The sequence below is a fragment of the Castanea sativa genome, chromosome 11, assembly GCF_040712315.1.
Source record: "Castanea sativa cultivar Marrone di Chiusa Pesio chromosome 11, ASM4071231v1".
NCBI lineage: Eukaryota > Viridiplantae > Streptophyta > Magnoliopsida > Fagales > Fagaceae > Castanea > Castanea sativa.
Window position 1 is genome coordinate 3,356,944 of NC_134023.1, and position 144,179 is coordinate 3,501,122.

The window sequence follows — 144,179 nt, forward strand, 5'->3', positions numbered from 1 at the left end:
TTCTATTATTAAAATTAAAAAAAAAAAACAAACAAACAAACAGTTACCTTGATGCATGTTTAACTTATAACCTCATATTGTTTGATTTTTCTACTCTCTTTCTTTGGTAACTTTTTAAATGCATTTCTTGTATTGCAAAATAAATAAATGGTTAATAAATATGATGGTTTTTCAAAAATAAGTATACACGTTAAGCTAAAATAAATAGACCTATAACATATAGCTTTACAAAAATAATAGAAATTTACCTAAGTTGAGCTTTATATCTATCTAACAACTAAAAATCTTTCAATTCGTAAGTATAGTTATAGCTTTTTTTATAATTAAAATTTTAAAAGGATTAGTCATGTAAATGAATTCCTAAATAGATAAATATAATATAATGAATTTGTTATTTTATTGGAAATTTTCTTGCATTTAAATACGGCTTAGCATACACATGAGTGAATTGTGTTATTTTGTAAATTGATCTCAAATACTATATGTACATATTCGCTTGCACATGTATAGATGTTCTTGTCAAATGTAATTTTTGCCCCCCCCCCCCCCCAAGTTAGATCTTGGCTCCGCCACTGCTTGCCAGTGACGTAGACGTACGAGGATGATTAAAATAAACAAATACTAATGGCTGTAAAAAGCTTAACTTATTCTCCTAGAGCTGGAGTAATTTTAGTGCCATTGATGATATAGCTAGGATCGATATATGGGTGGATTTGGGTTAAGGGATTATAGGGTCCACTTGAAAGCAAATTAATATTTAGATCCACAAAGAACACCCCCCCCCCCTTTTTATTTTTTATTTCCATGTGTGAATTTCTCTGGTAGAAATACTTGGTTTGGTTTAATTTTTGGGTTAGGTCTACGTGGTTTAGCTAGTTTTTAAGGAACACGTGCATCTCACATATTCTGTTTGTTTTTTGACACCAAACTAATAGATGTATTGATTTGACAGATGTGTATAGTTTATGGAGTAGATTTGTCAAAATAAAAGTTCAGGGGGTGTTTTGGCCAGTGGTTGGAAGTTCGTATGACTAATAATAATTTTCACAACAGTTGAATTGACAAATTTTTATTAGGTTTTATCTTTGTCCACCGTGATCATTTTTCATTAATAACTTCTTATTTTTACTTTTGAGATTCCTATTCCATTAATAACCTGTCACATAAGCAATTGTGAAATATTTTATGTAATTTTTATGGTTCTAGATTTTTTTTTTTATAAAAAAATATACAAACCGATTAAAAAAAATTATGTCCTTTTTTTCTTAATATCACTTCTAATAATAAGTTTTTATAATTGGGGGTTAGAATTGTGTTGTGAAATTTTAAAATACTCTCAAGTGCTAGAACTGTACCAAAGTATTGTTCAATAAGAACGTAGTTGAACCCATAAGGATCTGTATGAACGTAAGAAAATTAATTAAACCTTAACTAAATTAATCCTAATTGTAAGGGCTGGATTTGGACCTTCAACCCACAAATAATGGATGATGGCCCAATTGACCCAAAACAATATATTTGTACAACAAAGTATCTATATATACTTCCTATATATATATATATATATATTACAAACACCATATATCACAAAACATATACATTTTTTACCATCTCCATACATCTCAAAAGATATCAAACTCTTCTAAGAACATGTTACAAAAGCCCTTTTCATGGAATGCATATAATCATAATGCTAAAAGCCCTTCATATGAAAGGCACAAAATTGTAGTTCTAAAAACCCTTCTCATGGAAGACAATATCACTCATATTTGACTAAAAACTAAAAGAGCATTGTATAGGGAAAAACATTTAAGTGCATGATAAAGGGGATAAGCTTAACCAACCTAGGCACACGACTGGACATATTCTCTCTCCCTCCAATTGCACCCATTTTTTCCCTTTCGATTGTGAAGTCATCATGAAAGGTCTCATAATAACACATTGTACCGCTAGACTCACATTATCATGCTGCTGGAATGTTATTAGTTCACTAATGTTATATGGCTGGAGTTACAAACTATGAAGATAAGTAATTATATTTTCATCTCCAAATTTATATTATTAAGTATATTTTATTCATTGTCATTTTACCACTCGACTAATGTTATTATACCACTGGAATGTTATCAGCTCATTTATGTTATACGGCTGGAGCCACAAATCATATAAAGAACAAAGTGATGCTATACGGCTAGAGTCGGAAACATACAAGATAAGTCAATATTTCTCTATCTTCAAGATTACATTATTAAATACTTGTTAACTTATTATCATCGTACCATTAGATACAAGCTACTTTAACATCATCTCACTATTTAATAAAACATGATCTCACTGATACTTCATTAATGAACATAGTATTTGGACATAAACCACAAATGAACATACATTATTCAAACATAAACCACCGATGAACATATATTATTTGGACATGAATCACGGTTGGATATAAATTATTTAACATACATTATTTGGACATAGACTACTATTGGACATACCTTATTATATTGAACATGAACTATACTACAGCTGGATATGGACTATTAGACTCATCCCATTATTGGACGTATGACAATTAATTAATTATTCTAATGGACACCACTTAACACACATAATAATAACGTTCAACTCACCATTTAATTAAATCTATTATGCTAAATATATTAATTATTTATTTATTTCAACCATTATCATGATTTTAAAACTTTGGATTTTATCTATTTTGTAGGCTTAAAATGCACTGGAAGCCATTAGTCTATGCGGCCCAATGTTGAGTTCCGGATTGGACTCCCCAAAACAAATCCGGGTTTAGCAAAGTCACACCTCCAACGAAAGACACATTGCTACGTATAAAAACGCCTTCGACAATAAGAAAACCCATAATTTGGCTCTGAATTAGAAAACAATAATTAAATTCACAAAAAACATTGTGCCATGCTTTGGTTGAAATTTCTTCTTTAAACACTCACAATTATGCACAACGAAAATTTTGTTATAAATTATGATTTTTTTTATAATTCATTTACTTTGTAACTTGTAAGTTTGACTGACATACTCATTTAGCTTAATTTCTAATGAAATCTATTTTTTTTAAAAGCACATTTTATCAAAGTTTTTATTAAAAATTATTATACTCCAAATTTCTTAAATCATTTTGTTAATTACAATTACTAACATATCCTAACAACTTGTGATATGCCATATTAGTCAAACAATTATATACAATGTTTAAAGAAATATTGATAAATTGTTCACACAAAAAAAAAAATCGGTTTAGTATAATTACACCCGATGTAGCTTAAAAGTGTTTCAAAGTTGAGCACATTGCATTTGGATGAAGTATGTTTTTTTTTTTGAGAAGCATGTTTTGAACCATTTCAAGATGTCTATTTCATACTTTGAAGATAATACAAAGTAATATACTTTTGCGGATACATATTTTCAATATATTTCTATTTCTGCCAGTCATGTACAGCCTTCCCAACCCAGTATATTCCAAGAGCTTGACCAACTCCTGAGAAATGAAATGACTCAACTGCACACAAAAATAAAAAATAAAAATAAAAAATAAAAAACTCCCAACAGATTAATGCAAGCAACATAAGACTCACTTGTTTAAACTTTAAATCCCAACTTATGACTTCAAGGTTTACCCATGAATAAGAACTATGATATCTAGCCATTCCTTTATTGTCTTCAAAAATAATAATAATAATAATAAAACTAAAAAAAAATAAAAAATACTAAGCATAGATACAAAATAAGTTTAGTAAGAATCATTTCAAAATACATTAATAGGCTGTAGTTTATTCCCAAGGAAACCCATGAACTCCATCCAACAGCCTCCCTATTAACATATTTATACCATACACTGACAAAAGCTCTTCTCCACATTTTAATATTTTTATACAAAAGGTAACAAATTCTACTTACTACATCTATCATTAAGAAGCTCCAACAAAAGATGGTGATTACCCAACATGATATTAATCCTTCAACAAACTGACCCAAGAGCTTCTTAATGATAACAGCAAAGCGATATAGTTCTCTCCAGCTTGTGCTTGCATGCTAAAGCTGATCCAATATTTTCTTCTTAAAAGAGTTACTTTTGAATGTTTGATCTTGAAGTTCCGCAGAAAACTTGTCACCACCATAAATCTCTTATCTTACCAAGTGATATTTTCATGCCACCTGAATTGAACCCAACAATCATAATCATAGTTGGTTTTATGATGGTATAACAAAAACTTAACCAACCGAAAGTCCAACATACGAACAATATCAAATTTTAAAAAATATAGTAAAAAACAAATATTTTAAAACACTCAAACATGAACCCAATCAGAAGTTGTTCTTTTTGCCCCTCTTAGTTAAAAATTCCACCAAACTCTTTCTCAATGAATCCTAAAACTATTACAATCCACATATCAATAATCCACAACAAAACCTTTGGTCAAGAAAACAAAAAATAAACATTATATCTAGGACCCAAGTACAAAAACACAGCACTATAGTTAGTTTGGTTATTTAAATAGAATTTTCCATATTTCAAAAATCAAATCAACAAATTAAGCCACGACCCAACTCAAGTTAATAAAATCAACATCAAGCTACTTGGAACAACTATACAGTTAACACTATCAATACACGGTAATAATTCCAAAAATCTATTTACAGAACCTCCACATTAGATTGAGATCCTTTAGCTGGCTGTCATACCAAAGAAAAGAATGAAAGCAGTACAAAAAATTTAAGGAGGGTATGAAAGAAGAATGCAATGACTAATCTACAAGAATTGGTATATACAAGAACTACCAATTTCATTAACATTTCAAACTCTGTTTTAAATTGTTTAGAGCACAGATGACAGCTTTCTCTACGATTGAAATAAATAAATAGGTGATTGCTTTTTGATAAATCAGTAAATTTTCATTGAACAAAAACAAAGCTACATACAAATTAACAGCCCTATCAAACAGTAGAACCAAACATATCACAGATCCAAGATAACAGTACAAGAGAAGACACTAAGGCAACTACAAAATAGCAAAATCAGCCCCCAAAAAAAAAAAAAATAGTACAAAGCACAGTGTAGGTCCTGAAATAATTAGAGGCTCTCTAGTTAAAAAGACAAAATTCAAAGTATTTGTTTCATGTAAAAGACTCACCAGTGATTTGCAAAATGAATAAACCAAAGAGAAATTTAGAGAGATATAGAATGCTAAAAAGTTGTAAGTTAAATATTAATTAAATTCTACCTTTTCAGTCAAAAAATAATAATAATTAAAACTTTTTTTAAATGTTGGTAAGATTAAGCTAATAGAACTAAAGGAGGAAAGAATAAAGTGTAAGTACCCATCTCAATTTGTCTGCATCCATGAATGTTCTTCTAACTGCATCCAAAGTTCCAAATACGATCATAATTTTACTAAGGCCTCGAAAACAAAGAAAAAACTAAGAACTTTTCAAAGCTTGGCAACTGAATATGTTATACACATCAAGAATTAAACTTTCTACAAATCCACTAAGAAAAAAGAAAAAGAAAACGAATCATACAAAGATCAAGAACAAACCAATAAGTAATAGAAAGCATAAAAATTGAACACTTGGCACAATTGTATTTCTAAAAAAAAAAAAAAGATCTTGAAAATCCAAATCAGAATTGAACAATTTAACTTCAAAACCTCTGAAAACTCCAAGAAATTCAAATAATAGTAGAAAAACACAAAACTAGAAACAAAAACATTTATGAGTCCCATCATTTGCAATCAGATCTTGCTATGTTGATCCAATACTCATTCTATCTATATATATATATATAACCACACATACACGTACACATACATACAAAGAGAGAAATAGTTCACTAATTTTAGAGAAAACTAAAAGTCATTAATTTGTCTGTCTATGTGAAAGACATAATGTCAAATTCTAGTATTTCACTAACTCCATAGAATACTAAAATGTCAAAAATCTGTTAATAAAATCAACCCCAAATTGAACACCCAAATCAAACCCCCAGATGATGCCCCTAAATCAAACACCAAAATTAGATCTATATAAACCCCAACTTAAATCCCTAATGCAATACACCAAAAAAAAAACCACCGTTACATCTTTTTTATTTGATATTTCAGTAGTTAAAATTTTAAGAAACGAAACCAAAAAAAAGGAAAGAAGAAAATCAGCTAACCATAGAGAAGATAAATTTTTTAGAGAGAAAAAAAATACCTGAAGTGTGATTTGAGTAAAAACACCAAAGCCACGCCACTCTCTATCTCTCATATCTGTCCAAAGAAGAGAGTGAGATCACTCTTTTTGTATGTTCTCACCAGGCCTCCTCTCTCCTCTGCTAGCCTCTCTCTTCTTCAAACACTACGTTCACATCGTCTCACTCACCCACTCCCTGAACCAGAAGATATTTTGCTCTTTCAGTAGTCTCCCACTAAAACCTCGCCCAAACGCACCCTTTTACTAACCAAGACTTGAATAAACGAAAATACTGTAGACAGAGCTATTCGCACTTGCTCTTTTTATAGCTATCCCTCACTCTCTCTCTCTCTCTCTCTCCCCATTTTTATCTTCTCTATCATCATTTCAGACTTTCTCATTTCTTTATTCTCATCTTAACATTCTTTGTTCCCACTTTATTGATTATAACTCCCTTTTCACTTTTTTTTTTTTTTTTTTTTAAAAAAAATGTAAAATTTCATGTATTTGTCTTTTTTTTTTTTTTTTTTGGTAATATTCTTTGTTATTATATTTTATACAATTTAGGGTTCGTAATAACTAACTAGAAAAAATTCAGTTTATTTTTTTTCTTTAAAAATAATTTAATTTTATGATTATGCAGGAAGGTGAAGATTCAAAGAACTAGAATTCCAAAAACAAAAAAAAAAAAACACTAGAAGATCTCTAGATATTAAAACACATCGAGCAAATAATAGGATTTAACAAATGAATTGTAGCAATAGGCGCACACAAAAAGGCACTTACTGCTTCTTTCTTGGCACTACTTTTGATGGCACAAACCATAATTTGGTCTCACATTTGAAGTGGAGAGAAGACCTAGCCTTAATATATATATATATATATATAAAAGAGCATCAACAGCGAAAAGTCTATATGCCAAATGTAAGTTTAATTTAGCATTCAGGCCTAAAATTTTCACTCTATTAGAACTTGTAAAATATAACTATTGTAAAAAAATTTACAATTGTGCTACAATGCGACTCTAAATGTAAAATCGCACTGTAACTCAATTGTAAAACCAAAAACATTATTTTATTCTCTCAACTGTTCTCTCTCATTCTGACTCTCACTTCCTCTCTCTGTCTCTCACAAGTCACAGCTCCTCCTCCTCACTCCCTCTCTCGCATCTCTCTCGTTCAAAGCTTGCACCGGTGCTGGGTTTTGGATTTTGGAGGTTGGATCGGCGGGTTGGGTTTGGATCGGTGGGTGGGATCGGTTGATGGTGGGTTTGGATCGATTGATTGGTGGGTTTGAATCGGTGGATCTGTTGATCGGTTGGGTTGATCGTCAGTAGCTCTAATGGTGGCTCCGATGGTGATGTTTTTTTGAATGGGTTTGCTTTTAGTTTTGGTTTTGGTTTGATGGTGGTGGCGTTGCTTTAGGGTAGTGGATTTTGATTTTGGCTGGATTTTGCTATGAATTTTGCTCAGCGGAGGTGGGTGGTGTGACTGAGAAGCTGGACGGTGGTGGTGGTGGTGGGTGGTTGAGAGAGAAAGAGAAATAGAGATCAGAGAGAGAAGTGAAAAATGTATTTATATTATTTTTTATTTTATTTTATATTATTTTAATGTGTAGTATGGTAAAATAAAAGTTGGGATGCTGGATGTATTGTAAAATGGTATTGTATAATTGATAAAGTGACTTTTTAGGATGGTAAAATAGGATAGGATGGCATAAACCATTATGGATACTCTAAGTAAACCAATTTAAGAAAGGCCCTTCACTCTACCTCATATCAGAGTAGGATATACAGCCAATTAATAAAGGTGCCATGAGGCTTGCTCTTGAATACACAAAAAGATATTTCGAAAAAAACAAAGCTTAAGAGAGCCAACATCTTGAACCTTACTAATATGGCCATAGAAGAATTTAGCAGCAGTTACATTGCAGCCTAACGGCTGTTGCAATACTGACTAATTGGAAGAAGATTTAACATACCAGAGAATAGAAAGTCTCAAACACTCATTTCAAGTCATGGGGTAGAATAACAATTTTAGCTGCCACAAAATGGAGAATCAATAGTGTGGTTGTACTGTTGGGCTTTGTGGAGCCTAATTTGTGTTTAATCCGATTGACGACCTGACCTGACCGAAATAATGTTGCATGATTTTTAATGGGAGATTTTCTATGCGCAGGAGGTAAAAAGACGCAGTTTTGTTATTAGGGTTTTTTTATGTTGTAGTCGGTTTTGTGAGGGAAAAAGGAACTGTAGCCGCACTCTGTATTTTTCCCTGATAATAGTGAAATCCCTACAACTCCGTGGACGTAGGCAAATTGCCGAACCTCGTAAATACTATCTTGTGCGTGTGATTATTTTCTTTGGCGTGTGTTTTCTCTATTTTTTGTTTCTCACAGGTTTAGGAATTCGTGGAAATTTCCTTATATGTACTAGTGAAGTTCCCATGTAAAATTAAAGGTCAATGCTTCCATAGCTCCCATATAATTAAATCGAAATAAACAATAAAATGAGGGCTTGCAACACAAGTTTATCTCATAAAATATCCAATTTTTATCACCTTACATAAAAAGGAAAATGGTTGCGTATTAAGGATTAGCAGAATATCAACGGTCTAATGATACTAGACCGTAAGATGTTAAAATTCTATTAAGTCTGTTTGACAAAATACATAAAATTGAACCACATAGTAAGTGAATCAACACCTCTTTTGAAAGCCCTTGGGCATTGGAAAGGCTGAGGTCTGACCATACTATGAATATCCTACCTTATGAAATTTAATATTGTTCTTTTTTGTGCCTTTCATTGCACTTTTGATGACTTTATAAGCAATTGTCATATTCAAAAATTTAGAGATAAAATTTTAAAATTGTAGTGAAAATTGCTTCTAAATAATAGACTAACTTTTAGGGGTAATAACTTACACCCTTAAATATATCTTATATTTGATAGTTTAAAATGTTACTTCATTTTAAAAATTTTAAAATTTTAAAAATCGGTAAAATTTAATCTGATCCAAAATAGCCTACCAAAAGACAAAAAGACTCCAAACAAACCATGTCTTTGAATTTGCATCAAGTGTTATGTGTCCTCAATTAATAAATTTGCATCAACGTTTTTTTCTTTTTCTTTTTTTTTCTTTTTTTTTTGAGGGTGGTGAGTCCTTTAACGTTGGTTTCCTATTTTTTTGCAACTTCAAGCAAAAAAAAAAAAAAACCATCAACGTTGGTTTCCTATTTTTTTGCAACTTCAAGCAAAAAAAAATCCATCAACATTGGTTTCCTAATTTTTTACGACTCCAAGCAAAAAAACAAAAAAAAAAAAAAATCCATCAACGTTGCTTTCATATTTTTTTGCAACTTCAAGAAAAAAAAAAGTTTTAAGTATTTTTATTCCTAAAATTTTGCCTATTATTTAGATACTAAAGCAAGGATGATACTGGAGAAATTATCTTTAAAGATAAAATTTTAAAATTGTGCTAAAAATTGCTTCTAAATAATAGACTAACTTTTAGGGGTAAAAACCTTTGTGGGGAGTAAAAGGGTCCAAGTGGGCATATGGGCCTTTGGGCTGTAACATGGAGGGCCGACCTGCTCCAGGATCAAACTCTATGAGTCGGCCCATACGCCGAGGGTCCGAGGATACAGCCGAGGATGAGCTTCTCCTCGAAAAAGCCCTAGAGAATTCAAAGTTTCATTATGAAGGTCAAAGCACAACTCTGGAGAGACCAGTGGTTAAAAGGGGACATCATGAATCTTCTAGATGCACCAGTATTAAAGAAAATATCAAGAATAAAGGCAGCCACCTCCGCATTAAAGGCTCTGCACCTACCTCCTTGGCCGCATTAATGGGGAGGTGACCCCTGAACAGTGAGGTGGAAACTTCTAGTCACTGTTCAAAAAGTATCAGGAAATGAAGTATAAAAGGGGGGTAAAGGCCAAAGAAAATGGGGATCGGAAAACTAAGAAAGAAATTAAGAACTTGTAATTTTAAAGGAAGAAAGAGAAATAATAAAGAAGTAGTCCTTGGCTCGAGTCCGAGAAGATCCATTTGTCATTATCGTTCGTTATTTACTTGTGTTTGCTTATAAAAGCCTGTTATCAAGCTCCCAGCACTTCTAACCTAGGTTTCAAGCCCACACTCTACAAATCTTATTGTTTAAGGCTCATTGGGCCTGAGCCCGTGATTGTCTTTGGGTCCAGGTGCAATTGTGCACTTACAACCTTCACCCTTAAATATATCTTATATTTGATAGTTTAAAATGTAACTTCATTTTAAATTTTAAAATTTTAAAAATTGGTAAAATTTATTCTGTTCCAAAATAACTTACCAAAAGAAAAATTTTAAAATTCATTTTGAATTTGCATCAAGTGTTACCTGTCCTCAGTTAATAAATTTGCATCAACGTTTTTTTTTTTTTTTTTTTTGAGGGTGGTGAGTCCTTTAACGTTGGTTTCCTTTTTTTTTTTTACAACTTCAAGCAAAAAAAAAATCCCGATGTTTTAGGTATTTTATTAATATATCAGCACTGTTTTACATTTAAATTTTTTTAAAAAATGTTTTAAGTATTTTTATTCCTAAAATTTTGTCTATTATTTAGAAGTAATTTTTTCCATGATTTTTTACTTTTATATTTAAAGAAGAGAGGAAAAAAAAAAAACCTATGTTTTATAGATTTTCAACCAATTAATAACATTAAGCCTTTTCTATACCAAAAAAAAAAAATTAATGTACTTCAATAGTTGGGGGAGGGAAATTTCAACCAATTGAGCTATTATTTTAAATTAAAAAAAATTATATTATGGCTAAAATATTGTGTTTACATATTTTAGTGTCAAACCATTGCAACTCAAAAATAAGGGTACAATATTATTTTGCAAAACTTTTATATGAGAAATTTGACTACAAAATTTTAACATAGCACATGCTTCCACTTTTACTAAAATTTTATTAGAATTGCACATATTACTACAATGCTTACATGTTTAAATACACCCTCTTTGGCCTAGGGAATAATTGTTGTGCTAAATATGTATGTGTGTGTGTGTGTGTATATATATGCAACTAACACAATTTTTTTTTTTTTTTGGGTCTGTTTTAATGTAGAAATGAGTTCGAAAAATACACCTATGACTCATACCAAAGACATAGAGCGTCGTCGAGAACTACGGAGATATTATGATCGACATAGTAGACAACTAGCCTCTGAGCACGCACTCATGCGCGTACTCAGAGACTCTTCTATTTTTTGGGTAAGGGTTAATTTAGAACATTTATTATAATTTGGGATTACTACATTTTCCAATCACAAAAAAAAAAAAACCTAGTGGTGTGATGAGTATTATGCGTTAGCAGGTGAAATAATTTTTCATCACACTCCTAGGTTTTTTTTGTGATTAGAAAATGTAGTATCCCAAATTAAAATAAATATTCGAAAATAACTCTTACCCAAAAAATAGAAGAGCCTCTGAGTACGCGCGTGAGCGCGTGCTCAGAGGCTAGTACTACTATTTAAGCGGCTGCTCCTGTTTGGATCGGATTTTTTTTTTTTTTCAAAATACCCCTACACTCCTAAGTTTAAGTAGAAACAAAACTAAAATATAGTTTGGTAAAAATACATGTCTAACTTACACTAAAATATTGCCTACAAAATAGGAACTCTCTTCCACTAACCTACTTCTTCAAAGTAACTCCAAAATACCCCTACACTCCTAGGTTTAGATAGAGACAAAACTAAAGGATAGTTTGATAAAACTACATGTCTAACTTGCACTAAAATATTGCCTACAAAATAGGAACTTTCTTCCACTAATCTACTTCTTCAAAGTAACTTTAAAATACCCATGTACTCCTAGGTTTAAGCAGAGACAAAATTAAAGGATAATTTGGTAAAAATACATGTCTAACTTGCACTAAAATATTGCCTACAAAATAAGAACACTCTTCCACTAACCCACTTCTTCAAAATAATTATACATTTATTGTTTTTTTTTTAAATAGAAAAATAAGCTAAACACCCAACATTTATCCAAAAACAAATCTAAATATATATTAAAAAAAAACTAAAGGACAATCTCGATTTTTTTTGTTCTAAAATACCATTACATTCCTATGTTTAACTAGAGACAAAACTAAAGGACAATCCGGTAAAAATATACAACCCTAATTTCCACTAAAACATTGCCTAAAAAATAGGGTCACTTTCCTATTGATTTTCAAATTTATTTATCAACTTATAAATTAAATTCTCAAAATAAAAATTATATATATAATAAAAAACATATTTTTTTTTTTTTTTGCTACTACCACTAAAAAAAAAAAGCCTCATCTCACGCTCGAAGCACTTGTGATGAGGCTAGTGTAGGATTAAATTATTGCACTGTATTTTATAATAATTGATTATATATATATATATATATATATATATATATATATATATATTATACATGCAAACCTGGTTGTATGATATCAATACTACTATTTAAGGAACTTTCCCTGTTTGGATTCCTCATTTTTTAGTTCAAAAATTCCCCTACAGTCCTAAGTTTAAGTAGAGACAAAACTAAGGGACAATCCAGTAAAAATGCAACTCTAACTCCCACTAAAACATTTCCTAAAAAATAAGATCGCTCTCCTATTAATTTTTAAATTGATTTATTCACTTATAAATTAGATTTTTAAAATAAAAATTATATATATAAAATAATTAAATACAATTTTTTTTTCTACAAAAGAGCACCACTAAAAAAAAGCCTCATCATACCCTCATCATCCTCAATTACAAGTTTTCAACTAACGAGGATAAATATGTAAATTAAAATTCTTACACTTTAAGACCCACAAACTAATGTACCTTTTGCCAGTTTCTCTCATTCTTCTTCAGACTGAAAACATCCAATTTAGCTCTACATCTTCTTCTTTCTTCTTCTTCTACTTTTAGATTTGGTTTCTAAACAATTCAAATGGACTTTATCAAAGGGTCCAATGGCTTTCCAAGTTTTAATTTTTTGCAAGTTCCTCTTTATTTTATTTTTTTTTCTTTGTTTATCATTAACTTTCTTTGAGTTTTTACCTGCCACATGGCTGCCAAATACTTACTCATGGGTGATTGTGACTAGGGATTGAAGGGTGGTTGACAGTTGCTTATTACTCGTAGACCATGGTTGACTTAGAAATTTCAAACAAGAGGGTTTGTGCTTAAACTGACTTCTTGAGAAAGGATATTTGTAAAACTCCTTCTTTTTCTTTTTGCAAACTCTCTTTTGGGGTTTTTTTTTTGTTTTTGAATTTATGCTTTTTTTTTTTTAGAGAATTACGCTACTTGGTTTGTTTAAAAAAAGAATTTACGCTTTTTTTTTGGAATTTAAGCTTTTTTTTTTTTCTAAATCTCTTCTTCCCTATTTGAAAAGTATTTTCTATTTACATTCAGTTACTTCATAGTCCTTCCTTTCTTTTTCTTTTTCTTTTTTTCGTTTTTTTTTTAACTCAAATACTCTTAATTGTTTGGTTACTCCCTTTTCTTTTTTTTTTTAATCTTTCTTATAGGGAAGTATGTTGGGTCACTTTAAAAAAAAGAAAGAAAAAATGTCAAAAAAATTATCATATCAAAATCACGGTTTTTTTAAATCTTAAACAAAGATAACTAAATTTAAAACAAAGTGATAAACACCAATTAGTTATAGATAAACTTCTCAAATTCAGATTCTCTACAATTCCTAAGGTATTCTCTTAATAGATTTTGTGAGGATCAGAGGACCTAAGAACCCGAGGACCCGAAGAAAGAAAGGCCAACATTTAGAATGAAAGATGAGGTCTCTCCGGGTGTGCCCGAAGATGAGGTGGCGTGGACGATAACTACATAAGGGACACGTTACAAATATCTGGATGTATTAGGCTTATTTGGAAGGTTGCATTAAATGCTTGGCAACAACCATTCTGGCCACATTAATTAGCGAGCATCACCTCTATCCGTCGCATTAATGTGGACATGACCTGAACAGTGCGGGATGTAAAGTGGAATCTTGTTCCATTGCCGACGGACAAGTGTCACGGGAAAAGGACCGCAGATTGCAAGGTGTAAGGCTACGATGAAAACAGAGAATAGTATAAATAGGAATCAAGAGACTACGAATAGGGGCTTTTTGTTGTTGAACCCTCTCTACCAAATGTATTGTATGAGGACTCTTAAATGACTAAAGCAACAGTAACGTTTGGAAGTTGATTTTATGAGTTTTTCGTCCTCACAATTGGCGCCGTCTGTGGGAACAACAACAGCATAGCATATTCCATTTAGAAGTGTATGGCGGAGGTGTATTTAGAAGGGGAAGAATCAGTAAGTTCACGACGCAGAGACGTAGCTGTAAGTCTCCAGCGTGACAAGGGGAAAGGACATGCTTCGGGGGTGGTGAAGGAATATGATGGCGGTCAGAGGGATAAGCAACGATCGTTAACTGAGGGGCACATGTCTCGCGACGATGTATTGCGACAGATGCAATCTGAGATAGCGTACTTACGCAAGCGAGTGGATAGTAAGAAGCGGAGACGTAAGGGTAATGCTAGCTCGTCCAGTGATAGTTCGGAAGCAAACCCAGGAGGAAGTCATCCCCCAATGATTGAGCCTACTCGAAGTATGACCCGTGTTAGTGTGTCTTCGGGCGTTAGGGCAAAGCAGCTGAAAGTGACGAGGATGCCCGATACTGAGGGAATATATCACGAGGACGGGAGTGATGCAATGGGTAAAGCCCTGAGACAAATTGCCAAATCCCCTTTTGTGGCAAGGATAAACAGGGCCAAGCTACCTCGTAGGTTTTCCCAACCCATCTTTACTGTGTATAACGGAAGGACTGACCCTGTAGAGCACGTTAGTCATTTTAGTCAGAAGATGGCCGTTTATTCGAATAATGAGGCATTGATGTGTAGAGTTTTTCCCGCCAGTTTGGGGCCCGTGGCTATGAGGTGGTTTGATGCTTTGACAGAAGGTTCCCTGAGGTCTGTTGAGGAATTGACTAGGGCATTTGGAGCAAGGTTCATAACTTGTACAAGGATTCCAAAACCTTTGGATGCTCTACTGTCTATGTCTATGAGGGAAGGTGAAACACTCAAAACCTATTCTGATCGATACTGGGAAACGTATAATGAAATTGATGGGGATGTGGAGAGTGTAGCTGTGAGAACTTTCAAGGTGGGTCTTCCCACGGAGCATGGCTTAAGGAAGTCTTTGACAATGAAAGCCGCGACAGACATGCGTCAACTTATGGACCGGATAGATAAATATAAGCGCGTAGAAGAGGATCAGATGCAAAGCAAAGGCAAAATGAAAGGGTATCTAGAGAGGAAGGATCTTCGGGTAGGGGGGTTTCAAGGTATTCGGCCCAAGCGAGACTTTACAAGCCATCCGAGGATCGCCGAGTCTCCTCTAGTTAACTCACTATTTAAGGAACCTGTACATCACATACTGGAGAAAATTCGGCATGAGCCATATTTTAGGCCACCAAACAAAATGAGTGGAGATGCATCCATGAGGAACCAAAACCTCCACTGCCATTACCACCAGGATAAGGGACATACCACGGAGAAGTGCCGGACGTTGCGTGATCATTTAAATCAATTGATTAGGGACGGGAAGATCAATCATTTATTGGCGAAGCCGAATGGGAATCAGGAACAACTTGGTACTCGGAAATTTTGGGGTCAGACCCCTCAACCATCTTTAGGCACTATTAACGTCATCTTGACCCAACCGAGAGGAGACTTTGGGAAACCCTCTCGGGTCATGACCGTTCAAAACAAGTGTGGGAATGAGGACGTGGAAGAGAATCATCAAACAAATAAAAGACTCAGATCCTCGGAGACGCTTACTTTGGGTTTTTCTGATAAGGATAAAGAAGGAACGTTTCAACCCCACGATGATGCATTGGTCGTCACAGTTCGTATCGGGGGATATGATGTGAAGCGAGTCTTGGTGGACGATGGAAGTGGTGCCGAGATTATGTATCCGGACCTATTCAATGGGTTAAAGTTGAAAGAGGAGGACTTGGAAAAATACGACCATCCCTTGGTCGGTTTTGATGGAAACCAGGTGATCCCACGAGGAATGATTAGGCTGCCCGTGCAGGTGGAGGGTTCCGAAGTACAGGTAAACTTCATAGTAGTTATGGCATATTCTCCATACACGGCCATTTTGGCTAGACCGTGGTTGCATGCAATGGAGGCAGTTTCGTCAACTTTACACGTGATGGTGAAGTACCCTACTGGGGGAAGCGTGGGAGTGTTACATGGCAGTCAAACGGTGGCTAGGCAGTGTCTAATGTCTGCCACTATTCGCACAGGCCGAGGTTCGTTGGAAGGGGAAGTTCCTGAGACATCATAGCAATTAAAGGAGGCTGCTCGGGAAGTCGGCCTAGTTGAGGATGAAGGATCTGCCGAGAAGCTAACCAAGGTAATTATTGGGGAAGATAAAGAGAAGTATTTTCAAGTCGGATCCAGGCTGCCGACAAAGGAGGGAGAAGAGTTGATTCGATTCTTGCGAGATAATATTGATGTTTTTGCATGGACGACTTATGATGTACCAGGAATTAATGTAGAAGTTATCTGCCACCATTTGAATATTAACCCTCATGCGACGCCTAGACAGCAGCCTCCTCGGCGAGCATCTCAAGAGCACGCCGAGGCAGTTAAAGAGGAGGTTGGTAAGCTAAAGCAAGCCGGTGCGATCAAGGAGATCTTCTATCCTGAATGGCTGGCCAATACTGTCGTAGTAAAAAAGAAGAATGGGAAGTGGAGAGTCTGTATTGACTTCACAGATCTGAATAAGGCATGTCCCAAGGATCCTTTCCCTATTCCTAGAATTGACCAATTGGTGGATGCAACTGTGGGGCACCCCCGAATGAGCTTCTTGGATGCGTTCCAAGGGTATCATCAAATCCCGTTGTCACTGAATGATCAGGAGAAGACGGCTTTTCGTGCCCCGAATGGTAACTACCATTACCGAGTAATGCCCTTTGGTCTAAAGAATGCGGGGTCCACTTATCAACGAATGGTGACCAGAATGTTTGATGCGCAGTTGGGACGTAACATGGAAGCTTATATCGATGATATGGTAATCAAAAGTAAGAGGACAGAAGACCATTTGACAGATTTGCAGGAGACCTTCTCGGTGTTAAGAAAATATAAGTTACGCTTGAACGCATCAAAGTGTTCTTTCGGGGTAGGCTCGGGAAAATTTTTGGGGTACATGATTACTCATCGGGGCATTGAAGTTAATCCTGACCAAATTAAGGCTGTCCTAGGATTGCATCCCCCTCGGAACCCGAAAGAGGTGCAGAAGTTAGCTGGCATGATTGCAGCCTTGAACAGGTTCATTTCACGGTCTGCAGACAGGTGCCGCCCATTTTATCGCCTTTTGCACAGGTGGAGAGATTTCCAGTGGTCTAACGAGTGCAATTTGGCTTTTGAGGATTTAAAGCAATACATATCTAGACCGCCGATATTATCGACGCCCAAGAAGGAAGAAGTGCTATATGCTTATCTAGCCGTTACAAATCACTCCGTAAGTCTTGTCTTAATACGGAGTGATAACGGGGTCCAGAAACCAATATACTATGTCAGCAAGTCCTTGCAAGAAGTTGAACAGCGATACCTACTGCTGGAAAAAGCGCTTCTAGTCGTGGTGCACGCAACAAGGAAATTGCCTCATTACTTCCAAGCTCACACCGTGGTAATACTCACTCAGTTGCCTCTATAAGCTCTCACGCGGAAGTCGGATTATACGGGTCTTGTAGCAAAGTGGGGAACCAAGCTGGGAGCTTATGATATCAAGTGTATGCCCCGGACAGCTATCAAAGGGCAAATCCTTGCCGACTTCGTGGCCGAGTTCACGGACGGTCAGGCTCACCCCGAAGATGCCGTGATGACAATAATGTCCAGTGGAACGGAAAATATCACTCCATGGGAAGTCTACACGGATGGGGCATCAAATCGAAAGGGAGCCGGGGTAGGAGTTGTGTTGATATCCCCCGAGAAACTAGTCATTGAAAAGTCATTGAGGTTGGGATTCCCAGCAACTAATAATGAGGCCGAGTACGAGGCTCTCTTAGTGGGCACCCAGATGGTTAGGCATTTGGGAGGCAAGGTAGTAAGGGTGTTCTGTGATTCCCGATTGGTTGTCGGGCAGGTTAATGGAGAGTTTGAGGCAAAAGATGAGCGGATGAAAAGCTATCTGAAACGAGTCCAGGGGGTGTTGGGTTTGTTTGACAGTTTCAAGATACAGCAAGTCCCAAGGGGACATAATTCTCATGCTGATTCATTAGCAATGTTAGCCACTTCGCTGGGATCGAAGTTACCGCGTATGGTTATGGTGGAGGATTTGTTGTCCTCTAGCTTGACAAGCATCCCGGCAGTACGGGTTCACAGCATTCATGTAGGCCCAAGCTGGATGGACCCAATTATAGCTTTTTTACAGCACGGAATACTACCTGAAGATGGAAAAATGGCCGAGAAGATACGAAGAAGCGCACCCCGTTACTGGTTATCGGGGGAGCAAAAACTTTATAGGCGTTCCTATGCAGGTCCGTATCTCCTTTGCGTACATCCTGAAGCCGTGGAACCTCTGCTGGAAGAATTGCATGAGGGTGTGTGTGGGAGCCACACTGGAGGAAGATCATTAGCTCATAGAGCCATGACCCAAGGGTATTGGTGGCCAAGCATGCAGAGAACCTCTCAAGAGTATGCCAAGAAGTGTGATCAATGTCAAAGGTTTGCGCCCAATGTACATCAACTAGGAGGTAACTTAAATCCGTTGTCCAGCCCATGGCCCTTTGCTAAGTGGGGTTTAGATATCGTCGGGCCGTTTCCTCGGGCAACGGGTAATAGGAGATGGCTCATCGTCGGCACGGATTACTTCACGAAATGGGTGGAGGCCGAGCCATTAGCCAACATTAGAGATGTAGATGCAAAAAGATTCATCTGGAAAAATATCATAACTCGCTTCGGGGTCCCACACACCTTGATATCTGATAATGGTCTTCAATTTGATAGCAAGGTTTTCCGGCGGTACTGCGCAGAAATGGGAATAAGAAATGGATACTCCACACCGTATTATCCCCAAGGAAATGGACAGGCCGAAGCAACAAATAAAGTCATCTTGGCAGGTTTGAAGAAACGATTGGATGACGCTAAAGGAGGCTGGGTAGAAGAATTACCTCATGTATTATGGGCTTATCGCACTACACCCCGAAGATCAACAGGCGAGACCCCCTTTTCAATGACGTATGGAATGGAAGCTATAATACCATTAGAGTCAGGTTTTCCCACCCTGAAGTCCGACCAGTATGACGAAGCGAGCAATCATGATCTGATGAATGATTGTTTGAATACTATTGAGGAAAGTAGAGAAATAGCCAATGTGAAGATGGGCAACTATCATCAGAAGCTCAAGCAGACATATGACAAGGGAGTTAGGACCAGGCCCTTGGTACCAGGAGATTTGGTACTAAGAAAGGTAGTGGGGGTAGCAAAGAATCCCGCCTGGGGAAAATTGGGTCCTAACTGGGAGGGGCCATATAGAATTACCTCAATGGCAGGTGTAGGGGCTTATCGTTTAGAGGATCTGGATGGAGGGGTGATTCCTCGCCCTTGGAATGTAAATAACTTACGACGATATTATTATTAAGAAAAGAATCTCATTTTGTGTGAGGCTTCTGTTCGTTTCAATTCTGTATCGGCAACTCTGTACTGGCAAAAACCTAAGTGTTAAACTGACCTTAGTGCTTGTTCAGCTCCTCGGGCCACAAGCCTAAGAGAAATTAATCACTTGCAAAAACCTAAGTGTTAAACTGACCTTGGTGCTTGTTCGGCTCCTTGGGCCACAAGCCTAAGAGAAATTAATCACTTGCAAAAGCATAAGTGTTAAACTGACCTTGGTGCTTGTTCGGCTCCTCGGGCCACAAGCCTAAGAGAAATTAATCACTTGCAAAAGCATAAGTGTTAAACTGACCTTAGTGCTTGTTTGGCTCCTCGGGCCACAAGCCTAAGAGAAATTAATCACTTGCAAAAGCATAAGTGTTAAACTGACCTTAGTGCTTGTTCGGCTCCTCGGGCCACAAGCCTAAGAGAAATTAATCACTTGCAAAAGCATAAGTTTTAAACTGACCTTAGTGCTTGTTCGGCTCCTCGGGCCACAAGCCTAAGAGAAATTAATCACTTGCAAAAGCATAAGTGTTAAACTGACCTTAGTGCTTGTTCGGCTCCTCGGGCCACAAGCCTAAGAGAAATTAATCACTTGCAAAATCGTAAGTGTTAAACTGACCTTAGTGCTTGTTCGGCTCCTCGGGCCACAAGTCTAAGAGAAATTAATCACTGGCAAAAACCTAAGTGTTAAAATGACCTTAGTGCTTGTTCGGCTCCTCGGGCTACAAGTCTAAGAAAAATTACTCACTTACAAACCATCACACAGGAATTGTAAGTCCAACAAGTTCACGACTAAAGTAATCTCAAATATGTAAAGCACTAACATAAAACAAATCATTGAGCCTTGTTGTTCAATAGCATATTGAACCTCAAACTTTCCGTTTCAAACGTCAAAGAAGGTCAAGTGGTGAAATTATGGTGCCCAGGTCAAACTTTTTGTGTTTCTTAAAATCACAAGTATAATGAACTACTTCGTAGTGGAATGATGATTGTTAGTTCCTGTAAGCTTTTATCTGGACGCATACAAAATGACAAATAAATGGCAGCATGTTGTAGTAAGACGTGTATATGAAACAGAAGAAAAGAGCTAAGGTATTCATTTCTCAGCAAATGTCTGTCACAAAACCGGGGCAATCATATGGCCCCTTACATCCGTAAAAAAAAAAAAACACTAAAGCAAAAAATAAGGCAAAAACTACGAAAGGTCTAAGCAACAGATTGCTTGTCTTTTCTTTTCTCTGGGTCTTTTTCTTTTTTCTTCTTTTTTGGCTCTTCAGCCAATTCACCCTCAGTTACTTCGTCCACGGGCTGAGCTGGGGGAGAAGGGTCCTTTGTGACTGGGGCATCAGAAGGAGCAGAAGTAGGGGTAGGCACTACAGGATCATTTGTCGGCGCTGGAGGAGTAGGGGCTAAGCGTAACGCAGGGGGATAATAAATGTTGTCGGCAATACGGAGTACTGCGTCAGCATCCACTCCCGCAGCGTCCAAAGCGCGGCCCCACACCTCCGAGCAGAACGCTCTGGCAACTCCTCTAAGTTGGGCAGTTAAGCTGTCAGAAGCTTTTTTCATCCCAGCATCATACGCCGCTTGCTCGGCAACAGCCTGCTCTTGCTCCTTCTTGGCCAGCAGTTCTTTCGTTTGTTTGAGCTCGACAACAGTGAGGGCAAGCCTGCTTTGAGCCTGTTTCTGGGCCTCAAGAGCAAGATTTGCTTGCGACTCATAGCTTTTCAGGGCCGATTCAGCATTCTTGTGAGCTTTTTCTACCTCAGACAGGCGAGTGAGGGTCTCTTTTAAGTTCAGCTCAGCTTCTTTTTGTGCCTTCGTTGCCGCTTCGGCATTTTGATCAGCTTTTCGGGCAAGATCTAGTGAATGATCTACCCACTCCTCAGCCATGAATGAAGCCTGGACCGCCTATGATATATTTGAGTTAATTAATAAGGTTAGTCATAATAAATAATTAAACTCATATTTAGAATGCACAAAAACTTCGAAAGTACCTTGGCTAAGTCCTGCTTCAAAGACAAGAAAACCTCCCTCTTGCGGAAGGACCGCAACTCTGCCATGTCTTCGGGAAGGCATAGAGCCTTCTCTAGACACTCGGCCACCAAGCTCGAGCTTCCCTTCTTCGGATCCCGCAGATTGGCGTCATCCAAAACAGGACTGCCCGAGCTGAGAGTGAAGTTGGGCCGCCAGGGTGATGCTTTCCTTGTAGATTCACCACTAGGGTCTTTCGAAGAACCAGTGGGAGCAACTTTCTTGGAAAGGGCCTTTGCAGCCCTGGTATCTTTAACAGAGGGGTCAAGGTTTTCCCCTTCTTCGATGTCTATAACATGTTTGCTACTCTGACCCCTTTTGCGTTTTTTATCTATCGACTCCGAGGGGGGTGCCTGTGTAACAGCTGGAGTAACGGGACGAGGAGGAACCGACACTGCTGGCGAAGAGCTGCCTGCATGTGCCTGTAGTAGGGCCAACAGGTCGGGCTTTTTTTCTTGGAAACCCATTTGACTGCTGGACGGTTGGGAACTGGAGGGAGCGTCTGGGCAGTAGAACACCTCAAAGTCTTTCTCTGTCACCTCGAGAGAAGGGAGCTCGGGCGTGGCAGCTCTTTCCTCAACGACAGGATTAGCAGCTTGCTCCAAAGGAGGATAGATCAGTTGGGCGGCAAGTGGGGCAGGAAGTTGTGCGTCCTGAAGTCCTGCAGGGGGAGGTACGGCTAATAAGAATCCCGGGGCGGCAACGTCAATTTGAGCTAGCCTTAAATCTCTTGCTCTTATCACGTTCTTCGGGCTTTGGAAACGTTTAGTAGAGGGGGTGTATCCGAGGATGAGGTGGGCTGCTCGGAGCTGTCCGTCCCTATGTACGAATATCTCCGATCGAAGAATCCTGTTCAAATCAGCACGGTTCACGGCAGACAGATTCGGGGCAGTATGGTAATCGTCTACAATAATAAATGAAGGCATTAAAACAAATACGTGGTGTGGTGTAAAGCACAGAAAAAATATGGTTAGTCCTAAGTGCTAGGTTAGTCCTCGGGAACCCTACCTGGTACCCCTTCTCGGGTAGGGCAATGCAATCCGTCATGCCAATTGCCCGAAATGACGAGATAATCTTCATCCATCCCTTTGCTTGAATCGGGTAAACAGGAAATCATCCTAACAGAAGGTATTCTACACTTCATATAGTATTTAGTCCTGTCCCCTTTTTGGCAGTTATATACCCAATTTACATCCTGCCAGGTCAAGTTGGTTCCCAGTTTTCGATTAAGGGCATCCGCGCATCCTAAAATTCTAAGGACATTTGGAGAGCATTGCGAAGGGGTAAGCCTATAATTTATTAGAAAATCCCTAGTTACTCTACCCATAGGAATTTCCATACCCCCCTCAATAAATGCAATCATCGGAATCAAAATGGATTCAGGTGGCCGAGACACCAGTGGAATATCTTCTTCCTCGCAATACGTAATATCTACGTCATTGGGGATCCGATATCGGTCCTTAAAAGCGGTCTTCGCCTCATCTGTATTCACTAACTTAGCGTATCTACCCATTAACCCCCGCTGCAAGAGGAGAAAAGCAAGCAAGAAGAGAAAAAATGAAAGGAAAATAAACACACCTCTGAAGATCGCTTAAGGATGGTCCTCGGGAGCTCACTTTTCTTTCAATCCTTCGAAATGGCAAAATGAGCTTTATCCAGCGTAAGAAGTTGCTTTTATAAGGGTGGGGGAAGTGGAAGTAATGGGGTAAAAGAATAAGAGCGGTAACTTTCCCGCTCATAATTAAGAGCAAAATCTGAACCGTACATTTCTCATCCAACCGTAGAACGTGCGCGGGAAAAGAAGCGTCAGGCGCCATAAATGCCTCATCGTGGGATACGAGGCGCCAGATGCGGATCATGGGGCAGTGAAGAGACGTCTGTACGTGTGAAAGCATAAAAAGGATAAGAAGCGTGTATAAGAAGTTAAAACTTAGTTATTAATACATGATTAATAACTCAAGTATTAAAGGGGCTGTTGTGAGGATCAGAGGACCTAAGAACCCGAGGACCCGAAGAAAGAAAGGCCAACATTTAGAATGAAAGATGAGGTCTCTCCGGGTGTGCCCGAAGATGAGGTGGCGTGGACGATAACTACATAAGGGACACGTTACAAATATCTGGATGTATTAGGCTTATTTGGAAGGTTGCATTAAATGCTTGGCAACAACCATTCTGGCCGCATTAATTAGCGAGCATCACCTCTATCCGTCGCATTAATGTGGACATGACCTGAACAGTGCGGGATGCAAAGTGGAATCTTGTTCCATTGCCAACGGACAAGTGTCACGGGAAAAGGACCGCAGATTGCAAGGTGTAAGGCTACGATGAAAACAGAGAATAGTATAAATAGGAATCAAGAGACTACTTATAGGGGCTTTTTGTTGTTGAACCCTCTCTACCAAATGTATTGTATGAGGACTCTTAAATGACTAAAGCAGCAGTAACGTTTGGAAGTTGATTTTATGAGTTTTTCGTCCTCACAGATTTCTTTAAATCCTAACCATTTTTTTTTTATCATAATGTCACACTAATTTGCCCTTTTTTTTTCACGTTCAGACTTGCTTTTTATTTTTATTTTTTTATACTTTCAACAACAAAAATCCTTAAATTTAGGTTTCATTTTTTCAATTTATTTTCAGGTATATATTTGTTTTTTTTTTTTAAATATTTTTCCACGGTCTGGTTCATCCAGTAAGGATGAGGATTTTTTGTTTTGCTATATATTTTCACGTTCTTTTTCATTAGGTAAGGATGAGTTTTTATATATACATATATAGAATTATTGATGTAGGTTACCGAGGAATAAGAATAGGGGTCATACTAATTCTCCACGTTGATCTTTTTAATTTCCCTAAAATGTAGCTTTTTTATTTTCTTTCAAAAGCAAATATCCTAAAAATTAGTTTTTTTTTTAATCATTCTTTTCACGTTCATTTTTATTCCATGCGTATGAGGTTTTTTTTGTTTTATTATATTTTTTTCACCTTCTTTTTCATTTTGTACATACAGATGAGTTTTGTTTTGGATAGAATTATTAATGTAGGTTACCATGATAAGGATAGGTTTTTAAAAAAAAAAAAATCCAACTAACCGTGGGTTTCTGTTTTGATAATTAGGGTTGTTTTGAAAACATGAGCTAGTGGGAGAGTGGTTTTATTTTTAAAAATACTTATCCTTATCCCAATATTTTCAAATGCTACACCACATTTAAAAAATAAATTACAGTTATTTCTTATCTCTTAAACAAAGAAATGCACATTTATCCTTTTTATTTGTTTGAAAAAATAAAATCACGTACTACTCTCAAATATTGAAATCACATTTTCAAAAATATCTCACAATCATCTATTTTTTTCAAAATTATCTTTCTTAGACTGAACTTTTATTTTGTTCCAAAATACCCTCAAAAAATAATTAGTAACTCCTCTTACAATTAGGGTCAACAATGTCGAACACTACTCAACCTCCCCTCAAAAACATAAACTCAGTGAGCATATGCTTGATTTGAATTTAAGTTATCATAATTTTTTTTTTTTTTTTTGATAACATGTTATCATAATGTTGTATATGCTATAAAGTTCCTATTTGTAACAAAAAAGTAATACATTTTACAATGTGAAAATAGGTTAATGGCAAATGTAGCTAGAAAGCAATTAGAATGGGAAACAAAAGATATTGCTACACCAGCTTTTTCACCATAGCTTGCGTAGTTTGGATATGGTTTTTTTTACAATGTTTCTAACATAGTGAATCTATATACAATTTCTTTTGATGTAAATATTTCAAATTCCTTACATTGATCCATTAACTTCTTAATAATAGATTCCATAAACATTTGCACACACTATTTTAAACTGATTATAATTACAAAATCATATTATACATTTTCACTTGATGTAAATTTTTTATTATTTATTTTGATAGTCTAAAAATAAACACTAATCACGCATTATTTGTTATTGGAAAAACTAGCCTCTAAGCACGCAACTTTTTTTATTTTTTGGGGTAAAGGTTAATAATTTCAACTATTATAATTTGGAAATACTACATTTACCAATCACCAAAAAAAAAAACCTAGGTGTGTGATGAATATTATACGTTTGTGAGTGATTTTTTTTTTATTATTACACCTTTAGGTTTTTTGTGATTGAAAAATGTAGTAATCTCAAATTATAATAAATGCAAATTATTAACTTTTATCCAAAAAATAGAAAAGCCTCTAAACACGCGCGTGAGCGTGTGCTTAGAGGCTAGTACTAATTTAAATATTTTACTCTGCATAAAGTATCAACTATTAAATCCACTCTATGGGCTCCACTTGGTGGTTTTTCTTTTAAAGAATTTAAATAAAAAAAAACATATACCAAATCGTCAGCCAATTCTTATACATATTAATTTAAATTTTAAATTGTTTATACTATATGTTTATAATAAAAATAAGGTAAAATGCATTATTAGTCTCTAACTTTGCGTAGTATGCACTTTTAGTTCATGAAATTTCAAGTGAGCATTATTGATTTTTTAAATTTAAAAGATGAATGTCACTTCTCTTGCCTGTGTGCATTTGGGATCTGAGTTTTAACTAGGGCTCTGTTGAATTTATTTACTATTTGTGGGTTCCACACAAACAAAAATTGGGTCCCATGTGGGTTTGCAAAAGGAAGATTTTAAGGTTTGCATTTATTATTTTTGCAATAAAAAAACTATATTGTTTTCAAGTCTCACACAACTTATAAATGGGTCCCATGTGGGTCAAAAAAACAACTTATAAGACTTGCATTTAGCGTTTTTTGTAATTGAAAAAATATTATTTATAGGTCCCACAATGTAATTAGTTTTAGCAATGATAATTGTAATAATACTATTTGTGGATTGCACATTCAATATATTTTTATTTCTCTTTTAGCTTTTTTTTAAAAATATTTTCAGCAAAAATAAAAAAAATAAATAAAAAACCTAACTTTTAACTTTTATTTATAGTACTTACAAGAAAATGTGAATAAGTTGTTCCCAAACAAACACCATATTTTAATAAAATAAAAAAAATCCCATCAGACCAGAGAGAGAGAGAGAGAGAGAGTAGAGTGCGTCTAACCCCTAACCCTATGCAATGCCTTCCTCCTCAGTCCTCCTAACATCCTCCCCCTCACTACAACCAGTGTTACAATCTCTTGGTTACTCAAACCTTCACAGAAGAAAAGAACTTTAACTATAAGCTCTCTTAGTCTCTGTCACAGTTGGAAATTTAGTTTCTATTTTCTCGTTTAGTCCTGAGTAAAAGCATGACCTTTGCGAAGACGGAGAACATATTCATAACTCTCTCTTTTCATAGTGTTCGCAATTTGCAGAACTTTTTTCTTTCTTTCAATTGGGTTCTTTGGTTATTTAGTTTGCGAGGATGGTGCGGGTTTAGCGCTCGGACATTCCCTCTCTTCAATATAGGACTTTTATTCCATTTGGTTTTGGTTTGGGGAAGACTTGTTAGAAACAAGTTTAGTTACATTCCTCCACTATTGAAACAAGTCATATGTGTTTTTTGATACAAAAATAATAATTTGTTATTTTTTTAATATTAAAAACATTACTAATTTATTATCAAGAGTTTTGTAATTCAATTGGTTAGCAATGTTTGCAACAAAGACATCTTAGATTCAAATTTCTCATCTCTCATTTATTGAATTATCAAAATTCAAAAATGTTACCTATTATATCCTCTTCATGAAAATTGTTCTTTATTATGGAACAAAAACACCAATTGGTGATATATTAGATTCGTAATTCATTAGATGTGTATTAAACTTTAAAAAATAATAATAATTAAAAAATCTTAAAATTATATATATATATATATATATATATATATATATATATATATATATATATATATATATATATATATCCTACGCGTGCAAATACTCATCGAAGAAAAGAAAATGGAATTAGTCCCTGTACTTCTTTTTTAGTTGTCTGTCAAAAAAAAAAAAAAACGAGTACTCATCAAAGGTAATAAATATTGTAAGGCACCAACTTTTCTCAAACTATGTTGGCCGATGGGAGTTGTTAGAGCATTTGCAATAAAAAATTGTATCCTATTCTATTTTACCATTTTAAAAAATTATTTTATCAATTATACCATATCATTTTGTAACACACCTAACATCTCAATTTTATTTTCTTATTCTACTCATTAAAATAATATATATTATCCACTAAAATAATATAATATATTACAATACAACTCTCCCTCTCTCTTCTCCCCATCTCTCTTCCACTTTATTAATTAGAATATATTATAATTTTTACAATTGTGCAACAATACCATCTTACATTTAGGATGACACTGTAATACAATTGCAAAAACAATTGAAATTCTGTTATTTTACAAATCCAGTTGCCAACACCTTTTTGTGCCTTGATTGTACTTTTTCCCTACATTTTCCATTTGCAATTGCCAATGAGAATGCTTTTATGCCAACTAATGACATCAAGTGCTCAACCACCTTTAATTATGTACGCATACATTCCCAAATTTGTGTCAAAAATTATAATAAAATGTATAAAAGAAGATATTTAGAGAAATGTAAAAGTGGTTTTTAAAAAATAATTTGATAATAAAATAGAGAGGAAATTAGAATCTAAATGTCTTTGTTATAAACACTAAAAAAACTAATTAAGATACAAGTCTCTTGTCAAAATATCTCGCCAATGACACTTTTTGCACAACTATGGATGATCAAAATACTCATTACAAAAAATAAATAGGTAATCCTAAACGCATGGACCAACCCCATTAATATTTTTATTGGAGATAGAAGAAACGAGTTGTGGTTTGGAGGGCATTAGAGGGCATTTTGACAACCTTTCTTGAACTGCATTGATAATAGGCTTGGAATGCTTGCAAGCCCATGAGAGCCCACAAGAGCGATAGCACAAGCTAAGTTAGAAGGAGAATCTCATTGACCTAGCGAATAAAATTATTTTTCTAACCTATCAAGTTATTTAAAATCCTAAAAATGGGTTTGGGAAACTTGTAGAAACCCATAAGCCCATGAGAAACACTTTGTGTAGTGGCCTGCACAAATTGTGCAACTACTTTATCCTCGATCAACCAACCTTTGTTGGTGCCAACAAGTAGGAACGGTGCCTGGACAGAGTTATTGCAAATCTTTTGTCTTAATTTCTGGCCAACTCTACTCTAATTTCCCTCCATCGAAACTTGCCCTAAGATCATGCCCTAAAATTAGTTGGGGTGTGAAGATTTGATTTAATTTTGTTGCTTATTTTGAAGGGTGCCCATTTAAATGAAGTTGCATTTATGCATGTACTTTGTGCTTAGTGTATATGAAAGTAATGGGATGGAGAACTAAAGTCTACATGGTATTAATGTTTGAGTTAAATTGGTCATGTGAGATGTACATGAGGATGACACTTATATGGGTTTAGTTTGATTTTGGCTAAATTACAAATTGTACCCTCTAACTTTGCCTAAAATTCAATTCAATCCCCTAACTTTACTTTCATTTTACTCAGTATTCTAGCTTTCAACTTTTTTCAATTTAGTCTTTCAATTGGTCTCCATCAAAATTAAGTTGTTAAAGACGGCCAAAATAGCGTAGTTTTGTATTAAACAAAATTGAAAATTAAAAGCACAATTCTAATAGATAATAACAAAAAGATTGAATTGAACAAAAGTAAAGTTAAACAACTAAATTTAATTTCAGACAAAGTTAGATGATGCAATTTAAAATTTAGCCTTCAACTTTTTTTGTTTATTACTCAAGCAAAGGGCTTTGTTTGCTCTCTTTTGCCACGTCATCAAATCCATTGACATCCAAGGTTGTGATTTCTCTATGTTAATTGATGATTTGACATAATCTTAACCCTTTATTGTAAGAAGATAAGGATTTAAAGAACTCTAGAAGATCTTGATCCAAATATTAAAACACAACTAAGCAAAAATAGGGTTTAAGCATGCTGCATGCACCTTTGTCATTGAACAAACCTTAAAAAACAAATTGTACCAATAGGCAAATGCTTGGCCTCTAAATAAAATGGAAAAATTTTCAGCAGATGTAAAGCCTAAACAGCTGCAAAGAAGTTTGCTTTGCCACTGAAACACAACAGAAGGACAAAAATAAAATGGGGGATAATCATTTATTCAATAAAAATAAAAAATCCAAAGCTTTGACATGTTAACACTGAAACAACTGAACTCAGTGTGTCTGAGTGAATGATTGTGAAGTGTAATCGAAACCCAATTAAATTGAGGCTAATAAAAGCAGTGCCAATAAGCACAATTCAAAAAAGGACCCCAAAAAAAAAAATGCGGGTGTGAGTTCACACAAGCATTCCTTACAAGACTACTTTTCATATGACAAACCATGGTTTCGTCTTATTTTTGAGGTGTAGAGAAGACCTAGCCTGAATATATTAAGTAACCAACTTAAGAAAGACCCTTTACCTAATATCAGAATAGGATATACACCCAATTAATCAAAGGTGCACAGAGGCTTGCTGTTCAATATATGATAAATATTTCCAACCAAAAAAAGAAAAAAGAAAAACAAAGCTTAAAAGAGCCAAGTAGCCATCATCTTGAACATTACTAAGATAGCCACGGAAGAATTTAGAAGCAGTAATATTGCAGCCTAAACAGCTGTTGCAATACCGAGTAAATTGGTAGAAGATTCAGCATACCTGACAATAAGAAGTTTTGAACACTCATTCAAGTAATGTGGCACTAAAGCAGTTTAAGCTTTTAGCAGCCACAAAATGGAGAATCAATGGTTGTAAATACTAAAGAATTCCTCAACAAGTAAAATTAGTGGTTAAAAAATTAGTGGTTAATGCAGCTTCAATAACCTCACGATTAAATTGACACGAGCAAGTGCCGCATAAGTTTATATCATAAAATGTCCAAATTTTTATCATCTTACATTAAAATAAAAATACTTGCATATCAAGGATTAGCGATGTTAAAATCCTATTCAGTCTGTTTTGCAGAACAATAAAACTGCATGACATATTATCTGAATCTGAAACTCATTTAAAAGCCCTGGAGCTTTGGACAGGCTGAGATCTGACAATTACTACCATTGTCATCAAACTGTGGTCTTGTGCTCAGGCTTGTGAGCATACTCAAAATCTATATGCACAAAAGCTCTCTCAATTTCAGGGAGTTGCTCCAGCTTCTCTTGCAGTGTCCCACCAATATTATGTGCTTTGTTCAGAAGCATGTCTTGTGGCAAAACTATGTCAACCTCCACAAAATAATGAGAACCAAAAGTGTATGCTCTTACGGTGTCAATGTGCTTGATATCTTCATGGTGGTTCCATATCAGATATGTTAACTTTGCCAAAAATTCAGGCGGTGCTGACCTTCCAATTAGTGCAAATACATTCTCAAAGACCGTCTTTGTCCATGTATTCATTGTATATAAAGGTATTTGCATCACAGGTTCAAAGAAATCATCATGATAAGATAGAGTAAGATTCAACTCCAAGAACCCAAAAATTATATCTTGAGGCCACTTGTGCCCATTTGGTATCCCAATTTGAAGTGGAATTTTATATGTACAGGTTTTTTAAACCTCAAATTTTTCCAGATACAGCTTTTTCTAAAAGCTGAAACAAGAAGCTGTACCAAACAGGAATTCTACCATGTCAAGGCATGGAGTGGCATTTTACTTTTTGTTTTTTAAAATTGAGTGATAAGAGTGGAAAAACCAATATTTTGTTATCTTAAAAATTGGTTGCTGGTAATTGAGGTAATTTTAAGAAAAGAAAGGAAACTAAAAACTTATAGAGTAGCTGAACCCAATTATATACAGTACAGTAAAAAAGGGGGGAAAAAAAGGGGTGGGGAATCAGTTGCATATTAAGGGCTTGTTTGGTTTAAAAAAAATGGTCACTCAATTTTCGTCACTCATCACTCATCACTTATTACTCATCACTCGTCACTTATCACTTAAAATACCCTACCCGTTTGGCACCATCACTCACTTGTCATCACTCAATATTTTTCACACTATTTGTGGGCCCCATACCTATCACTCAATGCAGTTTTTTTTTTTTCAGTACCCAAACTCACCGAACCCAGTTTAAAAAAAATGAAGAAGTAAGAATTGAAGACCGAACAAGTGAAAAAAAAAAAAAAAAAAAAAAAAAAAGAAGAAGGTAGAACTGAAGACCAAACCCAGGAGAAGAAAGGAAAAAAAAAGTCAAACGGTCAAAAGTTGTGGTTATGGGTCCCTTATGTGTGTTTAATTACAAATATGCTATTGAGTTATGAGTTATGGAAACTGAAAACAGCTAAAATGTGTTTTTAGTTTTCATAACTCATAACTCAAAAATCAGAGAATTGAGTGATGAAAATTGAGTCACGGAATATGAGTCATAGAATCCAAACAACTTCTCTTCCGTGGACCCCACCAATTTTGGATCATGAGTTATGAAAACAGGATTATATCACTCAGTTTTGTGGATTTCCAAACAACACCTAACTTACTATAATAGCTCCAGTAGGGTCAATCCACCATTTATATCGAATGGCCAAGACAGCTGTTGCCAAACCAATTGAATTAGTAATAACGTCGAAGAAATGATCTTGTGCATAGGCTCTAACAATTTCATTTTTATATCTTCGACAATAGACCATGAGCACAAACTTCACTACATTTACGAAGCACATTATTCCAATCATCCATTTCTCCTTCCCAGGATCCTTTTCAGGCTCAGTCTGTAATCAGGACACGAAATGATGATTATATTAATCACTGATATTGTAAAAGATTACCAAAACTAGAACTTTAGAACAACCATGCACAAGTGTTGCATTCACCAACTAAGACTGTGATCTAACTAGGATCTGATACATTTGGGTAGTATCTCAAAACCTATGTCATCCTAAAGCACTAATAACTAAGGAAACCTTGGAGCTCTGAGCTCTGACAAGACATCAAGAAGGGTGCTAATCTACAAACCCTTCTCAAATCCAACTTTGGTTAACATGTGTACAAGTCCAACTGTGCTCACCGGCTCACCGCTATATATACCCTTAAATTAAGTAGAAGCAAATATGATTAAAGTTGCATACCCTATTAACGAATCGTTGACCAGCATCACGCAGTATTTGTAAGAAACTTTTTGGCTCTTGCCTGTGATCAATCATCACTTTTCACATGCAGTGAATTGATCTTCATTATAAAATGTGTCTGAAAACGAAAAGTACCCTTAAGAAATAGTAAATAGACACTCTTAAATAGTTCTTCTCACGAAGATAAAATGTGCGTGTCTATAGTTGTTCTCAGGTTTTGAAGTTTTTTTTTAAAGTTCCTTTATTTATTTATTTTAAAGAGCAAATTGAAATTCATTTGACTCATAATAAAATGTATAAAAGCAGATATTTAAAGAATTGTAAGATAATTTTTATAAAAAAATAATTTGATAATAGAATGGAGAAGAAATTGGAATATGAAAGTCTTCTTTAGGAACACCAAAAAATGCTAGTTAAGTTATATAAAGTTCTTGTTAAAATGTTGTCGATGACACTTTTTTCACGACTATGTGCCGTCAAAATACTCATTACAAAAAATAAATAGGTGAATTTCAAACACATTATTGGACATCAAAGATTCAAGTTGTGGTTTGGAGGGCATAAAAGAGAGCATTTTGACGACTAGTGCATTGATAATAGGTTTGGAATGCTTGCAAGCCCATAATAGGTATTGCACAAGTTTAAGTTACACGGAGAATCACATTGGCCTATTGAATAAAAGTATTTTACTAACCTATCAAGTTATGTGATTATCCAAAAAATCAAGTTATGTAAAATCCTACAAATGGGTTTGAGCAACTTGTACAAACCCATAAGCCCATGAAAAACAGATTGTGTCGACTACTCTGATCAGCCAAATGGGCTTGAGCAACTTGTACAAACCCATAAGCCCATGAAAAACAGATTGTGTCGACTACTCTGATCAGCCAACCTCTGGCAGTGCCTCCAAGTAGCAACGACGCTGGCTTGAACAGAGTCATCGCTATCAAATCTATTGCCTCAGTCATCGTCCTATTTAAATGAAGTTGCTTTTATGAATCTACTTTGTGCTTGCTTTGTATGAAAGTAATGGGATTTGAATGATTTTTTGTTTCTAGTTATTAATGGAATAGAGTAATGGGATTTGAATGATTGGTTGTTTCTAATTAGTATTTATTAATGGAGGAGAGACAGAAGAGGTTTAGTGGCTAAATCAGGATGTGTAATTACATGCATCCGATTTATGATTGATTTTCTCCTCTAGAGAGAGAGAGAGAGAGAAGGGGATTGAGAACTAAAGTCTATACGATATTAATGTTTAAGTTAAATTAGTTATGTGAGATGCACATGACCAAGACACTTATATCAATTTAGGCGTTTAGTTTGATTTTGACTAAATTAAAATTGCACCCGTTAAATTTTTCTAAAAATAAATTTAATCCTTTAACTTTACTTTCATTTAATTCAGTTTTCTAACTTTTAACTTTGTTCAATTTAGTCCCCTCGTTAGTCTCAATGAAAATTGCATCATTAACTTTCAACTCTATTTAATACAAAACTACGTCGTTTTGGGGAGTCTTTAACAACTCAATTTTGATGCAGACTAACATGAGAACTAAATTGAACAAGATTGAAAGTTATAGAACTGAATTAAATGAAAGTATATTTAAATTATTGAATTTTAGGCAAAGTTAGAGGGTACAATTTGAAATTTAGCCTTTGATTTTTTATTACTCAAGCAAAGAGGGCTTTGTTTGCTCTTTTTTGCCACATCATCAAATCCATTGACATCCAAGGTTGTGATTTCCTTTTTTTCGCGTTTTTCCTCTGTCATCTTTTAAGATTATGTTAGTAGATTGATGATTGACCTAATCTTTACCCTTTTATTATAAGAAGTTAAGGATTTAGAGAACTCTACATAGTAGAGTTTTCTAGCTAAGAACTCTAGAAGATCTTGATGCAAATATTAAACACAACTGAGCAAAAATAGGGTTTAAGCATGCTGCAAAGAAATTTGCTTTGACACTGCAACACAACAGAGACAAAAATAAAATGGGGGAAAATCATTCATTCAATAAAAAAAAATTTATAAAAAAAATCCAAAGCTTTTGACATATTAACACTGAAACTACTGAACTCAAGTGTCTGAGTGAATGATTGTAAATTGTAATAAAAACCCAATTGAATTGAGGCTAATAAAAGCAGTGCCATTCAAAAAAGGACCCCAAAAAAATGTGGGTGTGAGCGAACACACAAGCATTTACGTGCTTCTCTCTTGAATCCTTACAAGACTACTTTTCATAGGACAAACCATGGTTTCGTCTTACGTTTGAGATGTAGAGAAGACCTAGCCTGAATATATTAAGGAACCGAGTTAAGAAAAACCCTTCACTCTACCTCATATCAGAATAGGATATACACCCAATTAATCAAGGTGCACAGAGGCTTGCTGTTGAATATATAATAAATATTTCCCACAAAAAACAAAAAAATAAATAAATAAATTTAATTAAAAAAAAAAAAAAAAGCAAAACAAAACTTAAAAGAGCCAAGTAGCCAACATCTTGAACACTATGAATCTATGATAGCCAGAGAAGAATTTAGCTGACAATAAGAAGTTTTGAACACCCATTTCAAGTCGTGGCACTACAACAGTTCAGGCTTTTAGCAGATACAAAATGGACAATCAATGGTTGTAAATACTAATGAATTCCTCGACAAGTAAAATTAGAGGTTAATGCTTCAATAACTTCCACGATTAAATTGACAAGAACAATAAAATGAATGCTTGCACCATAAGATTGTATCATAAAATGTCCAAATTTTTATCCTCTTACATTATAATAAAAGTGCTTGCATATCAAGGATTAGCGATGTTAAAATCCTATTCAGTCTGTTTGGGAGAGCAATAAAACTGCATCACGTACTAAGTGAATCAAAACTCATTTGAAAGCTCTTGTGATTTGGAAAGGCTGAGATCTGGCAATTACTACCATTGTCATCAAACTGTGGTCTTGTGCTCAGGCTTGTGAGTATACTCAAAGTCTATATGCACAAAAGCTCTCTCAATTTCAGGGAGTTGCTCCAGCTTCTCTTGCAGTGTCTCACCAATATTATGTGCTTTGTTCAGAAGCATGTCTTGTGGCAAAACTATGTCAACCTCCACAAAATAATGAGAACCAAAAGTGTATGCTCTTACTGTGTCAATGTGCTTGATATCTTCATGGTGGTTCCATATCAGATATGTTAACTTTGCCAAAAATTCAGGTGGTGCTGACCTTCCAATTAGTGCAAATACATTCTCAAAGACCGTCTTTGTCCATGTATTCATTGTATATAAAGCTATCTGCATCACAGGTTCAAAGAAATCAACATGATAAGATAGAGTAAAAGTCAACTCCAAGAACCCAAAAATTCCATCTTGAGGCCACTTGTGCCCATTTGGTATCCCAATTTGAAATGGAATTTTATATGTACAGGTTTTTTAAACCTCAATTTTTTCCAGATACAGCACTTTCTAAAAGCTGAAACAAGAAGCTGTACCAAACAGGAATTCTACCATGTCAAGGCATGGAGTGGCATTTTACTTTCTTTTTTTTTTTTTTTTTATTGAGTCATAAGAGTGGAAAAACCAATATTTTGTTATATTAAAAATTGGTAGCTGGTAATTGAGGTAATTTTAAGAAAAGAAACGAAACTAAAAACTTATAGAGTAGCTGAACCCAATTATATACAGTACAGTAAAAAGGGGAAAAAAAGGGGGTGGGGAATCAGTTGCATATGAACTTACTAAAATAGCTCCAGTAGGGTCAATCCACCACTTATATCGAATGGCCAGGACAGCTGCCGCCAAACCAATTGAATTAGTAATAACGTCAAAGAAATGATCTTGTGCATAGGCTCTAACAATTTCATTTTTAAATCTTCGACAATAAACCATGAGCACAAACTTCACTACAGTTACAAAGCACATTATTCCAATCATCCATTTCTCCTTCTGAGGATCCTTTTCAGGCTCAGTCTGTAATCAGGACACGAAATGATGATTATATTAATCACTGATATTGTAAAAGATTACCAAAACTAGAACTTTAGAACAACCATGCACAAGTGTTGCATTCACCAACTAAGACTGTGATCTAACCAGGATCTTATACATTTGGGTAGTACCTCAAAACCTATGTCATCCTAAAGCACTAAAAACTAAGGAAACCTTGGAGCTCTGAGCTCTCACAAGACATCAAGAAGGGTGCTAATCTACAAACCCTTCTCAAATCCAACTTTGGTTAACATGTGTACAAGTCCAACTGTGCTCACTGGCTCACCGCCATATATACCCTTAAATTAAGTCGAAGCAAATATGATTAAAGTTGCATACCCTATTAACGAATTGTCGACCAGACTCAAGCAGTATTTGTAATCCAAGAGTTGCCATTACTGATGCAAAAACAATGATTCCCTGCAAGCTCAATATAAATTAGTAAAATATTTGTCGTGTTATAGCATAAGTGTTGTAACAAAAAGTTCAAGTACAGTCTCGGCGTATCTGATGTGATTATTAGCATGCCTTGGGTCCACATCCCCATAAGTCATAGTCACCCTTGAACCTAACCTACATTCAAAAACTATTCCCAAAACCAATGCTATTTAATTTTATTCCCAAAAGAAGATTGTTTGACTGCTTTTCCATTTTATAAAAAAAATAATAATAATTATTCTAGAGTGTCTTTTCATTGCTTGATATGCAGAAGGAAAAAGCCAATGGTCCCTGCATTTTCTCATTTAACAAAATCTGTAAACAAAAACACTATTTTTTCTTTTGGCAAACTCAATATGACATGCTCAATTTTGATAACATAATGAGAGTCTAAAGCATGACCTGATGAAATCTTTAGATGTGTAGTAAATTAATTTCAAACTTCTTGGAATGGAATAAAACTGTAGCTTAAACGCCTAACACCATTACATTTCTCTTTATTGCTTCTTCTGCTTTTCCCTCAAGCATTTGTGGATTATGATCATGTTGAGGCAACAGCAGTAACGGTGGAAATAGCACTGCAGTATATTTCCCCCATTTATCACAACAATGCCAACGATTGGCCAAATGGAAAAAAGAAAAGCACATTCCTTGACTTCTTTGGGGCTAACTTATTAATTAGTTTAAGATGCACAATTTCTCTCCACCAACTTTTGAGCAACCAATGAGGCAAAGGCGCAACACCAACCAAGTACAATTGAATTCTCATTATCAGCCTTAAGAACTTAAATCTATCAGAATCTGCATTTTAAAATTATCTGAAATACAAAAGATTAAGGAAACTAAAACAATAGTCTTTTCTGCTTTACTTAGTTGGAGTTACGGTAATGGCCTGACAGAAAAGAGAAGACTATTTTTTATTATGGCAGTAAAACTTATTAAAGTAATCGCAGGAAGGTTGAGTCTAAAATTCAAATATACATTTAAGGTATTTCCAAATGCACCCTCACAATTGTTGGATTAAATGACTTACCACTGGCTGCATCCTTTTTTTTCCAATTGGATAATGATATTGGTTTGGGTTTTGCATGGCATGAGAAGTGAACCACAATATAAACCCCGACAAGAGATCTAAGAGTGAATCCAGGGTAGAGGCAATAACTGCCAATGATCTGCTCTCAATAGAAGCAAAAACCTTGGCCGCAAAGAGCACAAGGTTAGCTAAATTTGATATCCGGATAGCCAATCTCTCACTCTTTGCAAGCTGCTTCATCTCATCCTGAGAAAGCATAAATGGATCAACAAAAGAAATCAGTTTCTGCTTTCCAGGAAATGAGACAGATTTAGTTGAAAGGATATAGTTTTTTTTTTTGGGCCGCAGGGGGAGTTGGGTGGGGGCAGAGCTTGAAACCTCTGTCTGTACTCAGGAATTGGGCATGGCCTCCAGCATTAAAAGAATGTTTATCAATAAAAAATCTTACTCATAAAGAACTTCCTGTGTACTCAGGCTTCACCCTTTTTCTTTTCAATAAAATCTTCTTACTATACAACCAAAAAAATGATTAAAGCAACCTCGCAGAACAACCAACCTCAGTTAGATTTCCAGGAGCAAAACCTGTTTCAGTCATAGCCTCCATCTCAGTAAACCCTTCAAGGAGCCTTTCTTGTTTCTTGTAGTAATCAGCAACCTTGCATCGTTTCCCTGCAGACAAGGGTACAAGTTTTACATTACATTCATCACTAATATTTGACGATGAGATGAATTAAAGCATCCAAATTCATCAAATTTTTATTTATGTTTCATTTTCCAAAAGAACTAAACATCACTCTCTTTTTTTTTAATTAAATGTCACACATGTTAAGATTAAGAAAACTTTTTTTTATATATGTTAAAGATTAAGAAAACATTAATTGATTATGATTATAAAACTATAAGTATAACGACTGAAAACAAAGGCAATATGTGAAGTGCCTTGCCAAAGCTCCAATAGGAAGTTCAAAGCTGTCAGGTTATCTATAGTTACTCTCTTTCGGTATCATCTCTTAAGAATGTGAGAGGGGTTATTCAGAAATTTTAAGCAAAAGAAGTATGGAATGCCCTTGCTGTTAAATGGAAGAACCCAGATGTAAACTACACAAAAAATTCAATCATTTAAAATATTTTATAAATTTATTTATCCAAGTACGGGTTTTTTTTTAATAACATACGGCACCTTTCTAAAGAAGAGCTTGTTAGACTCGCCTTTAGCCAAAAAAAAACCCTAAAGGCAATTGACCCCACTTGCCAGAACCAATTATTGGCTAATCCAAGGGCATTCACTCCTAAAGGGCTAAGCAATTGTTATCATAATAAAGTCGGAATAGTGGGTCAACATTAAAAAATCAATTCATTTGCATAATTTCATCTTATTTGTACAAGATTCCCTAGTGAAGGTTTTGGATTTGATGGCAATCGTGCATGTCAGCTATTTTGAAGGCCAAAATCAGAAAGTTGCTTTACCAAACTAAGCTAACTAACTAGTATATTTTCAGCAGATATGGGAAACCACACCAACCACATACTATTTCCTGATTTTAGAACGGCGGAAGAGCATAGCTAACAGATTCCATCTAAATGCTTCTTTGCACATATGAATGCCAAAGCAAAATACAATGCATCAGCAGGACCATTAAATTTCTTTGCAGCAAACTGCTGTCATACTTGAAGATCTAAAAACCACAATGGAAGGAATAAATTGTAGCAATTTTTAACCAAAATTGATAAAACCACCCCGTTAATTAAAACTGATATGTGGAATAAGATGCGCCAATTTTTAACCAGTTCAAGTCATCAACAGAAGCTTTAGGGTTCTAATAATTTTTTAAAATGACAACAAAACAGCAATAAACAAGATCAAACTCCCTATAAGAATCATCGCTGACTCGAGCAATAGACTGGTGCTTTGTTCTTAAAAAACATTTTGTATGTGTTTCCCTTAACAAAGCCAAATCAAGTAGAATTGCATATGTTATATCTGGTGTGTTTTGCTTGTCTTTGCTAGCTTAGTGCACTCAGATCAGTAGGTGTATGGTAGACGTGTGTAAAATTTACACAATTTTGCCTAAAAATGACTCACATCATTTAGTATATAATTGTGTAAATTTACAAGTTTGCTATAATAACCGTGTAAATTTACACCAAGAAGACAAAAAAAATTTTAAATCAAGAAGAAATGATATTTTAATGAAATGTAGTGTAAAATAGATAATCTAATGTGTGGTGTTTTAAAAAGAATGTAAAATATAAAAAGTAAATTTTTATGCTAAAATAGACAAGAATTTTTGTACAAGCTTAATGCTCTTAGGTTTGAATGGTAGATTACAAGTTGGGAGGAGACTCACTTTTCTGACAATACAATATGTGAGGAATACATTAGCTACATGAGAATGACATTATAGATAAGAAAGAGTTGCCTTCGTTGACATTATCTTTTCTTTGTTCAACCTTTTGTAATGTGATGTTACAAGTCTAGGAGAAGAAGTTAATTGTGTTCTATGCAAACGTACAAATGTGGAAGTGAAAGAGTGTTGAGGTGTCTGGAGTGAGTAGCAAAGTCAGTTTTCTTTCCCCAAGATCTCGCTTGAGAGTGATGAAATCAATTGAAATGTATTTGTTAAGAATACCCTCTTCCATAAAATTTTGCGTGACAAAACATCTGCAGTGCAAAATCTCAACACTACCAACCAGGCTTAGGCACAGTTTATACCCACCCCACCTAAAAGTAAAACAATCACCAAACTTTGATTAAAATAAGACAAGAAGCAATCACCAAATTCAACATATGCCTCTTTTTCTAGCAGTCAGGAACTTCCATTTTTTACACCCCCCCCCACCCCCACCACCACCACCACCACCACCACCACCACCACCACCAAAAAAAGACACCTAAAAACTGAACATTCACTATTTGAATCAAGTATTAATAAAAGCTTTTTTTCATTTTTTTTACAACTATTTCTGCAGTTTGCCAATTCATAAACCAGAGGCATATAACTTAACAATTCGTTGATGATTTTCAACTAATTAACTTTCTTACTACTATTGAAACTTTCAACCAATAATTTACAATTAAAGAACCCATTTCAATCTATAACTGAATTAACAAACACTAGGCTTAAAAAAAATATATGTATTAGACTTCCATAACATCTAAAAGGGACCACTAGTACCTATCTAAAGAGGCAAGGAATCTTTCTTATTGCGTAAGAGAGCATTAGTTTTCTGCTGGACCAATTGTTCCACATACCTAAGCTTAAGTGAACGCATCACGTATTTGATACAAAAATAAACAGCTAATTTATGTGGTACTTCAGTGCACATGACTTGCTTCTTATCTACAGTCCTTGTCATAAGAATTCCATTCCATAAATGGGTGCCACGTAATGACCACAAACACATATATTGTGTTTTGATGTAAATTGTGCCACACAAATGAACCTACCACATGATCGATCACTTGAAGACACATGGAAGATTGTCCAAAATTCAAGCAAAAGCGACCTCCACATTACCAAAAAACACACTTTTCTTTACTTTTTATGGTACACAGATCTGAGATCTCCATATCCTTACCTAAAAGTCCATACACTAGGCACCCAACATGAATTTGACACTAAAGATGTGAAGCTGACCACTGCCATGAATGGTTTGCAGAGTGAGCCAAGGCCACTAGGCAAGTGGCAGAAGAAACAAAACCATGAAAAAGAACAAAAGTCTAGTGCCACATTCTTTATGTACCACAACTTTGCCATAAATATGTCAAGTGAGTGGCAGAGAGAAAAGAAATATTGCGTTAGTGTGAAAGTGATAAATAGTAAATCTCAGTCGGCATAAAATAATTGTAAAAAAGTTGTTACAATTGATGCCGTCTTAATCAAAAAGAAAAGGTTGAGTCACATAAGCCAAAGGAAAAGGCTTTAAGTATATCTTATTTTCTGTACACCTTTTTAAAAAGAACATTTTTAAAAGCTCACTTTTTTTTTTAGATAAAACTCATTAAAACACTACAGTAAATTGTTCACTGCATCTAAGAAATTTTATTTAATTTCGTTGTTTAATTTATATAATGAGTTTTATATAAAGTGTTCCCCTAAAGCCAAAAATCATTTAACATATAAAAATCAGATGAAAAGAACATCTCTGTTTCTCAATAGAATTGAACAACATCTATGAAAAGAAGAAGAAGAAGAAGTAAAAAACACAACTTTGATAAAAACAAACACAACTTTTTTTGGCTCTTTTCTGTGCAAGATTCAAAACCCAGGTTTTTCTTCTTCTTTTTTAACTTCTCAAAAAAAAAAAACCTGGGTTTTGAATCTTGCACAGAAAAAAGCCAAAAAATAAATAAAAATAAAAATAGTAACTTTAATTCTATATTGACATTGCCTGGCCATCATAAAACTCTTGGTGCTTAACTTTGCTCCTTTTTTTCATTGAACTTTGTGCTTATACAAGTTAAAACAAAAACAAAAAAGCAAATACCTTTTTGAGCATAATATCAAATATACAATCAACACATATATAATTACATACATAAGCTGCTTGACTGAGAAAAATCTGAAAACAAAAATAACATCTTTGAACAAAATTGCATCTGGGTCTTCAATCTTGGTAAGAAAAAAAAAACAAAAAACAAAAACAAAAGCATAAACCAAAAGCAAATCTTTCATTCTATATTGACATAAGGCCTGGCCATTATAAAACTCACCAAAAAAAAAAAAAAAAGCAAAAACCCTTTTGAAAATAGTATAAAAAATATTATACATCTACACATAAGGATTTGTGAAGAGGACTAACTTGTGGTACGACGAAAACGGCGCAGAATGAAGGAGCCATGTTCATCTCTTCTTTGAGGCAGTGCAGGAAACTCTTGCAGGTTTAGCCTCCATGACACGTCTGCTGGCAAAAGAGGCTCCCTTCTGCTCTCAATGTTTTCATCCACCATGCCTCTCTCTCCATCTTCCATCACTCTCTCACTCTCACTCTCACTCTCTCTCTCTCTCAAAAAGAGTCACTAAAAACACAGACTGTTCTTTGTTGAGCTTTTGGTTTTTTTATTTTTTATTTTTTTTATTTTTTTGGCTTGAATGAGAATCGCCAAACATGTGAAAGGCTTTGAAATAGTATATTTTGCCAAGTTTATATAAGCATACGTAGAGAAAGTATTTATTACTTTACTTCTTACTATTTTGGACGTTTGTAAATAAATTAAATGTTTTGACCTTTTTTTTTTAACTGTTATGGTCTATTTTAAGAATGTATATATTTTCATTAAATATTTAGATTCTTTACACTTTGCAAAGTTTATGAGTTTTTTTTTTTTTAAATTACTGAATGCGTTACTTTTTCGTATTTAGAATCAAGATTCTCGATTCTAAAGATAAATAAATAAATACTACTTGATTCTTGAGTTTTTAAATGACATGGATCTTGTTAGAGAATTAACAACTAGAATGTCAAATGTTAAATATTTGAGATATTAAAAAAATATTATATTTTCAAGATATATATATATATATATATATATTTTGTACATGAAATAGGTAAAAAATATATTTTGTTTTGTGCTAAAATAAATTATGAGGAATGTCATTATTAATGTGGTCACACTTTACAATTACGTTATAATATGGTTAATTATATTTCCTTAAGCACTTCACAATGAGATTTAGCATTAGAAAAAGTTTAGCTTCAAATTAGTTTAAAGCTATCTTCCTCCAACCCATGTGACAGTTGAAAAAATTATTCATATGTAATTATAGTTATATGACCTATGATGGCTTTCTTCCAACAACCTTGGGCCTATTGAGCTCAAGCCCCTAATTGAGTGATGGACCCGTGTTAGGGTAGAGGGGTGCCCTGCCCCCCCCCCCCCCCCCTTCTCATTTGGGAAAAAAAGACACTATATGCAAAAGTTTCCCCTAAAAAATATATTTTTGGCCCTCTTCCTTCAAAATCTTTACATTTTAACCCATTAAAACTAAAAAGAAAACTACAACATCCTTTTGCCCATTGCATATTGATCCAAAAATATGAAACCCATGAGAACTATAATCAAATGTGTACAGTGGATAGTAATGCTTGTTTGTAAGTTTATTTTTATGAATTATTAATTATTTTTAGAAAATATTTTATTAACATTAATGTTGTTGTAGCTTGTGGGGTATGTTTGTTTAGTTTATTTTTTGGACTAAATTTTGAAACGATAGAGCTATATAATATGGAAATAACGAAACTTTTACTTAAATGGTTGATGATGGGAAAATTATCTATAATATTTGATTTTTTTAAAGAAAAAAAAATTACAAATAATTTGAAGCTGATAATGCAGCATTGCCTCTAGTGTTGATGTCCCAATTTGTGAAAATTTTCAAACAAAATTCCAAAAAATTACCACCAATTAAATAAGTATTCAGTCCAAATTGTGAAAATATGAGATTATAATGTTAATGAACATGATGAAATTCAACAAAGCTTGAGTAGATTTTAGTTTTGATTCTTATAAACTTTTTTGGGCTTATACTTTAACCCCCCAACTTCGAATTTTGGTTTCGTCTCTGCCCTAATTTATTTGTATCTTGTGTGGGGGTTTAGCCCACAATGGGAGATCCTTGGAACTATTTTTCTACCGGTGCTACCTCGAATTAAGCTTGGCAGAGAAGGCTTTCGAAACAGCCAAGCTTCCCTTCTAAAGTCTAAGCAAGACCTTTACCCAAGACTGCATCCTCACCTTTCTCTCGTGTATCACTCACCCAATTTTTGCTTTTAACCCCTTAATCTTTGCCCCTCTCCTATGATTTATGCCCCTGTTTCAATGGGACAGTCATGATGAGGGAATATTTAGTCTGACAATGGACCCTTCCACCCATGAGGTTTGGGTAGTTTCTTAAGTTTTGTCCATTGTTTCACCATGTCATGTCACATATCAGAGTGTGGCCCCACCTTCTGCCATTTGAGGTGACCCATTCACTCACTTAGGCTAAACCACCTCATTGTCACTACTATCAAGAGACTATTTGGTAAGAGCATTTAAATACAAGTTTTTTTTTCATTTGTTTTAGAAACCATAAAATGGTGGGTCCCACGCTTAAATCTATTGCTTGGCTAATGTTTTCTAAATACAACTCTTAAAAAGTTATTTCATATTTTCTTTATGCAAAATTAGATTTTGAAAATAGCAGAAGGGATGTTTTCAAGATACATAAAATATTTTTAATGACATAGTTGTAAATAAATTGGAAACAATAGACCCCACTTATTTATCCAAACTATTCTATTTCTTAAATTAAGTAGCTTATCTTTATCATAAAAAAATTCTCACTTTTCAAATTTAAAGTTTATCATAATATAAAAAAGGGTATAGTAGTTCTATTCCCACACTTCAATTTTGAAACTTAGCATTATCCAAAAAGAAAAAAAAGAAAGTAATCTACACGACACATTGCGTAGAATAAAAAATTTTATAAATAAATCTCAAAGTTGAAATGGTCTCCCAATTTATTTATTTTTTTTCAGTATTTTGAAAATTGTTCTTAAAAGTGGAAGCCAAACACATATAATGTAGTAAAAATTATTCTTTGAAAACTAGTTTCACATTCAATTTTTGAAAATTATTTTCATTTAAGAAAAAAAAAATCCTCCTACTAAATAGGCCTTAAATGTTTTCATTTTTAAATACAGTTACAACCTAGATGAAATAAGGATAAGCTGTAAAAAGTATTCAAATTAATATATAAAAAAAGAACTTTTAAATATAACTCTATATCTTAACTATGAAACTATACTTTTTGTCACATTCTCACAATTATTAATTTGAACAAAAGGAAATCATTAGACAATGGGAATATAATTTTTTTTTAAATAATAAAATATTATTTTCGTCCCTAAAGTTTGCATGAATTTCATTTATCGTCTCTAAACTTTAAAAATATCGTTTTTCATTCTTAAACTATTGAAAATATTTCACTTTCTATCATTAAACATGTACATGAAGAAATTATTCACTCTAGTAGTGCAAAGGCTGGTTTGACTTATGTGATTAAACGCAGGGCCTCCTATATACATACATACATAATATATATATATATATATATATATATATATATATATATATATATATATAGGGGGCTCTGCCCAACTTGGATGAGAATGGACTGGAATGGAAGCCCAATACAACTAATTTGTAAAGATGGTTAATCGAGGTCAAACCTTTATGCCTTGACAACCGCGGTTCAGTAATTAGAGGAAAAAGGATGGCAAAGACAACAATTTAAGTTAAGAGTTATGACAAAGAAAATTATTATTTAAGTTCTTCCTTAGGCTGGCCGAGGAGCAATAGTTCTTAGGATGTACACTTCTTGGTGTTACAGTTCTCAATTTTCCTCTATATTTCTCTATTTCTTCCTTTGGAATTTTTCTGATCCCCCTTCCAAGAGGATCTTCTCTCCCATATATAACTACTTAGATTGCATCTCAACCTTCCACTTGGATGGTCATTGATCTCTCCTTAGATACTTGTCCCATCGTTACCTTGCTGGTGGTGGTAAAGCAGGCTGCGGCCTGTGAGGGCACTGTTTAGGGGTTATTTTTTCAGTAATGTGGCAAGCTGAGTTGGTATAGTGTATTAAATGTGGAGGTGATGGATGCTTTATCTGAAAGCCTCCTCCTCCCCTTTCTTGCACGTTACTACTTCTTTCCTCAGCCTTCAACCTTATGACCTTGGTGGCTTGTCTCTAGTCTCTCGAGAAGTATCTACTCCTCAAGCTCTTTGAGCGAGCCGCCCTCCTCGGTTTTTCTGACTGGGTTATCCTGACTGGACTAGGATTGATTTGATGAATAGTTGGGCCCAGTTTCCCCTCTGGTGGATTCCACTTAATAATCTTCTTTCTTTAGGCTTCCCCCTCCCACAATATAATTGTACTTTTTATAGCATGATACAATCTTACTTTAAAATTAAAAAAAAAAAAAAAAGAAGAAGAAATAAATATCCCAACTTCATAATTTTGTATGTTTTGTCACATTGTAGACTTGTGCATAACTGCAAACCATTTATTTGTTTGCTTTTTTTTTCTTTTTTTTTTTTTTTTTTTGCATTCAAATGAATCAAATGTCACACAAGTGTACTTATCTCCTTTATCCCCATGTGTATGTTAAGGTTTTATTATATATCGTGACTGCAACTTGCAATTGACAATGCAGAAATTAAAAATTATTTTCCATGAGTCGGTAGCACCATCGAAGCATATTCTATTATTCTTATGATCTTTGTCTATTTTTGGCACGTTGTGATGAGTTGCATTCACAAAAATAAATGGAAGTTAAACGGGGATATGAAGTTTTTTCCTGTGTAGGAGTATAAAATAAAGATCACAACATTTGATATGGATACACATTTCAGATTTTTATTGATTATTATTACCGGGAATCTTTTCAGCCAAAAGAACACTTTTTTCTTACAAGGAATGATTCGGGTCATTTATTCAAATGCAAAGTAATGATTTTTTTTTTTTTTAAAGATTGAAATGAAGTAATGATGTGGGTTAAGAAATACGATACAGTATGTGATATTGTGATCTTAAAATAGGCAAAGGCAACAAAATCAAAATGCAATATGGCTCGTTTAATTTTGGCTTGGTGGCAAAGAATGCCTCAAGATTTTTATTACCTAACAAAATGAACTCCTTGAACTAATCATGCTTTTTTTTTTGGAGAATCAATCATGCTCTTTGTTAGGTAACGAGTCTAATGACCCATGCAGTTGAGGGGTCGGAATTTCAGCCCCCACCTTCATCAACCACCCCATACTTATGGAGAGAGTGGTGTTTGGCGTTGGCCCAAAGCCATTGGCATTTGGCACCTTGGTATCTGTTTTGTAAACAGTTTTAATTTTTTATTTTTCCTTTTTGAAAACTTTTTTTTAACACAACAATTTTTTTTAAAAGGAGTTAATTTTTTTTTTTTTTTATGCGTTTGAGATGGGATGATTGGCAGCTTTTAGCCCTTTTATTTTTCCCTACTATTTTTTTCTCAAAAAAAAAAGAAAGAAAACTCCCTACTATTTGTAGATAAGCAATAGAGAATAGTATAAGAAGAAAATGTAATTTAATGACGAATTTGTAAAAATTCACTTTCAATAAAAAGTTATTGAGTAGGTTATAGTCTTAGGCTACAATTAATTTTGTAGCTAAATTTGTCTATATAAAATTGCTTAGTTTATTGAAGAGTGTCACGTATATTGCTTAGACTTACACTCTTTTAATATTCATGCTTTTTATTTCTTGAGATAATTGCCTATGTCATTCACAAGTCATCTTAGGGTAAATTTCTATAAGATAGATTTTCATATGTTATGTATTCAAATGTCATTCTAAAATAGACTCATCTATGTTATACATTCACATGTCATCCTATGATAGAATCACATGCACGTGCATCCACATATCACTTTAGGGTAGATTTGTATGCCATGCATTTACATGTTTATGCGTTTGCACTTGTTCAATTTATACAAGCCAACATATACAATAACTCTTTTTCAAAACCCAAGTGTCAAATTCTTTATTATTTAAGTGGTGAAATGTAGGGTTAATTTCAAAACAATGTATTATCCTTTGGGATAGGCATCATAGGATGCCTAACATTTTCCTCACGCATAACTGAGCTTCTAAACCCATTTCTTATGATTCAAGACATTTTTTTTCTATTTTAGCTTAGGGGCCTTTAGTTTTTATTAGTTAATTTATAAGATAAAGTCAATTAGACTTAGGTGATCAATCATTCCTTATAATTCTCATGGTTGGTGGAGACTCCTAAAAATAATCATAGGTAATGAAGTTCACTCATATGCACACCTCTCCTATGTAATGTATACATATCACACACCTTTACATTACATCATACGCTATCGCCAAGTGAAAACTCCAAAAAGGTTAGGGGAATGTCAACACTGGGAAAAATACATGTACAACAAAACCCACCACAACTTAAAACAAGGTTATATAAAAAAATGTTGTGAGATTTGTTTGTTTTTTATTTGTATTTTTATTTTCTAAATATAAATTGTGAGATTTTGTTGTGTATCAATAGACTTTTTTATGTGAGATTTTTAATTACTCTGCTCTATGATGATTACATTTTATCATTAGACCAAATCACAATTGATTTTTGGTATAGATGAGATTTATAACTTTTAATCACTACAATTAAGGGTGTCTTGACCCGACCGGAGCCTGAAAAATCGACCAAACTGCCCGATGTCAACCCAATTCCAGCCCGAACTGAAGCTCTAGTCAGTTGGCTGTGGGTTTTCGATTCCAATAACTGATGCCAGCGGGTCAAGTGGCAGGTTTGCTTCTCCAAAACCTGAGCAACTAGGGGTGTGCTCAATTCGGTTCGATCAGTTTTGTATGTGTATGGACAACCAAAACTGAATATTTTGGTTTGTAAAATTCTCAACCGAAACCGACTAAAATGGTTGGAAATCAATCGGTTTCTTTAGTATTTCGGTTTCAGTTGGTTTTGGTCAGTTTTCAGTTTTCTAAAAAGAGGGTTATTGAGATTTTCAAGACCCTAACTTTAATCACATATAAAATAAATAAATAAATAAAAGCAATTGAGCAATAGAACAGTTGAACAAAGCTGATGAACGCAGTTGATACAGAGTGACAGAGAAAGTCAGAAAGAAAAGAGAAGAGAGAGAAAGAAAAAAGAAGAACCATACCGTGAGAAAAGAAGGAAGATGATCGTGTCGTAGGGAGGCCAGCGTGTGGAGGCCGATGTGTAGAGGCCGGTGGCAAAAAGAAGGTTTGGAGTGATTGTGGAGTCTGGTGTGTGAGACTGACTATGGAGGCTGTGTCTGTGTGTGAGAGCGAGAATGAGATGAGAGTGACTAACGTGTGCTACGGTTTTTAACTTTTTGTTTTAGTTTAATTAGTTTACCCAATTAATTTAAGTTTAATTAGATATTTAATTAGTTTAATGGGTTAATGGGCTTGATTATTTGCAAGGCTGGAGGCTTAATGCATTAATGTATTTGAAAGGCCTATTTTGATTGCAGGTTGCCCAATATATTTGCAAGGCCGGCCAAATGTGATTTTATATTATATATATATAATATTATAATATAAGATATACTATATATTATTCGGTTCAGTTTCGGCCGGTTCGGTGCATACAAATCGAAAACCGAAATTGAAACTTTTGGTTTTTGAGAAATAAAAACCGAAACCTGAAATCGAACTGACCGCAACGAAACCGAACTGAAATTTTGGGCACGGTTCGGTCAGTTACATTCAGTTTTTTCGATTCTTCGATTTTATGCACACCCCTACGAGCAACCCAAACCCGATTGCTGCTATACAAGAACTCCAGCCAAATCTGGCAAAATCAAGCCAGATCCGACGAGTTCTTGACCAGATCTAGTGGGATTTAGCCAGATCCAGCTAAACCACATAAATTTTTAAATAAAATTTGTAAATTTGGGCAAAAAATTTGCAGTTTCCAACGACAAATGTAGTTTCCGGCGACCAACCAAACTGAACCAATCACACTCAAACTAGAAACTAACTCAACCAGTTGACACTAGCAGTCAGTTTCGAGTCCTTCCACCCACCGAACCGACCGACCCATGGACAGGCCTAACTACAATCCACTCTATTACTATTTCAGCGAATAGTAAGTAGTAACTTCTAACACACTTAACATAGAAAATTATTTTATAATCACTGTCTAGTGTTGGTATTTATAACATAGCTTCATTGGTTTCGATTTGGATAAGTTTAAGTTATCAGAAAACAATGACTAACTATATAATTGAGGGGAAATGCTAACGAATGCTCTAAGGGCATTGGTTAATAATCCATTTAAAGAAAGTTTTTATGGGAAAATGAAATAAAGCAATTAATATTTTGACAGCCTTTTTCATTTCTCATAAAAGTGGTATTAAAAATTTTCTAAAATGGATTGTTAACCAATGCCCGGCATTCGTTAGCATGACCCATAATTGAGATAGGTTATAAACAATTGTGGGTCATTAAATAATGGATAATGCTAACGGGTGCCCTTAGGACAATCGTTAATAACCAATTTTAGGAAAATTTTGACACAACTTTTATGGAAAATTGAAAAAGCTGTCAAAATATTAATTGCTTTTTTTTCCCCATAAAAACTTTTTTTAAATGAATTATTAACTATTCCCCTAAGGACATTTATTAACATTTCCCTTAAATAATTTGTTAAACGCTTAAAAAAAGCAAAAGCCTTATCCCTCAATAATAAATAAAATATTTTATAATTATACGATACTCATTATTCATTAGTCTTGATAGATATTTTTGAAGTTAAAAAATAGATACTTTTGAAGTTAAAAAACAGAAAGTTCATCTTAAAGACTAAACTTATGTATAAAAAAGTAATAAGGAGGGATTTGAAGTTTGACCCTAGCATATCTTCTTTAATGGAAGTGAACTATACCTAATGGTTAATAGTTTGACCCTATCTTCTGTTTGTTTCAACAATGATGTTTTCTAAAAAATGAGTCATTTTTCAAGAAGTATTTTCTATAAATCTATATCATTTTCCAATGTTTGGTAGCAACTTTAAATGAGTTGAAAAACAACCTCCTAACTTCCACTATTTAGCTTACTGTGAGATAGAGTTGTTTTCCAAAAAAAATTAATAGAAAACAATCTCTAAAATAAGCCATACTTTTTAAGTTGACCAAAAATAGTTTTCCTTTGACTCATCTTTTTTATGTTACCAAACACTGAAAAATAAGGAAAACTATCTTTACACAAGGTTTTCCATCGAAACAAACAGAGTGTATAATAGAAAAATGTTGACACCACTTTTACGAAAAATATAAAAACCTATCAACAAAATTAATTAAGATAAACTACATATTTGGTTTTCATATTTTACAGAATATTTCAATTTGGTCCATAACTTTTCAATTATGTCAATTTGGTTTTTAACCTATCGGTGTCGTGTCAATTTAGTCCATGTTGTTATATCTTGGATAAAAATTGATGATATGTCAAATGGCCAAAATAAAATTTTAGTGTATTGTCACATTAATGAAAACTAATTTTTTATTTTGGCCATTAGATACGTTATCAATTTTCATCCAAAAAATAACGGTAAAGACTAAATTGACATGGTACTGAAAAATTAGGGACCAAAGTGACACAGGCGTATAGGATAGGGATCAAATATGTAATTTACCCAATTAATTATTTTATCATTTTCCCATAAAATGTTTCTAAAAATAGTTCATAAACCAATGTCCTTAGGACATTTGTTAACATTTCCTATATTTGAAGATACTACAAATTTTATTTTGTAGAACTTACCTCATTAATCATAAAAAATAATTTAAACATTCATTTATTAGGTGGTCACAATTAAAGCTTACTAGCTAATTGCATTTATTGTCACTTTAATTTATAAGGTTGATGTAGTAAATTTATTGTGCATTTAATATTTTTCATACTATTATTTTTTTTTACTATTAAATTATAAGACTCTTGATAAGATAAGACCAAATTATTAATTAACTTAGTCACAATTGAATATGTTCCGTTACATCTTTTTTATTTTGATTTTTGATTTTTGATTTTTTTGAGAAAATGATTTTTTATATTTGATATTACTTTTTAGCACTTGATTTTCATTTTTTATATTTGATTTTAGCACTTGATTTTCATTTTTTATATTTGATTTTAGCACTTGATGGACTAAAACGAAAATAAAACAAGAGATAGAAGGTAAAAAACAAAACAAATTTTGAAAGCCACATCAATTCCTTTATTTTGCAAAATTTGCCGCCCCAACCTCCTACGTACTCATCCACTCCAACCAACAAAGCTCTTCGGTCAAATTTCTTGTTCTAAATCTAAAATTTTGTCAACATCCAGAAGGAGCCTAGCAGTCCAAAACTTTAAATACTAGCCGCCACAAATAGTAATCAAAAACGATTTTTTTTTCTTCTTTCGCTCTCAAAACCGAAATAATTTAAAGGTGCTATAAGTCATAAGATAGTACAACTTACAAATTCATGTTGTAATAAAAGCGATGGCTGAACTTCAACCATTTAAGGTGGATTTAGATATTGCTTAAGTTAAAAATTTATTACTAATAATACTATAGTAAAATAATTTTTAAACCATAAATAATGTCTCGAGATCCAAATTTACTGTTTATGCGCGTTTTTCACAAGTTTGTAAAATAATTTATAAGCAAACGCACGCTTAATAAATAAATGTTGGGTTAGTTTAACGAGTGTTATATGAGTATTTGTTAATAAACCATGAGAAATGTTAAAAAATGTCCTAAAGGCATTGATTTATGAGCTATTTTTAGAAATATTTTATAGGAAAATGATAAAACAATTAATTTTGTAAATTATATATTTGATCCCTATCCTATACACCTGTGTCAATTTGGTCCCTAATTTTTCAGTACCATGTCAATTTAGTCCTTACCATTATTTTTTGGATGAAAATTGATAACGTGTCTAATGGCCAAAATAAAAAATTAGTTTTCATTAATGTGACAATACACTAAAATTTTATTTTGGCCATTTGACATATCATCAATTTTTATCCAAGATATAACAACATTGACTAAATTGACACGACACCGATAGGTTAAAAATTGACACGACACCGATAGGAAAATGATAAAACAATTAATTTTTTTAGATTTCTCATAAAAATGACGACAAAACTTTCCTAATATAATTTATTAAAAATTATTCTAAGGGCATCCGTTAACATGACTTATAAATCATTTAGGGAAATTTTAATATATCTTTTTTTATGAAAAATATAAAAAGTAAATGCTAAAGAAATTACAAATTTTACCACATAAGGCTTACAAATTGATGTGATAATGAATGTAATTGATGCGTTTCAACCACCTCATAAATGTATATTTGAATTGCCTCTTTATGATTAGTGACATATCAGTTTGTAAGTTTACGCTCTGCTTGTTTTGGCGATAATATTTTCTAGAAAATGAGTCATTTTCTAAAAAGTATCGAGATTATAAAACTATCTCATTTCCTATATTTGGGAGCAACCTTAAATGAGTTGAAAAAACAATCTTTTAACTTCTTTTATTTAACTTGATGTGAGATAGAGTTGTTTTCCAAAAACTTTTTGTAAAAAACAATTTCTAAAAAGGTTTAGCTTACCTCTAGTACTTTTTTAAATAGAATTTTCTTTTCTTTTAATGAGAAATTGCCACATTACCCACCAACTAAATAAAATGTGGAGATTAAAACCCGCTACGACTTGCAATTGTGTATTTAAAACAAAAGGAAACATCCAGTTAAAAAAGTACTAGAAGTAAACCAAACCATTTTAAAAAATAAGCCATACTTTTTCTATTGACCAAAGATAGTTTTGCTTTAACTTTTTTTTTTTTTTTTTTAATGTTACCAAACACTGAAAAACACAGAAAATTATTTTTATACAAGGTTTTTCATCGAAACAAACACAGTATTAATGCAGTAAAACTTGTAGTACCTATAGCATTATTCAATATAAAAAGCAGTAAAAAAAATCAATTAATTTTTTTTCCTTTCCCATAAAAAATATTAAAATTATTTCCTAAATAAATACCCTTAGAGCATCCATTATCAAAATTCATAAATGTTTGAACTTTTTTTTTTTGGGAGTAAACTACATATTTGGTTTCCATCCTTTACATTATATTTCAATTTGTTCCATAACCTTTCAATTGTGTCTATTTGGTCCCTAACCTTTCAATGTCGTGTCAATTTAGTCTCTGTCTTTATCTCATAGATAGAAATTACTGACATGGCTAACTGTCAAAATAAAAAATTAATTTTTGTTGATGTGACAAGCAATTGATTTTATATTTTGACCGTTAGTTATGTCAACAATTTTCATCCAATAAATAAAAATATGGAGTAAATTAATAAGACATTAAAATGTTAGAAACTAAATTGACATAATTGAAATGTTGGGAACCAAATTAAAATATGAGATAAATGATAAGGCCAAAATTAGTAGTCTACCATTTTTTTGTAATTAATGGATGGAATAGCCCGGACTTCTCAAATTGTAATTAATGACACATTCATTTATAAGCTCTATGTAAACAAATTAAAAATAAATACCCCTAACATAACTCATTAAAATTTAAAAGGTTGCTTTCAAATGCATCAAGTTCAATTTTAAAATAGGCCAGATCCATCAAATTTTGGTATAAAAAAGTGCCTTTCCATGTGTCAAATTTGGCCTTTGCATCCCCAAAGTATTCATGAGTCATGAGAGAGTTGACATAAGGAAAATTAGCGTGAACCGAAACTTACAAATTCATAGAGAAACTTCCCTCCATCCCCACAACCCCATAGATAAAATATTTACTTTGGCCAAAAATAATAAAGACAATAAAAAACTTTACTTATAGATGTTAATATCTCAGCGGACAGTAATCGATACTATCTTGGAAATTACTGCGAAACTTCGTAGCATATGTAAACTACACAACTCCACTCTCACATGGCAGGCATGAAAGAAGTTGCTAATGGCAGGTAGACAGAGACTGATGTTTTCCATTTTTAGCATTTCATTCACGGATTTAAAGAAGGGCATTACTAAAATTATTATCAATTTTCATTAAAAAAAAAACTTACAAACATTGAATATGATTAATGTTGTGTTAAACTTTATACCCACACTAATATAAATCTTTTGTTTCACATTTTATATTCAACTTTATATTTTACTAATTATAATTTTTTTTTTTTATGTTCTTAGTGTGCGTTTGGGAAGCGCGTTTTGCACTTCCCAAACCCACGTTTTGTGTTTCAGTATTTTTTTTTAGCCGAAAAGTTTGACTTTTTCCGTGAATAGTGCACATTGTGCACTGTTTATGGACCCACAAATTTCACTTTTTAACAATTTTTTCATTAAAAATGGGTCTCACAGCACTATTCACATATTAAAAAATTATTTTGCTATAGTGTTTTTCAGTTTTCAGTTTTTAGTTTCAGCTACATCCAAACGGACCCTTAATAAAATAATTAAAGTTTAAAATAGAAACAAAAATGCAAATTTATGTACATACTACAATTGGTAGATCATAAAGGGAAACACAAAAAGTACGATATGTAATTTCTATGTAATTGGTACTTTGTGTTTCTAACAAAGATGTCTTTCCCCAATCAAAATGTATAAAAAAATGAATAGAAATTTTAATTATTACTAATTGGTATATATTTATATTGTTGATTACATGGTAAAATTCAATATACTCATTTATAAATGAATGGGCAGGATTTTAGGAACGCAATAGCAACTTTACATTTTCTTGATGATTTGATAGTTGAGGGAAGAATAATGTGAGTCTTGGATGTCTTTATTAAAAATATCATAAGGTACCAACTAGTTAAGTTACAACTTACAAAACTCTTGGTCTATAACGACATTACATAAAAACTCTAGAAGATTGTTTTAAACACCAATATAAAGTCTTTTTATGAAACTTAAGGTAAATTGCAAATTACTCCTCTAAAGTTTAAGGGTGTTTGGATTTTACGTTTTGCAATTTCAAAATTTGGATTTTACCTTTTGAAGTTTGAGAGTGTTTGAATTTTACATCTAGACGTTTCAGAATTTGAATTTTACACTATAAATTTTAGGGGTGTTTAGATTTTACTCTCTAAAATTTGGGAGTGTTTAGATTTACATTCTCAAATTCTAAAATTTCAAAATGTAAAATCTAAACACTCCTAAATTTTAGGAGTGTAATTTGTAATTTATCTTGATTTTTTTTAGAGAGTTTCAACTTATGGCGTCCGCTCCTAATGATAACTCTTTATTATCAGATCATGACACCAATCAGTTTTTGGTATAGGCGGGGATTGAACCTCAGATCTCTTATATAACCATCAGAGATTTTACCAGTTGAGCTAACTGAAACCCACATTTATCCTAAAATTTATTAGCATGGTATTAATGATTTGATGTGATATATCATAATATTGGATGAAAAAATATTTTATTTTTAATGTTTAAAAGTTAACATATTAATTTATAAGATTTATGTATCAAATTTTTTATCAAATGTAATACAGTGTCTCAAAAAAGAAAAAGAAAGCTCCCCCACCCCACCGGTCCCCCTCAAAAAAGAAAAAAGAAAAAGCAAGCTCCTAGCTCCCCCTTATTTTTCCATTAAAACTTATTAAAAGTTAATAAATTTTGTTTTTAAATATAATAATGCTCTTAATTAATAACAAGGATTGTTTAGCACTTTAGCCACCTTGTAGTTGTTGGCAAGCATCTCCATCTTATCGTCAATCGATATCATTGTTTGCTAGTGGCCAACTAGAAACTCTCCGGGACGTCCCAATGTAGCATGTAGGTGCCCTTTTTTTTGAAGAATTTAGAGCACTCACAGTAGTGGTAGTATATTGGTATATTAGTATTTATTAGTTCTTCAAATATCAAAAAGCATGCTCCAGCGGTGGAGCTAAATCTATTTTTTTTAGCTCTAATGAACAGTGCACATCTATAGATAGATGTGCATTTAGAAATTTAAACAAAAAATATTATTTTATTGTAGTTGGTGTTGTGAATATTTTTGAGTTGTGGGATATATTATTTTATTGTGATGCTTATATTATTTTATCGCTGTTGAAAAGCTAAAATAGATCCATCGCCGCAAAGACGTGTGTAGATATGTATAGGTAAAATAGATAAAGTAACTTTTGGTGGAACTAAAAAGCTAATTTTTTAGCTCCACTGCTGTGGATGCTCTTATTAAAAAAGTTACTTTAAGGATAGGCAGTCTACAGTGGCAGGCTATGCAGGTACTTTGTTTAATAAATAGTTATTTATATAATGTATAATTTTTTTTTTTGAAAAAAAGGTAAAGTAAATATCTGTTGATATAAATATATTATTATACAAAATCATTGTTTTGTTTTGTTTTTTTTTTTTTTTTTTTGTGTGGTAAGCCAATGCTGATATAAATTATTTCTAATAAGTCTATTATAAAAAAAGCTCGGTCTTGTAAAAGTAGCAAGTCCTCTACCACAGATGGTGGATTAACAAAATTAACATAGTCAGAAAATAATTAAGTTGGCTCCAAACTTAGCCAATGCATCAGCACATTAGTTCTCCTTCTTGAAAACTTGTTGGACAATAGGGTCCTGCAATCATCAACCAAAAGCTCCAACATAAGATTATTTATCGAGTATCAATCATTGTTAATTTGCTACGACAAGGATCATGGTTGGCATTTTTTTTTCAAGTTGGTTCTTTAATCATACTAGTTTTTAAAACTATGTCTAATATAACTGTCAAATTATTAAAATAAATGTGGAAAATGTAGTAGTGGTGGTTTTAAGAATTTTTTATAGCATAGTCATTCTTTATAGGAAACTTAAATTATACCAAATCTAATAAAAATAACTTGAATATATCAATATTACCAAAAAAAAAAACACACACAAATATATGAAATTTTACTGATGAGAATTCATGGCCATAGAATCTTTTTTGGTACTATTTTTTTTAAGAAAAATGAAATTTAAATTATGGATATATTTATTAAACTATTTTTTTTCCTTGCTATTATTTTTATTTTTTTCTGAACCAAAATTTTTGAAATTTTCAAGTCAAAAATTCAAAATTTTTTTTTTAGGTAGACGTAGACAAAACAAATTTATTAAAAACTATATATATGGCAAATCAGGTGTTATTATGAAATTCCCAAAAAGAAAAAGGAGTTAATATGAAGTGACAGCCTGACTAAAGCCGCCACTTTTTTTTTTTTTTTGTGGAGAAATAACCGCCACTAGAACCCAACTAGTGGCAAATGTGCAATTGTCTTTGGTATGGAAACAAAATAATTTATAAATGAGACATATGATAGGGACTAAACTTTATATTTTCAAAATAATTTTGGCATTGCTGATAAGTGCCAATGTTTATTTTTGTTTTGTTTTAGGATAATTGCAAATGTTGAGAGAAAATACATGCACCTCTCACATACTGTCTGGTAGGCAGATATTCTATAGCATATTCTTTAAAATGTTAATGGATACAATTTTTGTAATTTTTAAAATTTATTATTTTTATTTGTTTCAAAATTAATATATGTACAAAAAATAGTTTTAGATCTTTTAAATTCTTTTTCCTTCGTAATGTTCTTCTAGCCTATTATGATTTTTTTTTTTTAATGAAAGTTCTAGGTATTTTTTTTAGAAAAATATTTTTTTATTTTTATTTAAAAAATCTTGCATTATCCACTATTCCTTTGAAAAGTTCAAGTTTTTAGTTAAGTCATAAGATAGAGACAGAAGGAAAAATTTTTTTAGGAAAATCTTGATGGGTGGAATTGAAATTTCAAAGTTCATCACAAATTTGATTTTCTTCACAATTTTGATTAGAGGTCAATGAATGCCTACATGAATTCATGGATACGGCTTCTGTCCAATGTTTTGTGACACTTGACCGCATTGATCATGACACGTCTAAAAATAGACATATGTTATGATCGTAATGAGTCTAATGCACTAAAAATACTGGACAAATACTGCGCCCTAAATTCATTAGATTTGAAGGTGCAAGAGCCAAAATCTGAGTTGAACAGTTGCACTTATTCCATTGCAAGCCAAATAAATAAGTGAATTAGTAATTATTTACTCGGTTTGGACTTTGGAGTTGGTGTCATTAACTAATGATTAATAAATAAACCGCTTCCTTGCTCTTGTTGTGTCGGTCAATATTAATACATCATTCTTTCTCTCTAATTAATTACTCCCTCGCCCGCTTCGTGATTTTCATAATGAAAAATATCTTATGAAAAGCATGAGTGCTCTTTTGTGTGTTTTTTTAAAAAAAGAATATATTATTTCTGTTTCACTCTACTTACACTATAAAATATAGAAAATAATTACTTGTCCAACTTAATTGGTTTTGTTTAGAAAATTATATTCTTATAGGAAATTCATTTAATGTGTTTACCTCTTTGTCATTTCAGTTAAAAATATAAGTTCATGAATTTAAATTTTAATAAAATAAGACTATTCAAATTTTACCATATGATCAACACTTAAACAATGATTAATTAGTTTCAATTTAGTATTTATTTGAATTATTGATAACTCGATATTCAATTTATTTATTTTATAATTTTAGTAACTGAATGAATCAATGACAATGTGACCTAAAAGCACTAGAAGAATCAAGATTGTTTAAAAGCACTAGAAGAATCAAGATTGTTTAAAACAAAAGGCAAAATACTTTTTTTTAAAATTTTATTATAAAATAATACTAATGTGATCAAATTTTTTTTTATTTTAGAATACTAAGTATTAACACACACACGGGGAAAGAGTATAATATTTTTTTAAAGAAACTTACAGTGGTGTATATCCATAATATCCTATTAATGTGATCAATTATATTCATTGTCATGTAAATTTATAAGCTAAAAAATTAATACAGTTATAGTTATAGACTTTAAGTATTGAAATTATGTTTTTTTTTTTGGTTTTATGTTTAACAATTTTTTTAAAAATAGATAATATGAAATAGCTAATAGATACTCTAAAAGTATTGATTTATAAAATATTTTAAAAAATTATTTATAAAAAAATGTAATTAGTTTTTTTTTTTTTTTTTTTTTTTGGGTTTAATGTCAAAGTTTTGTTCAGCCACCTACAATTATCTTTTTGGACTATCGTGAACTTTGGTGTTGATAAGCAAGCATCTTATCATCAGCCGCTATCATTGTTAGATAGTGGCCAACAGGAAACCCAACTAACCTCTTCACGGGTTTCATTTTATTTTCTCTCTGAGACCTCCAAAGTATGGTATAGTATATTTATTAGAAGAAAAGTTACTTTGAGCATGGGCATTTGCAGACTATATCCATAGGTGCCTTGGATTATAAATATCTGTTGGGAGAAAAGTTAACGAATGTGACAGCATTAGTTTTGTAAATATTTTTTATGAATAAAGAGAAAAGTTATTGAATTTTTTAATATTTTTCATAAAAATAATATTAAAATATTCTTAAAATAGTCAATTAAAAAAATACCTAAAGACACTTATTAGCATGATCTATATGTTAAATATCTCTTGATACACTGAAAAAGTGAACGGATACTTTAGGGAATTAATTTAGCAAATGCTTTTAGAAACTTTTTATAAGAAATGAAAAATATTTTCGAACAGTTTTTTATATTTTATATAAAAATGGTATCAAATTTTTTTTCTAAAATGATCAAACAAATGTTCTAAGGGTCTCATTAATCGGACCATATATGAGATATTATACTGAATCATTGTTAATTTGCTAGCGTGCACAAGTGGTTATCCCACTATAGGCAAGTGAGATGGTAGAACCCAACAAGTGGAAATGTGTAATTGTCATGTTATGGAAAATAAAATATAAATTAAACCTATGAGGTTTTGATAGGGACTAATCTTTATGTTTTCAAATTGCTTTCGGCAATTCAAAGTAGTTTTGAACTCTATTTTTTTTTCTTTTTTTACCACTTTATTTAAAAGATCATGCATGGTGCATTATCCACTATCCCTTTAAAAAGTTCAAGTTTTTAGATAAGATAGAAAACTCCTACAGCTCTATAAGAAATCTTGAGTGGTGGAATTCAACTTTCAAAGTGAATATTGGCAGAAATCACGACTTGTGGTTGTGGCTTGTGGAACTAAAATTTCAAATTTCAAATTGATGTTCTTCACATGAAAAACTTGATTTTGAATTCATTTTTTTCACTTAGCCAAAAAAAAAAAAAAAATACAAAAACAAAAAGGGCAATGAAGGCATAAATTTCATTATATTTAAGGTCACAAGACTACAAGCCAATAATAAATGATTGAATTCCTTCTTTGAGAGTCGGTGTTAATAAATAAACCCCTTTCTTGCTCGAGAGTCGGTCAATATTAATACATCATTCCTTTTTGCTAATTAATTTCTCCCTCACCCACTCCTTGATTTTCATAACGAATTGTGGTGTTCTTTATTTTATTTTCTGTTCACTATAATTACATTATAAAACATATACAAAATAATTATTTCTTTTTTTGCCCCCTTAAAATGGCGTTCATTTATATTACTATTATTTAAGGAGCTTTTTCTATTTGGGATTCTTAATTTAGATGCGCAAAAACAAAATATAAGCAAATAAGTTTTTTTTTTTAAATTTCAATTTCACAAAAATCTGAACCTAAGTTTTCTAATTTTAAAAAGTGAAGTGTCAGTAGACTAAATAGTAAATAGAAACATCTTATTTTGATTATTTTTTAAAAATGTATCAATACATATGTATGAAGTTATAGCTTACAATAAATCCCAATCCAAAATTTTCATACTTAAAATGTGAAGTGTCAGTAGACTAAATAGTAAATAGAGGCATGTTAAAACTTTTTATAGACCAATTACTCACTGGTAAAGGAAAAAACCAACACGATGAATATCCATCCCTCTTTAATATGCACACATGCAAACAATTATTTATCCTCCTTGTATTGCTTTTCTTGGTTGTTATGAAGCCTTTGGCTTGTGTTCTGGCTTGTGAGTTGTTTCAAAATCCACATGAACAAATGCTCTTTCAACTTGGGGGAGTTGTTCAATCTTCTCTTGAAGGCTCTCCCCAATATTATGTGCTTGACCAAGGGGCATCTCCTCTGGTAAAACTATGTCAGCCTCAACAAAGTAGTTACACCCAAATGTGTATGCTCTAACTGTGTCAATGTGCTTAATCTCCTTGTCATGGTTCCAAATGAGATATGTTAGCTTTGATAAATACTCTTGCGGGGCTGTCCTCCCAATTAGTGACCATACATTCTCCATCACAGTCCTTGACCAATTACCGATTGTGTACAAAGCTATCTGCATTGTGGGTCAATAATATTTTCATCATTTACAATAATAGATCAGTGATTAATTGTGACACGAGTTCCAGTTAGCTCAACTAGTAAAATCTCTTACAATGGTGACAAATTTAACGATAGATATCATAGACTTACAATGATAGCACCGGTTGGATCGAGCCACCAGTAGAATTTGATAGCCAAAACTGCTGTTACTAGACCGATTGCATTGGTGATCACATCGAAGAAATGGTCTTGACCATATGCCCTAACAATTTCATTTTCGAATCTGCGACAGTATACCATGAGCACAAATTTTACTGCTGTGACTGAGATCATAATTCCTATCATCCATCTTTCTTTCATGGGGTCCCTTTCAGGCTGAGTCTGCATATATAAATTTAATGGTGACTTCAGGAAATAGTAATGGGTTACATACAAGCAGAAAACACAAGTGAGAGGTGAGATTGGAATCCTAAACATCAAACACTATAGAGGGTGTCAATACCACTTATTTATCAATATATAGTAGGATCTCTAAAAACATGAGTGAGATTTTTTCAGGTATTAAAATTTGAATGTAAAAGCATCATAGAGCGAGACTGGTGTTGCCCAAAACCATTGAATGAATTGCAAATTGAATTTATTGAAGCTCACTTTTGCAAGGAGTTGTCGACCTGATTCGAACAATATTTGTAATCCAAGTGTTGCCATTACTGATGCAAAAACAACAATGCCCTGCAAAATTGCCCATTGGAGCTAAATAAGAAAGTGGAATTCTTATTTCTATGTTATTGACCATAATTACAACACCACTTTATGATGACAAAAGAAAGAGGAAAATGATGAAGGTGTTCCAGATTTTGATAACATCGTACATATTTAATACAGTACTTGGCTCAAAACCCACTAAATTCTCCTTTTTTTTTTCCTTTGGCACAAGACATGAGATCTCATTCTTAGGAAAAAGAGTAATATTAATACTACAATTGTTTATACATAAAACTTATAAACTCATATGTTAAATTTTAAATACAAGACAACAAAAAGTTATTAAAATTTTATTTAATATATTATTTATTGACACCGATGTTATTCATTAATATGTCTGTTAGTAAAGTTTTTGTAATAAAATTGATAATAGTTTTAACAGTTTTTTTTTCTAGGCTAAATTACACTTTTGACCCTTAAAGTTTGAAATAATTTTCATTTTGGTTCTTTAAATTTGAGAATTTTCATTTTAGTCTACAAAGTTTGATTCTACCTCTTCTAAAAAAAAAAGGTTTGATTCTATCTTCAAAATGGTCATTTTGTCTATGTCAATAAAATTGTAACTGAGAGAGAGAGAGAGAGAGAGTTTTTTTGGTACTTAGCACCCAAATCTGTTACGAAAATGGACAAAATAACCATTTTGAAAAAAAGAATTAAATTTGATGGACTAAAACGAAAAATCTCAAACTTAAGAAACCCAAATAATAATAACCACAAAATTTAAGGGTTTAAAGTTCAATTTATTAAAAATAAATTGAGATATCACACGATTGTAAAATAAGTCAACGGCATCATATGGCTTCATTAATTAACATTTCTGCAATTAAGAAATCATTTGTAATCTTCCAAGAACTTCAATTTAATGTTTTTCTAGTTAGGAAGGCTTACCACAGGTTGCATTCGGTTCTTTCCAACAGGATACCAATGGTGATTTGGTTTTTTCATAGCATGAGAAGTAAACCATAGGATAAAACCAGATAAAAGATCCAAAAGGGAGTCTAAGGTGGAAGCTATCACTGCCAGTGATTTACTCTCAACACAAGCAAACACTTTTGCAATGAAAATCACAACGTTAGCTATGTTAGATGCATATATTGCCAGACTCTCACCCCTAGCAAGTTGCTTTTCTTCATCCTGAAACACAAAAAAAGATATATGTGTGAGAGACAAAGAGAGTTAGGTAAAGATATACACATTTTGAGACCTCATGAGACAACCAATCCAACCCCAAATAGTTACTAGATTTGATATGTCACTTTTTCCCTAAGTAAATGAATAAGATGAATCAATAACAATTATAAGTGTTACTCTCAACCCCATCTCAAAAGGAACACATTTCATTAGCTTCATTTCTCAATAACCAAAACAAAATATGGTTACAAACCATTAAAATTGGTTGTTGCTCGTGAGTATGTGACTCGATTTAAGTATTTTTGATTAATTAAACAACAAACCTTTGTCATACTTTCAGGCAAAAAACCTTGCTCGGTAAATTTGTCGATTTCATCAAATCCTTTGAGAATTTTTTCCTGCCTCTTGTAGTATGCCGCAATTTTTTTTTGCCTCACTAACAAAAGATAGAAAAAAGAAAATAAGTTATTTTAATTAAAGCTTAATTAAGCACAATAAGATTCTATAAACAGGAGAAGAATAGCATGCATACTTAATGTCTGCCAAAAAGATCCACAACCAAAGTTAGAATTCATGTGTCTCTCTGCCAACCGAAACTGATCCATGTTGAGTTGCCATGTTGGCTCCCTTGGTGCAGCCGGAACCATGCCTGCTGCTTCCGGCGATAGAAGCTCAACCCGGTAGTCGGAAGAATCTGTGCGAAGATCATCAGTTGCCATTGTTGTTACAAGAAGAGAAGAAAGGAAGAAATCTCAGTCACCTTATATAGAGAGCAAATTAATAAATAATTGAACAAGTTGGTATTTGATTAAACAAAAAAACGCATGAGGAATGTTGATATGATGATATTAGTGTAACTACTCTTTTGTCATTACATATTAAGAATTGACTTTGTTTTAGCTGTCTTAATATTGGCTATACAAAGTATGGAAGGAACCTCACTAGAAACACCTTCATGTTAGTTCCCACCTCAACTAATACAACATATAATACTTGAAAGTGTGCTTGGGCTAGCTGTCTATCTACCTCTTTTTCATATATAATAATCTTTGAAGTCCACAGGATGACACATGCATGCTTTGTTTAGGAAATTTACATAGAACTCTTAATATCTACTCGTTTGAACTTGAAGTCTCTTTCCCATCTCTAACAATAATGAAGCAAAAAGAAATCATATATGGAGAAAACTTTGTGTTTTACTTATAACTTGTTCACCTCTTTTTTTATTTGTACTTTGTTACTATAGAATTATGGAGATGGACAAATTAATGCTTTTTCTTGAAACAATTTCAACATTTTGGAATTTTAATTAACAAAAAAAAAAAATAGAACTTATTGTGAAATATGGTTTAATTTTAGGACTTTAATGTAATTTCCCAATTTCAAAGTGTAGAAGAACTCATAAAAAGGAACCAAGTATAGCTTATATAATGGGTTTTCAGTTAGCTCAAGTGCTTTACTAATTAATAAAGTCTCTTATTAGCGAATAAGAGAATTGAGATTTGAACCCTGCCTACAACAGAAACTAATTGATAACATAGTTTGATAATAAAAAAATAATTATTATGGAGTGACGTTGTATGTTGAAATTATATTGTTTATATATATATATATATTTGCTTAATTATATAAGCAACCCATGCAAGGGATGCGCGCTACTGCACATGAGCATGCACCCAAATGGCCACACATGCACATAGGAGTTGGTTAAAGATGTTAATAAAGATATTGAAGCATAATTTATGCTTTACCAAGACTCTTTAGTCTTGACAAGTCAATTCAAGAATTAAATTACTTTGTTCACAAGAACAAGTTTTTAGAAATTAACTTCATGTACATTACCAAACTTACTAGAATTGGAAACAAATATTAATAATTGGTTTGTCCAATTTAGTTAATAACTTGAGGTTACAAATATCAAGTATTAATTAAACAAAACTTCTCTATCTCACTTATGGTCCTTTTGGAGTCAGGAAAAGGGAGGGGAGTAGAATAGAATATAGTAGATTTGGTTCAAAATTAACTTATTTTTAGGCAACTCTATTCTACTCTTCTCCACTCCCCCTCCTTTTCTTCTCCTCCATCCAAACGGACCTTTTGTGTTCGTTTGGCATGATTAATCTTGCTAACTTATTTTACTATTTAGTTTATTTTTGCTACTACTTATAGACTCCACTGTACTTTTTGGTACTATTCATGAGTTCTACTATACTATTTCAGCTAATTTTTACCTTTATCTACAGTATTCTCAGCAAAAAAATTTCAATTTCAACAAAATAAGCAGATCCCAAATAGACCATTAGAGTGTTTCAATTTATACTTCTCTAATTATAATATGTCATATATTTGATTTTTTTTTTCTCTCTAAACTTTGGTTGTTTTAGAAAAAATATGTGTGTGTGTGTGACAAGTTGTAGTTGATATAACATAGAATGAAATACATTACAAAAGATGTATTTTTATTAATATTAGCCCATAGAAAAATACAATTTATCATTAAAATAGAATTCATACGAAAGAGGATAAAAAATCATTTCATTATAATTTTAAATTTTAATTCTGAGTGCATGTTTGGGGGTGCTTCTTTACTGTTACCTTATTTGCTTAGATGTGAAATAAAAAAGGAGTTTTAAAAAATAAGTCAGTTTATTTGCGTAAAGTTAATTTATTTAAAATCACTTTTTATCTTAATCTTAATATTAAGCAAATAGGTTAGCCAAACACAGTCATTGGCTTGCTTAGTGAGGAGCGATAACACCGCCACTCAAATGATAAGAACAGCTGAACTGGAAAACTGTTGGAATATAGGGAGTGATTGCCGATTGGTTAAAATAGTTGATCTTAAAAGAAAAAAGAAAAAAAGAAAAAAACATTGGAAGCTCTATCCATGTATTCAATTAACCTTAATTTAATTTTAGTAATTTTTTTCGCATCAAGAATTCAAATAATGTTTTGGACTAATCCATTGAGAATACAATATTCTCAAAATTCCCCATGAAAAAAGGGAAACATGAAGAGATCTATGAAAAAATAAAAAGCCCCTTGTAAATGTTGTTGTAATTATATATTGACTAAATCATTTTTTTTTAAGAGAACTTATTACTTTTTAAATCTAATTATTAAGTACACAAAAATTGTCTAGTTTGTTTTATACATATACAAAAATATCAAGAAAGAAGTTATTATCTTTTACCAAAATTATGCTAGATTTTATGTAATAAAAATCATCTGTTTACTAGTCTTTAACCCGTGTTATGCATGGGAACCTACCTACTTATGAAGTAAACTAAAATAATTTTATAAAATCTTAAATTGATTAAGAAACTGCATTATTGCATGATTTGCTCTTGTATGACTTCAATTTATGTTACAATTTGATGAAGAAGTCATTGCTTTAACATGCAATGGCTTACAAAAAATTTGTCAGACAGTTTCAGATATTGAAAAAAAAATAACTCAAAAATTCAGATATTAAAATTTTTGGAAGACCAAAACATATTAAAGAATCAGATGACTCACTGCTTAGAAATTATTGAAACAAAACAAAATATATATGACTAAATAATAGAGAAATATAAGAGAAAGACCATAAAATTACTTTTTTATCTTGCAAAAAACGGCTAAAGAGAGTTTGGTGGTACATGTATAAAAATTAATTTTTAAAAAATACATGAAAAACCATAAAATAATTTTTTTAACAAAGTAGAGAAGAAGAAAATAACATAAGAAGAGCTCATACCTCTATTTAGCTTTAAAAAAAATTATTCGGGTTTGTATTGCTTTTATAGTGTTTATGATTAACCTCGCAAATTTAGAGATAAATTATCAAAATTTGAGTTTAAGTTTAAGTTGGACTTGTTAGAGAGATAGAGTTTCACTCATTGTTAAGTTTGAATTAAACAAAAATAATTTTGTTTTAAAAAAAATTATAATGATGAGTTTGAGTTTAAGTTGGACTTATTAAAGAGATAGAGTTTTACTCCTTATTAAGTTTGAATTAAACGATTAAGTTTGGATTAAACAAAAATAATTTTGTTTTTAAAAAAATGATAATGATGAGTTTGAGTTTAAGTTAGACTTATTAAAGAGATAGGGTTTTACTCGTGGTTAAGTTTCAATTAAACAAAAATAACTTTATTTAAATAAAATGATAATTTTATTTAAATATTGTGCTGACGTGGAAAATTGTGAGAGTTTCAGAAGTTTCGGTTTATATATATATATATATATATATATATATATATATATATATATTATGCTTCTTCCTAATAAAATTCTTAAGGATTTTATTTTCAATATAAATTACAAAATTTTCTTTCAAAGCGAATGCAAAATTACAATGAAATTGATGAAGTCTTCAAAACCACAAATGATCCAAATCCAAAACATTAGAAGATATAAATTTTACTCTAAAAAGATGAAATAAAGATTTTTAAAAGTCTTACACAAACTAAATAAGTTGACTAAATGAATACCATCTATGAGGTCTCTAATATTTTTAGGGCCCAAATGGGCCTTTCATTTGGTTGAATAAGTTCGTTGTCTAGATTAAAAAACGAAAACACCACAGTCAAATTGGGCCTTTCATTTGTTGCAAACGATTAGGTTTGAATCAAGAGATCCACACTTAATAATCTTTGCTATAGACACATGTCAAGCAAAATATAGGTTGACCGACTTTGAGAGAGGATTTTTAACAAAACTTAAATCATTGGGGAATTGAAAATGGATAGGCAAAAAAACCATCGTCAAATTTGAGTTGTTTTATTGTTTGATGCCATGGGGAAGGGGAGGTGAGGGGGGCACTCTTTGAAATTAGAAAAGTAATCATAAAGTTAATATTTGATTACCACAAATTAGGGTTCAAGTGATAGCCTAATGGTCATGATATTCTTTGTGCTACCCCTATATTTGTAATTTAAAGCCCACCTCTTCCTCCCCCCCTCCCCTATATTTGCCTATCTTAACAAAAATATAAAAAAGAAAAAAAGAATAGTATTTAGTGGCTCAAAATATTATAACTTCAATTAAGTTCAAACTTTTACAATAATTTATTTACACATACATAATACATCTTCACATAAAAAAGGCATTATTGGGCCTTAAAGTGACCATACCCAATCCTGGCCCAAAATTTGTTTAGGCACCTAAGATGGGGCATCCAAGATTCCCTCATAGCTCAAACCCATTTGTCACCATACTCTCCCAAACACTCTTGGAAACAGGGATGGAGCCACCCTTGGACAATGGGGAACAATTCCCTCTACCCATTTTTTTTATTTAATTATTAGTATATAGGTAATAATTTTAGCAATTTTATTTTATAAAATTACATTTTGCCCCTCTTACCAATATTTTTAACAATTTTATTTTATAAAATTACATTTTACCCCCTTACCAATATTTTTAATTCTTTTGAGAGTAATGTTACAACCACAAAACTTTTCTACAATATTTTTACAAACTATTGAAGTAGCAAATTCTTATTAGTTTGCATCTAGGCCCATCACTTACATTATTTTTTTTACATAACAATAACCACTAACCATATTAACAATTTATAAAAACGTTTGTAACTCTAGAATTTTCCTCATTTTAAAGGTTATAACAAATTTATAGATCTAAAATTAAAAAAAAATATACAAGCCCAGAAAAATTAGGCCATTAACAAAAATTACCAATAGTAAAAAAAAATTAAGTCCAATTAACTAATTTTATCCAAAACAAATAACCTGACCCTTTAAAATATTTTAAACAAAATAATTTTGTCTTTACTTAGCAGTACGCACAAAGACAATTTGTAAAAAAAAAAAGAAAAAAAACCCTGAAGTAGACAGAGCCGGAGGCTAAAGCGACCGCATGCAGCCAACAGCAAAGCTGCCCCTAATTCCAAATCTTGGCTCTGTCCATGCCTGGAAAGGTACCAACTTGTTCAAATGATGTAATGATGTGCCAACTAGTATTGCTATAAAACTCTTGGCTTACACGTTACATTTGGTACCTAATGAATTACATTAGACCTAAGAGGTACACTGTATCTAAATTATGGTAAGGTTTTGGTACCTTGATTTGAATATTTTTTAAATGACAAAAAATTAAACAAATAGAAGGCAATCTGGATTAGTAAATATAAATTTACTCACGTACCGTACAATAATTAGGCATCAGATTCTTTTAACACCCCCAAGGGACGACAGAAGGCTGGATACAGCCCTCAAAATTGCATCTCAAGGCCCATTCACGTAATTCATGGGCCATTATGTTCGCATCTCTTTTCACCCTTTCACGTCTTCAATCTTCGGCAAAATCTTCCAACTTGGATTGCTTTTGAGAAACACACACACACACACAGAATATAAAGGTTCTAATGTACACAACTTGGATAGCTTTTGAAACTAGATAGAGTTTCTAAACTTGACTTAGCAGTTAGCATCCCCTCCAATAATTCATAATTGCATCAATGCTTTCTTCTTTACAATACTAGAAATTTTAGTTTTTTATTTTTTATTTTTTTTATTTTTATACAAGGAAGTGATGTCTTAGACTTTGGTCAAATTATTCCACTTTTTGTTCACGAGGCACCTTGAAAACCTCGTAGAATAACAATGTGATAGATTAAATTTGAAGCTTTTGACACACCTTTTGAGCCCATTAGACCAACTAGTCAAATATGCTTTTGTTTGATTGAAAATAACTACGTAGTTTACAAATATGGGCTTTTTATTGTGGTGGCCATGGTGGGGTTACCAGGGTTATACCCATATCTAACCTTGATTCTTCTTGCCGAAAGTAAGGATAAGCTAAGGCCCATACCCTTTTTCTTCTTTTCATTTTAACAAACAAACTCCATTACTAGAAAGCTGCTTTATTGGTTTTCAATTCGAATTGAGATGTGACACAGGTATACATATCTCTAGGGTTTTTCAACTTTATGCTTTAAGTTGATCTATGCCTTCTTCATCCCATCCCTCCCCTTCTCCTTATATTCAATAATCCCGTATTTACATGACTAAAATATGTTGCCTAAAATTAAATAACATTTGATAAGGTAAATTTGGATTGAAATACCATTTTGGACAGAAGAAACATGTGAATGGTATGAATTTTTTTTTTTACCTTTTCTCTTATTGACGAAATTCACTACATAATAATTATTCTTTATTTTCAGAGAATTTTTAGTATAAACAAATTAAAAGTCCAATTCTCTTATCTAGCAATAAAAAAAATCTTATAAGCTGAACTAAAACCTCACACCACATATCCAAAATTAGAAAACATTTTTATACATAGCATGTTAAAATTTTTCCCAACAAAAATTCTAGAATCATATAAAAAATCACAACTATTTGCATAATATATTGTGAGGAGCATAAAAAAATATGATAACCCATACAAAAATTATAAATAGTTAGTTATAATCTATCATACCACATCGGAAAAGTCGTGACTTTTTATGTGTTACTATCGTCACGGGTTTAGTTCGGATGATGGCAACCATTGTCCATGCCCACCCTCCACAGTTATCCTTAAATATATGGGCCCACCAGAGCAGTAACATGAGTATAATTCTTACACATTTACCATTTTCTCCTCAAAGATAAGCTCCTATAAAGCTTAAGTTTGAGATAATGTAAAGGGCAATATGGTAAATTAAAGAAAACACAAGTGCCAGAAAAGACCAATGCTGCTGTCGATGTCCTACTCAGCAAAAGAAGACGCCTCCAACCCACCGGAGAACAAAGAGAGAATCAAAAATCTCTTCAGCTTCTCTCTCTCTTTTTTTTTTTTTAGAGAGAGAAAGAGAGTGACAGAGAAAGAAACAAACCCTAATTTTCTCTCTCTAACTCCTCTCTCTCTCTCTCTCTCTCTCTCTCTCTCTCTCTCTTTCTTTCTCGCACGGTACCGACAGTTAGGGTTTCACTCATCACACTTCAAAAATGGTAACTTTTTTTTTTCTTCTTGTTTTAAATTGAGTAATTTAGTTCACAATTTTGGAGAACTAGGGTTTTTAATTTCGCAAATTTTTGTTCTTTATTTTACTTTGTTATGTGTGTGTGAATTTTTTTAATTCAAATCTAGACCTGTGTCTCAGAAATCTTCAGTGTTTTTTTTTTTTTGTTGGGTTTTTTTTTTTCAAATTTTGAATAAGTGCTTGAAATTTGTGGAGAATTAGGGTTTTAGTATTGTGTTTTTTTTCGATGGAGAAAACTGAGGGGAAGGAGTGAATTCCCATATTGCAAATCTTATAATTGAGGTGTGACTTTTAGGTCAAATTATGCTGTGTTAGTTCTATGTAGTTGAAAAGAGTATAAATTGAGGTGGGTATAGATCATAGGAATAAGGGAAGATCATTAGAACACTTTCATTTCATGGTAGTTTGATGTGGAAGAAAAGAGAGTGACTAGAGTATGTATAAAAATGGAAGATGGGTGCCTCTAGGGATGTCAAAGTTGTTTTATTAGTTTTTATCATACCAATAGCATCCCTTGTCGGTTTTAAAGGGTTGCTATACTTCTGTGCGTAATTTTTTTTTTTGTAATTCTTTTAGGCTTCTATTTTTTTTTTTTGGGGGGGAGGGGGGGGAGAGGGGGTTGGAAATGAAGGAAGCCAAATTTTTTTTTTTTGATGATGCGGAACATCACCAAGGCAGGGCTCTTTGAACTCCACCTGCCAATACCGTGTATCAGGTAATCCAAGAGAACTCCTAGTGGGGATTGAACCTAGGATGTCTGGGTTTACAGCTCATCCCTGCCTCCAACCACTAGGCTGCACCCTGATGGGTAATGTAGGGAACCTTTACAAGAACAGTCCTTTGGACTTGCTTCTAGCCAGTGAAACGTAGGTGCATTTGACCCCACCCGCTAGAATTGATTGCCGGGTAACCCATGGGCTGAGTAGTTTATGCTTATGCCCAGGAGCATATAAGTCTCTTTTCTCAATAAAATATTGTTACTTATGGAAAAAATCTCCATCATACTCATGTCAACAAGAACTATTATGGTTGGGTAAGTCCAAAATTTACTTCTGATTTGGTGGTGGTGGTTATTGTAATAAAATGTTATTGAACGAATGGAACTAGCTCATGGACATAGTTTTATACACAAAGTAGACCCAAAGAGATACAAAAAATGAAAAGTAACAATTTAAAAGAAAGAGAAGCAATGGAGTCTACATTACAATGTATTCTACTATGGCCCAAAACAATAAGTCCAAAATTTATTTAGAAATTCATTAGTATATGAGGAAGAATTGGGGGATATAGGAGATGTATGTGAGAAAAAGAGAAAAGAAAGACTGAGAGACATGGTGGGTTTGGCTAGCTGCTGAGAAAAGTGGGTAAATGTTGTGAATTTTTTACGATAGCGTTTAATGACTTATCAACACGCACAGAGTGGGGAAGGGGCTTTACTGACGTCATTAATTTATCAACCTACATAATTAACATTTCTATACAAATGTTATGTTATTTTACGTGTTATCAAATGGGAATTTTTTTGGAGTAATTTTGTGTGACAAATGTACAGTTTGAAAATTTGTCAATAGGGAGTAGTAGTGTGCTTGTGTCTCTATGTCGATGTGTATATTTGTGCTTGCGTGCATGCATCTGAGTGTATGCACTGCTTCTATATTGTGTTTTTGGGATTTTATGCATATATTTATGTCGTAATATGTATGTATTCATGCTCTGGGAAGCACTTTTCCACTATGTGGAATATGGTTCCGGCCTGTTTAATGTGGTAAGTTTGGTAGGAACAAAACACCTGTACCTTTGAAGATATTGAGAGGCCCTTAGATCTTTTAAGATCTCTTCTTTTTGGTACTTTGTTTCAGTGGGCTTATATTTGGGGTTTTACGCATTCTATATCTATTGCTGATTTCCTATATTCTGTTAGCTTTAGTTCTTGGTCTATGTGCATTTGTTTCATGTTCAGAGTGTTCATTATCATGAACACGATGTTCATTTCTTTCAGTAAAAGTCTTATTACCTATATAAAAAAAGTATTCATGATCGGGTTTGTTCTTTTTTGACAGCACAAATTGGGCAGAGGTCACCGTGACAAACTTCAGCAGTTTATGACAATCACTGGTGCAAGGTAACTGATAATCATATGCAATTTTTCTGCTGTACTGAATCCCATCTTTCTTTGCATTAATGAGAATTAGATGGAGGTGATGAAAATTGGGCATGATTTGAATGCACTAAATCACGTTATTATAATTTTGAAATTCAGGAAAAAAGAAGGAAAAATGGCAGTTAGTAATAAATTAATAATTTTAGTGCTTGCTAAATCAGTGAGGTGCAGAATGGAGAGGGAAGAATGGGGGTGGGGGTGGGGGTGGGGGATAAGGAATTGGGCATAACTGCTTGAAGCACTTTGTTGGAAGCAGTGTTGTTAAAAGTGCTGAGCGCACTTAAGCACAAAGGCCTCTTGGAGCCTAGGCGCAAAGTGCAAAGCGCAAGCGTGTGCTTGATCGATGTGAAGCGCAAATTTTCAATTTTTTTAATATATTAAAAAAAATTATTAATAATCAAATCAACAATCAAGTGATTAATTAATCATATAAATTACAATAAAACATTTTATATAATTTATATAACTTTTATATAATTCTATTGTGCTTTACAAAATATATGCAACCATGATGTTTGATGGCTATGATTACAAAACATGGTTGAATCAAAACAGAAGTATAGAACCAAGAAGGCAAAGGCTAAAAAGTACTAGAATGTTAAGTAATGTTATTTGTGTGAGTGTTTGATTTAGTGTTTGTTTGTGTGGTTGTGGTTAAAAGTTCAAAAACATCTAAAGAGATAGGCTTAGTTGATGGTAGTACACCACACTATTATTTTTTATATATTAAATCAATGGCTTATATCAAACATATTTAGATCTAATGGCTAAAAATCAAATCAGGATTAAAATTTTTTTTTTTTTACAAAAGCTCACAAAAGCGCGCTTAAAGCACGCTTTTGTGAGGGCGTTTCGCTTTTGAGGGAAAAAGCCCCAAGGGCTCTGCGCTCTGTGCTTTGCGCTTTAGTGTGCTTTTAACAACACTGGTTGGAAGCTCTCTAGTTTTGTAGGTTTTGAGATAAAAACCTTTGTATCTGTCAAACTGTTAAATCTGTCAGTTTCAGTATATTCTATTTCTTTTAAAATTTTAAATCTACATACTGTTTCCCATCAAAGTCCCTTATGATTTCTTGGCTAAGTAAGACTACCGTAATTTACTCCTCTAAAGTGCTTGCATATAGCACAATCCTCGGGTGGAAGCTGCACCTGAAAAGTAAACCTCTGAAAAAGATTATAATTGTTGTATTTGTGTGTGGTTTTAAAATTGAAATTTTATTGATAGTGTATCTTACAATCCAATCCAATTACAGTGAAAAATCTGCCCTTCAGACTTTAAAGGCCAGTGATTGGCATCTTGAAGGAGCCTTTGATGTATTCTACAGCCAGCCCCAGAGCAAATCATTTACTGACTCTAGACATTTGGAGGAGCTCTTCAATAGATATAAAGGCAAGCTTTACTTAAACACTTACTTCTGCAGCCTTTCTAGCACTTCATTACTTTGTCTTTTTCTGGAGTCGTTGAATTTTTTTTTTAAGGGGGGGGGGTGGTAGCTGTATTATTTTTGGCGTTAGCTTCAAATTAAACCTGGAAGTTTTTAGTTGCATCACTTTCAAGCCTATAAGTAGTGAGTTTCTGTTAACTAAAAATAACTGAAATTCACGTTTACTTAGGACCTATCTGGGTGCTAAAAATTCCTTCTTGTCAATCACAAGTTGTATCACAAAATGACTTATTTATTTATTTATTTTTTATAGGTAATCAGAGAACTATTATTGTTGAAAAATAAGGAATAGTACAAGTTGTTCATGATGATGAACAACAAGAAAAAGACAAAACAAACAGCAACGTGGAAACTAATCTAAGAGAAAACGTAAACTCAGAGAGAGAAGAATAATCAGTAAAACCCTAACAACGAGACCACTCAAAAAGACTATGTTGGCATAAAACCTTTAACTCATCCAACATCTTCTCAGTGTCCTCCTCAAAGGAATGACGATTTCCTTCCAACCAAACAGTCCACATTAAGCAGCCTGGAATCAAATTCTAGATGCTCGAATTATGCTTCCCAAGCCATTGATGCCACCAAAATAACAATCCCGCTACTGATCTTGGCATAACCCAATGTATACCAAAAGCTTGAAGCATAAAAGTCCACGAGGTTTGTGTAACAGGACAATGAAGAAGAAGGTGGTCCACTGACTCCCCATCACAACAACACCTACAACACCAATTTGCCAAAGGGTGACCCTTAAGCATGAGATTATCCAAAGTGAGAATCCGATCATGAGCAGCTACCACAAAAAGAATTTAGAGTACCTCAAATCGCATGATAGTAAGACTGGGGGTCAAACTTACCATCTCCTTTTAGCTGCCAACAAAAAGTATCGCTCCTTTCACCTCGAGGAATATGAGATTGGATAAACTGAAGGAGAGAATAAGATGCAGCTAGCTCCCAATCTTCAAAAGCTCTATAAAACCTTAAATCCTACAATCTAACAGTAACCCCCTCCGGAGTCCACAAAATCTCAAAAATACAAGCATCCTTGGCTGCTGAACACATGTAGAGCTCCGAATAGAGGTTTTTTAGAGTATTATCACCAATCCACCTGTAGTGCCAGAAACAGATACGAGAGCCTTCACCCACTACAAAAGACAAATGTTTAGAGAAGCTTTCCCACCCTTCATGAATGCTTCTCCAAAGACCACACTAGGTTGCACCGACACGCCATTTTTGGCAAAGTACCGGTGTCTGACACACATTGGACACTGATACCGGTAAGACTCGGCGGACTCCGGTGTCTGAGCAGTGTCCTTTTTTTTTTTTTTTGCTTCTCCGACACGGGGTCAATGCGGCGCCGACATGGATTTGCAACAAGAAACACAAGCTTGAGAACTAAGAAGAACAAATCGAAGGTGATAAAAATTGGTGGGAGTTACGGTGCTGCAGAAGGAAGAAGGAAACAAACAAAAGGAAGAAGTAAAAATAAAGAGTGAATGTGTGGTGGGAGTTTGGAGAGAGAGAAGAAAATGTAAATAAAATAAAGATTGTTTGACTTTGATGAAGTTGATGTGACAATTGGTAGGTACGGGGGAGGGAGTACAAGATGAAATAAAAAGAGGGAAACATTTTGTTTTGGATTTGGGCTTAAGCTTAACTTTTAGTTGGATTTGGGTTTAAGCTTAGCTTTTGGTCCATTTAAATCAACTCAAAATTAAAATATAACCTAACAAAGATATTATTTTATTATTACAATACAAAATTACAAATAAAGGTAAAATAAACTAAATTGAGAATTTTATTTAAATTCCAGACATAAATGTATTTTATGTCTAAAAATATTAAAAAATATGCATAAATATAAAATTTAATTAATTATTTAATTGCCATACTCACACTATGTCATACCCTTATTTTTCAAAAATTGCTGTACCTCTGTATCCGTACCCGTGTTGTATCCGTACCTGTGTCTGTGTCGGTGCAACTTAGAGACCACATCCATGTGTCCTCCTACAAACTTTAGTACTCCACCCTCCTTGATCCTCACCATATTTTGTGGAGATTATTCTCCGCCAAAGATGGGTAACTTCATGACCATACCTCCACAGCCATTTACCTAATAAAGCTTGGTTAAACGAAACCACACTTCTTATCCCCAAACTGCCCAATTCCATGGGTAAACACACCTTTTCCCAAGGCACTAGAGGGTTTTGAAACTCCCCTCAGAAGACTCCCAAAGAAAATTCCTTTGAATACTTTCCAATCTAGCAGCCACAGCGTTAGGAATAGTAAAAAGAGATAAAAAGTATGTTGGAAGACTTGAGAGAGTGTAACCTAAAGCTTGAAGAAGATTTTATCATTTTTTTTTTGGGTTGTGGGGTGGTGGTGGGGGGGGGGGAGGGGGTTGGAGGTGGGAGAGTGTAACCTAAAATATCACTTGATGCTCCCATATTTTTTAAGTACCCAGATAGATGTCAAGCGTATGTTATGTGGGTCTTTGTTACTTTTAGTCAATAGAGACTCACTAATATAGGGTGGACATTAATGTAATTTAATCATCAGGATTTAATTTAAATCAATGTTAAACTCTAGGTTTTATTATGAAATTATCCTGAAATTTGAAAAAGCAATTTTAGATAACTTGACATGTACAACAATGCCTGTCAGTAGGAACCTCCATAGAGCCTAAAACTCATTTGGTCTGAACAATTAATATGCTGTTAAATGGGAATGAGCCCATGTAATGTTGGTTTTAAATGTTGGACTTCTAAGCATTGGGCGCTGTAAATGACTTCTGATGCCTAATGGCTGCAATTATGCAACTAAATTTTTTGAATCTGATATGTGTGCAGATCCATATAGTGATATGATACTGGTTGATGGTATAACTCTCCTTTGCAATGATATTCAGGTAGTTTTTTTAAATGCTGGTCAGTTATTATTTCTTGAAGACTTTAAGGTTTTCACAACTTGGAATTTTGTAATTTCTTGTCATCTGTTGTTAGTACCTTATGGGTCATCTTTTTGTTTTTCGTTTTTCTTAAATAAGAGTTCAATTAGTTATTTGGTTAGCTATAATAAATTTGATCTTCACAATTTTAATGATATATGGGTCTTTGTCTTTTGGCAGGTGGATCCGCAAGATATCGTTATGGTATGTATAATTCTTTGAAGCCATTGCTATCCAAGGCGTGCATACCTAAATATCTTTTGATTATTATGAAGAAAGTATCCTTACTATGAGGTTTAAATTCAAATCTACAAAGTCTGACCCTGTGGTAGCAAGAAAATTATTATATAAAATGTAACAGTGTTGAAGTTTTCGGAGATTTGGCAAGAACAGAGTTTTAATTTTGATTCTCAATCCCCTCCCCCTTACCCTACCAAAGACCCAAAACTGGGAAACTATGGCTGTTCATAGAGTCAGAATATTTTCTTTTTTTTTTGATAGGTAATAAGAATATTATTAAAACAAACTGAAAACAAAAGAGAGCCAATACAAGGTGTTCATGATGGTGAACACAAGGAGAAGCAACAAACAAACAAATAATAACAAAGAACAAGAAAAAACCTAAAGTGTAAAACTCAGAGAAGAAATAGACTCGACGATAGTGGAGCAATCCGAGAAGCCCCAACACCTAGACCAATCAAATAAAGTCTTTTGGCATAGAGCTTGTAATTGAACCAAGGATTTCTCGGTGTTCTCAAAAGAGCGCCGATTTCTTTCCTTCCAGACAATCCACATCAAACAACCAGGAACCAATTTCCATATGTTTGAATTAAATTTTCCTAGCCAAAAACTCCAACAATACATTAAGCTTTTCACATTGCCTGGCATGACCCATTGTGTCCCAAAGATCTGAAACATATAAACCCATAGAGAATGAGCAACCGGACAGTGGAGGAGAAGATGATCCACAGTTTCCTCATTCCGATGGCACATACATCACCTATTCACCAAAATGCGCCCCTTAAGCTTAAGATTATCTAATGTAAGGATCTGCCCATGAACCGCTGTCCACACAAAAAATGCCACCCTCCTAGGGATCTTAGCTTTCCAAACACCCTTCCACGGAAAGTTGAAGGCAGCTGCACCCCTAATGATATTGTAATAGGACCGGATATCAAACTTGCCATTCCCTTTGAGACACCAATGAGAAGAGTCACTCCTGCCACCCCTAGGGATTCGGGATTGAATGAGCTCAAGGAAAGAGAAGGCAGCCCCTAATTCCCTTTCATGAAAATCCCTATGAAATCTCAAATTCCATATTCTATCGTTACCACCCTCCTGGTAGCATAAAACATCAAAAATGCGAGCTTCCTTGTCATTAGAACACACATACAATTGAGGGTAGAGCATTTTAAGCAAGTTGTCTCCAACCCACTTATCATGCCAAAAGAGAATATGAGTGCCATCCCCCACCACTAGGGCCACATGGTTGGAGAAACTCTCCCACCCATCATGAATACCACGCCACGGACCACATCCGTGGGCCCTTCTACATATTTTAGTAGTCCACCCCCCTTGACCCTCACCATATTTAGAAGCAATAACCCTCCTCCAAAGGTGAGTGCCTTCCCACCCAAACCTCCATAACCATTTCCCTAACAAGGCTTTATTAAAATGCACTAACTTCCTGATCCCCAAACCACCCAAATCTATGGGTAAACACACCTTCTCCCAAGCCACCAATGGATATTTAAAACACTCCTCTGAAGATCCCCGTAAAAACTTCCTCTGAATACGCTCCAATCTATCAGCCACAGCAATAGGAAGGACAAATAATGATAGATAGTACGTAGGAAGGCTAGAAAGAGTACTCTTCACCAGGGTAAGTCTACCCCCCTTTGATAAGTAAAGGCGCTTCCAACCTGAGAGTTTCTTCTCCATCCTCTCCAAAATAGGATTCCACGTAGAAGCTGTTTTGTAAGGGGTGCCCAACGGCATACCCAGGTATTTCATAGGTAGACTACCCACCCTACTTCCAAGAATGATAGCCAACGCCTCTATATTACCAACCTCCCTTACCGGAACGATCTCACTCTTCCCTGCATTAACTTTCAAACCAGTAAATGCTTGGAAGCAAGTCAATGCTAGCTTATGAATTTTCAATCTTCATAATTCCTCTTTGTTTATGATTTTTATCAGTATGTATAGCTTATGAATTGTTTTGAATACATGTTTTTGCTGCTGTTATTGCAGTTAGTTGTTTCATGGCACATGAAAGCTGCTACCATGTGTGAATTTTCCAAGCAGGAGTTTATAGGTGGATTACAAGGGCTAGGGTAAGTATATAAATAGTTATTTATGCTATACTTATTCTTGAGTTTAATGATATCAAATATCGATCAAGAGTTTAGAACTGCCGTGATTAAGGCTATATATTCTGATGGCAGGATAGACTCTTTGGAGAAGTTCTGTGAAAAGATTCCATTTATGCGCATGGAGCTGAAAGATGATCGTATGTGCAAGTGTTCATGAATTATGATTTTTTCTAAAATTTAGTTTTAATATTGTAATTCATGTTGCTTTTTGGAGAAAACACTCCCAAAACTGATATATTTATTGAAAAGTCCAAGTAATTAGTTTTGTTAGCAATTTCTTTTTTTAAAAGGTTTATTTATTTTTTGGTGAGTTAAACACTCAACCAAAGGTCATGAACTCTTGAGCGCACTCTCCACCTTGCTTTTACAAGGGAGGAGGTACCATTTAAACTAAAGCTCATTGGTCAGTTTGATTAGCATTTCTAAGCTAGAGATACAATTATTGTGCTTTTGTTGCTGAAAATGATTTTTGCTTGTATTTATCCAGAAAAGTTCCGTGAGATATATAACTTTGCGTTTGGCTGGGCAAAAGAAAAGGTACCCTTTTCTCTGCGTGAATGCTTGGATTCTTACATACTCTTGACCTATGGATATTTATTTCCACTGCTGAAAATGAAGACTTTAATAGTTTTCAGCTTTTCACTTTTCTCAGTTTCTTTATGTTTATTTTGGGCTCCTGGTTAATCCAGGATTGGTTTTTCTGTGTTTGTTTTTTGATATTTCCAATTTATAATGTTGATTGTGCCCCCACTTTTCCACTTGTTCTTGTTCCTGCTCCCTCTAGTCTTTTAGGTAGGTATAGTACTTGGTATTGCTACTATTTTTTTTTCCCTGAATAATTCCTTTTATTAGAAACATCAGCATCCTAAGGTGATATCACTTATTTAACATTTAGATGAAGTGTATGCACAATAAACTTGTCTTTTTACTCTGAACTCAGAATGGGGGTGCTCTGAGTGTGCTGGGGTTGCTTTATGCCCTTCTGTTATTGTTAAAAATCAATTTGATTAATTCCTGCATGCAATCCTGCCATTAATTTTGAGTGGAAATGTCTAGACTTAGGTGCATTTTGGTATGGATGTTAGATCCATGAACTCAGATGTTCTCCTGGCTTTGAATTTGGTTTATTTTATTTTTTAATATCTATATCTAATTCAGTGATGTATAAGTGAACACAAGTTGTAGATGTATCATTAGCATATATCCAAAACAGTAAATTTTGACTTATTCATGAAACTGAAAAACAGTTTGAGAAAGAACGATTGAAGGTGTCTGAGTATGTTTGATACCTGTGTTCATTTCATGTTGTGTGACACTGGCTGCTCATAGAATTTGAATTTTCTTGGGAAGATAGCTTAGATTGAGGTACTAAAACTCGAACCAGGGATGTACGGTTTTTTGCATTAGTTCTTAAATTATATAGTGACCTGTTCTTTTGGATTTTTATTGTCCTGTTGTGCTGAGATATATAGTGTCCTTGTATGTGCATAATACCATCACAAAGTCACTACTGCATGTATATAGCAGGAATTGGAGCTTTTGACAACTATGCTAAATGACTGAATCTTTGATGGATAGGTGCCTCTTAAAGCTTGTATTACTATTATCCCTAGAACAATGGCGGCATAATTAGATGTTTAAGTTTCTTTTATACAATGATCCCTTCCCATTTTTTGTTGGAATAAACATGGATAGGCCAATTTTTGATAGGCAGAGATGGCGAAGCTAAATGCATTTTTCCAGTTCCATATGGATGATAATTTCCAGAAATTTTACAATATGGTGAGATTTGCTGACATTACTGAGCCAATTGAAACATAGCAAAGAGACTATGGGCCACTTGCTGAATTTTTTGCGAAGTGTTATGGCTGTCTAGGTGGATATGATCCTTGATGGGTGTGAAATTTCATTTAGCTTAAAAGGCTGTACATTCAAAATCATGGGGATGCATGTGTGTGTGCATGCACACAGCATGTGCACACATGATTACAAACGGATTTTTCCTTCTGCTTCTATGACAGCTCTGTGCTACATTTTATATACTTTACTAAAAGTTATATTTAACACCTAAAAATTCAATTATGTATGTGGTTTTTCTTATACAATGTCATTGTTACCCAAATTCTGGTTACATATGCAGGTAGCTGATTTTTCTTAGTATTTCAGGGTCAGAAATCTTTAGCATTGGATACTGCTATTGGAATGTGGCAATTACTGTTTGCTGAAAAGCAGTGGCCATTGGTTGATCATTGGTGCCAGTTCTTACAGGTAGCTTACCATCCATATTTTGATCTACTGAGAATGAGTAGTGAATTCTTGTGACCTATGGTGAAAAGAATTATGTAGCTGACATCATGTTGGGATTAAGGCATTGTTAAGTGAGCTGCAATAGGAAGTGAGAATATATTGCTTATTATGTTTATTATTAATTCAACCTTGATGCCCTTTGGGGATCTATCTTCAGGTCTCTGATGTTATAAACGGCACATAGGCATCTATGTCATTGTTAGATTTGTTTGTCTGCGTTTGTTTTTGTGTTGTTTTCATCTTCTTTCTTTCTTCCCTGACCCCCCAGAAGGATTCACTCATTGTGAGACAAAATGCCTGGGGGTTTTGGCAAAAATCCTACCAACCACCATGTCAACATTGTTGGTAACTGCTGTTGTCAGTCGGTTTGGTGAAATTTTGTCAATGGCAGAATGTGATGGTTGGTGGGTGAACAGCTCTACACCTAGGCTCATTGGCTAATTTGCCTTCATAAATTATTTAGTCCAAAACTAGCTTGGTGGTTGGTTGTGTGACTGGACTTTTTGTAATTCTTGGTTTAGTTAGGCACCAGTGGTTACTGCATATGACCTATCTAAGCACATGATAATAGATATACCTATAGGTGCAGGCTTTGTTTTTCGTAATGATTACCTAGTGAAATTTTCTGGGCATAGATGAATTTTCTTTTCTAGGGTAACTTATCAAAAAATAAAATAAAATCTTTTCTAGGATATTGGGTCTCCTTTTTTAAATGATATTTAAAAAAAATAAATTCATGGATATGTGTTGAGTTATACATGTTTAATTGGGTTGATTAGGGTTGTCCACTGGTCGAGTCGGATCGGGTTTGGAGCTGACCTGTACTCGACCTGATAGAGTCGGTGACTAAGAATTGGACATGTACTTGACCGAACATATGGGTCGGATTTGACGTTTCAGGTTGTCGGTCGGCCAGTTTGGTGGATCTGAACTACAGATTAGGTAAAAAATAAATCAAACAAATGATTTATTTTAGGTTTGGGTTTTAATTTTTTAAGTTAATATTTTGAGTTTGATAAGTGATAACTCAAATCTATGACTAAACAAATGAAATCAATAACTATAAATCTTTTTTATTTTTTTAAAAGATAGAAATATTATTAAAAAAGAAAAAGTTTACAAAGAAAAAGTTACAAGGAGAGGCCCAGTTTCAAAAACAACACAACCCACCTAAAAAAATCCCCATGCTAGCAAAATGAAGAAAGAAACTGTTGAAGCCGTGCCAGCAATCAACTATAAGGAAGACCACCACTAGTCTCTTCTCAAGAACTTCGTTGTGTTGCCATAAGGCATTGGTACTCCATCAGTAAGCCAATAGAGGTAGAGACACGGTGGAAAGAAAGTGAGGTAGAGACATGGTGATGACAGAGGCAGCTGGAGAGAGCTTGAAACCAACGGATCCATGTTATGAACTGCCCCCACAGCCACCAATTCAGACTTACCCCAATTTACCTTCAGACCAAACACAGCCTCAAACCAAATGAGCACCATATGGAGGATCAGCATTTGATCAATATTAGCATCACAAAAGATTAGAGTATCATCAGCAAAAAGGAGATGGGAAACCACCAAAGATCTTCTAGCAGAGTTACCTACACTAAAACCTGACAAACGACCTTCATGGACGGCCTTATCCAACATTCTACCGACGGCATCCATAACCAACACAAATAACAAAGGGGACAAAGGGTCACCTTGCCGCAACCCCCTAGAACTTCCAAAAAACCCATGGGGAGAACCATTAATAAGGATAGAGAAACGAACCGAAGATAAACAAAAGGAAATCCATCACCTCCACTTATCAGAAAATCCACAATGCTCAAGCGAGTAAGAAATCCCCAGTTCACATGATCAAAGGCTTTCTCTATGTCCAGTTTACACAATAATCTTGGTTGACTAGACTTCAATCTACTATGAAGACATTTATTAGCAATGAGAACGGAATCAAGAATCTGCCTATTTAGAACAAAGGCATTCTGAGAAGGTGAAATGATCTCTCCTAGAACTGTGCGAAGACAAGTAGCCAAAACTTTAGCAAGAATTTTATAACCCCCCCCCCCCCCCCCCCCCCCCCCCCCAATAAGACTGATAGGGCGAAAGTCCTTTACTTCCACTGCTGCTGTTTTTTTAGGAATGAGAGCAAGCAAGGGTCTCTCCCAATGAAATATTTGGGTCTTCCCTTGGGAGCAAAATTTAAGGACAAGTCTATTTGAAATCCAATTGTAGAGAAGTTGGAAAGAAAACTAGCAGGTTGAAAAAAATTATATTTATCCAAGGGAGGTAGAGTCACTCTTATTAAAAAAACTCTCTCTAATCTCCCTACTTATTTTCTTTCTTTATTCCCTATTCCTGCTTCCGTGGCCAACCATATTGCTAGACTTCAGCGGGACTTTCTCTGGGGTGGCCTAGGGGATGAGCCCAAATTTCTCCTGGTTGATTGGTCTACGGTGTGTACCCCGCTTTCCTTAGGTGGGTTGGGGATTAGGAACCTGAGAACTTTCAATGTAGCTTTATTAGGAAAGTGGTTATGGAGATTTGGGCAAGAAAGACATGCTCTATGGCGTCAAGTGATAGAGGTGAAGTATGGTAGTGATTAGGGTGGTTGGTGTTCTAGCTCCTTCTCTGGTCCTTATGGAGTCAGTTTGTGGAAATATATTAGAAGGGGGTGGCCCTCTTTAACTCGGTTTATTTTGTATGAAATCGGAGATAGATCAAAAGTGCAGTTTTGGCTTGATTGTTGGTGTGGTTCTTCTTCTCTTGCAGACCACTTTCCTGAATTATATAGGATTTGTCATATCAAAGAAGCAAGTGTGGCAGATCTTATGAGGTTCGCTAATGGAGTCCTTTATTGGGAGATTCATTTTTGTAGGGATGTGCATAATCGGGAATTGGAAGCTTTCAGGAGCTTCATAAACACCATTTATAGCACTCCTGTAAGGGGGATTGGAGAGGATAAGAGTTGTTGGCTGCCTGGTAAGAGTAAGGGGTTTACGGTCAGTGCATACTACCATCTTCTAGTTGGCCATAATGAGCAATTTTTCCCTTGGAAAAGCATTTGGAAGCAGAAGATTCCCTCTAGGGTGGCTTTCTTTGTTTGAACCGCTGTCTTGGGGAAATGTCTAACAGTTGACAATTTAAGGAAAAGAAAGGTTTGCATTTTGGATTGGTGTTATATGTGCAAGTGTAATAGTAAAACTGTCGATCATCTTTTCCTTCATTGTCTGGTTGCTTTGGAGTTGTGGGATATGGTTTTTGGTTTATTTGGAGTTTGTTGGGTTATGCCAATGTCTGTTGTGGGGCTTTTTGCTTGCTGGCGAGGTCGATTTGATCGTCATCGTAATGGAGATATTTGGATGGTTGTTCTTCATTGTTTGATATGGTGTATTTGAAAAGAGAGGAATAGTAGGTGTTTTGAAGACATTGAGTGTTCCATGCCTGATCTCAAGCTTCTTTTTTTTCAGAACCTTATTGGACTGGGTCTCCTTGTGGAGAAACCATCCTTTTTCTTCCATTTTAAATTTGCTTGATGTATGTAATGTTCGTCTTTAATTTGTTCCCCCCCCCCCTGTATACTCTTTGTGTACTTGGGGGTTCTCTCTTTTTAATTTCAATAAAGCTTTATTACTTATCAAAAAAAAAAAGTGAAAAGTGAAAACTAAAGAGAGGAAGAGAGAGATCCAGATTTTTTTTTATTTTTAGTTTGAGTTGATGTTTTTATTTTGCGTGCAAGACAGCTGCATACAACTAGCCTAGAAACTAATGAGATGAAAAAAAAAAAAATTTTGAAGATAGGTGATAGATTTTCTACCAATGAGAGGAAGACACATAAGGGGAGAGAATGACGTGTGGAAATTATAAAAAAAAAAAAAAGATTTTTGGAAGATAAGGTGGTAGATTTTCTACCAATGAGAGGAAGACATGTAAGGGGAGAGAAATTTAAAACACATTTCAATGCACTTCGGTTGGGTCGGTTTATGCTTGTCTCTGATTCTTTAACCCGCCACCCGGACCGAAATTTCGGTTTTCAAAGAAAGTAGACCTGTATCTGACCAACCAGGCCATTTGGATCCACTCGCTGGGCTTTGGTTTGGTCGGGTCTCTGGCCCGCTGGACAGCCCTAGGGTTGATGTTATGAATTCTATCAGCTTTCTTCTATATCTTTTATGAGAGGATTAATTAATAATTTATTTCGTTTGGCTTCTCCTTTCTGTTTTGATGTTGATGCTCAGGCTCGGCATAACAAGGCAATATCTAGGGACACATGGTCTCAACTATTGGAGTTTGCAAGGGTAAGATATAAAAAGGATTATTACATACTGCATCATTATCTCAAGATTAAATGCCTACGTTTCATTTACACCTGCATATGCAAGCGGTACCCTTTTCAACTGCTTTTTTTTTATCTCCTCAAACTCTAGAAGTATGATATGCATTGTGCTGCCTCCCCTTCTTCCACCTTTTTATTTATTTTTTTAAAAGTAGCTATCTTATTATGTAGAGTGGGAGAAATATATGTTTCCAGGACAGGTGAGAGAGATAATCTTAGCTTGACTTCATTCTTTTTCCTTGTTTCCCATTTGTTGTTGTTGTTGTTTTTTTTTCTCTCTCTCTCCTCTGGGAATCTTTTGATACTTGACTTCCATCCTTGTTGCCATTTGTTCTCTGCATTCTTCTAATTCTGCAGACTGAACAATCTTATTCATACTTACATTTCTATTTCGGTATTCTTACCTCCCACACAACAAAGATGCTGCACTAATGGCAATTCTGATTACTCCATCTCTTTCTTTCTGTGAGATAGATATGGGTTATACAAATACGGAAAGATAGATTTTTGTTTGTGTAATTGAAAACAAGTTCATGAATTTTGGTTTCCTAATCAATTTTTATCTTGTTGAAGTTTATTAAACAATCACAGCATTTCAATTTTTAATCTTCTGAATAAATTACTTGGTATCGTGATATTCATTGCCTTTAGAGAGTGATTGATTAGCTTGACTTCATTCTTTTTCCTTGTTTCCTGTCTGTTGTTTTTTTCTCTCCAATGGAAATCACTTAATACTTGACTTGCATCCTTGCTGCCATTTGCTATCTGCGTTCTTTTAATTCTGCAGACTGAACAATCTTATTCATACCCTCATTTCTATTTCGGTATTCTTACCTCCCACACAACAAAGATGCTGCACAAATGGAAGTTCTGATTACTCCATCTCTTTCTTTCTGTGAGATATATATGGGGTATAAAAATATGGGAAGATAAATTTTTGTTTGTTCAATTGAAAACAAGGTCATGATTTTTGGTTTCCTAATCAATTTTTATCTTGTTGAAGTTTATTAAACAATCACCAGCATATCAATTTTTAATCTTCTGAATAAATTACTTGGTATCGTGATATTCGTTGCCTTTAGAGAGTGATTGATTTATCTCTTATGAATAAAATTATTTTTACTTATTGAAAAAAATATTCATAGCCATTGAAGACTTGAATCTTCTTTAATAAGAAAGGAAAAAAAAAAGAAACATCGATATCGTCCTTTCATGAGCATTATGTATATTGACGCTTCTTGCTGGTTTTGATGCTGGTCATGGCCCTACTAATTTTTCTTGCTTTGTATATCCAGACGGTGGACCCTGCATTAACAAATTATGATGCTGAAGGTGCATGGCCCTATCTTATTGATGAATTTGTTGAATACTTGAATGAAAATGGCATCATCCAAAATGTCCAGTTGAATGATTTGAGTCAAAAACGATGACGAGGTGCTGAAGTAGTGATTTGTCATCTTTCTTTAGTGTGGTTAAATTTCGATGTTCTGTGATAGTATTGGTTTATCACTAAAAGGTAAAATCCCCCCAAAAAGGAATGAGAAGACATGAGTTCCAATTCAACCTTGTTTTCCACTGACGATTCATTTGCAACCTTTGTAGTTAATGGGACTGCTGATGTGGTATATGCATTTTCCTGTAAAATAAGTTATGAGAATTGAGAACCTATTAGTACTACTAAGCACTAGTGTTGAAATTTTCTTTTGTTTGGATAAAATATTTCCTCTATACGATAGTATGGACTTTGGTACTTGAAATGTCTCTTCATGAATGAATCCAGTATTATGGACCGGGCAAACATGGTTTAATGTACATGATAAATTGATAACTCTAGCTAATGGACTGGGAAACCCGGTTTAGAGTTGACATTGTAAACCTAGCTATCAAGCCCTGGATTCAAAATGAGAGAAGGCTGGAACATATGGGTTAAGTCACCCAGCATATATCAACTCCATGGTGTGGTTCATTCATGCAGTTGTGTTCATGGTTGTCAAAATCGCGATTGGGATCGTAAAATTGCACAATTTTACGATCTCACTTCATCAAAAAGTTTAAAATCGTAGCAGGATCGCAAAAATGATAGGATTGTATGAGATCCTACCATTTGGCTTGATTTTTTATTTTTATTTTTCAAGTGGGATTCATTTAGGTAAGATAATTCACCTAAACCAATAAGTCCAACAGGTTATCAGAAGCCCAATAATGAATTGAAGTCTTAAATTTACCCTTATGTCAACATAAAATCTCAAAAAAATCATGGTACTTAAGTTTAACGTTTTCAAAAACAAAACTTAAAATATTTAGAAACACTAAGCTTCGACACCTTTGTCCCGCGCCTCCTTAGTACGCTGTCAAAAACCCAGCACCTCTCAGCCCTCTCAATGGTGAGCCATCACTGCATTTAAGCTTTCTTAAGTTTAATGTTTTAAAAAACAAAACTTAAAATATTTAGAAACATTTAGATTAGAAGAACCTTAAAATGAGAATTCTCTTTTGGATTACATATTGTAAATTTGTAGTTAGCTAGTTTTTATATACTAACTAGCCTAACTTATTTTGGATTTGGAACTTAGAATTTGGAAAACATTTTCCATATGTGTAGATAATATTTTGGTACTTAGTTGCTAATTTAACATGTATTGAACTTTTTAGATACATTATATCAAAAGTTAAATATATTTTGTTTCGTTAGAATGATATAAGAATGATATAGTGCGTGCAAATTACATTTTATGATAAATTTTTTTATTTTTTTATTTTTTTAATGGATGGATTAATATTTTAAGTGATTATATAATATACAAAGTCACTATCCATAAGTTTTTTGCTTAAAATCTGAAAATAGGTAGGATCTTACGATCCACGATCCTACCTACCTTCCACGATCCTACATAGCCGATTTTGAAATCTAGAAGCTCTGCTGGAATCAAACCCCGAAGCCTCCAAGAACTTCAATATCGAATACAGACAACATTCGAAGCAAAATCATCCAAACTACTTGTCTAGGTCTCAAAGGTCACTGGAATCAAACTCAAAAGCCTCCAGAAATCTCAACAAACCACAAATCAGTGAAGCTCTAAGGATTCTAGCCTCTAAAGCCCTGAAGAACTTCCACCACAAACCTTCAGAAAAGAATAACACACAAAAAACACGAAGAACATACGAAGAACACAAAGAACGTGAAGAGCAAAGAATTTCTAACAAGCTCATAGCCAGAGATTCATTGTAATTCCGTTTCAAAGATCTTCGATCCATTCCTTAGCCAAATTGAAGGATATCTTGTGTTTGAATTAAAATCACATCACCACAATTCCAATCAACAAATCTTTCAAGGAGATCGAATTAGAGGATCACTTTTTTGTAATCATAGAGAATTGTACCACATATTCATCAATACAAACTAGCATTTGTGAAACTATTTTACTTGTTTGACTTATTTCGAATAGAGAATTTAGTCGTCTACACCATGTTATCTCCTTTCTTATAGATGATTGCAAGCTATTGGTTTCTTGCTTCCCCATGTTGTAAACAATGCAGCCCCACTTTTTTATTTTTTATTTTATTAATGTAAATGGAGCCATGTAGGAAGGAAGCCATCCCTATCTTCTTTAATTGGGATAATTATAGTAAACCCACCTATGGTATGACCCGTTTTCACTTTGCCTATCCGTGGTTTAATCATTTACACTTTGCCCACCTGAGGTAACTTCCGTTAGGGATCTGTTACCCACCTCTCATTTTGCCATTAGAAAAACACATTTTTAGAGAAAAACAAACATAACAAAAATAAAAAAGCTAGGGTTTTGATTGCTTAAGAAGTTCTACAAGAACAAAGTGGAGGAATAGCACACAAATCAAAGGGCTTAATAAAAATCACTTTTAGTGGTTCACGCGCTGTACAAGCCCCTCTTAGCTCGTGGATTGGAGAGTAGTTTCTAGGTTTGAGAGGTAGAGAGATTTGAGTGGTTTCATTTGCTAGGACCAATCTCACAGGAAATATTCCTGATTCTTTGAGTTCATGCTCCACATTGGTTTCGGTTAACTTTTCATCTAATAGGATGTTGTGAAAATTGGGTGAAATAATTTGTTTACACAAGGTTAAAAGGAGAGAGATAGAGAGAAAATATGACACAAGGAATTTACTTGGTTTGACAATATGCCTACGTCCACGGGAGGCGACAGAATAATTTTTACTATAACTGTGGAGATTATAATAACAGCTTGAAGACACTTTCTCACAACCCAAACCCCAAATACACCTTTGGTTCTCTCACAAATAAATAGAGAACACAACTGTATTTAGACAAATTGCAAGACACTAACTTCCTATGCAATCCGTAGCTTACATGCTCTCTGAACTCATTTGCTCCACCTCTATTTACAGCTACACTTCAGCCAAAATATCACCATCATGAAACTTATCAAGTCAACAAAAATGGCTACCATTTATTGCCAATGGAGTCACACATTTCGGCTAGCACAAATTGGTTTGCTCAGGTGTAGTTCCTTGATAATTCATGAATGCCAATGAGTCATACATTTCGGCTATAAAGGTGAAGCATGACATGTCAAGTGTTCCAACACAAGAGAACAATGCAAGACTTCTGTCAAAGAAGTCAATATATTCGGCCATGAGTCATTGCAACATTAAATGCAACTTCTTGCATTTCTTCACGCATGAAATACTTCCTGATGGTTTGTTGGCTAATGCATTTAATGATTTGTTGGCTAATGTCAAGCCACCAAATTTGACAATTCAAGCCATTCTAACATAGGATTTTGGGGAAATTGCCCTCTGGATTATGGTATTTGAGGGCGCTTCAGGCTCTTGATTTGTCAGATAATTTGTTAGAGGGAGTAGTTCCTGAAGGAATTGCAGGGTTGTATGATTTGAGAGCTATAAATTTCAGCTCAAATCGGTTCTCTGGAAAGCTTCCCTGGGATATTGGAGGTTGTTGAAATTGGTTGATTTTAGTGACAATTTCCTTTCTGAGAGTCTTCCAGAGTCAATGCAGAGACTTAGTTCATGTACTTCTCTGAGTTTGCGTGGAAATTCATTCACAGGAGAAATTCCGAACTGGATTGGAGAATTGAGAGACCTTGAGATTTTGGATCTTTCTGCGAATAACTTTTCCGGTCAGATTCCAAATTCAAGGAAATCTTCCATTATTAAAGAATATAAATTTATCTATGAACCAGTTTACAGGGAACTTGCCAGAGTCAATGACAAATTGTGTTAACCTCTTGGCTGTTGATGTTAGCCATAATCAGTTGGCAGGCAGTATTCCTTCATGGTTCTTTAAGCCGAGTGTACAAAGTGTTTCACTTTCTGGAAAGAGAGTTGGTGAAAGTCCGGAATATTCTTCACTCAGATCAATAGCAGCATCTTATCAAGGTCTTCAGGTCTTGGATATATCTTCAAACGCATTCTCTGGTGAAATTCCAGCTAACATCTTTGTAAGCTTACAAGTTCTTCTTATAAAAGTTCTTAAGCAATCAAAAACCAAGCTTTTTGATTTTTGTTATATTCGTTTTTCTCTAGAAATGTGTTTTTCTAATGGCAAAAGGAGAGGTGGGTAACAGATTTTTAACGAAAGTTACCTCAGGTGAGCAAAGTGTAAATGATTTAATCACGGGTAGGCAAAGTAGAAACAGGTTATACCATAGGTGAGTTTACTGTAATTATCCCTCTTTAATTTCTCATGTCCACATTCACGTTTGAAAAATTTTCATTTTTCATTTTTTCTTATGTTCACATTTTTAGATAGAAAAAATGTCACCTTCATTATTAAAAATTGGCTTCCACCGATTTCAAAGTCTCTTTAATAGTACACTGTGCATGAGTCACTTTCTACTTTATTTCTTCTCATCTTCAAAGAAATTGCTAGTTTGGCGGACTTCTTTGAAGACTGAATGCCACTCTTCGGAACAATATTTCACCTTTTAAACATTTTTAAATGGAAAATATTTGTGGATTCTCTAAAAATACTGATTTTGGAAATATTTTTAAGACTTTGATTAATTTCTCTTTAATGTTTAAGATTAAAAAAGTTATGGGTTAATGCTAATCTAAACTAAACTCTTGTTATATGTGTATAAAAGTAGCAACTCCTTTGTATTGAGGTTTTTTTTTTTTTTTTGATTGAGGTAGTTTTAATTCAATCCAATCTTGACCCCAATCAATTTTAGGTGAAACACAAATTCAATCATGTGAGAAGAAAAAAAAAAAAAAAACCAAATCTTACCAGATGTCTAAATTTTGGTCATCTTCAAGTTTTAAGGGCAATTTGGTAATTTTAGTTATTGGGGTTTTTTTTTTTTTTTTTAGAATAATTATTGGGTAATTTGGTGGGTTTGAGTTTATTCATAATAATTGGGTTGAGTTAGGTTTAAGTTAGAAGTAATCAGTTAAACTAGCTTGTAACTTATGCATATGCATGGATATTCTTAAAAGATATACGTTAAGATGCATAATATAATTTTTAAATATATAAATTAAATATTATTGATAAACATTCTTATATATTTTTTTAACTCTTTAAAAAGTCTTGTAAGAATATTATTAGGTAAAAAATGTAATTTTTCCATTTTAATTTTTTTTTCTATCAACTAATTCTAGATTATTTGGTTTTTATACCCAATAACCCATTTAGATGGATATTTATGATGTGGTCTCAAATTTGACATCAAAATGCTAACATAGAAAATTAACCACTGTTTTCCTAGAAAATGGGAAATGTTTGACAGATACTTCATTATTTCAGTCCCACTTTCGAATACGAAATTACCCTTCCATTTGACCAGTCCATAGTGACCGGTGTAGTGCTTACAATGTTCATAGACTTATTTTAGGTTTCACACGGAAACTTGCATGATATTGAAATGAAAAAAGCATTAGTATGGTTCTTGGAAAGTTCAAAGAGTTACTAGTCACATCCTAAGCAAGCTACCTTTAAACGCTCCTCTACCTTTTATTCATCCTCTTCCTAATTTGTCATTCACTTAATTTCCTGTCTTATATTTGCAACTCCTTCATAGTTTTCTTTTTCTTCCTTTCAGATCTTTACAACAATCTGCTCAAAAATCCCTCCAATGGCTCTTGTGACTAGCAAAGGAGGCTTATCTTCATCTTCCTCTTTCACCCACCAACTCAAGAACTTTGATGTCTTCTTGAATTTCAAAGGTGAAGATACCCGTCTTGGTTTTACAGGCCATTTGTATAATGCTTTGTGTCAACAGGGTATCAACACCTTTATTGATGATAACTTTCAAAGGGGAGAAGAAATTTCTGTAGGACTTCTCAAAATCATTGAAAGTTCAAGGATTTCAATAATTATATTCTCTGAAAACTATGCGTCCTCCACATGGTGCTTGGATGAACTTGCCAAGATTGTTGAGTGTAAGAAGAATGGCCAATTAGTGCGACCGGTTTTTTACAACATAGATCCATCAGAAGTTCGTAACCAAAACGGAAAGTTTGGAGAAGCATTATCTAAACATAAAGCAAAAAAAAAGGATAACAAGAAGCTACATAGTTGGAAGGAAGCTTTACATGAAGCTGCCAATATATCTGGTTGGCATTACAAGCACGAGTATGTTCCTATACTTAATGACTACTTTTATGCCTTACAAGTTCTAATAGTTGTCCTTTTAAATTTTTTTATTATTTATTTATGTTTTTCAAATTATGGATTTTTTTGGGTTATATCTTCTACTAAGGCTGCTAGCTATGGCTCAATAGTAAAAATAAAATAACAAAATATTAGATTATCTTACCAAATAATTAGGATTTTTTTCTAACATATGGTTTTAAATTTTTTAAGAAGAAATTCTTATCAATTTTGTTCAAGTATTAAGTGGGTTTTCAATAATTTTGTGCCCCTCCTCTAACTGGATTTTCCATGCAATTTCTTCGCAAAAACCTAAAACTAATTTCCTAGAAAATGATTTCCTCAGAAAAAATCCTAACCAAATTATAGTTCTTAGACCTACAAATTACATTAGGAACACTTTAAAAAATAAAAAACCTAATCAAACTAATTTTTTTTTTCTCGTAATGCTCAAACTCTGAACATCTTAAATTTAGTTAAGGTTCATATTTCAATTTTATAGTCTAACTATTCACATGTTTTGTATTGAATGACAGTTGTACTGAATTTGAATTTATCCAAGAAATTGTTGAAGAGATCTCAAATTCTAAATTAAATCGGATGCAATTATTTGTTGCTAAATACCCAGTTGGACTAAATTCTCGCGTGGAGGCCATAATATTGCAATTAGATATTGGGTCAAAGGACGTTCATACGTTAGGTATGTATGGCCTCGGTGGAGTGGGTAAAACAACCATTGCAAAAGCTGTTTATAACAAAATTTTTTACAATTTCGAAAGAAGCTTCTTTTTGGAAAATGTTAGAGAAAAGTCAGGGACATTTGATGGCATTATTCAACTACAAGAGATACTTCTTTGTGAGACCCTAGGGAATAGACAACTAAAGGTGTGCAGTGAATCGAAAAGAACCAGTATGATAGAGAACATACTTTGCAATAAAAGAATTCTTTTAATTCTTGATGATGTGGATAAATCTGACCAAATAGAAATATTGATTGGAGGATGTGATTGGTTTGCTTCTGGAAGTCGAATTATTATAACAACAAGAGATAAACATTTGTTACATACTTTTAGAATATGTCATTCAACTTACATGGTTAACGAATTAGGTGATCATGAAGCTCTTGAACTATTTAGTATGCACGCCTTTCAAAAAAGCAAAGCTAAGGAAGATTATTTAGAACTTACTTATCAGGTTATATGTTATGCCAAGGGCATTCCATTAGCTCTATCAATAATTGGTGCCAATTTGCACGGAAGAAGTGAAATGGAATGGAAAAGCACATTAGATAAGTATGAAAGGATTCTTGACAAAGATATACAAAAAGTACTCCAAGTAAGTTATCAAGGATTGGATGATACAGAACAAAATGTTTTTCTTGATCTTGCATGTTTCTTCAAGGGTCATTTCAAGGATTATGTTGTGGATATACTAAATTCCTGCGATCTATACCCAGTTATTGGTATTCAAAAACTTATTGATAAGTGTCTTATAAATGTTGATCAATTTAACAAATTATGGATGCATGACTTGCTACAGCAAATGGGTAGAGAGATTGTCCGACAAGAATCACCTGAAAAACCCGAACTACGTAGTAGATTATGGTATTATGAGGATGCTTTTGAAGTACTAAGGGAAAATAAGGTATAACTTGGTCTCATTCACCTTTACCCTTTTCTTTATAGGGAAAATTTAATGGCTTTTTATTTTTGGTTTTTTTTTCCTTCATATAATTTTTTTCTTTAGTTATGGAAGAAAATTCAAGTTTGTCAACAAAGTTAAAATTTAATAGTTATCATATTTTTAGTGAGTTCTTTTGTATGATGTAATTCACTAAATGTTTTGTCTAATCAGGGATCAGATAACATTCGAGGCATGATGATAGTCCCGCCTGAACCAACAAAGTTGCAACTAGAAGCTTATTGTTTTGAAAAGATGAAAAATCTCAAGTTCCTCATGGTTGGTAATGTGGATATTTGTAGAGGTCTTGAATATCTCCCTAATGGATTAAGGGTGCTTGATTGGCTACAGTTTCCTTTATCCTCCTTACCATCCAATTTTCATCCTCAAAACCTCGTTGCACTCAACTTGCCACAAAGTCGGATTATATTAGATAATCTTTTCAAGGTATTGTCATTTTTATTTATTTATAAATTATTATAACTTCATTATTATGTATTTTAACATTTATTGAAGTTAAATTTTGATTTTTTTTTCCTACAGAGGATACAATGTAGAAGCTTGACACATATGAATTTTCGTAACTGTCAATACATTAGGAAATTACCGGACTTACTGAGTGCCACCCCAAATGTAAAGAACTTGGATCTCAATGATTGTAGAAAATTAGTGAAGATTCATGACTCTATTGGATATCTTGATAAGCTTGAAAGCTGGGACCTTAAGGGTTGCTTTGAACTTCATATTCTTCCAGGCTGCATTGTCATGAAATCTCTTAAAGTTTTAGAACTTATGGGTTGCAAAAGGGTTAGGAGGTTCCCCGATATTCCACAAAGAATGGAAAATTTAAAGTATCTAAATCTGGCACACACTGCCATTACAGAGCTTCCTCCATCAATTGGAAATCTCGCTGGGCTTGAGATGTTAGATATAGGTTCCCCTTTCTATTTGTGCCAGCTTCCAATTAGCATTTATGAATTGCAACATATTTCCCGACTCTTCCTCTATGGTAATGTCCAATTTCCAAAGAGCGTGGGAATTGGCAAACAAACCCCGTTGAATTTTCTAAAAAGGTTAACTTCATGTTTCGCCCACTCAGAGAAAACTAAAGATTTGAACCTCGGAGAATGTACTATCAGATTCAAAAGGTTAAATGTGCTTGTAATTTATGATTACAAGTTCCTTAAAAAAATTCCAACGCTTCCAGAAGGTATAAGAAGAATAGAAGTAAATAACTGCATTTCGTTGAATTCAGAATCATTAAGAAAATTAATCCTTCAGGTACCTCTCCCTCTCTTAAAGTAATAATTTTGGTTAACTTTGAAAATACATTTAGCAGATTTGCTAAACTTCAATTTCTCAAAATTCTGAATTGCATGCAGTTTGGAAGAAATTCAGGGCTTCCACAAGATATGAAATGTTCAGGTGTGAAGATTGATTTGCATTCACATCACAAATTGTCGCATCAGATTGATTTCTCTTCTCGGGTCTCCATGTCTAAGCTCCGCGTACTTTTATTTGAGTCCTTTCCCACTATAGGTGTGTATCTGGCGAGTGGTTTAGCAAAAATATATGGTCTTAGAGTACCAGGAAAGAAGATTCCAAAGTGGTTTAACCATCAAAGCACAGAGAGTTCCATATTATTTTGGGTTGGTCCTGAATTTCCCATAGTTGCTCTTTGTGTTGCTTTTCATCTAGTTACGTTGAAGGACAGTTATGCTAATAATGATAGCTATGGTTTTGTTCATGATGATATAATCAGTTGGGATTATGATCTCATAATTTTCATCAATGGTCATAAGCGACCTTTTATTGAGAGAGCGTTCTCTTTTTTTATGAAGTGTGATCATATGTGGTTTTTTGGTATGCCTCATAGCCAATTACTGAGGAATTTTGGAGACTTGATGCAAGGTGATCGGAATCATATTAAGATATCATGTAAAATCTCTCATTGGACAAGTGAATTTGGAAAATTTGCTCCTATGGTTGCAAGGATGGGGGTACATGTGGAATGCATTTGTTCTCCTCAAAATTCCGTTATCATCCAAGACAACTCTCAAAATGTTGATGACTCTGAAGACACTATGCTCACACCTTTACTATCTCCTTGCTCCACTTCTAATGGTTCACATACGAATCTTGGGTGTCTCGACGGACTCAGACGCTGGAGACCCTGGTAACCCTAGGTGACATCTGATTCAAGGCTTCCAATGAATATAGCAAGTTGGTTCAACTAAAATTTGGGTATTGACTCAGCAGATGGCAATGGGTTTGAGTTGGGGTCTTCTTCAACAGCCCATCCCTTTTTAAAAAGAAATATTCCTAGGTATTATTTTTACATTGAAACTATTTTCCATTGCCTCATCTTTATTTGATTTTTTTAATGTTGTTGAATGCTAGAGTATGTCTCACTGTATTGCATTGTTTGATTTGCATCTTTGGGGGACTTTGACACTTCCCATTCTCTTTCTCTAAATTAATGGGCTTTTTCATACAGGGTAATAATTTTGAGAAAGAGAATGGGAAGTGACAAAGACCCCAATGGGAAAGCAGGATCGATAGTCATTTTTTTTTTTGAATTTGGCACAATTTGAAAGTCTTTTGGTCAAACATTTTTACAAAGTGGTCTAGTATGCAGAATTTGGCAGAACTAAGAATTTCACTAGGACGACTTAAAATCTCAGGAATATATTTTGCTCCCTTCGAAAAGGGGAAAATCATGGTTCTTATTTTATTTGAAAATTTATGATTTTAATTGTCTTCTACAAGGTCCAAGTTTTATCCTGCATAAGCTGTACAATACCGGGTGGCCAAGTTGGAGTACTTTGGTCGACACAGGCCCTTAGTAGCAACTAGCTGCTTATGTTTGTGTGGAGCTCAAACCTGTTGCCAATGTTTAAAAGAGGCGAGCTCCATGCATTCAGTGGGAGCATCTTCAGTGCATTCGAGCTCAAAACGTCTTAGTTCGTTTCATGGCAAGGTACATTGAAACTGTTTTCTTTTGCATCATCTTTTTTTGATTTCTTTTGAGTTGTTGAATGCCAGTGTATGTCTCCCTCTTTAGTTGTATTGTTTGATTTGCATCTTTGTCACTTCTCACTCTCTTTCATTAAATTAACACACTCATTAATAAAGAGGTACTAGGCCAACTTGAAGGATATAATAATGCAAAAAAAGAACAGAACTAATGAAAGAAATTAGTAATTTGATCTGTTGCTGAGTTTTGTTGCTTTTAATGACCAAAAAAGTTTCCAAAATGCTTCTAGAAAAAAGCATTAAGTTGTGCAACTTAATGGACAAGTGAGGTTAAAATGAATACAATATTTTATACTGATGATGGTCAACATCTACTTGAAGGGGCAGAGTGGTGTTTGTTTGGCGACTGAGGCCTGCTAGATTTGGATGAAGTAAGCATTTAACCTGCCTAGACTTAAAATTTTGGGAATAGATTTTTCTCCCTTCAAAAAAGGGGGAAAATAATGGTTCTTATTTTCTTTAACTATTTTATGATTTGAATTGTCTTAACATGCAGATGAATTGGATGATTGTGATTGTAATGGGTTTCAATTTTTCTTGCCTTAATACTATGATCACCTGCCTAGACTTCTTAATGGTAGAGAGCCATTTTCCAATGCAGCAGTTCCTCAGCCTTCTCTAGTCCCTGTTCACAGTGGGTGTCTTTCCTTGACATCTGATTCAAGGCTTCTAATGGATATACCAAATGGAACTATTATTACATTGAAACTATTTACCTTTGCATCATCTTCATTTGATTTATTTTACGTCGTTGAATGCCAGAGTATGTCTCCCTTTTTTGCATCGTTTGATTTGCATATTTGGGGGTCTTTTTCACTTCCTATTCTCTTTCTCTAAATTAATGGGCTCTTTCATGTGGGATACTAATTCAATTTGAAAGGACATTTATGCAAAAAAAAAGCAGAATTGGTAGTCATTTTATTTGTTTTTGAATTTCATTTCTTGTAAATTTGTAAGGGCAAAAGAGCCTTAAAAATTATTTGGGAAAAAAGCATTAAATTGTCTAGTTAATTCTTTGAGGCTATTGCTATCCAAGGCATGCATACCTAAATATCTTTTGATTAATATGAAGAAAGTATCCTTAATTTGAGGTTTAAATCAAATCTACAAAGTCTGACCCTGTGGTAGCAAGAAAATTATTATATAAAATGTAGCCGTGTTGAAGTGTTCATGGCAGGATAAAATGTAGCCGTGTTGAACTTTTGAATACATGGGTTGCTGCTGCTATTGCAGTTAGTTGTTTCATGGCACATGAAAGCTGCTACCATGTGTGAATTTTCCAAGCAGGAGTTTATAGGTGGTCTACAAGGGCTAGGGTAAGTATATAAATAGTTATTTATGCTATACTTATTCTCGAGTTTAATGATATCGATTAAGAGTTTGGAACTGCCGTGATTAAGGCTATATATTCTGATGGCAGGATAAACTCTTTGGAGAAGTTCTGTGAAAAGAAACCATTTATGCGCATGGAGCTGAAAGATGATCGTATGTGCAAGTGTTCATGAATTATGATTTTTTCTAAAATTTAGTTTTAATATTGTAATTCATGTTGCTTTTAGGCGAAAACACTCACCCAATGGTCATGAACTCTTGAGCGCACTCTCCACCTTGCTTTTACAAGGCAGGAGGTACCATTTAAACTAAAGCTCATTGGTTGGTTTGATTAGCATTTCTAAGCTAGAGATACAATTGTTGTGCTTTTGTTGCTGAAAATGATTTTTGCTTGTATTTGTCCAGAAAAGTTCCGTGAGATGTATAACTTTGCGTTTGACTGGGCAAAAGAAAAAGGTACTCTTTTCTCTGCATGAGTGCTTGGATTCGTACATACTCTTGACCTATGGATATTTATCTCCACTGCAGAATATGAGGACTTTTTTCACTTTTCTCAGTTAGTCTTTTAGTTAGGTATAGTACTTGTTATTGCTATTTTTTTTCCCTGAATAATTCCTTTTATTAGAAAAATCAGCATCCTAAGGTGTATCACTTATTTAACATTTAGATGGAGTGTATGCACAATAAGCTTGTCTTTTTACTCTGAACTCAGAATGAGGTGTGCTCTGAGTGTGCTGGAGTTACTTTATGCCCTTCTGTTATTGTTAAAAATCAACTTGATTAATTCCTGCATACAATCCTGCCATTAATTTTGAGTGGAAATGTCTAGACTTAGGTGCATTTTGACATGGATGTTAGATTCATGAACTCAGATGTTCTCCAGGCTTCGAATTTGGTTTATTTTATTTTTTAATATCTATATCAAATTCAGTGATGTATAAGTGAACTAGGAATTTATTTCTTCTTGAGGGCATACAGGATGTAGATGTAACATTAACATAGAATATCCAAAACAGTAAATTTTGAATTATTCATGAAACTGAAAAACAGTTTGAGAAAGAATGATTGAAGGTGTCTAAGTACGTTGATACCTGTGTTCATTTCATGTTGCATCAAAAGTCACTACTGCATGTATATAGCAGGAATCGGAGCTTTTGACAACTACGCTAAATGACTGAATCTTTGATGGATAGGTACCTCTTAAAGCTTGGATTACTGTTATCCCTAGAAAAATGGCGGGGGATTTAGATGTTTAAGTTTCATTTATACAATGTTTTCTCCCCATTTTTTGTTGGAATAAACATGGATAAGCGAATTTTTGATAGGCAGAGATGGCGAAGCTAAATGCATTTTTCCAGTTCCCTATGGATGATAATTTCCAGCAATTTTACAATATGGAGAGACGTGCTGACATTACTGAACTAATTGAAACATAGCAAAGTGACAATGAGCCACTTGCTGAATTTTTTGCGAAGTGTTATGGCTGTCTAGGTGGATATGATCCTTGATGGGTGTGAAATTTCTTTTAGCAAAAAAGGCTGTACATTGAAAAGCATGGGGATGCATGTGTGTATGCATGCACACATGATTACAAACAGATTTTTCTTTCAGCTTCTATGTCAGCTCTGTGCTACATTTTATATACTTTACTAAAAGTTATATTTAACACCTAAAAATTCAATTATGTATGTGTCTTTTTTATACAATGTCATTGTCACCCAAATTCTGGTTACATATGCAGGTAGCTGATTTTTCTTAGTATTTCAGGGTCAGAAATGTTCAGCATTGGATACAGCTATTGGAATGTGGCAATTACTGTTTGCCGAAAAGCAGTGGCCATTGGTTGAACACTGGAGCCAGTTCTTACAGGTAGCTTACTATCCATATTTTGATTTAATGAGAATGAGTAGTGAATTCTTGTGACCTACGGTGAAAAGAATTATATAGCTGGCAACATGTTGGGATTAAGGCACTGCTAAGTGAGCTGCAATAGGAAGTGAGAATATATTGCTGATTATGTTTATTATTAATTCAACCTTGATGCCCTATGGGGATCTATCTTCAGGTCTCTGTGATGTTATAAACGGAACATAGGCATCTATGCCATTGTTAGATTTGTTTGTCTGTGTGTGTTTTTGTTTTGTTTTCATCTTCTTTCTTTCTTTCTTCCCTGACCCCCCAAAAGAATTCACTCATTGTGAGACAAAATGCCTGGGGGTTTTGGCAAGAATCTTACCAACCACCATGTCAACATTATTGGTAACTGCCATTGTCGGTTGATTTGGTGAAGTTTTGTCAATGGCGGGATGTGATGGTTGGTGGGTGAACAGCTCTACACCTAGTCTCGTTGGCTAATTTTCCTTCATAAATTATTTAATCCAAAAAATAGCTTGGTGGTTGGTTTTGTGACTGGACTTTTTGCGATTCTTGGTTTAGTTAGGCACCAGTGGTTACTGCATATGACCAATCTAAGCACAAAATAATAGATATACCTTTAGGTGTAGGCTTTGTTTTTCATATTGATTCCCTTGTGAAATTTTCTGTGGATAGATGAATTTTCTTTTTCAGGGTAATTTATCAAAAAATAAAATAAAATCTTTTCTAGGATATTGGATTTGTGTCCCCTTTTTTAAACGATATTTAAAAATAAATAAATTCATGGATATGTGTTGAGTTATACATGTTTGATTGGGTTGATGTTATGAACTCCATCGGCGTTCTTATATATCATTTATAAGAGGATTAATTAATATTTTTTCCTTTGGCTTCTCTTTTCTGTTTTGATGTTGATGCTCAGGCTTGGCATAACAAAGCAATATCTTGGGACACGTGGTCTCAACTATTGGAGTTTGCAAGGGTAAGATATAAAATGGATTATTACATACTGCATCATTATTTCAAGATTAAATGCCTACGTTTCATTTACACCTGCATATGCAATCAGTACCCTTTTCAACTGCATTTTTATCTCCTTAAACTCGTGAAGTATGATATGCATTGTGCTGCCTCCCCTTCCTCCACCTTTTAAATTTAAAAAAAAAAAAAAAAAAAATTTAAAAGTAGCTATCTGAGTATTTAGAGTGGGAGAAATTATATATGTTTCCAGGACAGGTGAGAGAAATAATCTTAGCTTGACTTCATTCTTTTTCCATGTTTCCTATTTGTTGTTGTTGTTTTTTTTTTTTTTGGGTCTCTCCACAGACTGAACAATCTTATCCATACCTTCATTTCTATTTTGGTATTCTTACCTCCCACACAACAAAGATGCAGCACTAATGGCAATTCTGATTATTCCATCTCTTTCTGTTTTTGGTTTCCTAATCAATTTTTATCTTGTTGAAGTTTATTAAACAATCACCAGCATTTCAACTTTTGATCTTCTGAATAAATTACTAGGTATCGTGATATTCATTGCCTTTTTAGAGAGTGATTGATTTATCCTTATGAATAAAATTGTTTTTATTTATTGAAAAAAATATTCATAGCCGTTGAAGACTTGAATCTTCTTTAATAAGAAAGGAAACAAAAAGAAACATTGATATCATCCTTTCATGAGCGTTATGTATATTGAGGTGTCTCGCTGGTTTTGATGCTGGTCATGGCACTACTAATTTTTCATGCTTTGTACATCCAGACGGTGGACCCTGCCTTATCATATTATGATGCTGAAGGTGCACGGCCCTATCTTATTGATGAATTTGTTGAATACTTGAATGAAAATGGCATCATCCAAAATGTCCAGTTGAATGATTTGAGCCAAAAACGATGACGAGGTGCTGAAGTAGTGATTTGTCATCTTTCTTTAGTGTGGTTAAATTGCGATGTTCTGTGATAGTATTGGTCTATCACTAAAAGGTAAAATCCCCCCAAAAAGGAATGAGAAGACATGAGTTCCAATTCAACCTTTGTAACCTTTGTAGTTAAAGGGACTGCTGACGATTCATTTGCAACCTTTGTAGTTAAAGGGACTGCTGATGTGGTATATGCATTTTCCTGTAAAATAAGTTACGAGAATTGAGAACATACTAGTACTACTAAGCAGCACTAGTGTTGGAATTTTCTTTTGTTTGGATAAAATATTTCCTCTATACGATAGTATGGACTTTGGTACTTGAAATGTCTCTTCATGAATGAATCCCATATTATGGACCGGGCAAACATGGTTTATTGTACATGATAACTTCATAGGTCTAGCTAATGGACTGGCAAACACGGTTTAGAGTTGACATTGTAAACCTAGCTATCAAGCCCTGGATTCAAAATGAGAGCAGGCTGGAACATATGGGTTAAGTCACCTAGCATGTATCAATTCCATTTATGTGGCGTTTGGTACGGGGTAATGTTTTAGGATTCCCAGGAATGTTTAAAGATTCCCATGTTTGGTTGCAAATCACGCTAAGGAATCAGATGCCAGGGGAATCTGGATTCCCCTCTGAGTGGGAATGTGGATTCCCTTTAAAACAGGTGGGAATCCAGATTCCCAAGCTTAAAGGAAATTGTATTTTTTATAAATTGACAATTTTAACCCTTTTTCATTATCATTTAATCAATTAAGATAAAATATAAAACAAATTATTATGGATTAAACTCTTTTAAAATTATTATTAAGAATAAAAGTATTTGATAATTTAAATAGTTATTTTTGTATTATACCTGTCATTTTGAAATGTTAGACTATAATTTTAATGAATTTTTCATAATGAATTGTTTATATTTGGTTTTTCATTATTTATTTAGAGGAAGTTTTTTTTTTTTTTTTTTTTTTTTAAGGATTTGGTAGTTCACATTCAAATATAAGGATAGAATAGGAAAAATAAATAATTCATTTAAGATTCATGAGAATAAACCAAATATTATTATCTCACATTCCTAGAAATCTTAAGATATTCCCAATGAAACCAAACATAGGAATAACTACATTCTTAGGAATGTGATTCCTAGGCATTTAGATGCCAAGAGTAATGTAGATTCCCACGTACCAAACGCCACATTAGTGGTTCATTCATTCAGTTGTGGGCTTCACATGTTGTGAGATGAGTGGGATTGACTTGAGCTTGAGTGACTAGGTAAGTAAGCATTTAATGTGCCCGGAGTGACAGAATCATAAAATAGGGAAGTAAGCATTTAATGTGCCCGGAGTGATAAATCAAAAAATTTATACAGAATTAAACACTTTTCTAGATGAGTAAATCAATCAAAAACAGAATAACATAAGTATTAAAACTATAAAATAATTGTTAAGACTACCAATAGATGTGTTGTGTGTGGATCCCTAAACCTTAGTGCTTTAATATATTGCTATTTCTTTTTATTCAAAATTACCTTCACCAAACTATCAAAATTTCTCTTTAATATAATTTTATTGTTTTAGTTATTTTCTCTTGGGGTTTGCTAATCAATTCTCTTTTCCTTGTGGATTCGACCTCGGACTTGCTAAGTTATTATTTCGGGACAATCTTGCACTTGAGAGCATTATTTAAATCGAGCAATATTTAAGTCGTAGCAAGTTTTTCCACGTTCTTTCTTTATTATATTTCTTAACATAGAAATTGAGATGAAATGTGACAACTTTTAAGGGGTACCAAGTAAAAACTACCACAGACCAACATATTTTCCTTAAGCTTGACATTTCATCCTAGGGCTTATCAGGATGATTGAATTTTAATCAGAGTTAATTTCACCCCTGTCGAGATTCACTAATCCCATGTTGAAGTATGATACATTTAAAAAAAGAAGAAGAAAAAGAACCAAAAAAAAAAAAGTGCCATTGGCCCACCCAACCCTTCGTGTGAAATGGGCCTTGAGACATTTGGTAATTTTTGGGCTTAAAAATAGGTTACAAGTTTCATTTTGTTTTGCAAACAAGTATTGTCCTCAAAGTTTGTCCATTTTTCAATTCAGTTTCTAGAAACTCGTAAGTAGTAATTAAATCTTCAAAGTGTGTAAAATGATTTAGAGTTTGGTCCATTTTTCTTCCTATTTTATTATTTTTAAAATTTTTTAATGTTGCTGTATTTTTCCAATATTTTCTAATCAGGAAAACTAGAATAGAAAACTGTTTAGCAAATTCAATAGAAAGTGATTTTTTTTTCCTTTTTCACGTCAATTGCATGTGGTAATAGCATGCATGTAATTTTTATGCAACATTAACCTTTTTTTATTAGGGCAAACACAAAACATATTCCTTAAAGTTTGTCTAAGTTACCTATTTTGTGTCTAGAGTTTTGAAACTAGTGATTGAATCCTTTATTTATTTACAAAGATCTAATTTGATCTTTACTCCACTTTGGACTAAAAAATCGTCACGTTGTCATCCCACTTGCCACTATAATTCTATGTAGCTTAGTGATTCTGCATAGTTATTTTTTCTAATGGTGTGCATTTAGTAGGAATCGAACTTATGACTTTGCCAATTATGAGTTGAGTGCTTTAACCATTCAACCATGGATGCTTAGTGGAGACCTCCTTTACATTATATCCATTCTCACGTGTGCCAATTAGATTACTATTTTATAAACTTCAAGAATTTGTTCTATTGGGATCAAATTGAAGAATGGGGGTAAAGTAAACTAAAAGACAAATGTTTTGTTTTCCAAATTTTTTTTTAAAAAAAAAACCTTATGGGTTCATTGATGAAGAGGTTTCAAACAGTTTTATAAAATTTAAACTTCACCCCTTATAGCTACACCGACAGCAATTTTTTTTTTGGATCAAAGTCAAAGTCAAACAACTATATTTTTAGAAAACTAAAAAATTAACTATTAAACTACCAAATGGGTGCAAAGTTAAGGAAAATAATTATTTTAATTCGTATAATTTACATGCCTCAATTTGATGAAACTTCACCCCTTAATGAAATTTGTGTTTTAGCATTTGAGAAAAAAAAAAGCTTCAATTTGAACAAACAAAAGAAGAGGGATACAAAACAAAAACAAAAACAAAAAAGAAAAACAAAAAGAAAAACAAAAAAACAAAGCTAGCAGCTTAACACAATAGAAACCCTACCAGTCTCGATTAAATAATCACCCATTGTGTTCATACTTTAAGGAGAGTGCATAGATACATGAACCCATACTTTAAAACACGACAGGACCTTCTAAATATATCCATGCATGTGACATGCAGGGTTCAGAAGCAACTAGCAAGAACCCTATAATACTAAGTTGGACCATTACAGTTATACCGATGCTTCGCTCCATTACAAAGGCAAACGAAATCACCATGGCTGTTAGTTGCACAGACTCCATGGGTCCTTTCACATGATTCACATACACCATTAGGTGTCCTTGCTGTCAACTCGAAATCCTTGCCGCAGTCAATAGTAGTGCAATTGGTTGCGGCGTTGCTTGCTTGTACAGAAGTGGAAATGATAAGGGTGAAGATGAGGGAGATAAAGAAGAGAAAACGAAGATGCCGATCCATGGAGTCAAGATTCTGGAAGTGGGTTTTGAGTTCTGCACCTATCGATGAAAAAAAAAAAGGTATGTTAGTGATAAAAAGCTTAGAATTCTAACAAATCAAGAATAGCTTATGTTCGGGTATTTGCTCTTGCAGGAGAAAGTCCAATCCATACAAAATTTCATTGAGAGAAAATATTGCTCTTGCGAGTTGCGACCCTTATGTTGAAAGCAAATATTATCAACTTCAATTTCTGTGAGAGAGAGAGATACGACCAATATATATAAAATATATGGCGTGTTGATTTCCAAGGAATCCCAATGAAATATTCTAAGCATCCAAACAAATCCAAGAGAAAGGTAGAGATGAGTAACCTGGAAGCATCTTCTCTAATAAAAGTGCAACATCATTCAAAACCAAATACCCAACTTAGACTCACTCTACTAAAATTGCACACACTCACATAATGTCTCTCTAGAACGTCACTACTACTTATACTATAAAAAGTCACTGTTTTTTAGACAACCATCATGCAAACAATATGCACTAGAGAGTATAGTCTATAGGTGAGTGTGCTTATCCGTTGATACACTACTCTCCTCTTCTTTTTTATTTTATTTCATTGCTTTTGAAATCAATAGAATTTTGAACTCTTACCATTCCTTTTTTTATTTTTTTTATTTATATTTTATAATTCAATAGTTACAACGGGGTAAAAGAATTTTAATACTAGATGTTTTCATTAAAAATACCAAAAGATATACCAACGAATTAAGTTATAAGACTCTTGACTAATTTTTTTTTTTTTAGTTTTTTCTTCTCTATAAGTTAACTTTGACACTTGGGGTGCCTTAATTAGTACTATTTTCTTTTTATTTGTTGCCAAATTAGGAGAGGGGTGGTTGTGTGTGTGATTTGAGAAATGAGAAAGTTGATTCCATAATCCTTAATTATATAATATATATAAGCATGCAAATGTTAGGTTTTGCCACTGTAATTGCAGGATATTTTGGTAAATATGACAAAGTAATTAAATAGTTTTCTTAAGCATAAGCATTATTGGCGGTGGAATCTTAGAGAAGAAGTAATGAAATAAAATGAAGGTATTGTGATAAATAAATGACATTTTTTTTGGTTGGTAATAGATTAATAAATGACATCATTTGTTAGGTTAAGTACCTCAGGGTAGCCGAGAGTGATGATATAATTAATCACGGTTGATTGAGCAGGCGCAAAACACAAGTTACCATCTTATGACTTCTAGAGCATTCCTTCCTTTATGAGTTTATGTGAGATTTTATGTTGTTTGGGATGAAATCTTTTTCCACTTTAGATATAGCACTTAGGTTCAGGCTTGTTTGCCACGGATTTGAAAAAAAGGTGCAGCGTATTGTTCATTTTAGATAAGCAGCTTGTTTGTCTTGTGCTTTTTTCTTTTTTCTTTTTTTAAAGTGCAATGATACATAATACTTTTACAATATTTTTCATAACAGGTGGGTTGACAAAGTTTTACTAGTTTTCTTTCAAATCCATCAATAAAATCAGTTTTTTTTTTTTTTCACCTATCAATATTGATTTGTTCTATAGTTATGATTTATGATTATATTTTTTGTGCCTCTAGAGATGTTGCTTTATAAATTTGTAAAACATCATATACGATGTAATAAAAATGAAGCTATAGGAATCATGGTTGCATAAAGTAACTATCTTAAAAGTTCAGTACTAGAAGCTATGGTTGCACCGGGCAACTATCTTCTCTCTAATTGTGAGTGACCATGCCTCCAGCCCAAACCTTTCAAAGTAGGTTTTGGTATAACCTAGTAAACCTACACGAATAAGTGGAGTTGTATTTGTTAGTTATTTAGACCATTGTAAACTTAGATTGTTTAACCTAATATATTAACCAAGTTGTCATTTAGGTTGATTGATCAAATCTAGGTTAAACACATATCAATCATATCACATAAAGCGGAAAATAAATAATATAGGCGACATGATGATTTAGGAAAACCAATGAAACTGTCTAGTTTCAAGGTAAAAAGCGTGGGGAGGATTTGACCTAGACAATCCCTAGTGAACAATTTCACTAAATAGAATAGAGGTGTTTAAAGTAGATTTAAATCCTAAATCTAATGCTACCTCTTGTAGTATTTACTCACGCAACTACACGTAGCTCCAAATCCGCGAACTCTTATTTTCTGAATTTGTTGAACATAAACACTCTAGTTTATAACTTTGAGATCCCACTCAAAGCTTTAAATCATCAATAGCAGTTGATCTTGTAGTAGCAACTTCAGATCTACCGGTTCTAATAGTATGAGAATGATTTCCGATAGTGACTTTTAATGGAGAAGGCACATCACCTTTTAGATCTCAAAAGAGAAGCTCCAAAGTCTTTTTAAACGTGTCTTAGGGTTTCCTTTAAATATTTAGTGCAATAGATATGAAACTCTAATAAATTAATGGGCTTAATGAGTTGATGAGCTTTACTTAAATTTTGCAGATCTATGTCTTGATTGGTCGAGCCTTCTTCTCGATTGCTTGAACCTGGCATGTTTTGAATTTTTGAAATTGTAGCTTCCTTTTTCTTATATTTTAACTTGTAGCAAGCTTGAACATTGTCTAATCATACCTACAGACTTAAGAATCTATATCTAGACAAGTTTGTACTCACAGTTTGCCAATTTTTCTAAACTTTTAGAACCTAACAGTATTGGTGCCTCTCAAGAGTGAAGTTCTACTGCCATTTTCTACCCTTCTAGGTCAAGAGTTTTACAATAGAGTTGCCACTTATTTAATTAGAAAAATACGAAAATAAAAATTGAAAAGTGAATCTTCTTATTGATGAATTTAAATTGTACACCTCTTGATAAGAATCAGAAAATTACAAATATTTGGTCCTAGATACCATAAAAAAACAAAAATACATAATTTTGCTTCATAGTTACAATTTAGAAATTGAAAAGTACAAGCAGAAACATAATTTACTAACTCTTGATCTAAAAATTTCAGAGGTTTCAAGATTGGGAATGTGTTAGGCACCTAACTTGCCTAGTAAAACCAATCTTCTATACTTTAGTGACTAGTGATCATATTACATCATACAATTAATTTATTTAATCCAAGAACATGTGATTGCAAAGATTAAAACAAACATTCAAGAGCATGATGAAACCCTATTTTGGGCATGCAAAGATAGATTGGAAAAATTGAAATACATAGTGAATATGTGTGTCATGTGATAAACCCTAATCTATGAGCATACGAATATGATATTTAAATTGAAAAACTCTAAAACATGCAAAGGTTAAAAACAACCTAGATCTAACATGCTAGCAACCAAAAACATATGATGAACTAGCAAAGTAAAGCATGCTTGAATTAAAGTTAGAGCATCATTAAAAAGAGGAGGTTAGAAACCTTACTTGCATGCATCGACACTCTTAAGCACTCCAACCAAGAAATATTCATGAATAGGAAGTAGGTAGCTTAACACCAAGACATAATGCACATTCCTACTATTAAATCTAGAGAGAGAGAGAGAGAGAGAGGAATTTCATTTTTCTCTGAAATTCTAGGGTGTGGATTTGAAATTCGATGTGCTTTGGTTTGATATTGGAAAAGGGTATTTATACTGAAGGCTGGGGGTTAGGGATGAGTTTCTGGAAAATGTGGGACTTAGGAAAATTAGATTTGAGTGAAAAACATAGGTCTCAAAGTCAAACTGAGAGGGGAGCAAGCCTGAGAAAAAAAAGGAAGGAAATCTAGGGGATTTGGTCCAAGTGCTGATCTGAATTTGGTCCAAATCTTTCCCATATCTTTTCTTTTTTTGGTCGTTAGCTTTTGTTTTAGTGGTGATTTGATTTCCTCCGAGTTTCAACCATTTTTCTAGACTTCCTTAGTTCTCAAGTTCATAAAATTAATTCCAAATATATTCAATTAATTAATCAATTTTTACTAATTTGGCAAGGAATTAATTAATGCTTTGTCTCCAGATTAAATTAGGTGCTTGCAACCTTACCATAAACTATATTCTTAACCATATGCATTGTAAGTGCACAATTGTACCCGGACCCAAAAACGAATGTTGGGCTCAGGCCCAATGAGCCTTATACAATAAAATTTGTGGAGCATGGGTTTGAAATCTAAGCTCGGGATGTTGGAAGTTCGATTAACAAGCTAGAGTGTTACAATTTGTACAAATGATGAACAAATATGACAAGTAGATATCCTCGGACGTAAGCCGAGGACAATTTGTATGAATATTCTCTTTTTAGACCAAAGTTTACAGTCCTTAGTTCCTATTTTATTCTTAGAAGAAAGTGTCGATCCCTTCTCGTTCCTCTCTCGTTTCATTATATACTTCTCCTTCACTGGTTCATCCACGTGTCATACAAATCTTCTCCCTAGATACTTGTCGCATCCACCACCACCTTGAAGTCTTCAAATAAATAGCAGGGAGGCTGCATCCTACTATTCAGAGGTCATTTCCCCATTAATGCGGCCAGGGAGGTAGATGCAGGGTCTTTAATTTGGAGGTAGCAGCCTTTTCCCTAAATATTTCTATCACATCCTTGCGTCTAGAGGGTGCTTGAATCACCCTCTTACCCATCAGTTTTTCCAGAATACTGCCTTTAACCTTCTTGGCTAGTCCTGGGGTCATTGTTGGGCCTGTCCGAGGAGACATTCCTCCTCGGACAACTCCTCAGACCTTTACAGTGCAGACTGACTTGTGGGCCTGGAGGCCTTAATCAAAAAATAAACTGGTACCCGTCAATAAAGCCCAAAGCCCAAATGTTTATTCGAGAATTTTTACCCCCTACATGCATTATGACACATCATATAATTTAAATTGAACTAAAAATAGGCTAGTTTGAATTAAAAGTTCATAATTACATATGGTTTGGACCTAATTCACGCAAGTGCATTTTACTATTAAAACTTTTTTTTTTCTTTCATATATTTCTATTTGATTATCCTATTAAGTCTCTTGAATTGTTGTTTTGATCGTTATGATTTATAAATCAAATGGTCAAAAATTAAAGTTTTCCCTGTGATATGATATGCAATGGTATGCATGATGCAATGCAAGTGAGGATAAATGAGAGTTGCAAAATGAATTGTCTACACTAATACAAGTGACTCACTACATTCTCATTTATTTTTAAACTAGTTTATCTTATTAGTTGTTATGATAGTTTAATATAATGAAAATTATATTACCTAAGTTTTAAGAAATAATATTATTTACTCCAATTACAATTATATTTATCTTATTAATTTTTAGGATAATTTAATTTATCTAAGAATCCATTACCCAATTTTCAAAAAATTAAAAATTCTATCCCAAAAAATTATAAGTTTTAAAATCTATTTTTTAAATTTCAAGAAATTTAGTGGTGATCTAGTAGGTCTCTATCAAAGTTGTATTACCTAAGTTTTAAAAAATAACATTATTTACTCCAATTACAATTATATATATCCTTTGAATTGTTAGGATAATTTAATTTAGCTAAGAATCTATTAACCAATTTTCAAAAAATTAAAAATTCTATCCCAAAGAATTATAAGTTTTAAAATATATTATTTAAATTTCAAGAAATTTAGTGGTGATCTAGTAGGTCTCTATCAAAGTTGACTGAATTCTACAGCATAGTCGGTGGATCTCGCCACATTTGTTGTTTTCACGTTTAGATTAGGTCGAGTCAGTTCTTTGAGAGGGAGACTTGCCATAATTCGGTTATAAAGGAGCACACCCGTTGTTGACCATTGGATCAGGCACAGGTCGAGTTGGTTCTAGTTGGGTGGCTCAGGTTGGGCGGGTCAATTGACACCCATAGTTATAGTTATAGATTGTGGTGGACCAAAGTGTGAGATGGTAGATAAATTAAGTGTCATGTAATAATTATGATATTTAGTTGTAACCCTAGTTTTATTAAAAAATGTAAGTATGTGTGCAAAATGAGTGGTATGACGATTAGATATAGGGTTGTGAATGAGACGAACTTTGTCATGTAGTGAATGTTCAAGTTTGACTTGACATCAAAAGTAACATGTTCAAGTTTGACTTGAGCTTAAATCAAACCCACAAATAATGTTCAAGTTTGAGCTCATCAAAAAGTTTAAATGCTTAAGATCGGCTTGGCTCGGCTTAAATCATTAGTCAAGCCAAACTTAAGCTCAATATCAAGCTTAAACTTGAGCTTAATATCAAGCTTGAGCTGGTCAAAAAGTCTAAACATTTGAGCTTAGCTTTGTTTAGTTTAAATCATTTGTCAAGTCAAACTCAAGCTCTATATCAAGCTCAAACTCGAGCTTAATAATATCATACATTTGAACTTGAGATCTAACACAAGTACACTATCAAGCTCATATCAAATGTATTATCTAGCTTATTTGGTTTGGATGAGTGGGTCCCAACTCCTAATTAATTAAAAGTCTTAGAAAGATATGAGTTTATTTGTTAAGCTCATATCAAACTTATTAGTAAGCCCATAAATGAGCTTGGCTCATCTAATTTTGTATCGAGTTCTAATGTCTATGAAAATATTTTTTTTGCTTGGCTTGGTTTGCTTATTAAACAAGTCTAAAACTAAAGCTTAAACTGGGCTTTTTTTATAAACAAACAAACATAAACGAAGATTTTATTGAACCAAGCCTGAGTGATTTTGAACGGCTTGGATCATTTAGAACCCCAGGGATTACACTATAAATCAAGTAAAGTGGTAAGGTTGTACCACAAGCAAAAAGTGAAGTGGTAAGAAACAAAGTATGGATGAACAGAGTTTGGTTACAAACTTGGTTGGAGTTTTAGGCTTCAACCCATAATAGAAAGATGATATATGTGCCTATCATGTGCAATATAATGCATATGATAGGGACATGTATCATCTTTTATCGTGTGTTGAAGCCCAAGGTTGCAACTAAGTTTGTAACCACACTATATAAGGAAAGAAAAGGTGGAAGGGCATGAAAATAAAAGATGATTTGACATTTTTATTTACAATCAAAGGGTTTGACAAACTTATGATGGCTTGGTTGGATCAGTGCATGTGTCCAGCCACTAAGAAAATTTGTGGGACTCTTCTGTGTAGTTTATGGAGAGATAAGGAAACAAATGAACCTTGAAGTTTTTGAAGGTATGACGTCTGTTTTGGAGTTAATGTTCATTGTTACCCGTTTTATTAGTGAATGTGAACATTGAATTGTCATTAACATTTGTCAGCATGTTATTGTAGATTTTGAAAAAAAAAATGTTATTGTATAACCTAAATGTCAAAAATGTTAAATTAAAAAAGAAAACATGGAATATAATGTCACATTTCAAAACTTAACTGGTAACAAATCATTCACTAAAAACCAAAAAAGAAAGAAAAAGAACTTAACTTTTTTTTTTTTGGTAGTTTTGGATTCTAGTCAGCTGGTAACCTAGCTTAACTGGTAAGTGGTAACAAATTATTCACTAAAAACAAAACCAAAAAAAAAGTAGCTTATTTGTTTATTTTGCCATTTTTTTTAAATTTTATTTTAAACGAATAAAACACGGAAAACTTAACTTAGACAAACCAAAAACTAGAATTTCCCTTGTGTTGAGAAAAACTTCTAGGAGATACATTGAAGGTGCTGAGAAAAACTTCTAGGAGATACATTGAAAGTGCTGAGAAAAACATTCCATGTCCGGAGAAAAGTTGCAAGAGCTGAGAAAAACTTTCAGAGATACGTAATGCATGGAAGTGTTTTTACTGCTTTGCTAGAGCTCATTCTACGTTATATACACCCCCCAAGAAATTTGACAATGACTATTTTGCCATTGGAATATTCCCAGTTGCTTAAGGAACATTTTGGTAAATCAAATATGACATAAAAAATTGGCATCTGATCTTTTTCTTTTTCATTCTTTTTTACTCATATTTCCTGTATCTTTTCTCTTATTTTATACCCATTCTTTTTATCTCCTTCTCTTTTGTTTTTCTTCTTTTGTCTCTCTGCTTTATCTTTTTTCTTCTTTTTTGTCAGCCTCCTCTTTCTTCTGTCTTTATTCCTTTAAAAAATATATATTTATAATATATTATTTATCATTCTCTTATTTCCTTTTTCTTTTTCCCCCTCTCTCTTTCCTTTTTATCTTTTCTCTCCTTTTATGTTGTTATTTTATATTTTACAGCCGCCTCCCTTTTGTCTCCTTCTCATTTTCTTTTCTTTTATTTCTTTTTTATTTCTTTTCCTCCTCTTTCTTATCATAATTACTAATTAGTCATCTTTTTTTATTTTTTTAATGGTCCTCTTTTTTCTTACTTTTTTTTTCTCTCCCCCACTACTTTTCTTTTAAGTGGAATCTACTTTTTACTTTGCTTCTTTCTATTTTTAAATCAATCTGCCTTCTCTTTTATTTTTCCTTTTTCTTCAATCTCTCATTTCCTCATCTTTTCTCTCTTATGAAAAATACTTTTTATTCTTTTTAAATGGAAAAATTTTAAGGTACTTATAGTGTAAGATGATACAATGCTCCCTCTTTTATGGTAGATTTCACCATAAATTTAATTAATGAGACCTACCATAAATGTCAGAGGATAGAGCATTACATTACTACATTTTAAGAGTATCTAATAATCACTCCTTTAACAGGTCTTCTCTTTTACTTGATCACCTAATATTTTTCTCTCTTTCCTTCTTATTTACTTTAAATTACATTTTACACTCTTCAAGTTTAAGTTATTTATTATTTGATCCTGAAAGATTAATGTTGTTCAATTTCATCATTTTCAAATCATATTCAATCTAACACTTCCATTCATTTCTGTTACTTGAATTGCAGTTAGCCCTGCAAAATGATACTACCCTTACTAATTTCACAAAATAAATTTCCATCACTCTTAAATCTCTTCCGCGAATAAACTCGTCCACAACAACCTACGAAATGATCACAAGTAGGGCCAAAAAATTCTGTGTTTGTATAAAACACTGCTTGGAGAAATTCTAAGAGCAAACCTCAAGGAGAAAACACTCAACGGTGAGGTTTTTTGAAGTTCAGGCTCAAGAAACTTTGGTTCTTGCGAGGGTAGTGATACGGCTGCCTCTCACCTAATAAAAATGAGTGCAACAAGGGCTGCATTAATGTATGAGAAAGATAGGTTAAAAATGTGGTTCAACAAAGTCAGTATACTATTTTCAATAATCTTGCTTGAGTGAGGTCAAACAAACATTCTATCTTGATTGTTCGAGCAAGTCTTCTGAAACTTGAATTCCTTAAGCAACTTCTTAACTCGACACATTATATAAACAAACTATTGTGAATGCTATCCTCTTAGGTTAAGGCAAAGTGACGGAGGTTTGAAGTGAACCAACTAAATTCTCTATCTTGACAGAGTCAAGGTCCTTACTTTTTCTCAATAGTAGTGACCTAGGGTCGGAACCTTATAATGAAACATTGCATAATGTTTTTGACAATTCTTTGCTCGAGGATTTTATTATCTAGGTTAAAAATAGAGTTCACTATCTCATTTAATTTCGTATAAAATTCATGGAAATGTTTATGTTCTTTCACTCTAATTTCTTAAAATTTAGTAGTTACATTTGGAGTTTAGAAGATTTTTTCAGTTTTAGTACTTTCATGATTTACTTCTAAAATGCCGCAAACTTCCTTGGTAGTTTCATTATGTATGGAAATCCTTTTATACTAATCTTGTTATACAACAATGAAAATTGCATGCAAACCCTTCCTATAAGCATTTAATTCTTCATTGCACCATTGCTGTACTTTTGTTTCAAGTTTGGATCAACCTCTCTCAACATAAACCCAAATATTTTTATCTAGGGATTTGAGAAACGCTCTCATGCGCACTTTCCTCTAGGAATAATTGTTTCTACTAGGGGATTGTAACTTATCCATTAGCAAAAGTAATTAAAGATCACACTAAAACTTTAGAAGAATTCTTCAAAACAAATACAACATTGGAGATTGATTACCTGACTCACATGAAATTTCCACTATAAAATAAACAAGTCAAAATGCAAAACCTACTCTTTAAGTTTCTTCTGAATTCATTTCAGACCTTTAACCTTATTTTCGTTCATTTCAGTCCTCTAAGTTTCAGATTTATTTAATTAAGGCATTTTCCTTAACTTTTGTTAATTTTTTTTAAAAAAAATCTAGAAAATATTTTTCAATCATTAATTGAATTTTTATAATTTAAAAAATACGAAGAAAAATTTAAAAATTTATAAAATTAACCATAACATATAACAAAAATTGATGGAAAAGCCTTAATTAAATAAACTTGAAATTTATAAGACTGAAATAAAAGAAAGCAAAATTAGAGGATTGAAATGAATTTTGGTGAAACATAGAGGGTGGATTTTACATTTTAGGCAAGAAACAATTACAATAATCAAAATTTATAAACCTTTGTAAACTAGACTTGTCTTGTAACATCAGCAAACCACTTATTTACCTCCCTTTTGAGTTTGAGATTTTTGATAAAAAATTATTGTGCGGTATACAAAATTGATTTCAGTCCTTTACTTGATATACAAGAGCGATTGGTGATAGAGTAAAGATAGCTACATTTGAAGAATTGTCAAAAATGCAACCCCACTTTTGTGTTGATTTGCTTGCTAACTCCAATTACTATAACCATGCATGTTGTCTCTTTCTTATAAATGATTGCAAGCTGTTGGTTTCTTGCTTCCCCAGGTTCAGATCAACCACTGTCTCATGAAGCCAACAAATATCTTGATGGATTAGGAATGATGGGCACTACCAAACTAGTATATATTAGGGTCATTCAATTTGGATTTGAATGGCCTGTATGTATGTCAATAGGACTTGTCCTAAAACTTGGTTAGCTCTTTTGTTTAAAAAATTTCAAGCTTCTACCCAAAAAATAAAAAAGGACAGCAAGGTTTTGTTCTTATAATTCCCTCCTATTTTTACTCTCAAATCTGTAATCCCATTATCAGGTTTGAATGCTTGGATTTGTGTTAAAAACACAAGAGCTTGTTTAGACCCCCAAATAAAAAATTACGGCTAGATTACTTTTACTCTAACTTAAACAAAGTGTGGAAACAAGAGTAAGTGAAGCGCAAACAACCGATACTACTCTAGTGCATAAACATGAATAACAAACAATAAACATAAAGCACAAGAGTAAGAGAAGAGAGATGCAAACACAAGATAACACGGCGATGTGTTATCGAAAAGGAAGCCGAAGAACTCGGCGAAAAACCTCTCCGCCGCCCTCCAAGCGGTAAATCGATCCACTAGAGAATAAAGTTTGAGTACATGAATTACAAAAGACCCTCCAAGCCTAATCTACCCAATGTACTTGAGCCCTCCCAGCTCCTGCTACCAACGGACTTCTCGGAGTTATGTCTTCTCTAGCTTTCCGGATCCCGCAATACGCCCGATTGCATCCGCCAAGCCTCATCGGCTTCTTTTGGCAAATCCCTAAAGCTTCCAAAGCTCCAAAACATTCTCTACATTCTAAAAGGATGTGGGTTGTGTTTGGGTACAAATCTCCTCTCAAGGTATGGCAATGGGAGAGGGAAGGAGAATAGACTACAATTATTTCTCACTAAGGATAGGTAGCTCTCTCTCTAAAAGATGTGTGTGTGTGTTGTAGAAAACCTATCTAGGGTTTTTCTCTCTAAATGGCCTCTCATACATTTGTGGGTAATGAAGGTATATATACTATGGGTGAAGGGTAAGAAAGTTACACTTAAAAATCATCCAGGTTGAGAGTTTTGCGGGTATCTCGTGGGAAGACTTTACTCGCAAGACACTCACGAAATCCACCAAGTTGGCATGACTCTTCAGCTTCCAGTCATGTGCTTCTCACATGCCCTTTTCACGGGAAGAGCTTAGTCGCGAACTACTCGCGAGCTAGTCGCGAAGTGCACTGATCTTCAATTAAGCTTGAGTTTTCACCAACTTAATACTAAACTCAATACAATAAAATCCCACAAAAATACAAGGAAACAAATTTATACAATTACAACACTTTTTGTCATGGAATAAAGCCAACATAAAACATAGTTGTAAATCACAACTTTACAATCTTCCCCTTTGACTATTCCATGACAAAACACCCTATAATAGACTCTAGACTTAAATGTGAGTTTCGGAACAATGACAAAACTCACTCACACCTAAATCTAGAAGCTGTGAAGCACTTGGAACATATATACCTGTAACTTGAAACACTTGCACAAAACGCATTAGACCCTCAAGGTAAATCAAGTAAGAAAAGGACAAGTATAATGTAATAAGTAAAATGCGATCAAGTAAACATGATTTAAAACATATTAGCAACTTAATCATACACCAAAAAAGTCATATAGAAATGACAACAATGATCATATAGCAAAGCAAATGATCATTCGAACATGCAACCAATAAAGCACAATGGCAAATGATATATGCATGTCCAACACACAACTAATGCAAAACACCAAAGTATTCGCATTAAGGATACAAAATCCAACAAGGGCACAAGAACACACAACCAATGCAAAACAAAAAAAGGTATTTGCATTAAGGATACAAGATCCAACAAGGGCACAAGTGTGTTCCAACATATAAACACGATGCATTGAGAGCAATAAAGCATAGATACAAAAAGCAACTCAAAGCACCATAAAACAACGTGAAAACAAACATAAAGTAAAACAAAGACACAACAAGGTTTTCTCATAAAAGTTGTCTTCTCCCCTTTGGTATATGCATCTCCCCTATGGCTTTCTCCCCCTATGAATGTGCATGAGGTAGAATTTCTCCCCCTAAGAATGTGCACATGAGTCATATAGAAATGACGAAACACATTGGTATACTCTCCCCTTTTTTGTCACGAATAGACAAGTGAAGCAAGAGGAAGGAAGGAAAGAAAAAAAGATATGAACAAGGGTATGATGCATAAGGGGTGCAAGATGAATGAGAAAATGAAGCTCAAACGAAAGACAAAACATCTTTAAAAAAAATGCTACAAAGCATAAAGTAAACATGACATGCTAAGGATAATGGAACATGATATAGACCTAAGCATGACATAGACACAAGAACATGTTATATGTGCTAAAAAGGTCTAAAAAGACTTAAATAGCATGAGTGAATGCAAAAAATGTCAAGTGTTAGAGTGTGTGCAGCAAAGGTGCATCTAGTGTGCATGTAAGATGCATGACCAATGCATAAATAAGCACTCATAGGGTAAAGTATATAAATTACATTACCAATGATTAAAACATGATAAACATGAATAATTATGGTTATTCTCAAAATTTGGTACTCACCGGAGTCCAAAACAACGAGAAAATACCATTTGGGTATTTTATCAAACACTTAGAGTGCACACACTACACATGTATGTTAAACAATGCATGATGAAAATCTTGCCTAAATACGTGTTATTTATGCCACAAGGGGCCAACATCCAAAGCAAAACATCATTTAAAACAAAGCTCAATAAAAAAGATTGACAAAAAAATAAGTTTTCCAACTCCCATTTGAGAAAATCCTAACTATGAACATAAAACCCCCAAAAACATAATCTAAGGATCAAAATCAATGAAAAGAGTTAAAGATTACCTTAGAGATGTTAATGGAATGAAAAATACTTGAATTTAGTTGGGTTTTGATGTAGAAACATTAAAACAGAGATTTGGGAGAGGATGAGAGAAGTTTAAAACAAATGACCCACGAAATGCCCTTTAAAAGCTGATTTGGAAATTTCCGTGGGAAGTTTCGCTGGTTACATACCTGCGAAATTTCGCTTGTATCTCGCTGGTATTTTGCTGGTAAGCTTTACTCAAGAAACAGTCGTGAAACAGTCGCGAAACTCTCTGTCCAAAGCTGAAAAACTGGAGAATTGGACCCTTTAACTCGTGACTGAGCCTACATCACGAAAACACCCAGAAACCATGTTTTTCACACAAAAACAACTTGAAAAACTTTGAAAAACATGAGTGATACAAATCACTTCCAAAAGCAAACAAAAAGAACAAAAATCTTTTTGATTTGATCCACATATGGTTGAGCACACATACATCACATTTGAACATGTACAAACACACAAATGAAATAGACATTCATTGAACATTAAACTTGTGTGTTGTGTGTGTGTATCAAAAGTGGAATAGTCCTTAATCTAGAGTGAAGCTTCAATGATCAATTCAATCAAGTCATACACAACTAGTACTAAGTCAAGTGGACTATCTCAATTATAGAAATGAACATATATGATCTCCCACAAGAAAATGATTACATATCTTTGAAACTTTTCGTTTGGCTTCTTTACAAAACACAACATATGATCATTTTTGAACAAAGTATATCTCATTTTGAGATCATTGCCTAAACTTTTGATATTTCAACTTTGTGAGTAAGCCTTTGGCTTTTTGAGGCATCATACATTTCAATATAAGTCGCTTTCCCTTTTTTCTAGTTAAATACTAGTATGTGCGATGACTTTTGCAGCTCAATATCTCTTTTCATTTTGAGATTTATATTTGATGAGCTCTTTAAGCAAAAAATAAAAAAATGTGGGAAAAGATATAGGCACAAGTCTATACATGTATCAAGACCAACAAGACTATTGACTAATCATTCATAACAAGCTTGAAGATCGATTTATAACAATCACACATAGATTTCATGATTTTTCCACAAAGATAGATGTGCATACAAAACAAGCTAAACTCGTAAATGCACTACGCCATTAGTACGAAGGTACTAGGCCAAACTCACATGTGAAATGTGCTCAAACATATACGATCAAACTTTTGAATTTTCCACTTTTTATATGTTTTTGGATTTTTACACACACAAAAACAAAAGAATAAAAGTAAGATCAAATGCAAAAACAACAAAAACAATGCATATAAAGAGATGCATGATGCACAAATGCATGAAAATGAAGTATCTAATGCATGAAGAGTCCTACAAAGATCGAAAGAATTAGATCAAGGACCAAAAGAACATAAGCTCAACCATAGGAACCCTTCCTCATCTAAACGGAACGATTGTTTGGAATGAGTGTCTCATGAGAAGTGAGACGAGGGTTGGAAGAATGAGAACCGAAGATGCACATAAACAAGGAGGTAAGAATATCAAAAACTTTCTTCAACAACTTACCATTTTCCCCCAAATCTGGTTTGGCATTTAAAGCACAACTTCCAAGAAGCTCAAGTTTCTCTTTTCTTTTGATTTCTTTAAGAGCTTGAAACTTAGAGCAATGAGTTCTTAGATGACCAAGGGCACCACAATGGTGACAAACAATGGGTTTAGGTCCACTAGGCTTTTTAGGGAGGGATCTAGCAACGTGGTTTAGTTCTCTCTTCAACTTGGGACATTGAGGTCTTATATGATCGATTACACCGCAATGGTGGCAAGTTGGAACAAACTTAGATCCATCCAAAACCTTAGGTTGAGACCTAAATGGAGGCTTAGGCTTAAGAGCTTTTCTCTCCACTTTTTGGTTTCTTTTGCATGGAGGAATGTACACAAATTTGTCTTTTGAGGTAGAACACACAATAGGCACAAAATCGGATACCACAACATGACTGCAACAAATGTTTTCATCATTTTTAACACTCGGTTGAGCAATTAACACTTGGCATGCATCTTAAGAGATTTATTTTCACATTTAAGATCATCAACAAGTTTGTTAGAAAAAACAAGTTTAGCATCCAAGTCCATATTCAAACATTCAAACTCTTTCAACTTTTCAAGAGAATTTTCAGCAAGCTTCTTATACTTTTCAACCAATTTATTGGATTCATTGAACTTAGCAATCAAATCATCATTTTCACAATGAAACTTGCTCAAATTCTTATGAAACTTCTTAGCTTCTTTCTTCAGGAGTTTGATGTTAGGAAGATCAACATCACCCAAAGATTCATGTAACATGGCATCACAATCATGTGGATAAACACTTATAGAGGCATTTTCACAAACACATGACATGTTACAATCAACAACATCCATAGAAGCATACAAAGCACTATCCATGACAATACACACAAAGGGGTCAAGGACCACACTTAGGTAATGAAACCAAAACAAGTGTACCCGCTCTGATACCAATTGAATGCTTGGATTTGTGTTAAAAATACAAGAGCTTGTTTAGACCCTCAAATAAAAAATTACGGCTAGATTGCTTTTACTCTAACTTAAACTAAGTGTGGAAACAAGAGTAAATGAAGCGCAAACAACCGATACTACTTTAGTGCATAAACATGAACAACAAACAATAAAAGTAAAGTACAAGAGTAAGAGAAGAGAGATGCAAATACAAGATAACACGACGATGTGTTATCTTGTGTTTGCATCTCTCTAAATGGCATTTCATACATTTATGGGTAATGGGGGTATATATAGTATGAGTGAAGGGCAAGAAAATCACACTTAAAAATCCTCCAAGCAAAGAGTTTTGCGGGTATGTTGCAGGAAGGCCTTACCCGCGAGACACTCGTGAAATCCACCAGGCTGGCATGACTCTTCAGTTTCCAGTCATGTCTTCTCACATACCCTTTTCACGGGAAGAGCTTAGTCGTGAGCTAGTCGCGAAGTGTACTAATCTTCAATTAAGCTTGAGTTTTCACCAACTTAATACTAAACCCAATACAATAAAATCCCACAAATATACAAGGAAACAAATTTATACAATTACAACATTTTTTGTCATGGAATAAAGCCAACATAAAATATAGTTGTAAATCACAACTTTACAAGGTTACTTGTCAATTTGACACCCTCATTATCGAATAATTCTTCTCTTCTCATTCCTCCAAAACTTCACAAATATCATAAAATGATGATAAATTTTCCTATCCACAATATCAGGCTAATTGTAAAATATGGCCCGGGTGAATTCTACTTTCTTCACCAAACAAAGGAAAATTTAATATTCCCTTCCCTTATCTCTTCTTTCCACAATCAGTGTCATGGAAAAAGAGGAAATTGAGAAACTTTACTTTATAAAAAAATCTTACTTGACATGGTGCTAGACTAAAGATAGCTACTTTTCCAAAAGACTAGTTAGGGTAACATGTGCAAGACACGTATTTGCCGTGGAAAAAGAGTAGTGATTAAAGTCTAGATATTATTTGTATCACAAAACAAAGATATAAATCATTTGATTTTAAAGTACATATAGATTTACATTAATAAAAAGAGACATAGTTCCTTAAAAAAAAATTCCAGAGCTTCTAGAAGGTATAAGAAGAATAGATGCAAAAAACTGCATTTCGTTGAAATTAATCCTTCAAGTACCTCTTTCTTTTAAAGTAATATAATAGAAACAATTTTGGTTAACTTTGCAAATACATTTAGTAGATTTGCTAAACTTCAATTTCTCAAAATTTTGAATTGCAATTTGGAAGAAAGTTAGGGCTTCCACAAGATATGAAATGTTCAGGTGTGTGATAGGCCAAAAATGTATTGATCCCTTGTGATGAATTAATTGATTAATTACCCAAGTTTATTAATTAACCAAATTAACATGCAATGTACATGGTAGCACAAACAAATCACCAAATAACTAAATATGCAGCGAAAATTAAATGACACAGTAATTTGTTTACAAATGGGGAAAACCTACAAGGCAAAAACCTCCCTGGGTGATTTTAAGGTCACCATTCCCGATAATTCACTATTATTAAAACAAATGGTTACAAGTAAAGGAATTCCAGTACCGTATACCAACTTACAATTGAACCCTTACCCCAAAACCCAATTGGACTTGTTTTGTAGTAACAATCTTTCCTTGTATTGCACGGCTCCTAGTACGTGACTAACCAATAGGTGCGCGGATCCCAGCACACGACTTGATCACCAACTTGAGAAGGATGTTGGCTGCAAAGTTCTTCAGTTCATCACACAATGAAGACCATGAAGTTGCTTGGTCACAAAACCCTACTATGTACAAACACAGCAACTTCTTCAAGATGAACTAGGGCAACTAGGTTTTCGGTCACACTTTTCTTCACACTTGTGGAATTGTGCTCTTGTGCAACTGTGCTCTGTGTGACGACCCTTAAAATAATCCTTATATATGTTTAGGATTGTGAGAAAAGAAAGCCTAAACACATACTCTCGGCTTGGATAAAAAACAACTTTGAAAAACTGAGTTTCATAAACCTCGATAGATAGCCACCTATCGAGATAGCTGTTGAGCCATATGCTTCAGCAGCTTTTAAACCTCGATAGATACTAGCTGTCGAGCTAGCTGTCGAGATTTAAAATCCAGTACTTCCTTACTTGATTCTTGGACAGACTGGCATGGCTTTAACACTTGAACTTGAAACCTTGTTCTTTGAAGCATTAAACACATCTTAGATCTACCCAATTACAAGTAAAGTGTGTTTTGTCAAAGAATTAGCCAATATATAAAATGTTGACATATGTTCCTAATATCAAATCACATATGTCCTAACAGTGTAAAAGGGAACGTATTAATGGATTTGCATTCACATCGCAAATTATCACATCAGATTGATTTATCTTCCCGAGTCTCCCTCTCCCAGTTTGATGTAATGAAAGGCGAGTCCTTTCCCAATTTAGATGCTCATCTGATGCTTGATTTTGGAGAGAGATATGATATTAGAGTACCAGGAAAGAAGATTCCAAAGTGGTTTAACCATAAAAGTACAGAGAGTTCCATATTATTCAGGGTTGGTCCTGAATTTCCCACATTTGCTATTTGTGTTGTTTTTCATCTAGTTCCATTGAAGGACAATTATGCTAATAATGATAAATATGATTCGGTTCATGATGATATAATTAGTTGGGTTTGTGATCTTAGAATTTTCATCAATGGTCATAAGCAACCTTTGATTGAGTGGGCGTTCTTTTCGCATCTGAAGTGTGATCATTTGTGGTTTTACAGTGAGCCTCACGACCAATTACAGAGGAGATTCAGAGACTTGATGCAAGGAGATCAGAATCATGTTCAGATTTCATGTAAAATCTCTCATTGGACAAGTGAATTTGGAAAATTTGCTCTCCTCTGAATTCCGTTATCATCCAAGACAACTCTCAAAATGTTGATGACTCTAAAGACACTATGCTCACACCTTTACTACCTCCTTGCTACACTTCTAATGGTTCACATATGAATCTTGGGTGTCTCAACGGACTTAGATGCTGGAGACCCTGGTAACCCTAGGTGACATCTAATTCAAGGCTTCCAATGGATATAGCAAGTTGGTTCGACTAAAATTTGGATATTGACTCAATAGATGGTAATGGGTTTGAGTTGGGGTCTTCTTCAATAGCCCATCCCTTTCTAAAAAGAAATATTCCTAGGTATTATTTTTACTTTGAACTATTTTCCATTGTGTCATCTTTATTTGATTTTTTAATGTTGTTAAATGCCTAAGTATGTCTCACTGTCTTGCATTGTTTGATTTGCATCTTTAGGGGAATTTGACACTTCCCATTCTCCTTATCTAAATTAATGGGCTTTTTCATACTGGGTAATAATTAAGAGAAAGAGAATGGGAAGTGACAAAGACCCTCAATGGGAAAGTAGGATCGATAGTTATATATTTTTTGAATTTGGTACAATTTCAAAGTCTTTTGGTCAAACATTTTTATAAAGTGGTTTGGTATGCTGGATTTGGCAAAACTACAAATTTCACAAGGACTGACTTAAAATCTCAAGAATATATTTTGCTCCCTTCAAAAAGGGGAGAATCATGGTTATTATTTTATTTGAAAATTTATGATTTTAATTGTCTTCTACAAGGTCCAAGTTTTATCTTGCATAAGCTGTACAATATTGAGTGGCCAAATTGGAGTACTTTTGGCCAAATTGATGCTTTGGTAGAGGCTGATGTGGATCTTTTGTACATGTGGAACTCGAGCCTTTAAGACTCGAGTTCTGTTTTGGTGAGGGAATATTATAGATCTAGAGAATAAGGAGAAGAAAGAAGAAAGAGTTTTGCAGGCGGGTTTGGTTTTGTAGGTGAGTTAACATTGATCAACAAGTGGTTGGGTTTGATTTGCAGGTGACTTCACGAGGTGGGTTTGGTTTTGCCATGGGTATGGGTCTCTTCTTCTTCTTCCTCCTCTTCTTATTCTCCTTCTTTCTTCTTCCCTATTTTTGAGATCTTTAAAATGAAAAATAGGACCCAAGTCTTTGAGACTCAAGTTTTATGTGTATTAAAATTTCCACCTCAACCTTCCTGCACATCAAAGTCGAGTGTGTTAGACTCGATTTCCTTCATTAGACTCGAGTCTAAAAAACTCAAGATTTTAGTTTGATAAAATGTTTCAAAATCATGCCAACTAATGAAATTATTGCTAAAATGATGCTAAGTGTATGTTTGGGTAACGTTGAACGCGTCCAGCGTTCAGCATTTTCCCTTTTTTTTTTTTTTTTCACTGCCGCATCTGTCCTTTAGGAGACAAAAGTCACTGTGTGTGCACAGTGTGCACACTGTTCATGTACTGTGCGCGCACTAGTTACGTACTTTTCAACAATTTTTTAATTAAAAGTGGGTCTCATGGTACTATTTACACATTTAAAAATTATTTTGCTACAGTGTTTTCAGTTTTCAGTTTTCAGCTGTATCCAAACGGACCCTAAATGTCAAAAAAATCCCATCTATTTTTACACGTTTATTAGGTCCGTGTCTTTTTTCTATAAGGAACCTTATGGGATGGGACATTACCATGTGCTGAAGCTTGTAGATCATCATCAAAGATTTGGTTAGATCCTTTTTGTTTTTGAGAAGAAGATTTGGTTAGATCTTGATAAAGACTTGCAGACACTCGCTTTACCCATTCCTTTGAAATCATAATTTGAAAACAAAAATTCAATTCAAAATGTGAAATCAATAAATTTTAGTTAAAATTGTAAAAACACACTTTAACAATTTTAATTAAATCTCATTGGATTATGAGATAACCTCAAATCATGATGAATGGAAAATTTGACTTAAAAAAACCTCTAAATATATATAGTGCACATAATTAGCCTAATCTCTATTATTAATACTATAGAAAAATAAAGGCAATCAATTTATTTTAAGACAAAATCACATTAAATTCTCAATAAAACCATATTAGAGAGAAAGCCATAAATAAGTGGTTTTTTTTTTTAAATTTTTTTTATGCATTTGTATATTCAAATTGCAAAACTAATCTATCAATCATTAGGAGTAGACGTCATAGGTTGAAACTCTCTCAAAAAAAAAAAAATCCAAAACTAATCACAAATATTAAAAATTAAAAAGAAAAATTTACATCCAATTACATGGTCTAAACTATTGTTCTCCATTCTTCATCAGTGAATTTTCAATCCAAAAAGGGCCCTCCTTCTCAAAAGTGAAAAATGCTAACCATTATTAGAAGAGGAGAAGAGTTGTGATGCTAAAGACTAACAGAAACAACTATTATTAAGTCCGTTTTTAAATTTTTTTATTAATGTAAATGGAACCTTGTAGGATGGAAGCCATCACTATCTTCTTTAATTTCTCATGTTCAAATTCACACTTGAAAGTTTTTAACTTTTTTTTTTCCTCGTGCTCACATTTTTAGACAGAAAAAATGTCACCTTCATTATTAGAAACTAGTAAGTTTCCTGTGCGATGTACGGATACTGTTGTAATGTTTTATGTAAATTTGTTTTTGGAAAATATGATACATATATTATAACATATTTATTATAAAACTTTGTTAGTAATGAGTTCATCGTAAAAAGTAATAATTATAAATTGCGTACATATATCTATTATAATTATTTTGTTCAAGTAATGAGCAATAATTAAAACAACTTGGAGTAATATTGTATAATAAAAGTTGATAAAAACATATTAATTCATTTTATATTACTGATTTTTATTATATGATGTAATAAAAAGCTTCATTACGAAATCTTTTTTTTTTTTTTTTTTTTTGTTTCTTCAATCTTTGTTATTGCAGTAGGGTGATGCTTGTTATCATCATCAATTTCTCCATCTTCAACGTTTGAAGTTTAGTTCATCCGTATCTGTTCAATTTTTTAGCATTCATCATTTTTTTCCTTTTGTTGCATCATTTGTGTTAATCACTAATGAATTGGCATCAAGAGACTCTTGATTGGATCTTACAAAGTTTGGACTTTATCATGAAGATTTTTCATAGTATTTGCTTTTATATTAAATTTCAATAATGTTACAGTTTTTTGTAAATATTTTTATTTTTTTATATTTGTTAATTTTGGAATAGTGCAGCAAAAAGAGTTAATATAGCATATTGAATTGTGTATTTTTTTTTCTTCCATACCTTTTTATCATTTGAAGGTGCATAAAAAATCTTAGCAACTATATAATTTTCAAAACCATCCTTTAGATTGAATTCATTCAAATGAAGTAGAGAAATCCATTTTTTTTCCTAATTTTTTTTTCAAATCACGTGGGATTCGTTCTCCAATATCAATATTTTTACAATAATTCAAATAAGTAATACCTCGGTTTATTTTTCAGCAAGATCTCTTGTAGATTAATTTAGGATTTTCTCGGCATCTCGATCAAATATCACAAAATTTGTTTTGTTAGTTGCATCAAAAACTTCTATTTGAATCATGTATCTGAAGTAGTTTGCAATTGTATATATATATATATATAGTAGTTATAATGAGATAAATATATTATAAATATTTGGAGAGTATGTAGTTAATGTGAGTGCCTCTAACTTTGGGATAGAAAGATTTATTTTTGTTTCACATTTTGCACATCAAAATGATTTTGCTTGTGATTTGACATTCCTTTCATAAAGTACGCACAAAATGTAATACCAACCTATTGTTGTATCAATGTTACTTATTATTGCAATACCTTAGCAGTTCACATCTTGCAAAGAACTTTGAAATTAATATGCATTATTTTTTTTAATGTAAATAATATGATGTATTATATTTTTTTACGTAAATGATGAGTATAATTTGAAATGATTAACAAACCTGTTTCTTAGGATTTCATTCAATGCATTTTATCTTTACTGCTGTCCTCATATTATTTAAAGATAAATCCTCCTATGAAAAATGTTTTGGATGTATTTTTGGTTTTTCTTGTATAGGATCATGTTTTTTACCATTCTTATCATTGAATTTTTTTAAAGAAAATACTAAGTTAATGACATTTTGTGAGATAGTATATGATGTTTATTAGATTTTTTTGTTATTATAAATTTTAGATATATGCACTTGTCAATTATTTCAGTAACCTCAAGGATCTTAAGGTTTATATATATTTTTGTTGCACTTGTTAATGACAGAAATTTTTCTGCATAAATTGCGTAGAGCATTGTTAATAGACAAAAGCATGTTAAATTGAAATTGGGAAAAAATGAAGACATGATTTCATGAGAATGAGATTTTCTAGAAGTATCATCTATACGTGGGGGAGGAAGAAGAGAGTTTGTAAGAGGGTAAGAGTTTTTGCTTTGATTTACACGTGGGAAGGGTCAAACTTGGGTCATAATATGTAAGGTAAGAATTGTGCTTGAGTTTTTCATAAGGTTTGGTCTACTTTTAAAAGGTAGTACATTTTATAGTGAACAAATTTTGGTCTAATGGGTCTAATTGTCAAGAACAACCCATATTTTATATAATAGTAAAAAGAAGTTACTATGATCTATTGGGTAACAGTAAAAAAAACTTAATAAAAAGAGGTAAAAAATGCTAAATTTATATAATGGTAAAAATAAGTTACTATGATGTATTGGGTAATGGTTACAAAAACTTAATGAAAAAAAGGTAAAAAAAAGATTAAATGCAATATTAGAGTGTCACGTGGCAGAACCTCATACACCCTCATATGAGGTTTCTGCTTTATATATATATATTTATTGATTGGCTTCCACTGATTTCAAAGTCTCTTTAATAGTACAATGTGCATGAGTCACTTTCTGCTTTATTTCTTCTTATCGTCAAAAAAATTGCTCGTTTGGCGGACTTCTTTGCAGATTGAATGCCACTCGTTGGAACAATATTTCACCTTTAAAACATTTTTAAATAGAAAATATTTATGAATTCTCTAAAAATATTTATTTTGGAAATATTTTTAAAACTTTGATTAATTTCTCTTTAATGTTTAAGATTAAAAAAAGAAAAAAAGAAAAGAAAAAGAGAGGACTTAATTGGAGATATGCAATCTCTAGCTATGGAGTTTGAAATATGAAATATCTCATCTAAGAAGAAAGCGAAAATCTGCTCCTTCGTCAACCTCAGCATGTATCCAAAAAGTTCGCAGAACCATCAAGAGTAAGACGCAAGAGGCAGCTGATGGGAAGCCATGTGTAGTAAAAACATATTTGGGTATTGAGGAAGACAGACTATAGCTCAATAAAATGTATAGTTGCAGCACTTCAAACCGATCCTGACATGGATGATAAGGTCTTCTTGGAGGCTTGTGAACTTTTAGAAGATGAGAGAAATACCAAGATGTTCGTGGCCTTGGATGTCACAGCACGGAGGAAGTGGTTATTGAAAAAGCTTTGACGGTAGCATCTATTTTTCTTGTTATCTAAGATATATAATTTTGGTACCTTTTTTTTTAAGGAGTTTTGCCAATGTAAATCAGATCTAATATTAATGTAAAGGCATTTTTCAATGCAATTTCCTGTACGATTTCCTTGTTGAAATTGGAGAAAAAAGGGGATTGAATTTGTTTTTGTTGGGGTCCTGCACATGGTGATGGTTGATTGTAAGCTGGATTTATGGTTGATTGCCTTTGAATGTTGATGAAATACGTTCTCAATTGATATTTTTCCCAAAAACAAAAATAGATTGTAGCCTTAGGGCCTGTTTGGTTTCAAAAAGTAGTGTATCCACTTTTCATTTTCTTTATTCTATATTCAAATTTTGAATTTGAATATAGAAAAATTACTTATTTTCATATTTGGTAGTGTTTGGTAAGTTGTTTTGATATATAATTTGGGTCTAGAATACATTATTTTGCTTTGTAACTCCAATTACTATAACCATGTGTAGAGAGGGAAAATTCCCGACCTATCACAAGCTAACACATCATACTACCAAGTCCACAAAATACAACCAATTACAAAGTGTCATGTACTGTTGCTAGGTTTTGCTATCACTATTCAGAAACCAATAGGAATTTGCCAAGTGTCACTGAAATAGAGGCATGAAATTCATCAGCATGCATAAGCAATGACACAAGCAGCCCTGCACGTGTAAAGGATGACACAAGCAATCCAACATGTGTAAGCGATGACATAAGCGGACCAATCAGGCTGTAACATGTGTCACTAATCAGACTTCACCACGTGTCGCTCACTCACCCCCAAACTTCTATAAATAGAAGCCTTCCTAAGACATTTAGGCAAACACAAAAAAAAAGATATCTTGAGTTCAGAAATCCAGAAGCTCTGCCGGAATCAAACCCCGAAGCCTCCAAGAACTTCAAGAACTTCAACCTTGAATATAGACAACATTCGAAGCAAAATTATCTAAACTACTTGTCTAGGTCTCAAAGGTCACTGGAATCAAACTCAAAAGCCTCCAGAAACCTCAACAAACTACAAATCAGTGAAGCTCTATGGATTCTAGCCTCTAAAGCCTTGAAGAACTTCCACCACAAACCTTCAGAAAAGAAGAACACACAAAGAACATGAAGAACACACGAAGAACACGAAGAACGTGAAGAACAAAGAATTTCTAACAAGCTCATAGCTAGAGATTCATTGTAATTCCGTTTCAAAGATCTTCGATCCATTCCTCAGCCAAATTGAAGGATATCTTGTGTTCGAATTAAAATCACATCACCACAATTTCAATCAACAAATCTTTCAAGGAGATTGAATCAGAGGATCACTCTTTTGTAATCATAGAGATTTGTACCACATATTCATCAATATAAACTCGCATTTGTGAAACTATTTTACTTGTTTGACTTATTTCGAACAAAGAATTTAGTCGTCTACAAATTCTGGCACGCCCGGTGGGACCTCTCTACCTCTCATCTCTTTCTCCTTCAAAAGAAAAGAAATTCGATTGGCTACCAGCTTCGATGGCCTCTAACAAGAATGCTAAAAAATCGGTGATTGATGCTTCCGTTGCAGATGATTATGTTGGCACAATCACTCGTAGTCGATCCAAAGCTCTTAATCAACTGCAACCCCAACAACCAACCAAAGAAAGCAAGCTTCATAATACCATCTCTCTGGACTTTCTTGCAAATAGGAAAACTACCGCTAATGATTGATTTGTCTCGAAAGATTTTGAGATCAATAATGAATCATCTCCAACAAAGACCTTTTCTATCAACTCTTCACTCGTTATGAGAAACTTAAGGAATAAAATACCTTTGACTCATCCTGTCTCATCATTTTCTCCATCATATCTAGAGGTCATGCCAGTGATGATGACCAACACCTCTACCATGGAAGAAAAGATGGCTGAAATGGAACAAAAGGTCACCCTTCTCACAAAAGCACTTGAAGATAAGGATGTCCAAATTGCAAACCTGATGAACGAACTGGAGGTACAAGATTCGAGTGAATCAAACCTTGACCTTGAGCACCCACCCGGCTTTACCTTGAAGGGAGTAAATGATAGGGATGATAAGAAAAAAGGGGGTGAAGGCACTTCTCAACAAGGACATTCCACCTCAATGACCTCGATATCTGTCCAACAATTGCAAGACATGATAACGAATACCATACAAGCACAATATGGAGGTTCTTCCACAAATTCTCTTATATATTCAAAACCCTATACGAAGCGCATTGACAATATGAGAATGCCAAATGGGCATCAACCCCCCAAGTTCTTGCAATTCGATGGCAAGGGAAACCCTAAGCAACACGTTGCTCATTTTGTAGAAAACTGTGAGAACGCAGGAACTCAAGGAGGCCTCTTTGTAAAGCAGTTTGTTCATTCACTAAAAGGGAATGCCTTTGATTAGTATACAGACTTAGAACCCGAGTCAATTGATAGTTGGGAACAGCTGGAAAGGGAGTTCCTTAACCGGTTCTACAGCACACGCCGCACGGTAAGCATGATGGAGCTTACAAATACTAAGCAGTGGAAAGACGAGCTTGTTGTTGACTATATCAATCGATGGCGTTCTTTGAGTCTAGACTGTAAGGATAGACTGTCTAAAATATCTACGGTAGAAATGTGCATCCAAGGCATGCACTGGGGACTTCTGTACATCCTACAAGGGATAAAGCCCCGAACATTCGAAGAATTGGCAACTCGTGCGCACGATATGGAATTGAGTATCTCTAGCCATGGAAATACGAAATCTCCCGTACCTGAAGAAAGGAAAGAAAGACGGGAAATAAAGAAAACTGATAGGAATACAAAAAGTAATGTCAAAGACTCCATGAATATCAACCCTGCCCCAGTCAAAATTTCAACAGGAAATGTGAAGGCTAATGAGAAGAGGCTTGAGGTAGGCCAACGACGCGAGACGCGTCGCTCATCACTCAAGGAATGGGAACAAAAGGTGTATCCTTTCCTAGACGCCGATATGCCCGAAATGCTAGAACACCTACTCAAGTTGAAATTAATTGAATTGCCAGAATGCAAACGACCGGAAGAGATAGGAAAAGTTGATGACCCAAACTATTGTAAGTATCATTGCATCATAAGCCATCCAATCCAAAAATGCTTTGTTCTTAAAGAACTCATCATAAAGCTAGCCAAGGATGGGAAAATCGACTTGGATGTTAGTGATGTTGCTCAGTCAAACCTTGCAACATTTGCTTGCAAGTTACCTAGTTGCATGTCTCCAAAGCAGGGGGCAAATACCACGCTCATCCAATTTGGTTCTCTGCAACCTGTTCAAGTTCAACTCTCACAAAAAGCATTTGATTATAACTCAAATAATGATAAAAAGTTAACAGTGGATGAGGAAGAGGGTTGGACGTTGGTTACTCGCAAGAGATGGAAGAAGAGACGAGCATTCCCTCTTCATTTGATCACCCAAGAGTCTAGAAGAGCACAAAACCAAATTCAGCCTCAGTTAAGAAGGAAGAATGATAAAAGGCAAAAAAGACTGAGAACAAAAATGTATGATGATTTGGCACAAACCCAAAAACTTCTAAGTCTCGTCATATTGAAAGAATTCTTCCCCATAAAATTCTTTCAAAACAAGTCAACGAAGGTTATTCACACAGTCTCTCATTGCGAAGTTAATGACAAAAGAAGGGTGTTGACCATGGTAGTTCAAATGAGACTTTGTCATCTTTAGAGCAAATCAAATCTCAGGTTGACAAAGTTGAACCCTCGCAATCCTCAACCTCACCAAAAGAAGGGATCACCCAAGCTCTTGAAGAGCCAGAGATGTACACCCTTTATACCAATACACTTCAACAAACACAGGAATGTTGCGCATGCTCTCCAAACTTAACTTTCACTGACGAGGATCTATTGTTAGGCTCTAAGCCTCACAATCATCCACTTTATGTCTCTGGTTATGCTCGTGAACAAAAGATTGATTGCATTCTCATTGACGGAGGTTCAACTATTAATATACTACTGAAAATGACAATGAGACGACTTGGTCTTGCTATGGAGGAATTATCGCACAGTCGCTTGGTCATACAAGGTTTTAACCAAGGAGGACAATGGGCCATCGGCATGATACACTTGGAATTAATCATTGGAGAATTGACAAGCAACGTTTTGTTCCATGTCATTGATGCCAAGACAACCTACAACATGTTGTTAGGACGTCCGTGGATTCATGGGAATGGAATAGTGCCGTCAACTTTGCACCAATGTTTCAAGTATCTTCAAAGTGGAATAAGGAAAGTCAATGCCGACTTGAAGCCTTTTGCTGAGACTGAAGCTCACTTTGCTGGCGCGAAGTTTTATGTAGAAGATGACATCCCTAATGAAGTTCTCCCGGTTGAAATCCCGTCCATGAAAAGCAAGCAGGGTGAAAAGAAGCATGTTGAATTCATCACTAGAAAGGATATTCTTTCCCCAAAGGAAGATCCAAGATATGGGAATGATCAGTCTAGTGAATCTACCAGTAAATCACTAAGAGTGGAAAGTTTAACGCCTTCCAATAACCCTCCATTCCTCCGTTATGTACCATTATCACATTGCAAGAACGGACAATCACCATTCGCGAAATGCCTTCAATCTACAATGGACGTGCGAAGATCTCCTACAAAGCTCACGATGAAGGATGTAACCATATTGAAAGAAAATCATGTTATGCCTTTAACTTCATCCACAAATCCCTTGCCCTTGAAACCACTAAATGGATTCGTGAGGTCTTTACAGAGTCTGACAGAGCAGGGTATTCTACCAAGTAAGCGGACGAAAGAATGGTTCGACCCAAAGGCATATAGGCTATTAGCCAAAGTAGGCTACGATTTCTCAAAACAAGGCGGCCTAGGGAAACTAATTTCAGAAGCCACCAAAGAAAAGATGCACAACCTTAGTAAAACACAAGGAAAAATGCGGCTTGAAGGGCATGAAATTCCTATCCCAAAGACCGGAATAGGTTATACTCCAGAACCACCGGCTCAAATATGGATCAATAAAAGAAGCAATGCTTCAAGTTCCCAATACATAACAATGGAGGTTGACAAAAGTTCAAATCAAAGAAAAGATCACTTTGCATCACGCATCTCAGTATTCGATCGCATTAAGGCTTCATCGTCACGAATTACAGTGTTCGACATGTTAAATACAGCTTGTTTGACACAAAGTTGGGATACTTTTGCGTGTGGATCAGTCTTTAATTGATTGGGGGCAACGAAAAGGCCCATTAATAGTTGTTCTCAAAACTCAATAAACTTTGAGGTTCAAAAGGAGGAGAAAGCTAATGATGAGATTCGCAGTAGTATTCCTTCATGCATGAAACGTAACTTTATCTTAGATATCAACACTGAAGGAGCTCTCAAAGTCAAAAGGTGAACGATTGTTCGCACAAGTCAGTCACTCGTTCACAATGAGCAAATTGAAGAGGTATCATCCTCGTTTCATATTACAGTAGAAGAAGATACATTGTCAGATGTTAAAGCCACCAAGGATGAGGTCAATGAAGCTCCCCTAGCCTTGGAAGATGGAGTACAGGCTACAGTTGATGAACTTAAAGAGATCAATTTAATAACTACTGAAGAACCCCAACCAATTTTCATCGGTACCCTTCTCACTTCTGAAGAAGAAGAAGGATACCTCCAGCTCCTGGTAGAATATAAAGATGTGTTTGCTTGGACTTACAAAGAAATGCCTGGGCTCAATCCAAGTATTGCTTTACACCATTTGGCAGTAAAGAAGGGCGTGCACCCAGTAAAACAAGCTCAAAGACGCTTTCGGCCGGAGCTTATCCCTCAAATAGAAACTGATGTCAATAAGCTAATTGAGGCAGGCTTCATTCGTGAAGTACAGTATCCGGAATGGATCGCTAACATCGTCCCTGTTAAAAGGAAGAATGGACAAATTCGAGTGTGCGTTGACTTTCGTGATCTGAACAATGCATGTCCCAAGGATGATTTTCTGTTACCCATCACTGAGGTCATGGTTGACGCCACTATTGGTCATGAAGCCTTATCTTTCATGGATGGTTCTTCAGGTTATAACCAATTCGAATGAATCCTAAGGATGAAGAGTTCACAGCTTTTCGTACCCCTAAAGGCATTTACTGTTACAAAGTAATGCCTTTTGGATTAAAGAACGCTAGTGCTACTTATTAACGAGCCATGCAAAAGATCTTTGATAATGTACTTCATTAGTACGTGGAGTGTTATTTCGATGATCTGGTGGTTAAAACAAAAGGAGGGAAGACCATTTGGTAGATTTGCGATCCGTGTTCAACCGCTTAAGAAAGTATCAGCTTAAAATGAACCCTCGCAAATGCGCTTTCGGCGTAACATCTGGGAAATTTCTTGGTTTCATTGTGAGGCACCGCGGTATTGAAATTGACCAGTCCAAAATTGAAGCTATTCAGAAAATGCCAGAGCCTAAGAACCTACGAGAACTTAGAGGCTTGCAAGGAAAACTAGCTTACATACAACGATTTATCTCAAACTTGGCAGGTCGATGTCAACCTTTCAATAGATTGATGAAGAAGGATGCACACTTTGAATGGGATGAGGCTTGTAGCAATGCTTTTGCGCGCATCAAAAGATACTTGCTTAATTCTCCAGTTTTAGGTGCTCCTATCCCTCGAAAGCCTTTGGTGTTGTACATCGCGACACAAGAAAGGTCTCTAGGTGCTCTTATGGCACAAGAAAATAAAGAGGGGAAAGAAAGAGCCCTTTATTATCTAAGTCGAACTCTCAATGGAGCTGAATTAAATTATTCTCCTATTGAAAAGATGTGCCTCGCTCTTTTCTTTGCCATAGACAAACTGGAGTCTTGCTGCATGAAAGCACGTACGGTCCGTTTGATAGCAAAGGCGGACCCGATTAAATATGTCCTTTCCAGGCCAGTGGTTTCAGGTCGCATAGCTCGATGGGCAGTCTTGTTGCAACAATACGACCTTGCATATGTTTCGTAAAAAGCTATCAAAGGACAAGTATTGGCAGATTTCTTAGATGATCACCCAGTTCCATCTGATTGGGAGTTCTCTGATGATTTTCTGGACAAAGTCGTGTTTTACATTGAAGTAATGCCACCATGGATGATGTTTTTCGATGGGGCTACACGTCAAGAAGGAGTGGGGGCAGGTGTAGTGTTTGTTTCTCCACAATGACAAATACTTTTATACTCGTTCTCATTAAGCGAACTTTGCTCTAACAATGTAGCCGAATATCAAGCATTGATCATTGGTCTACAAATGGCCATTGAGATCGGCATATCGCAACTCGAGATCTTTGGGGATTCCAAATTAATTATCAACCAAATCTTGGAGCAGTATGATGTGAAGAAAGAAGACCTTGTCCCTTATTGCAAATATGCGAATAAATTGCTCGCAAATTTTGAGGCAATTACATTGGAGCATATACCAAGGAAGGAGAATAGACAGGCTGATGCTTTAGCTAATTTGGCTACCACCTTAGCATTATCCCAAGAAGAGATAGCCAAAGTTGCTATTTCCCAAAGGTGGGTGGTGCCTTTCGTGGTTGAAGAAGAAGAAGAAGAAGAAGAGCAAGCCAACATCATTTCTGTATGCCTTGTCGAAAAGGAAGATTGGCGTCAAACGATCATTGAGTACCTTCAACATGGAAGACTCCCGGATGATGTACGCCACAAGACCAAAGTTCGGTGAAGGGCTGCTTGATTCATTAACTAAAAAGAAACACTCTTCCGCCGTTCATTTGATGGTTTGTTTCTCCGTTGCTTAGGAGAGGAAGAGGCTAAACAAGCCTTAGAGGAGGCTCATTCTGGAATATGCGGTGCACACCAATCAGGTCCTAAGTTACACTACAGGATCAAGCAAATGGGTTACTATTGGCCTACGATGGTGCAGGATTCTATGGAGGATGCTAAGAAGTGTGAAGCTTGTCAATATCATGCAAACTTCATCCATCAGCCACCAGAACCTTTACACCCAACTGTAGCTTCTTGGCCTTTTGATGCATAGGGGCTTGACGCAATAGGACCATTACCAAAATCATCCAGTGGCCATTTGTACATCTTGGCTGCAACTGATTACTTCTCGAAATGGGCAGAAGCTGTGCCTCTTAGGGAAGTGAAGAAAGAAACGGTGATCAATTTTATTTGAACTCACTTGATCTATCGGTATGGTGTCCCTCGGTATATCATAACTAATAATGACAAACCATTTCAGAATAGGCTGATGACGGAGCTATGCGAGAAATTTGCATATAAACAGTACAATTCTTCTATGTACAATGCTCCAGCGAATGGATTAGCCGAAGCCTTTAACAAAACTCTTGGCAGTTTGTTAAAGAAAGTGGTATCCAAAACTAAGTGAGATTGGCATGAAAAAATCGGAGAAGCATTATGGGCATATCGAACAACATTTCGAATGCCTACTCAAGCGACCCCATATTCTCTAGTTTATGGAGTGAAAGCTATCCTTCCCCTAGAACACCAGATCCCATTATTACGGATCGCCATTTAAGAAGGGTTAACTAAAGAGTAAAATTCCAAGCTTGTGTTACAAGAGCTAGAGGCATTGGATGAGAAAAGGCTCGAGGCCTAACAACGCCTTGAGTGCTATTAAGCTCATCTGTCAAGCGCATTCAATAAAAGAGTTAAACCACGATCATTCCAAGTTGGTGACTTAGTCCTTGCTGTTCGAAGACCTATCATCACGACTCATCGTACATGCAATAAGTTCACCTCAAAATGGGATGGACCTTATGTTGTGCAAGAAGTCTACACCAATGGAGCTTACAAGTTGATTGATCAGGAGGGTGTAAGAATCGGCCCCATCAATGGGAAGTTTCTCAAACGCTTCTATGCTTGAAAATCAAGAACTGCTCCTCAGTAAGAGTTTAAACTGCCCATTGCAGCACTATAAGGGTACATGATGTCTTCCCATTACCTTTGATGTCTTCCCATTACACACGTGAGCCCTCCTTTTTTGAAAAAAAAAACAAAAACAAAAAAAAAACAAAGAAAAAAAAAACAGAGAAAAAAAAATCAAAATCATAAAAACAAAAAAAATCATCAAAACCATAAAAAAAAATCATCAAAAAAAAAAAATTGTTGAACTACGTAATGACTTGATCCCTCTCCGGGGTACATAGGCAGCTTAGTACTTTTCACTAAGTTCAGTCACATGAAAAGAAGAAGGATTGCCAGTCTAGCTTGAGGAGTTTTTCAAAGATTGTTGTAGTAGAAAATTAAGACTATAAGGAGCTAACGTTGCTTAGCTTTCCTTAAAATGATGATAAATATAAGTTTCTTCTTGGTTATGGAGTAAAATAAAATCTTCAACTTCTTTTGCAAGAAATGAAGTCTGTATGGCATTCCCCATCTTCTATAGACATTCTCCCACATTTATGAAGTATGCTTTGCATCACTTATCTCCTGGAGGCATCTTCTTGTACCTTGCAAGTCTAAGCTACATCATCTCTCTTCTAGGTTGTGCCACTTCATAGCTCTGAAGTTTGAACCACATCATCTCCCTTCTGAGTGGTGTTGTTTCACATCATGTCTCTGAAATCTAGACAACATCACCTTCCTCCAACATCTGAAGTTGGTGTTGCATCATCTCTCCTCTAAGGGCATATTCGTGCAATGTCAAAATCATGACGGCATTCTTCTCACATCTTCAAGGCTTTGTTGGCATCTCTTTGCATCCTCAAAGTCTTGATGGGAGTTTCTTGAAACTTCAACATCTTGTTGGAATCTCTTTGCATCCTCAAAGTATTGATGGGAGCTTCTTGAAACTTCAAGCTTTATTATAGTGTAACTTCAATGCAAATGCAAGTGCCAATGTGGAATGTTGACGTGGC

At 34.0% G+C, this 144,179-nt stretch overlaps 5 protein-coding genes across 6 annotated transcripts; 3 read left to right on the forward strand and 2 right to left on the reverse strand.

The window, feature by feature from the left end:
* The first annotated feature begins 18,029 nt into the window (after positions 1–18,029).
* LOC142615907 (uncharacterized) lies at positions 18,030–20,890 on the forward strand. The gene is made up of 4 exons (XM_075788821.1): positions 18,030–18,837; positions 18,988–19,412; positions 19,527–19,847; positions 20,873–20,890. The coding sequence occupies exons 1-4, from the start codon at positions 18,030–18,032 to the stop codon at positions 20,888–20,890; spliced, it is 1,572 nt and encodes a 523-aa protein (XP_075644936.1).
* Positions 20,891–35,704: 14,814 nt separating this feature from the next.
* LOC142615798 (metal tolerance protein 10-like) lies at positions 35,705–43,620 on the reverse strand. 2 transcript variants are annotated; one of them, XM_075788632.1, is made up of 6 exons: positions 43,277–43,620; positions 39,030–39,142; positions 38,474–38,719; positions 37,342–37,422; positions 36,754–36,984; positions 35,705–36,309 (listed from the first exon to the last, which is right to left on the reverse strand). In XM_075788632.1, exons 1-6 carry the CDS (start codon positions 43,443–43,445, stop codon positions 35,965–35,967), a joined length of 1,185 nt encoding a protein of 394 aa, XP_075644747.1. In that variant the 5' UTR covers positions 43,446–43,620; the 3' UTR covers positions 35,705–35,964. The 2 variants fall into 2 exon arrangements, with proteins under 2 accessions (XP_075644747.1, XP_075644748.1); XM_075788633.1 differs by lacking the exon at positions 43,277–43,620 and adding an exon at positions 42,053–42,075.
* Positions 43,621–62,754: 19,134 nt separating this feature from the next.
* LOC142615075 (metal tolerance protein 10-like) lies at positions 62,755–66,134 on the reverse strand. The gene is made up of 6 exons (XM_075787764.1): positions 65,789–66,134; positions 65,580–65,692; positions 65,014–65,259; positions 64,012–64,092; positions 63,511–63,741; positions 62,755–63,373 (listed from the first exon to the last, which is right to left on the reverse strand). The coding sequence occupies exons 1-6, from the start codon at positions 65,973–65,975 to the stop codon at positions 63,026–63,028; spliced, it is 1,206 nt and encodes a 401-aa protein (XP_075643879.1). The 5' UTR covers positions 65,976–66,134; the 3' UTR covers positions 62,755–63,025.
* A 6,822-nt stretch (positions 66,135–72,956) lies between these two features.
* On the forward strand, positions 72,957–90,544 carry LOC142614424 (uncharacterized). Its single transcript, XM_075786948.1, has 11 exons — positions 72,957–73,196; positions 75,289–75,350; positions 76,640–76,776; positions 79,681–79,739; positions 79,959–79,982; positions 82,032–82,114; positions 82,226–82,290; positions 82,641–82,690; positions 84,320–84,421; positions 88,690–88,749; positions 90,083–90,544. Exons 1-11 carry the CDS (start codon positions 73,194–73,196, stop codon positions 90,215–90,217), a joined length of 780 nt encoding a protein of 259 aa, XP_075643063.1. The 5' UTR covers positions 72,957–73,193; the 3' UTR covers positions 90,218–90,544.
* A 3,006-nt stretch (positions 90,545–93,550) lies between these two features.
* LOC142614425 (TMV resistance protein N-like) lies at positions 93,551–106,603 on the forward strand. Its single transcript, XM_075786949.1, has 12 exons — positions 93,551–94,244; positions 95,847–96,379; positions 96,934–98,041; positions 98,252–98,524; positions 98,621–99,358; positions 99,460–100,403; positions 102,347–102,429; positions 102,534–102,741; positions 102,851–102,901; positions 104,213–104,314; positions 105,243–105,302; positions 106,080–106,603. The coding sequence occupies exons 1-6, from the start codon at positions 93,978–93,980 to the stop codon at positions 100,255–100,257; spliced, it is 3,717 nt and encodes a 1,238-aa protein (XP_075643064.1). The 5' UTR covers positions 93,551–93,977; the 3' UTR covers positions 100,258–100,403; positions 102,347–102,429; positions 102,534–102,741; positions 102,851–102,901; positions 104,213–104,314; positions 105,243–105,302; positions 106,080–106,603.
* Positions 106,604–144,179: the final 37,576 nt, after the last annotated feature.

Bases quoted from the DNA above. Each gene is read 5' to 3' on its own strand.
- LOC142615907 (XM_075788821.1), top strand. From the start codon at position 18,030: ATGCCCCGGACAGCTATCAAAGGGCAAATCCTTGCCGACTTCGTGGCC. The intron at 18,838-18,987 runs GTGTGTGTGGGA...TACATCAACTAG, and splicing joins GCTGGAAGAATTGCATGAGG to GAGGTAACTTAAATCCGTTG. The intron at 19,413-19,526 runs GTATTATGGGCT...CCCACCCTGAAG, and splicing joins GGGTAGAAGAATTACCTCAT to TCCGACCAGTATGACGAAGC.
- LOC142615798 (XM_075788632.1), bottom strand. From the start codon at position 43,445: ATGGAAGATGGAGAGAGAGGCATGGTGGATGAAAACATTGAGAGCAGA. The intron at 38,720-39,029 runs GTTGGTTGTTCT...ATGCTTTCTCAG, and splicing joins CTCCTGGAAATCTAACTGAG to GATGAGATGAAGCAGCTTGC. The intron at 37,423-38,473 runs GTAAGTCATTTA...TTGAGCTTGCAG, and splicing joins AAAAAAGGATGCAGCCAGTG to GGAATCATTGTTTTTGCATC.
- LOC142615075 (XM_075787764.1), bottom strand. From the start codon at position 65,975: ATGGCAACTGATGATCTTCGCACAGATTCTTCCGACTACCGGGTTGAG. The intron at 65,260-65,579 runs GTTTGTTGTTTA...TTTGTGTTTCAG, and splicing joins TGCCTGAAAGTATGACAAAG to GATGAAGAAAAGCAACTTGC. The intron at 63,374-63,510 runs GTAAGTCTATGA...CCCACAATGCAG, and splicing joins ATCCAACCGGTGCTATCATT to ATAGCTTTGTACACAATCGG.
- LOC142614424 (XM_075786948.1), top strand. The intron at 76,777-79,680 runs GCAAGCTTTACT...ATATGTGTGCAG, and splicing joins GCTCTTCAATAGATATAAAG to ATCCATATAGTGATATGATA. The intron at 84,422-88,689 runs GTAGCTTACCAT...GTTGATGCTCAG, and splicing joins ATTGGTGCCAGTTCTTACAG to GCTCGGCATAACAAGGCAAT.
- LOC142614425 (XM_075786949.1), top strand. From the start codon at position 93,978: ATGAACCAGTTTACAGGGAACTTGCCAGAGTCAATGACAAATTGTGTT. The intron at 96,380-96,933 runs GTATGTTCCTAT...ATTGAATGACAG, and splicing joins GGTTGGCATTACAAGCACGA to TTGTACTGAATTTGAATTTA. The intron at 98,525-98,620 runs GTATTGTCATTT...TTTTTCCTACAG, and splicing joins TATTAGATAATCTTTTCAAG to AGGATACAATGTAGAAGCTT.